Below are 144,179 nucleotides of genomic sequence, written 5' to 3'. Positions count from 1 at the left end.
GACATGTGAAGGTCAGGCGTGAGTGACTGTGGTCAGTTAAATGAGTCAGTAGAAGCCATTAAAATGCTGGGTAATCTAAACAGCTGGCTCAGCATTATTATAGCACTTATGGACTGTGCCGATTTCTTTCCAACATACCTCATCCAGCTGGCACAAAAATGAACTTGTTTAATTGCTCATCATGGTTGGAATACTAATATGGATTTAGTTTGCCAAATTCCTTTCCGTATCAGGATGAATAAGCGCCACCCTTTTGCCTATGGAGGGCCAAATTACTCTAAGTTAAATCATTAAATAAATATTTAAATAAGTCATAAAATACATAATGAAATCATAAAAAAAAATAAAATAAAAATAAAAATAGAAAATAATTAAATGAATCATTGAATCACTAAATAAATCATTAAATGTCCATTGTATTTTATTTTAGCATTAGTCTGCATCTATTTTCATTTTAGCATTATCTTTAGGTAGACTTTTCAATTGGGGATGAGCTTCGTGTCTTTTCATTTTCAGGGTTACATGTATCACCCTTTAAAATTGATTTCTTTGGACTTTTTGTTTAGTAAGTTTAGGCATGTTTTTTCATATTGCAATTATGGCTGGGCATGGTACAGTATGAGATTTGCAGATGAAGTTGCCAACCAAAACGTTGACAATCACTTAAAGGGACAGTTCACCCAAAAATGAAAATTCTCTCATCATTTACTCACCCTCATGCCATCCCAGATGTGTATGACTTTCTTTCTTCTGCAGAACACAAATCAAGATTTTTAGAAAAATATCTCAGCTCTGTAGGTCCACACAATGCAAGTGAATGGTGACTAGAAATTTTAATCTCCAAAAAGTACATAAAAGGCAGAATAAAAGTAATCCATATGACTCCAGTGGTTAAATCCATATCTTCTGAAGCCATATAATAGGTGTGGGTGAGAAACAGATCTATATTTAAGACTATAAAACTATAATTTATACCTTTTTACTATAAATCTCCACTTTCAATTTCACTCCCACATTCTTCTCCTTTTGTTTTTTTGTGATTCTCATTCTTCGTGCATATCACCACCTACTGGTTGGGGCTGGTCAAAGGTGAATTATAGTCTCTGCCACCCTAAAAATGTGTTTTGCCACCCCAACTTGGACCCCGCTCGCATACTGGAGATGGTGCGCAACGCCTTAACCTGTCCGTGTCGCGCATGGTTCTGCAACGTGGTCCCCCCAGGCATCAAGTGGAGAACAGCATTCAAAATCAACAGAATTCATGCTGGTTGTCACCAGTTATGCTACTCTTACCACCCCTTTGTCACCTTGTGAAAAAAATCCTGGACATGCCCCTGCATTCTCTCTCTCTCTCTCTCTCTCTCTCTCTCTCTCTCTCTCTCTCTCTCTCTCACACACACTGAGAGAGACAGAGAAAGAGTGTATATTGTGTAGAGTGTAGTGTAAATGTGTATATAGCCTAGGTATATTTAATGTTACCACGCTTCTTTTTTACCAAGCCAAGTTTTTTTTTATTATATTCCAAGTTAAAGCTATTTAAATCTTGAATCTTGAAAGAGACTTGAGAATTTGGAGTTTTTCAGAACTTTTGTGAAGTGGATGGATTGAATCGATTCATTGAAACGAACCGTCCGAAGGAATCGATTCGCTTAAATGAATCATTGCTTAAATTAAATGAATCATTGCTTACAAAAGCGCGTGTGCTGCAGTCTTCGCCGGGTTGGACAGACACACACACACACACACACACACACACACACACGAGAGAGAGCAAGAGAGAGAGAGAAAAGTGCTTGCACGTCAAAAATGAGCCTGGGGAGAAAAAAAACAAAAAACTTACGCAGTGTCCATCATCAAAGATTCACGTTAACATTTGATAAAGGTCACGCATTTCCTTCCAGTGTTAGTCTACAGTTATTACTCATCAGTCACTAGACTGTAACTACGTATAGTAAGCAAAAACGCGCAAAGTCAGTCGCGCGGAGTAGGAATGACAACCTGACTCATCGCTAATGTGCTCGATGACTTCACTCCGGTTTGTGAGAGGGGATTGCGGCTGTGTGTGTTACTCTGGGGTCTGCTTCCCAGCTCACTGCAATTACTACAGCCGCACTGCATCCGCAAACAGTGTGCCGAAGCTTTTCTTATAAGGGAGTCAGGAATGCGCACCTGATTGTTAGAAATGGAGTGGAACCACGTCGAGACCGTTCAGGAATTCACAGCTGAAGGACAATGCAGCAAAATTAAGGTCCGATCATGCAGAATAACCTGGGACTCTCACCAGGTAAATTCTGTGCTCCCCTTTTGCTAAATATTTCTATGCATTGAGCTGTCATTCCTGTAGTCTGATTCGTGAAGCACAGAACATATTTACTCAGGTGTGCATACTGTTGCAGTGCAAGACTCTGTGATTTCTTTTTTTAAATGTTTAATGTAATAAAATGTAATAAAAGTATTATTGAATTTATGTAGATATTGACCAGTTGTTATAATAAGTGATAGAACTGTGGATCAGGTTACTTTGTCCACTTATATCAGGTGATAGATATGCACAGAGATGTTCTGATCTGTCATGTAATATTTAATTGTGTGCAAAAATTAAATAGGATTTTTTATTACGATTATTATTTTTATTTTATTCAGTTAACCAGAGGTAATTTGTATTGCTCAGAGGTTGCTCATTTATAGCTCTTGGAAGAAGACTTAGAAAGGAGTTCTCGGTTTCATTGAAGTATCAATCTTTTCTCAGATGTTTGTCCTAAAACACCCTTATAGAATTTAAGAAATTTAAATAAGAAATGAAAATTGAAACAAACGTGCCAGATATAGAGGTCTTTATTTCAGCAGTAAAATCTGAATCAGCCTACTTGTGCTAAAAAACTGTTCTCTGCTTAGCAGAAATATTTGAGATCTCATTTGTAATTTCCTTGTCATTGGGAAGTTTGATGAATTGATTGGGAAGGGCAGCAGACTTTTTTTTTAGCACTTGACAACTGTGCTGCCATCTGCAAAAGTGACATATTCTCTATGAGACTTGGATAATAAAGTGTATTTTTGCGACAATTAAAAATGTGAGAATTGTTCTCCTGACAGGTGGAAGTAAAAGTTCTCTAATTACAGCTCATTTGTCAGATGAGATATGAATAGCAGTGGCTGGAAGCAGGCAATGACCCAATGGGCTACGTCATTTCTGTACATTGTGTTGAAGAAAGAATGAAGTGGTAAACAGGAGGGAGGGAACTAGAGAAAAAGGTCTCATGTTGATAATATTATAGGTTCTTTTGGCTGTAATAATGATGACAAGAATATTACAACCTTTAACCAAAGCATCACTCATATGCAGTGCCATGATGGCATATGTCATTATTTACTAATCCTCATGTTGTTTCAAACCCATATGCAGATTTTTTCTTCTTTTTTGTTCTGGAACACAAAAGGAGAAATGTTGAAGAATGTTCAAACTCCTCTTTCCTATACAATGACAATAAAAGTAGGGATGCACCGATATTTCATTTTTTTTTTCCGATACCAATTTTTACAAAAAAAGTATGCCGATACTGATATTTTGCCACTTTCCTATTTTGTCATCATATCACTGTTTTGCTCAGAGATTATGCTTTAAAAACATACAGAGAGGTACAAAGGCTTTTATACTGTTCTAACAACAAATTATTCCAATTTAACATGGATTTGAGATGATGAACACATGATAGGCCAAAAGTTTAAAGAAAGCCAGTCACAATGAAAGTTAAATAGAAGGTAAAAAAAATAAATAAATCAATAAATAAATATCATAGCATGATGATTGATGTAAAAAAATAAATACATTTACTTAAACATTTTTGCACTTTTGTTATACAAGATAGAAAATCACAAATTCATATTATGCATACTTTGGGCAATTCCACGGAAATGTCAATCACATAATTGAAAAATAAAAAGTGTTAACCTAAGGAACAAAACACCCTTTTAAAATATATCATGGTGTAATGGATAATGGATATTGCCGTCCAGACCAGTAGAGGGTGCCGCTTGCTCACACAGTACTGACTGAAGCACTAAAATACATACTACTTTTTAAAATTAAGCAGTGTAAGGTTTAGTAATCGTGCAAGACCATATTGCGATTTTAATCTTAACTCAATCAGTCGTGCAGCCTTTATGGATACCATACCAATGTCTCAGAAATCAAAGTGAGTCAAAGTGTTTTAGATGGTTTCCCTCATCATGTATAGGTAAGTGCCACTTTTACAACTGTCAAGTCTGTAACTCCGGTTTGTCTTTATTAATGTGAGAACGAGAAAGAATACAAATTAAATATTACATGTTCTTACGAGTGCCAGTCCTTCTACATTTTCTGGCTATTATAAATTCTGGATTATGCATTTGAAATCACAGAGTTTTAGCAAAGTGTGTTGATAATTATAAATAAACCATTTTTTTTTTCTTATTGCGTTTTTATGCTTATAACTGACATGCCGATGGTTTGTATTTGGTCAATAATTGGCTGATAAATATTGGGGGCCGATACATCGGTTCATCCCTAGTTAAAAGTGACCACAGCGATCAAGTTTGAAAAAGGACACCATAAAAGTACCCCAGACTTGTGCATTGTTGTGCAGTTGTGCAGTTGTAGTCTTTGAAGCCATACAATAATTTGAGTATATAATGACAGATTTTTTTATTTTTGGTTGAACTATTCCTTTAATATTTTGTGAATGATCTCATCCTGTGGAGGGCCTGTTCCCTCAGAACCACCAGGTGCTCACCAACACCAGAACAGCCCCAGGAGTGACCTCCTTTTTTGTGTCTAGTATCTTTCCTTAGGCAAATCCTCCAACAGATTGTACATCCAAGGTTACAGCTAAGAACGGCACTCTCTAAAAAACAAGGTTGAGGGAAACCTTATATTTTGATGGTAAATCATCTTAAATGTAAGCACAACGAAACCGAAATAAGGTAGGACATAGTGGTAAATTAATCCTTCAAAGGCCCAGTGTGGAAAGTTGTCAGTCCTCTTGCAAAGTGTTCTCTTTGCCCATCAAAAAGAACCTGATTTCATTACGTACTGTATGAATAGTGTTAATCCAGGGTTAAAATGACCCTGGGTTAACAATTTCAAGTGTGAAAAGCCCATTAGTGACAATTCCATTAGTGTCTTCCCCTTCTGTTCAAAATGACCTGAATGGCCATCCTTACCTCAAATTTAACAGTGACTTGCCACATTGACTTTTCTTATAAAGTACTAATGGTGCCTCCATGAAGTCATCGAGATACATGTACCATCCACAGATTAAATGAGGTTTTCACAGTTCTGCTTTGGCTCACTAGGGCTTGTCAGATACTGTAAATTCAGTCATTACATGTGTGCAGTGAGCCAGCTAAGGAAATTGGGAGAAGCCTATGACTCAATTATTTTGAATTTGTACTAGACCAATTTGTAGGACCATGGACTACAATAGACTCATGTTACTTTGCGTTTTTGAGTGGCGGAGTATACATTGTGTATTTGAATATGAATGCATGTCAAGTCATTTTTATTTGTATAGCGCTTTTCACAACACACATCGTTTCAAAGCAGCTTTACAGGAAATCATGCAAGTCATGTGCTTATATAATTATCTATGAGGGAATGTTATAGAGTATGTTGGTGTGTATACACAATTGAAGGACATGGGATAACTGTAAGCATCCTGTTCACTCACTCTAGGCATTTCCTCGTGATTCTGTGGTGAGTCTTTTTGTGCGACTGTGCCCTTTGAACCAGTCATCCTCACACAGAGTTGTTGTTGTTGTTGTTGTTGATTGCTGTTGATATTTCTATTACCCAATGTCACACAGGTGTCTATCCCCAAAAAAAAAAACAACAACAACTTAAATCAGTTTGTACCAGCTTGAACCGGGTCTATTACAGGCACAAGATGGTTAAGTTGTTTATTGTTGCAGGAAGACGAGCTTTACCAGGTAGTAATGCTAAAACCAGTATGAAAGTGGCATTATACTGGTAATATAGCAGATGGTTTAAACTGGTTATTTAAAGTGTCCACACTATCAACCAGCTTAGTTGGTCTAGGTTGGTGTTTTCAGCCGGGTACTTGGCTTTGTAAATATGATTAGCCTACATTTGTCTTGTATGCCGTCATGCTTCTGTGTGGTCTGATTGTGTATTTTTGAACTTTGAGCACCGTCTTCTTAAAAATGAACACAAAATGGCTAAGAGGAGATGTTATGTTTTTTTTGTTGTTTTTTTTTTTAAGTTTTAATTTGATTTGAACTCATTATAGTATGATATTAAAGCAGAATAATCATCTGACATTTGTCCATTTTGATGATCTCAGCCAATAATTATGTCCATTTGTACGCTGAAAGGCATATTCTGGGTTCAATACAAGTTAAGCTCAATCGACAGCATTTGTGGCATGATGTTAATTATCACCAAAAATAATTTGATTTGTCCATCCTTTTCGTTAAAAAAAAAAAAAAAAAAAAGCAAAAATCAAGGTAACAGTGAGGCACTTACAATGGGGCCAATTTTTGGAGGGTTTAAAGACAGAGATGTGAACCTGATAATTTTATAAAAGCACTTACATTAATTCTTCTGTTAAGACTCATGTATTATTTGAGCTGTGAAGTTGTGCAAATCGTAATTTTTTACAGTTGTTTTAGGGTTTTACAGTATGTCATCATGGCTACAAAGTTGTAAAATTAGCAATAACTTTACACTGAAAAAGTTAGTAAGCGATTTTATCGCACTGAAATCATGTTAACACACATATTGTTTATGTCTTGTGGCTATAACAGTGAATATTTTAACGTTTATGGATTAGCCCCATTCACTTTATTGTAAGTGCCTCATTGTAACCCAGATTTTTGCTTTTTTAAAAGAAGAAGGAACAATTCAAAGCCATTTTTTATGGTAATCAATATTATGTCACAAATGCAGTCGTTTGAGCTTAACATGTTTTGAATCCAGAAATATTCCTTTAACAGAATTGTTGGTTCTCCCTTAGGTCAGTTCCAAAATATACAGCTTTCTCCATCGAATTTTTTTTAATGTTTTTTTTTTTAAAGTAAATTATAAGTAAATATTATGTAAAATAAATACCAACATTATCAATTATAGAACTGTTGTCCACTAATTTCATCCCAATCTTTCCCATTTTTAATTCTAACATTTTATGGATGATACAAAACTTTGACTTGAATCCATTTTGTATTTATTTGAACAAGTGAAGTTCAGTCTTACTGTATGCAAAGCTAATTCTATGATACTGTGTGTGTGTGTGTGTGTGTGTGTGTGTGTTTGTGTGTAGGTGGGGAATCCACGTGTGGAGTTGACGCTGTCAGAGCTGCAGGAGATGGCAATGCGACAGCAGCAGCAGATCGAAGCACAGCAGCAGATGCTGATAGCTAAGGTAAGAGCCACCATGTGAAGCCTCATATTTCTTGTGTCATATCTTCAGATCTTTTGCCTCTTATAATCTCTAAACTGTTAGGCAGACAAGAAATGGACTATTTCATGTCCATCCTTTGACAAACCCATGCACTTTTATATAGGGCCAAAACATGCAGCTTTCATTTGAGAAATGTTTCTTTTTTCAGATATCTGTTAAATGTCTCTTTAGTTCTCTATTGCTGTGCTGACTTTACACATACTGAAATTAGGAACCCAGTGTCTGCCTTTAACATAAGCAGGTGAATGCAAACATTCATAGGGGGCATACATGAACACATGGTCATATCGTCTGGAGTGCATGAATTGTCATGTTTGATTAATTGAACTCCTACTCCGTAGTTCCATGTGACCATGTTAGGAATTTTAATGCAGCCTTTTTAATGGATTGCATATTAATTGTGCAACTTTCTTGAGCCTGACGTCATTCGGGTTATTCGACTCTTTTGATATTGTGTTTTGAGAATAATTGTGATTGTTGACGTATATCACACTTAGGTCAGTGTAGGGGGTCAGCTGTGCGTGTTGCCTGAACACAAATTTATTTTCCTTAACAACAGGAAAGGGACTGCACTGACACAGGAAATTAGATCAGCATGGAACTGCAGCTGTCAGGAAGAGGGTGGACGTTAAGATCGCTGGAGTTTGAGCGTGTGTGCGTACATTGGTTCGTCACTTAGTCAGTTCCCGGGAAAAAGTCTCAGAATACTTTGTAAATTTGTTGGCTAGCTGTGTTCTCTACAGTTAATTTATTATACAGTTTCAGTATACGTATCTATATGTACTATCCACTCACCTGACACAAGGTAAAAAACGCATTTCTGTTAGAGGTGTTTGCTGATTAGATATTGGTTTTAGATTGCTAATATATCCATTTTGGTGGATTTATGATAAGATTTGGGAATTTTTCATTGACATTTCTGCAACATTGTTTAGGACAACAAAATGCAGATACTTTATTTTCTCTTGCAGTTTTAACATAGTATACCAAAAAACAAAAAAATGCATATGTTTAAACAAACATTACGGTTTGTAACCGTAAATGTAGTAGCTCTGCAGTTCGAAAGCTCACTTTGTTCATTTGTTCATTCATTTAACACTGGATTATGTTGAGTCAACACTCTTCGTCTGTTTGGCCTGGCTTTGTATTTGCTCATTCTGAAGCAGACTTGAAAGTGCTAGTCAGCATGTCTGCCTGTGCTTTCTATTTCAGTCTCATTCATCATACTTTCACTTTTTTGTAGTATCTTTCTTTTTAAGATTTCATACAGTTGGAGTAATTACAGTTTGATTTTCTGTAGTAAGATGCTTGAAATAGCAAAATAGTCCACTGATGTTAAATCGTAGCATATTCTTAAGCAGCACTGAAATGTAAAAATAAGTCTGTTCTTTTATTACATTCTCCTGTTTTTCCTTTCACTGTTTTTTTCCCATTTGTGCTCTCACAGCTCTCCAATGTGCGCAGTGAGGTGTGTGAAAGGACTGTTTTTGATTGAAGTGGTGTGTTATGTAGAGGTTGACCGATATTGTTTTTTGATGACCAATACGGATACTGATTATTTAAGTGAACATACAGTATAAGTGTCTGATAACATATGGACAGAACACATGTCAAGTTTTAGTTTATTTTGCTTTAAGACACAATAATAACTAAATAATTCATCACTAACCTCTGACGATAAAGTACCTGCTTTATGAGATCCATTCTTTATGACTTTCCATGATTTTCATAACTTTCGGTTCCGTTAATGGTTCTCGAACGTGCCTTCTTGTGTGAATGCAACACCATGCTAAAATACTCTGACAGTATGTCCGTCTCCAAATGAACCAAGAATTGTTACTGTGTTTTGTTTACTAATGGCATGTGAGAATTAAATCAGACTGGATGGTTGTTAATATGACAGTGTGCAGTTTAAGAAAAACACTGAGTTTTTTATAATGATAATTTATGTCATTTTTACGATTTCCATCCCTATTTACGAGACTAATGAATTTAACTTTTACTAAAAAAACAAAAACTGGTCTAAATCTCTTGCCTTAATTAATGCAACTTAAAATTGTATATGTATTTGGTAAAATTTATCTTCAGCTATCTGCGTTCATCTTTGTTTTGGTCTGTGTCTAACTTCAAAGAGTTTGATAACTGTTTATGTGAAAAAGTGAAAATATCGGTTAAAAATTTGGTTAAAACTTATTATCGGTCTATCTCTAATGTTATGTGTGTTTTTTTGAAGATATGTGAACATACCTACATTCCCTCCCTGAATGAAATTGACTGTTACCCTCTCCTCTCCCATCTTATGTTTAGGAGCAGCGTTTGCGGCATCTAAAGCAGCAGGATCCTCATCAGAGCCAGTCAGTGTCTGAAAGCGAGAAGCTTCAGAAGTTGAGAGAAAGGGTGGACAGTCAGGAAGCCAAACTAAAGAAGGTCCGTGCCATGAGGGGCCAAGTGGACTACAGCAAGCTCATCAATGGCAACCTCTGTACGTACAGCAACCTCTGTACAGCCATGTCAATGTCAACAGACTTACAGTTTTTCTGAATTGCTAAAACACGTTTCTTGAAACCTTCACCCATTTTCTCACAACTTTAAACACAAAACCAAATCTTCAAACTAGATTCACAAAACCCCTGACTCTTCCGAATCTGATTGATTCGACAAATGGGTTTAGGCCACTAAGCATTTGGGGTTTAGTGTTTTAGCAATTCAGAAAAACTGTAACTATGCTTTAGAGACTTAGTTGTATGGGGTCAGATTATAGCAGGGATCACAGTTTGACTTATACTCCACTGTCCAAGCTTTAACACTGGAAAGGATATTGTGGGTTGGACTGATTTGTCAGACCAGTTTGTCTCCATTAAGGCTGTGCACAAAGAAAATCTCTCCAAAATTATTTTGGCCTCTTTAGCCACACTTAAAAATGTATAAATGTCATTGCATTAAATAACAAAATTCAAACCATTCAAAACGCTGGATAGAAAAAAATAAAAAATGGTAGAGAACCTTGAGTCGGCGGCTCTTTTCAGTTGTAAGTACTACAGTATATATAACAAGAAAGTTGTTCCTTGTGCGTAAATAGTGCTTGTTTAACAAAACCATAGTAGGTAATTTTCATGGTTGTTGTTACTATGTCTTGTACTCAAGTCAAGGAACACTGTCCATGTTCCTGGATGAAGTATGTCCGGAATCTGTTCATACTCACCTGCATACCTAAAAAAATTACTCTTTTAGTGCATCCTTCATCAAATGCAGTACAGCAATTACTCTGACAGAATGTGATTTTGGGTGTTGGGTGACTTCATACATCCACTAAAATGACCTTGGGATCAGTAGGATAAAAATAATTGTAAAAATAGCTATATATATATATATATATATATATATATATATATATATATATATATATATACACACACACACAGTTGTGCTCAAAGGTTTGCACACCCTGGCAGAAATTGTGAAATTTTGGCATTGATTTTGAAAATATGACTGATCATGCAAACAAACTGTCTTTTATTTAAGGATAGTGATCATATGAAGCCATTTATTATCACATAGTTGTTTGGCTCCTTTTTAAATCATAATGATAATCACCCAAATAGCCATGATCAAAAGTTTACATACCCTTGAATGTTTGGCCTTGTTACAGACACACAAGGTGACACACACAGGTTTAAATGGCAATTAAAGGTTAATTCCCACACCCGTGGCTGTTTAAATTGCAATTAGTGGCTGTGTATAAATAGTCAATGAGTTTGTTAGCTCTCACGTGGATGCACTGAGCAGGCTAGATACTGAGCCATGGGGAGCAGAAAAGAACTGTCAAAAGACCTGCGTAACAAGGTAATGGAACTTTATAAAATGGAAAAGGATATAAAAAGATATCCAAAGCCTTGAAAATGCCAGTCAGTACTGTTCAATCACTTATCAAGAAGTGGAAAATTCAGGGATCTCTTGATACCACAACTGCCAGAAGAATTGTTCGGGATGCAAAGAAAAACCCACAGGTAACCTCAGGAGAAATACAGGCTGCTCTGGAAAAAGATGGTGTGGTTGTTTCAAGGAGCACAATACGACGATACTTGAACAAAAATGAGCTACATGGTCGAGTTGCCAGAAAGAAGCCTTTACTGCGCCAATGCCGCAAAAAAGCCCAGTTACAATATGCCCGACAACACCTTGACACGCCTCACAGCTTCTGGCACACTGTAATTTGGAATGACGAGACCAAAATAGAGCTTTATGGTCACAACCATAAGTGCTATGTTTGGAGAGGAGTCAACAAGGCCTATAGTGAAAAGAATACAATCCCCACTGTGAAGCATGGTGGTGGCTCACTGATGTTTTGGGGGTGTGTGAGCTCTAAAGGCACGGGGAATCTTGTGAAAATTGATAGCAAGATGAATGCAGCATGTTATCAGAAAATACTGGCAGATAATTTGCATTCTTCTGCACAAAAGCTGCGCATGGGATGCTCTTGGACTTTTCAGCATGACAATGACCCTAAGCACAAGGCCAAGTTGACCCTCCAGTTGTTACAGAAGAAAAAGGTGAAGGTTCTGGAGTGGCCATCACAGTCTCCTGACCTTAATATCATATCATTGAGCCACTCTGGGATAGATCTCAAAAGTGCGGTTCATGCAAGACGACCAAAGACTTTGCATGACCTGGAGGCATTTTGCCAAGATGAATGGGCAGCTATACCACCTGCAAGAATGGTCTCATAGACAACTATTACAAAAGACTGCACGCTCTCATTGATGCTAAAGGGGGCAATACACAGTATTAAGAACTAAGGGTATGCAGACTTTTGAACAGGGGTCATTTCATTTTTTTCTTTATTGCCATGTTTTGTTTTATGATTGTGCCATTTTGTTATAACCAACAGTTGAATATGAATCCCATAAGAAATTATAGAAATGTGTTTTGCCTGCTCACTCATGTTTTCTTAAAAAATGGTACATGTATTTCCAATTCTCCAAGTGTATGCAAACTTGAGCACAACTGTATATATATATATATATATATATATATATATATATATATATTTGTTATCTATGCAATGACATTCATACATATTTAAGTGTCCAAATATGTTTTAATGCCATTGTAGCTCTCTGAAGTTAACAGTTTAATACCATTGTTAGAGAGTACAGTGAAATTTCATCCTCTGCTCCAGTTGCTTTTGCCGTCCACTCCCTCTGTGTTCCTGGCAGTGGATCAGTCAGTTGGAGCATATCTGAACTGTTAAACAAGGAGTGTTCCAGCAGGGGTGTGGAAGAGCCTTTGGATGTTTTCTCTCCCGTCACAACATCTATGGGATAAAAACAAAGATCACAATATCATTCCTCTCTATTTAGAGTTTGTTGCACTGCTCATGAACTGGCTTATGATATGTGACCTTGGGGAGTGGACATCTTAGATCAAGTAGCAATTTTTCCTGGACCTCACTCCCACACACACACCCACTTCACAAATCCTCAGGCGCTAACTTATGTATGAAGCATATCAACAGTGACCCATGCATTCACATAGATAGGATATATTATCGGAATGCTATGTGTATGTCTTTCAGCTGCAGAAATTGAGCATGTTAGCAGCCTGTTCCAGGAAAAGCAGGCAGAACTGCAGTCGGCCATGCTAAAGGTGGATCAGCTCACGCAACAGCTAGATGATCTGCGACGGGGGCGTCTCAACGGGCTGCAGCCTCTGGGGGGACCGGTGACCTGCAATGCTGCGCTGGAACTACGCAAACTCTACCAAGAACTGCAAGTACGTATTTTTGTGCTTTAGACAAAACTTATCTATCTATATATACAGTGTACCTGAATTTTTTTTTTAGCTCATTTTATCTTAGATATTTGACTTTCGTGGGAAAACAGTAATAGGAAATAGAGATTATTTTAATCCATTAATGCTTTTTGATCATCGAAATTATTTCCTTCCCCAGTGAATTATTGAAAGACTTTGATGCAGTTTCCTGTTTTGCTCTTTATTTATTAATTAATTGTTTTCCACCCGAATCTGTAAAGTTGTTTGTGCGATGGTTCGTGACCCAAAGGGATATCGCATAAAATATTAAGATAATTAAGCATGTTTTCAAACTCCAAAGATATTAGTTGCATGAACTGTTTGACATTTGATTAAACAGGAAAATATTCCAACAGATATATTCACATAATAATCAATTCTGTAAATGTGTGTGTGACACATGCGTGTTTGTATTAACATTTAGATCCGAAACAAGCTAAATCAGGAACAGAACAGCAAGCTACAGCAACACAAGGATATGCTTAATAAGCGTAACATGGAGGTGACCATGATGGACAAGCGTATCGGGGACCTCAGAGAGCGTCTCTACAAGAAAAAAGCAGAGGCATGTGAAAAAGAACAGACCTGCGAAGTCATTGCAGCCCAATTTTGAAGTTAGCCAGAAGCACCAGATGCACTGTTAAGTTACATTGAGCTGCATCATAAATCATTGCATATTTACTGTTTAAAGATGCAAACTGGAATTGATTAAGCCATGCCACTTAAGCACAAAGAATTTGTTTCAACATAAATATAGAAGTATTGTCTCAATAGATGCATACATAGTTATATTCAAGGCTGTTTGTTAATATATACTAGTAGCCTGCCAATTGCAGCATATTTTTTTTAAGGTGTTAACTAGATGCTTCTGGTTTAATTGTGTTCTGAATGGCCATTCCTTTTCTCCACAGCTTGGCCGAATGAGTGGCCCGCCCTCCCCTCAGCCCACCTCAGGCAGCTCTGGCCGGGTGGCAGCAGTCTGTCCCTACATCCAGGTCCCGATGCCCGGGCGACAGGAAGGAGGCTACAATTTACCTCCCGATCCCCTAAAGCCACAGTCACTCTCTGCTCCTTCTACAATCAACCATGCTCGATCCAAGTCAGGTCAGTCTTTTCCCCTTATTCTTTGACAACATTTTACCCTTGCCACTTCCCTGGATTGCAACAAGCAGCCTCACTCATCAATGTCTGAAAATGTGTCCATATAAACAGCCTCTTCTAAAACAAGCATCAAACAGGTTTACAGGAGGTCAAGATCCCTTTCAGTGGGATATTACAACCGAGAAGATGATAGATGCATCAGATCATTACGCTTGAGCCTTGAAGGTTGTGAAAATCCATCACTCAGCATCAAGCACCAAGCTCCTCCTTTACTTTCCTTGTGAAAATTAATCTTCTTTCTCACTATTTCTGTATAACCTCTCATTCAGCTTAATTTAATTTTCAGTATATGCTTCTCTCATTTCCCCCAAAAAAATCATAGTAGCAAATCTTTATCATTCTTGACATCATGGTCAAGCTAACAACAAGGTTTTAACAAGGATTGCGGCGTTACTTTCCATCCAAAAGGAGGAGCTCCTAAAGACACAGTTTTGAAACATGGCTTTATTCAGATTTTCTCATTAACTTCATACTAAAAAAAAAAAAAACTTTTTTTAATTGCTAACATCCTTTTTCATTCTCTCATGTCTTTCAACTGTTCTCCTCCCCTTGTATTCGTTTGTCATGCTTGTGTGCCATGTATGTGCGGGCGGCGGCACAGAGGAAGACAGGGTGAGGATGCCTGCAGGCCCATGGAAGGTCTCAGACTTAGACATCATAGTGGACCCTCTGGTGCCATTCTCAGACCCTAAAGAGGGGCCAGAGGCTCCCACAGACTCCAACTTTACCACTAGTGAGTGTTTGGGCTTGACAGCAGGAGAAAATCTCTGACCAGCATAAAATGTACAATATAAAATAAGTTTGCACTTCTTTTTACAGTACAGAGTTTGCCATAATAAGACAAGTAAGAAAAAATTGGTAAAAAATTTAACTATGCACCGATATATTGGCCAATTATCTGCATTATCTGCATTTTTTTTTAATTCCCTTTTCTCTCAATTTGGAATGCCCAATTCCCACTACTTAGTAGGTCCTCGTGGTGGTGCGGTTACTCACCTCAATCCACGTGGCGGAGGACAGGTCTCAGTTGCCTCCGCTTCTGAGACAGTCAATCCGTGCATTTTATCACGTGGCTCGTTGTGCATGACACCGTGGAGACTCCGCATTTGGAGGTTCATGTTACTCTCCGCAATCCACGCACAACTTACCATGCGCCCCATTGAGAGCGAGAACCACAAATCGCGACCACGAGGAGGTTACCCCATGTGATTCTACCCTCCCTAACAACTGGGCCAATTTGGTTGCTTAGGAGACCTGGCTGGAGTCACTCAGCACACCCTGGATTCAAACTCGCAACACCAGGGGTGGTAGTCAGTGTCAATACTCACTGAGCTACCCAGGCCCCCATCTGGCGATTGTTAAAAAACAGCTGATGATCAGGGCCGATTATTTCCTGTCAATCAAAAGGGTTGGGAAAATGTGTCAGACAATTAGCCTACAACTCGTGCAGTGTGTGAAAGAAAATGTTTCTTGTGTGGAATTACTTTTAATTGGGTGACAGTGACAGAAGATTTGTAAGCTTTACTTTTCAGAATTCAGTTAATGTGAGTTAAGAATTTAGTTGAGATTATAACCAAGACCAATTACTCATAGAGAATACATTTATTTAAATTTCTTTTAAAGTTGTGCTATTAATTATCAATGATTTGACAAGGTAGCATAGAAAAGCAGAACAGCCAAACTACAGTAACTGTACTGTTATCGGCAGATGTTTTAAATAATCAGATATATTTTTATATATTTTTATATACAGTATATATTTAAATCTACATAATTTGCAGCAGTTGCTACTGTACATAATAAATACATTGAAATAATTTGATCATAAATTTCACACACATACACTGACCTATTATAGCTACAAATAACTGAACACCAGCTTGCACTTGGTTTGTCAGTACCTATGAGTTAAGTCTTATACAGTTTACAGTATAAGAGCTTACCACATGGTTACTGACACACTAAGTGCACAAAACAGCAATTTGAGCCCCACATATTTTTCGCTTAAAAAGAAGTACATTTAATGTATCCCTACAGAGCAATCCACAGGACTCCTAAAACCGTGGTGGAAATAACAGAAACAATTATGTAACAACAATTTTTTATAAGCAGTCATGCAAATGTCAGCCTTGCCTAAAGAATACATAACAAAGCAGTATTCATTTCAACCTTTATAATAGTATAAAAATGTTACCTATTTAGAGAAAAGAAAACCCCATTTCTGATCTGCTTTAATCCTTTCCTTCACTGCATTTCTCCATTATTGGACTTGGCATTCATCTTTCCCGTTAGTTTGATTGGGTGTCTGTCAGACAGACGGGATAAACATGCGTCATCGCCTGTGACTTTGACAAGCAGATCAGTGGACACATAGGCTTAGTAATCCATTTAACCCAGAGAGAGCTGTATCTGAGCAGAGGACAGAACAGAAATACACCCCCACTCAAACCCCTGATTTAGAAGTGTGCTTATGTCACAGGGGTCAGAGATGTGAGTGTTGTCCCATTTGAGACTCATCTCCTGCTTTAATGACCCTATGAGCAGGTCAGTCTGTGACATAATGAGGCTGACTTGAGAAAGAGCATACACATTTCTGTCTCTTTCCACCAAACTCATACGGTATACTGCTGTGCTCCCTACAGCTAATGATGCAAACTGGCCCTCCTTCAGCAATAGTGGGGTTCTTCTGAATCCCCCAGACTGGAAGGACACAAGACAAGATCACACCAGCAAGATGGGTACCTCAGACAAGGTGAGATTATATAGTACTCACTAATGTCTCCTAAAGCTTAAGTAGTAAGTGTTCTTATGGAAGACATCTTTGAATTTGTGGTTAACTCATTGTTTCATCTCTTTGCAGGAAGCCCCTAAGTTGTTGGGGACAGTAACAGCATTGTCTAAACAGCCTCCACCCATCTATGGCACATATCCCAGTGCAGGCCATCACTCCATAGTCTGTGCCACCAGCTCTTTGCCCCGCTCTGCTCCTGGTACTTTAGCCTGGCAGAGAGCACCCCCTGTCTCTGGTTCCCCCTCACTGCAGATCCAACAGCGGATAACAGTGCCACCCAGCCCCACGCCTGGATCAGCTCTCTTTCCTCAGGGTGAGAGGACAGATCCTCCTCTGGCTGTGGCGGTGCATCCCTTTATTCCAGACAGAGGGTCCCGGCCTCAGTCTCCAAGGAGGGGCCCTGCCACTATGAACTCAAGCTCCATTTACAACATGTACCTACAGCAGTCTACTGCCAAACACTACTCCAGTAGTAGCAAAGCTGCTGTCAAAGCAGGTAAAAAGTGATGCATTTAAGCTTAATCCACACACTGAAATATTTTATGTTCCTTTCTTTTAAATGTGCTTTCTTTTCATTGGTCTCCAGTATATGGAAAGCCAGTCCTACCAGGCTCCACCTCTCCCTCCCCAGTTCCTCCCTACCAGTCCTCCAGAGATGAAGTGGACAGGGAAGCTGACCAAGAGAGTGCTCCCCTCCCTCCACCCAGTGTGGAGAACATCCCTCGCCCTCTCAGCCCAACCAAACTGACTCCTGTGGCCCACTCTCCTCTCCGTTATCAAAACGACATAGACCTAGAGGTGCTGAGAAGGAAATTAGCCAATGCACCTCGACCACTGAAGAAGCGAAGCTCCATCACAGAGCCAGAAGGACCCAGTGGGCCTAACATTCAGAAGCTTTTATATCAGCGCTTCAACACCCTTGCAGGGGGTATTGAGGGTGGAGTGAGTGGTACACCTTTCTACCAGCCTGACAGTCCTCTTAGATACATGGCCACAGGCCTGGGTGATGTGGACACTGCCAATGGAAACCAGATGGAGTTTAACATGTTAGCTGGACCTTCAGCAGAGACTAACATCCCAGACACTCCTACCACTTCTTCTGCGTCACCTACAGCAAATGCCAATGAAAACCAGCTGATGCATACATCCACAGAATCAGGGGGAACCCAGTCTGATGATGCCTCAGGCCCTTCACTTAAGGACAACCCTGAGGACAATCATAACAACAACCACACCAGTGTTACAGGCACACAACCTAGCTCAGTACCAGAAGCCCACTCTCCTGTAGAGCAGGACACCACAACACAGTCAGACACTTCTCCATGTATGCCTATGGTGAGTTGGCACTAAGCTTGTTGGCTTGATTATTGAGCATATCTTCGAAATGGTACATGTCCATTATTTGACTCAAAAGCCACTTTTCCACCTTCAGTCTGAACGGTTCTCGATGCGGTTATGGTTTCTTTTTCTACTAGGGTACTGTGAAATCAGTATTAGACTGGACTGACTAAGCAAGTGACCAATCGTGAGAAGCCATGTCACCACAGACGTTCAGCAGAATGGTTCTCTGTTCTGAGTATGGTTAGCTAACCGTACTGAGAAATACAGGCTGGGAATGGTTAAGAATCGTTCCTTACCGAACCGTGCTCAAGTGGAAATGCTACTGGAACTTTTACTCACCGTTCTCAGAACCGTTCTGACCAATAGTGGAAAAGCGTTTATAGACTTGTTGAAAAAGGGCTGTTCTTGTTCTCATCTAAGAAGAATCTCAAGCTCTTGAATATTTTAGTCCACAAATATGAACTGAATTAATTTTTCACATTACAGGTCAAGCGCACCAACCTGAAGAAGCCGGGTTCTGAGCGGACAGGACACGGCCTGAGAGTAAAGTTCAATCCTCTTGCACTGCTTTTGGATGCATCTCTTGAGGGTGAATTTGACTTGGTGCAAAGGATTATCTATGAGGTACCATTCAGCTGCCTCAGTCCACTTGCATCTACAACATATAACTTGAAAGAGACTCACAAGTACTGTAGCTCGCCAACAGTTTGTGTTTGTTGTTTTTGTTTGGCTCCTTCCTTAGGTGGACAATCCCAGCACTCCAAATGATGAGGGTATCACCCCCCTCCATAATGCAGTTTGTGCAGGTCACCACCATATTGTGAAGTTCCTGCTGGACTTTGGGGTCAATGTCAATGCAGCAGACAGTGACGGATGGTAAGAACTATTACTTTGTCGGATTGGTTATCTTAAGAAATATTACTAATACTTCAGCAGTCATTTTATCTGTGTTAGGGACAATTGAAAATTTGTTTTCATTTCATATTGTACAGTAGAGGTACTGTACTGTTGCACTTTATTTTGTTTTGAATACTATTATGATGCTAGTGAAACTTTGTAATACAGCACTTTTCATACCACTGTCTCCTTAAGATGATTCGCTTATGTTTTCCTCTTTTGTAAGTCGCTTTGGATTAAAGCGTCTGCCAAATGAATAAATGTAAATGTAAATGTAAATGTAAATGGTAAGTTGTGCGTGAATCACGGAAAATAGCATGAGTCTCCACATGCTATGAGTCTCCACGGTGTCATGCACAGTGAGCCACGTGACAAGATGCGCGGGCTGACTATCTCAGAAGCGGAGGCAACTGAGACTTGTCCTCCGCCACCCGAATTCAGGTGAGTAACCGCGCCACAATGAGGACCTAGTAAGCAGTGGGAATTGGGCATGTTAAATTGGGGAGAAAAGGGGAGAAAAAAAAGAAAGAAAAAATAAATTAGATAGTGAACGATATAGGGTTCGGGTCGGGTTCGGGCTTAAAATCTGACGGTATCGTTCGGGCCGGGTTTCATTTTAAGGCTCGTGCAGACCTCTATTGTACAGGTGTATAATTCACACTCATGAATAATGTAAAATGTTTGTATATGAGGGAAATTTAACAGTATTATTATAAATGAAAAATAGTACTGCTATGGACTAACACTGTTTGGCATCAGGACCCCTCTGCACTGCGCAGCCTCATGCAACAATGTTCATCTCTGCAAGCTGCTAGTGGAGTCTGGAGCTGCCATTTTTGCCACTACAATTAGTGATGTAGAGACTGCAGCAGACAAGTGTGAGGAGATGGAGGAGGGCTACATCCAGTGCTCTCAGTTTCTATATGGTAATATCTAAAACATTCTGGTCTGGTAATTCTTATTGTTAAGTGTGTATTCCTAGTGTAGTGACTTAATATTTTCGAAAGACATACAGTAATATCTCTATTTTTCTCTCAGGTGTGCAGGAGAAGCTGGGTGTAATGAATAAAGGAATGGTTTATGCCCTGTGGGACTATGAGGCTCAGAGTGCAGATGAACTGTCCTTCCGTGAGGGCGATGCTCTCACCGTGATGAGCCGTAGAGATGACAGCGAGACAGAGTGGTGGTGGGCCAGGTTTAATGACAAGGAGGGATATGTACCACGCAACTTATTAGGGGTAAGACACCTATATATTAGGCACACATTCACTAAAGATTGTCCATTTCTTGAATTGTTGCTCTCTGCTTTCATTATAGCTGTATCCTAGGATCAAACCCAGGCAACGTTCCTTGGCATAGGTGGCCAAAAGAGACAGAGCTAGCTCCTATAACAGCACTTGGCATGAAGCTGTGGGTTGGCGCTCTGCCCTGTCTTGACCATCACAACACAGAGCCTACAGGGGTGGAAAGATGAGGGAGCACGTCTGGAGTCGGACAAGATAGTTACCCAAGAGTGGGGAAATCAGCAGTCTTCCGTTTGCATCCCAGATTTTATTCGTCACTTTGATGTGTTGTTTTTGCAGTGCCCCTCTTACCCCTATCTCTGTTGAGGAACATGTTAGCTTTTCTGTCCTTTCACACAGTGTAAACCTCCTGAGTATGTGGGTGCATGTCAGCTGGATGTGACTTTTAGAGTGCGACGTGAATGTGATGAAAACAGTTGGTGGCAGACTGTGCGATCTAGGATTCCAGTTTTCATTCTCTGTGAATATTGTCAAGTTGAAGAGGAAACTGTAGGAACTGATGTTTCATTTACCACGGTTAGGAAGTTGCTGATTCAGGGAAAAGGAAGGAAGGTGCTAGAAAGTGTTAAAAAGAGGCCTTGAGGCTGGTCAAGCTGCAATTGGATAATAAGGAAGTGGCCTAGACTGAAAATGTGTATATTTTTGTATGTGGAGGATTTTTTGGGCCTGAGGAGATTAAATTATGTTGTTGTGTGTGAGAAACTGAGTTTTAAGAGGATGCATAAAGAAAAGTGATGACAAAAAAACTATTGCAGTGGCGTTTTTTTCCATCAACCAGGGGAACAAGAATATTGAAAACATATCACATAAATCTGTATTCCTAAGCTTCATTTAAGTTAGGCTTTATTTTTTTATGCTACATAAACTTTTCCCAATTTAAGGATTGTTTATTTAATGAAGATAAAATGAAATACTTAAAAAAGCTTGATACAATATGGCTGTCAAACAGGCAGGCTCTGCCTGTTGTTTGCGCTGCCATACAAGAGACATTTATGCGAAATGCCATGTGTATGTGCACAATAAAATTTCCACATTGGGACAAACTCACATGTTGTATTGACTCAAGTATTTTACAGCCTGTGTTTACTGGGGTTGTTAAAACATAAGCCCATGTGTAGGAGGCGAACAATAAAACATTTTGTGATCTGGCACAAGGTACACCCACCAAAAGTACATGATACTAAGGTAACACCATGGTTTTTAGGACGTGTCAAGGTAATACCATGGTTGGAAATTTACCATAATGCCACAATATTCATTGAAATACCACGTAAATAACTTGAATGAATGTGGTAATCATTCAGTTCCACTGAATATCAAAGTATGGTATTACTGTACCATGTATCATGGTACCGTAGGGTTGTCACCCATCCTGGATTTTCCAGGATCGTCCCGGTTTTAGGCCAACTGTCCTGGGAAAATAAAATTCCATTCGAAATTTCAATATTTTCCCGACGAGTGTAAAATGAATCTGACGAGCCCTTTGGCGCAAGGCCGTGAACGCAGAGTAATGTTCCTTCTGCGCTGCAGGCTACTGGAGCAGCTGCGCTCAAGAGCCGCAAACCTCAATTGAATGCTCTGTATGCAAAAACAAGAGCAGCAGAAACTGAGTCGATCAAATAAAACGCGAGATATTCTGTTTGGCTGCAAGTCTGTAAGTACTGTGTCTAGATGCTTGATTTAGAGAGAACAAATGTTGTTTGGTGAGCTTTAAAACACTGAATTCAACTTGTTTTATAGAACTAGATGTGTTCCTAATAGGATATTCATACTAACGGTGTACAGAAAACAGGTTTCAGTTGTCTATTCTTAAACCAGTATAATAAACTTTAATTAAAACATTTATTAAAATGGTTAGATTTATTGTATTAGTGTTTACTACAAAGCAGGCAAAAAAAGAAAATGCATATTCATTGCTTTGAGTTTTAGCAATGGCTATAATTTATCTTAACAATAATAAAATTATGTCATTATAAATAAAAATGTGTTATGGATATGGGACTGTTTATTTTGCACTCCCTTGTTTTGGTTGCTTTACTTGTAAAACATTAAACAATTAAGACAAGGATGTTTCAAAGTTAGTTAAATTTGCTCAGTGCTAAGGTTAGTCTCAGTTGGATTTTTTCTTTTACACATTTCAATTTCATCAAATTGAATTTAGTAATCTTTAACAAACAAACAAAAAAAATATATATATATATATATATATATATACACACACACACACACGCACACAGTTGAAGTCAGAAGTTTTCATACACCTTAGCCAAATACATTTAAACTCAGTTTTTCACAATTCCTGGCATTTAGTCTTAGAAAGCATTCCCTGTCTTAGGTCAGTTAGGATCACTACTTTATTTTAAGTATGTGAAATGTCAGAATAATAGTAGAGAGAATTATTTATTTCAACTTTTATTTCTTTCATCACATTACCAGTGGGTCAGAAGTTTACATACACTTTGTTAGTATTTGGTAGCATTGCCTTTAAATTGTTTAACTTGGGTCAAACCTTTTGGGAAGCCTTCCACAAGCTTCTCACAATAAGTTGCTGGAATTTTGGCCCATTCCTCCAGACAGAACTGGTGTAACCGAGTCAGGTTTGTAGGACTCCTTGCTCGCACACACTTTTTCAGTTCTGCCCACAAATCAGATTTAGGTCATGGCTTTGTTATGGCCACTCCAATACCTTGACTTTGTTGTCCTTAAGCCATTTTGCCACAACTTTGGAGGTATGCTTGGGGTCATTGTCCATTTGGAAGACCCATTTGCGACCGAGCTTTAACTTCATGGCTGATGTCTTGAGATTTTGCTTCAATATATCCACATACAGGTGCATCTCGATAAATTAGAATGTCGTGGAAAAGTTCATTTATTTCAGTAATTCAACTCAAATTGTGAAACTCGTGTATTAAATAAATTCAGTGCACACAGACTGAAGTAGTTTAAGTCTTTGGTTCTTTTAATTGTGATGATTTTGGCTCACATTTAACAAAAACCCACCAATTCACTATCTCAAAAAATTAGAATACATCATAAGACCAATAAAAAAAAACATTTTTAGTGAATTGTTGGCCTTCTGGAAAGTATGTTCATTTACTGTATATGTAATCAATACTTGGTAGGGGCTCCTTTTGCTTTAATTACTGCCTCAATTCGGCGTGGCATGGAGGTGATCAGTTTGTGGCACTGCTGAGGTGGTATGGAAGCCCAGATTTCTTTGACAGTGGCCTTCAGCTCATCTGCATTTTTTGGTCTCTTGTTTCTCATTTTCCTCTTGACAATACCCCATAGATTATCTATGGGGTTCAGGTCTGGTGAGTTTGCTGGCCAGTCAAGCACACCAACACCATGGTCATTTAAACAACTTTTGGTGCTTTTGGCAGTGTGGGCAGGTGCCAAATCCTGCTGGAAAATGAAATCAGCATCTTTAAAAAGCTGGTCAGCAGAAGGAAGCATGAAGTGCTCCAAAATGTCTTGGTAAACGGGTGCAGTGACTTTTGGTTTTCATGGACCAACACCAGCAGATGACATTGCACCCCAAATCATCACAGACTGTGGAAACTTAACACTGGACTTCAAGCAACTTGGGCTATGAGCTTCTCCACCCTTCCTCCAGACTCTAGGACCTTGGTTTCCAAATGAAATACAAAACTTGCTCTCATCTGAAAAGAGGACTTTGGACCACTGGGCAACAGTCCAGTTCTTCTTCTCCTTAGCCCAGGTAAGACGCCTCTGACGTTGTCTGTGGTTCAGGAGTGGCTTAACAAGAGGAATACGACAACAGTAGCCAAATTCCTTGACACGTCTGTGTGTGGTGGCTCTTGATGCCTTGACCCCAGCCTCAGTCCATTCCTTGTGAAGTTCACCCAAATTCTTGAATCGATTTTGCTTGACAATCATAAGGCTGCGGTTCTCTCGGTTGGTTGTGCATCTTTTTCTTCCACACTTTTTCCTTCCGCTCAACTTTCTGTTAACATGCTTGGATACAGCACTCTGTGAACAGCCAGCTTCTTTGGCAATGAATGTTTGTGGCTTACCCTCCTTGTGAAGGGTGTCAATGATTGTCTTCTGGACAACTGTCAGATCAGCAGTCTTCCCCATGATTGTGTAGCCTAGTGAACCAAACTGAGAGACCGTTTTGAAGGCTCAGGAAACCTTTGCAGGTGTTTTGAGTTGATTAGCTGATTGGCATGTCACCATATTCTAATTTTTTGAGATAGTGAATTGGTAGGTTTTTGTTAAATGTGAGCCAAAATCATCACAATTAAAAGAACCAAAGACTTAAACTACTTCAGTCTGTATGCATTGAATTTATTTAATACACGAGTTTCACAATTTGAGTTGAATTACTGAAATAAATGAATTTTTCCACAACATTCTAATTTATTGAGATGCACCTGTAATTTTCCTTCCTCATGATGCCATCTATTTTGTGACGTGCACCAGTCCCTTCCATAGCAAAGCACCCTCAAAACATGATGCTGCCGCCCCCATGCTTCGTGTTTGGGATGGTGTTCTTCGGCTTGTAAGACTCACACTTTTTCCTCCAAATATAACGATGATCATTATGGCAAAAAAGTTAATTTTTTTGTTTCATCAGACCAGAGGAAATTTCTCCAAAAAGTAACATCTTTGTCCCCATGTGCACTTGCAAACTGTAGTCTGGCTTTTTTATGGCAGTTTTGGAGCAATGGCTTCTTCCTTGCTGAGCAGCCTTTCAGATTATGACGATATAGGACTCGTTTTACTGTGGATATAGATACTTGTCTACCTGTTTCCTCCTGCATCTTCACAAGGTCCTTTGCTGTTGTTCGGGGATTGATTTGTACTTTTCGCACCAAACTACATTCATCTCTAGGAGACAGAATGCATCTCCTTCCTGAGCGGTATGATGGCTGCATGGTCCCATGGTGTTTATACTTGCGTACTATTGTTTGTACAGATAAACGTGGTACCTTCATGTGTTTGGAAATTGCTCCCAAGGATAAACCAGACTTGTGGAGGTCCACAAATTTGTTTTCTGAGGTCTTGGCTGATTTCTTTTGATTTTTCCATGATGTTAAGCAAAGAGGCACTGAGTTTGAAGGTAGGCCTTAAAATACATCCACAGGTACACCTCCAATTGAGTCCAATTAGCTTCTGATAGGCTTGCCTAAAGGCTTGACATGATTTTCTAGAATTTTCCAAGCTGCTTAAAGACACAGCTAACTTAGTGAATGGAAACTTCTGATCCACTGGAATTGTGATATAGTCAATTAAAAGTGAAACAATCTGTCTGTAAACAATTGTTGGAAAAATTACTTGTGTCATGCACAAAGTAGATGTCCTAAATTACTTGCCAAAACTATAGTTTGCTCATATGAAATCTGTGGAGTGGATCAAAAATGAGTTTTAAAGGTGTCATGCATTGCATTTTTATTTTATTTTATAATGTTTATAATGTTCACTGAGGTCCACTTATAATGTTAGTACGATTTTTCATCAAAAATATTCATCATTTAGAAATAATTGTGTTTTATTCTGTTTTTGGCCCTCTGATTAAAATGCTCCATTTTTGGGTTGTGCCCCCTTTAAAACTTCAATGTAAACCCCCACTGCTATGATTGGGTAACATTTTTGCATATGAAATAAGTGTCAACGCCCCCACCTTTATGCCTGTGGAATTGTTTTGAAAATCTTCTGCAGTATAGCTGCTAAAGAAAATGTACATTGTTTTAAAAGAGATTTAGATATTTATATTGGAAATCAAGCCAAAACAAATCAAAATTTTGTTGCTGTGTATACTGGGGTGAAGACTACCCTCTCTCACCTTTTTGTTCACTTCAATCCATCTTTAACTTAAAAAACAAAAACAACTCTCTCTCTTAATAAAGCTGTGTATTGCCAATTTTCTTCACGATAAGAAACACAGTGACACATATATTATGATTCAATAAGTCGCGAGCCATCACGTTATAATCTAGCTTCATTAAGTGTGCACGCTCGAGGGATGAGCGTCCCCACGACATCAGCCGGCTGCACACTCTCTGGCTCCAATCTCTCCCCCTTAGATCGGTACATTCACGCAACTCATAGAAGAGGCGCTGACCGCATAGAGAAATGCCAGTTTCGGAGTTTGTAGTTATATATATGATCTGCTTCCGTATTATTTGAACTTTAATAAAGCTATAACGCGTTAAATAGAACTGCATTCAGTCAGGCGCGAACTGCAGTGCTGCTCTCACGTCATCATTAGAGTTTCATATAATCTCATGTTACGTTAAATGAGATCAAACAACTATTCGACAACGAAAAGTTTTGTCGACAATTTTTTATTGTCGACGTTGTCGATAATGTAAACTAACAGTCTGTAACATATGAAGCAATACAATTAACATGGATACTCACACTTGTCTGTTGCGACATTACTGTTGGGTCCAATATAGTTGGCACTGCATCAGCTTTTAATTTAAGTCTCTCTGCAATGCCTGTGTTGAACTGTGTCTTGTTTGAAAAAGAATCCACAGTAAAATGAAGCGAACAAACAAACACTATCTTACTGAGGTGATCCGGGACTTCATTAAAAATAAAATCACTTTTATTGTCACACAACCATATACACAAGTGCAATAGTCTGTGAAAGTCTTGGGTGCAGTTCCGAGCAACATAGTAGTCGTGACAGTGATGAGACATATACCAATCTACAATAAACATCAAATTTACACAACACAATTTAAAATCTAATATACACATAATTACACACAACACAATATACAAATAATAACATACAATGTACAGTATACAATACACACAATATAGAATACACATTATACAATAAAAATAGTATATATAGTATATATAAAATGTACAGTAGGTTGTATTGTACTGTATTGACATTCAGGCTGTCGGTTGATAGTAAGTTGCCAGTGTGTTGTTAAGAGAGAATATAATTTATGACAGTCCGGTGTGAGATATAAGAGTAATAAAGTGCAGTGCTGATGTATTTTGATCGTGAGAGATCAAGAGTTCAAAAGTCTGATTGCTTGGGGGAAGAAGCTGTCATGTAGTCAGCTGGTGCGGGTCCTGATGCTGCAATACCGCCTGCCTGATGGTAGCAGTGAGAGCAGCCCATGGCCCGGGTGGTTGGAGTCTCTGATGATCCTCTGAGCTTTTTTCACACACCGCCTGGTATATATGTCCTGGAGGGAGGGAAGCTCACCTCCAATGATGTGTCTGGCAGTTCGCACTACCCTTTGCAGGGCTTTGCGGTTGTGGGCTGTGCTATTGCCGTACCAGGCGGAGATGCAGCCAGTCAGGATGCTAAATAAACGTCAGCCACCCTTTCCTCATGTTCGGATCATTAGGAATCAAATGCAAAGAGTCCGTTTTTCCACAAACTGGCACTGCACAACATTTTGTAAACTTTGCAGGCATCTCGAACCTCTTGTTGCACCAATAATCCCTGTGTTTCTCCCTGCCGTGCTGACTCTTATCACCGCTCTAACCGCGAACCTGTGGGCTGGCCAAAGAGACTATGATGAAGAAGTAGGTGTTGACCTGTTTATGCAGAAGGAGTCTTGTGCTGATGTATTCATCTCTATTACATAATAGAGACGAGGTTTAGAAAACAAGTCGTTTAGGAGTATTGGTTTCAACTGAGCCTTTTTTTGGACTAACGAATAAGTTTTGAGTTCTTATGTTTTTATAGTACTGTGACATCTTATATGTCAAAAGATCAGGGAAAATTTTATTTCTCAATGCATGACACCTTTAATGACTTCAGCCTAAGTGTATGTAAACTTCTGACTTCAACTGTATATATATATATATATATATATATATATATATATATATATATAAACTTAATATTTTAAGTTTTATTAATTTAGTTAAAAATTACACAATTAATTTAGCTGGAATTTTGTTATGTAACTCAAATCCATATCTTAAAAATAGGCTGAAATGTTTTTTGAGTGTATTGATGTTACTCTTTCATTGAAATAAATGCTATACATATGGTAGTTTCCATATCAAACAAGGAGTAAACAATCATCAATAATATGTTTTATTTCTTGTATGATGGCCAGCAATAAATTTTTCGGTCACTGATCAAGTGTCCAGGAATTTTACAGGGCCGAGGTGGCAACCCTATGGTACCGCCTCAGTACTTTGTTGAAAGGGTAATGGCAATTTAGACTCAGGTTTCTCACTAAGGACAAGTTTACAGTTCACTGTCTCTCATAAATGAATATCTTACCTGGGTTTAACCTATATTACATAATTTCGCAAGCTGTCATTTTTATCTTGCTATCCAGGGCATTAGTTCATGCTCAATTACTTTATTGTCAGCAAGGGAACTCTGAACTTCTAGACAACACTCATGTTCTTGAAACCACCTTGGAATAGGTAAGTACACTATAACAAGACTGCTAAATAAGAATTTAATTTCACATATTATGTTTCGGACTTGTTTTTTGAGAAAACTGACCAAACGATTACCTTGCGAGGTAATACTTAGCGTGAAAATGTGGGAAATCGTCTCGGTTATGTATGTAACCTCGGTTCCCTGAGATGAAGGGAACGAGAAATTGCATCATGAAGCTGATGCTATGGGGAGTGTCCTTCTACACGACCTAGTTGAAACCTTTCTACAATAATGCCAGGATTGGCTATGGTGTTTAAGACAAGTATAAAAGCGGGCACGCAAACACCATTCCTAAGAATTCTCTGACTGAGGGACAAAGAGCACATCGCTCGCACCTCAAAAACCATAGTCCATAGTGCGACCTGCTTACGCAATGTCTCGTTCCCTTCATCTCAGGGAACCGAGTTTACATACGGAACCGAGACATTACATATGTAATACACTTGACATTGCGTCAGGAAGCTGACGCTATGGGGAACAGATTCCCAACACGTCGCATTACACGACATAACCTTCCCAGAGAGGAAACATGACGCCGCAGTCTCGTGGGACGGCGACCAACACGAGTATGCCACAAATGAATGACCCTCATGGTTAGTCAGGAGGGGAACACTCTGAATATATATATATGAACTATGTTCATATAGTATGAATTAACCTTCAGAAACCCAGTGCTTGTAACATTGGGAACACAGCGTCCGAATGCAGGCGGTTGTGTAAAGTGACAGGGAGCCCGTACTTAAAAGAGGGGTATAAATATATATTTGGCCAATAAAACAGCAAGCGCTCTAGACAGAGAGGACTTGTTTTGATGTGTTTTGAGAAGACCATCCTTCTGCAAAACATATGTCTTGTAATGACACACTGTTCGTCCATGCCCATGAAGAGGCCACGCCTCTAGTTGAGTGTACTTTAACACCAATTGGGTGACTCGTAAGCCAGGGTGATTGGATCAATGATCCAGTGTCTTTACTTTGAGATGGACATTCCTTTTGTGCATCCTCCATAGCACACAAAGAGCTTGTCAGACAGTCTGAACTAGCGTGTGCCCTCAACATATTTGTGTAGTGCTCACAAAGGGCATAACAAATACAAGGACTGTTCCTCATCCGAATAAAATTAAAAATGTATAGGGAAAAAGTCTTGAAGGTGAACCACCCCCGCTCTGAAGGGTGTGGTTAGAACCTTAGGCACATAGCCTTTTCTGTGTTTGACAGTGGTTTTGAAAGACCCGGACCAAACTCCAGACATGAATTGTCAACTGACAGTGCTTGCAAATCACCAAACCATATTACTGAGGCCAAAGCCAGCAGTAATGCGGTCTTAAGAGAAAGCACACGCAATTCAACGTAGTCCAGAGGCTCAAAGGGAAGTCCCGCAAGCACTTTTAGGACCAAGTTAGGTCCCAAGTCAGGACTGTAGCCGGGCGAGGGGGATTTAGCCGCCCCGCCCCCCTAGGAATTATGATTAAATCATGTTTTCCTATAGAGGTGCCGGTTTCAAGTAGTGATAAGCAGATATAGTTGCCACATAAACTTTGAGCGTAGACGGAGTGAGCCCTGCGTCCGATCGACCTTAAGAAATGTAGAATTTCAGGTATGGGGCAGATCACTGGCTCTTTGCCTGTGAAAAGCACCACTTAGTGAACACATTCCATTTAAGTGAGTAATGGCGTCTGGTGGATGGCGCTGTAGTATGGTGTTACCAATATGGTGTTCATAACACCATATGTTCATAACCAACAGAGCCAATTCTGTTCAAAACACCATAGCCAATCCTGGCGTTGTTGTAAAAAGGTTTCAACTTGGTCCTGTAGAAGCTAGGATACGCCACATAGCGTCAGCTTCCTGACGCAATGTCAAGTGTACTGAATTGTAACCAGCTGTAAAAATCTTTCAACAGGCAATGCTCATCTCAGTTTTGACAGCTCTGAGATAATTAACCTACCGTAAACGCATTTCTCCACTTCTTCCCTGATTAACTGCTAGCATTTCAGTAAATGTTGCGCAAAATGTCAAAGCAAGATGGATTTCATTAAATGTTTTTGGGGTCTACATATATCCCTAATGTTATAATGCATGTTGTTGTATTTTAAATTCAACATTAGTTTAAATAAAATTTATGTGCATTATGATATCAAACGAAGTGAAAATGTTTACGTCCCGTACGTGCATTATGTGTTCGTACTGCCCTCTAGCGCTCATTTAAGGAAGCGTTGCATGTTGGCCATTCTGATAAAGATTGAAATGCATTTTTATTCCATTACAAGGTTGCAAGTTCCACCAACTCGAACGGTGTGGTTTGTTCTTCTGGTGATTGAAATGATAAAACAAGCGTGTTTCCATTAGTTTATTAGTTTTAGTGTATTGACTCTCACTGTCTGTATGTAGGTGGCAATGCTGGTATGGCTACAGCATATGCAGCAAGAAAACTCAACCTTCCAGCAACCATTGTTTTGCCCTCAGCAACACCCCTACTGGTAGTGCAGAAACTAAAGGACCAGGGAGCTACGGTCAAAGTTGCGGGCAAGGCAAGAGTAGAGTACCAGCACTGATATACTAAATGCCTCTTTCTAGATATGGCATTATATATATATTTTTCCTTACTAGTGATATACACCAGATGACTTCATCCTATTTTGTTGTGTTAGGTTTGGGATGATGCAAATGCAGAGGCCCTTCGATTGGCTGAAAGTGAAGGTCTTACTGTGATACCACCATTCAACCATCCACTAATCTGGTAAGTCCATCGATATCATGGCCAGGTGAGGGGAGTGGGGTTGGGGATACTGTGTGCTCCCCTGAAACTTCTAAAGCCCCTCAGACCAATACCAAAACACAATCCTAGGGGACCAACCCTAGCAAAATTATCAAAAGACATTACTCACCTTTTTATCCACATCATCATATTTTATCCCTAATAAAAGTCCATTGAAGAAGAATGCAAATGTTACTCAACCTGTCTCTTAGGAAAGGTCATACCAGTATTGTACATGAACTCAAGGCCTCATTGCCAACCAAACCAGGAGCTATAGTGCTGTCCGTTGGGGGCGGAGGTCTGTTTTGTGGGGTGATCCAGGGGCTGGATGAGGTGGGCTGGGGCAGTGTGCCTGTCCTCTGTATGGAGACTGTTGGTGCAGATTGTCTCAATGTCGCCCTTAAAGCTGGAGAGCTGGTTACACTGCCGGACATTACAAGGTATAAGATAAGAAATCGTATTGAATTTATGAAGAGTTGGCACTGTTTCATGTCCTGTGTGAATGTTTCTGCAATTCACTGTGCTTGAACTGCTTGCTAGTGAAGCAACGTGTCTAGGAGCAAAGACAGCATGCAGACAGGCGTTTGAATACAGCAAACGGTCCACTGTTATTTCAGAGGTGGTGACAGATCTACAGGCTCTGGAGGCAATGGAACTGTTCCTGGGTAAGCTTGTCGCTATGGTTTAGGGCAGTGTTTCTCAGCTGAGTTTGGACCCAGATTGTACATTGGAAATCAAGTGGTGACTGAATTCACTACCATTTTTTTGGTACAAAATACATGTCTTAAAATCAAACAATAAAATGTATTGATATTATATTTATGGATAAATTATTGATATTATATATTGTCAATGTTGGCATCTGCCTAATGTGCCAAAATACCAGAGTCTGATAGCACAACCTTTGACATCAACAATACAATATATAGGAAGTGTTTTCTCCTCTTTTTTAATTTTTTTTTAAAGTCAATAAGCCTATTTATTTTGGTAACATATCTATGAATAGTTAGTTGCATTTTATTTTTCATTAAGCTTTGTTTCAGAACAGACCTGCGGCCCATTTTGGGTCCATACACACCAACTGATAACCACTAGTTTTGGGCACAAAAACAGTTCAATAACTGCAAATCTGCTTTTAAATGATTCCAGTCCTTAGGAAAGTGTTTGTATTTCTCTGTGTGTGCATATGTAGATGAGGAGTGTGTGTTGGTGGAGCTAGCCTGCGGCGCTGCGCTGGCTGCAGTGTACAGTGGTGTTATCCAAAGGCTACAGAAGGAGGGACGCCTTCCTAAACCACTCGGCCCGCTGGTGATGATCGTCTGTGGGGGTGGCAGTGTAAACCGGGCCCAGCTACAACACTTACAGGCAGTCATACGGAAATGATCAGAATGGAAACGAACCCAGCAATCCACTGCATATGAAGATTCTCCAATCTGTGAAAGCTAATATGTTAAAGATGGCCAATGCAAATGCTATAGCTTGCCTTAAGATGATGTGGACATTCCATAGTTTTTCAATGATTAAATACTAAAAGGGATGGTTCACCCAAAAATTCAAATGATGTCCTATTTTTTTACCCTTATGTTAGTCCAAACACATATGACTTTCTTCCGTCGAACACAAAAGGAGATGCTAGTCCGAATGTTAAAGGGTTAGTTCACCCAAAAATGAAAATTCTCTCATCATTTACTCACCCTCATGGCATCCCAGGTGTGTATGACTTTCTTTCTTCAGCAGAACACATTTGTAGAAAAATATCTTAGCTCAGTAGATACTTAAAATGCAAGTGGATGGTGATCCGACTTTTGAAGCTGGGCTGGGCTTCAGATGAGCTGGTGTGAGGATTTCTGTAACTGCTGAGCTCCTGGGATTTTTACGCACAACGGTCTATAGAATTTACTCCAAATGGTGCCAAAAACAAAAAAAACATCCAGTGAGGGGCAGTTCTGTGGATGGAAATGCCTTGTTGATGAGAGAGGTCAACAGAGAATGGCCAGAATGGTTCGAATTGACTAAGGTAACTCAGATAACTGCTCTGTACAATTGTGGTGAGAAGAATAGCATCTCAAAATGCTATTCTGAGATGCGGGTTGGTGCTGTTATGGTGGCATGAGGGGGACCTACACAATATTAGGCAGGTGGTTTTAATGTTGTGGCTGATCGGTGTAATATATATATATATATATATATATATATATATATATATATATATATATATATCATACAGTGACGCATAGTCCAATTTGGCCCTCGACCCAAAATGAGTTTGACACGCCTGGGCTAAATTTAATCTTTAAAATTAAATCTTCTAAAGCGACACGATCGGTGTGAAATAAATCAATGTTTAAGTACTTTTTAAATATAAAGCATCACTTCCGGTCAGCAGCAGTATGTGCGTGTGACTTAATCACACTGGCATGTTCACAGCATCCCTGTTTACAACTGAGTTGGATGAACGATGTACAGAAGCTTTGTTGGTTTTGGTTTAGATCTGTATTTATCTGTTTCTTTACTCACAATGGTGCATTTGTGTGCTTATCTTGGATGTCTCAGTTGAGAGAAGAATGTGAGATTACATCCGTAACATGTCAATGCGAATTCGTCACACCATATGAATTCGAGAGACCATGTGAACTCAGCGCTTTCATGAATGCATATATTGCCGTTGACCGGAAGCGATAGTTTATAGTTAAAAAGTATTAAATGTCAGGGCCTAGGTAGCTCAGTGGTAATAGATGCTGGCTATCACCCCTGGAGTTCGCTAGTTCGAATCCCAGGGCATGCTGAGTGACTCCAGCCAGGTCTCCTAAGCAACCAAATTGGCCCAGTTGCTAGGGAGGTTAGAGTCACATGGGGTAACCTCCTCATGATCGCTATAATGTGGTTTGTTCTCGGTGGGGTGTGTGGTGAGTTGAGCGTGGTTGCTGCGGTGGATGGCATGAAGCCTCCACGCACTATGTCTCCATGGCAACACGCTCAACAAGCCACGTGAAAAGTTGTGCGGGTTGACGGTCTCAGACATGGAGGCAACTGGGATTCATCCTCCACCACCTGGACTGAGGCAAATCAATACACGACCACAAGGACTTAAATGCACATTGGGAATTGGGCGTTCCAATTTGGGAGAAAAAGGGGAAAAATAAATAAAATAAATAAATAAAAAGTACTTAAATATTAATCTTTTTCTCACCATAAGTGATCGTTTTGCTTTAGAAGACATAAATTTAACTGCTGGTGCCATATGGATGATGTTTATAATGACTGTCTGTGATTTTTGGAGCTTCAAAAGTCTGATCACCATCCACTTTTAAGGATCTGCTGAGCTAAGATATTTTTCTATTTTGCTTCAAATGTGCTCTGCTGAAGAAAGACAGTCATACACACATGGGAAGGCATGAGGGTGAGTAAATGATGAGTGAATTTTTATTGATGGGTGAACTATCCCTTTAATTTCCATCACTATTGACTTTCATTGCATATTTCCATACAACGAAAGTGTATGAACAGGTTTTACTCAAACATTCAGGGCTACAATAAAAATGTCAGAATAAAATCTTTAGATTCGCTCTAACAGCTTGCTTTAGTGAAATCCTGATTGTGTAAAAAAAAAAAAAAAGAATCATCCCTGGACAATACACCTCAGCTAAGAATGTTGTCACTTACCGCATGTAACCAGCAGGCGGTGCTGATGTTGTGTGCCTTTGTTTGACAGTAAAAGGGATATTTCACCCAAAAATGAAAAGTTTGTCATATTTAATCATCCACATTTTGTTTCAAACCCAGATTACTTTATAATCTCCATAGAACCCAAAAAGAGATGTTTGGCAGAATGATAGCCTTAGTCACCAATCACTTTCATTGTATGTAAAAGAGGTGCAATGAAAGTGAATGGTGACTGAGACTAACATTCTACCTCCTTATCTCCTTTTGTGCTCCACAGGAGTAAGTCATTTGAGTTTGGGTGAACTATACTTTTAAGGCACTTCAACAAGAACATATACCCAATACTGCTTTACTATGTACGTAAAAGACACGATTCCTCTGATTTAAAGAATGGTGAAGCATTCCAGTTCACTGTATCACTTTATTCGGGAACATGTAAATACATCAAATGCAAATCAACATATAAGACTTATGCCATTTATCCTCCAAAAAGTATATGAGCATTTGTGACAGTCAAAAATGAATGCCATGAATGTCATTGCATTAGACGCCGAAATACCTCATGGTTTTGGCTATGTACAATGCAAACCACTTGTCTACGTCAGTAAATGTGGCTTTGTTTCCTAACGCTGTTGTAAACAGACTTCATGTTCTATGTAAATAATGGTGAAATTACCAAGTACTTTGTCATGCAACTTGAGAAATAGCAGGTTATTGTGTTAGAACAAAGACTGTGAATGCATTACATTACAGGTTTTATGGTGCACTGGGAATGGCAGGCAGCATACAAAATACACAAGCAATGTGCATTACGCATTGATTGACTATGACTATGTTTATTTATTTACACGTGATTGAATAAGGTGACAACATGATTGTCTTCTGTGGATATCTAACTGTCTGCCAAGATTAAACAGACATAAATAGCTTTACAGTGAGAGTGTGTTAAGCTTCTCACAGTTTACAGACCTAAGGGTTAAATGCAGATCAAAGCCATAAGATTGATTGTCAATCCCACAGAGGGCCCTTAATCTACCCTCCTTCTGGCCCCATCAATGAAGAATTTTAAAGAAGGAAAGGGTAAAGAAATAAGGTTGAATTTCCATTACACCCAGCTCTTCGGTTAGGATTAGTTTAGATATTAAATATATCAGACAATTATATACTGGAGTATAGTTATTGCTTGAAGTTGTTGCATTGGAACTAAATATTTGTGTTTTCCTTGTGAGATGTTAAAGGAATATTTCATCCAAAAAAATCATAATTTATTCATACTCAAGTCATTTCAAACCTGTTTGAATTTCCCTCTTCTGTGCAACACAAAAGTACAATTATGGTCAAAATCAGTAATTTTAATGTTATGTTCAAGGGGTGAAGAGGTGTTATATGGATAAATCATGTGTAATCCAGAGAAAATTTTGATGTAATCCCTCATGCCCAAGTATTTACAATGGGCACTCTGTTCTAGAGTAGTTTACAGAGTTCCTGTGCAAGTAACAATATGCAGACCTGTACTGCTTAAATATTTACACACCTCTAATACTCTCTGCCCAGTCCTTAGTAGAGCTGTCCTCTCTTTACATTAACATTAAACAGACTATCCTTCCAAGCATGACAGTTGTAGTCTGGTGTACTGTGCTTTGAGATGAAGTGAAAGGAACAGCTTTGGCTTCTGAAAAGACGTTTACTGACTGCCAAGACAATAAGGCACGTTGAAAGCCAAGTTATGTCTCCTCAGTGAGTTTCTGACCTGAAGATCTGTGGTCAAAATAGCTGAAGGAGAGATAGCAATTATGTACTGTTTTAGGGGAGTGTAAAGACAGAAACGTTGGAACGAGGCTTGTGTTTGAATAAAGATTTGGAAAGTGTTCAGAGGGGATACACGGTCAGAATACATGGCTATTTTGAATGGCCAACAATGGAAAAAGATGCTTTTTGTCCCCAGTACGGTGTGGTTACAGCATCTACCAGCAGGGGCTATTGGACCCTGTTTACCAGCCAAAACCTGACCATTTTCCGCATTTTGGTCCAGAGGTTCCTGAAGTCATACTGGCAGCATGTCAACTGTACCTGGACGTATAGGACACCTGGGTAAAAAAGGCCTGTCTAAGCAAAAGAGATACTATGCTGGATTTGTAGCAGTTTGAATAAGCCCCAATAAATGTCAAATGACTTGCCCCTCTCCCCTCAGCTGCTATGAGCCTAGCCTTGACTGAGCGGGGCCTGAGATTGACAATGATTTTTGGGGAGGGGAGAGAAAAATCCACTGTTGACTCCCTGCCGCTCTGTTAATAGACCAAAGAATTCTTGTAGGCATGACTACATAGCCAGAACTGAGGACTCATGCTGAGAGATTTAGGAAGTCCAGTGAGTCCTAATATTTTGAGCAACATCGACTCCTGGTAATAAATTAGGGCAGGCAGTTTTTCTGCTAATGTAGTTTTGGGAATTAAAATTCTGATCATGGGTTGCACCCCCATGGCACAATCTGCATCACCAGCTGCTGCTATGTCTGTAGTTCCACTAGACAGCCCACCATGTACAATCATTCCCATAATCCTCTGTAAGTCTGTCTGTGGCCTGCTTTTGCCTAAATAAATCCTATGGATCTCTTCCCCCAATTGCTTTTAAGTGGAATGAGTGCCACATTGAGCCTCAAATGATGTAGAAAAGTATTTTGGCAAAGCCTGTTAACATCAGAGTTCAATTGCTCTTTCATACTATGGTAAAACGTTGCATTCCAAAAACCAGGCTATATTGCAACTTTATGTGCTTGCTAATTAGAAATCATTATATGTGTATATTTATATAATTATTTGTTTCTGTGAGCCAATTTGGTTGCTATAAATTTTAAAACAACTCTATGGCATAGTGTTGAGATTTGGCAAAACTGACCCCAATGGAAGGTGTTTATCCATGATAATTGTAGTAACTTTAGTAGTACACAATGGAATAGAAACCAAAGATATTTTTTTTTGGGAGCCCTTAATTTATTCAAATACAAGCTTTTTATTTTTATTTTTTTTTTATATATTTTAATATTCGTAACTTTTTGTCAATTTATTTCTCCAGACCTAACACTTTGTCATTTGATATTATTAATTTAGCTGTCACTGCTGAGCTGATTTTGGAATTGTCAATTCCTAAACTCAACATAGCAGTAAAGAAGTGTTTTATGCAAGGAGCTTTTGATGTTAACATTTCAAACAGACCTTAAATAACATGTAAGTTTAAATAGAGCTCTGTTATGTTTCACCTGCTGTTTTGTAGTTGTACTTTGAAAATGATTAGAATGTATTTCTTGTCATATTCCACATACAAGAAATAAAATGTTTAAATATAATTATACATTATTATTATAATACATATTATACATTACAATAAGTACAAATAATTTTTCTCCCAAAATAATCAACTATTCTCACATTTATTGGCATTTTTATTTATTAAAAATTCATAAATAAATACAAAATTTTAATGAATACATATTTTCTTGTCATATATAATTATCCACACAATTAATTAATTAATTAATTAATTATAATTAATACATCTTTAATTAATTAATTTTTATGTAATTAGTTTCTATATTTCTAAACTTATTAAATGGTTTATATTACTATTATTATTATTTTTTTATTTATTTATATGTTTATACCACAGTAAAGTATTTATTCATTCATATACATTTTAGCGTCACTGAAACTACAGCACTACAGTTCCCACATAAAGCTGCGCCGCAAATGGATTGCGCATGCGCACTAATGTCAATCCTGAAGCCAGAAAAGCGATGACATCACCTGCGTGTGTCGGATGACAATGAGACCGCACACGAGCTCAGAGAAAAGAGCCAGTCTGCGGAGAGGATGGGACTGTTTACAAGGTAAGTCCTCATTCTCGTCGACTACTGACAGCTGCAAACACTGACAGTAAAATAAATAGTCCCCAATTTAGCCAACTTTGGACTTCTTTTAAACAGTTTAGCATTAATAGGTGGGACATTGAGAGACAAAATCAATGGTTCAGTTGGCGAATGATTCTCCTCAGATTTTTAAAACGCAGTTTTTTTTGTTATTTAATCGAACAAGCATGTTATTTTGAAACGTTGTATGATTGTGTTTATTTTGTTGCTTTGATCTAGTTCACTCTTACACGCGGCACTTTATAGTGTATCACTTTTCAACTCATGACAGTTTGATACCATGTTTCCCTTTCCAACTAATTTAAATGAAAACAGAACAGTTTAATTCAGTTAAGTCAGTAACTGTCACTATTTTGTTAGTAGCATGCTTTTGTTACAGTTCATGGAGGACACAGAAAAGTTAATGATTAACCATTTGAAGGTAGTCTACTTTTCATGTAATGCAATCGAAATGCTGGTAAATATTGAAAAGAGGTTGAGTTTTGATGATGGAATGTTGTTTGGCAAATTAACCAATAGATAAAATAATAGAATAATAGGAGGAAGATGATGAATTATGCACACAAGTGCCATGCAAATCACGAAAGAAGTCTTGACAGAGTGTACATTGACTGTTGGCCCATTTGTTGTAGTATTTCCACTTAAAATAAGCATTAATACATTTGATGTTGACTTATGTTAAAAAGCACATCATATTTTTTTTTTTTTTAGAACAAGATCCTTAAAGGAATAGTTCAACAACAACAAAAAAAGAAAATTCTGTCATCATTTACTCACCCTCATGTCGTCCCAGATGTGGATGACTGTTTGTCTTCTGCAGGAGAACACAAATGAAGAATTTTTTATTTTTTAGAAAGAGTATCTCAGCTCTGTAGGTCCATAGCATGTAAATGTTGCCAAAACTTTGAAGCTCCAAAAAGCAGATAAAAGTAGCAAAAAAGGAATCCATATGGCTCAATTGGTTTATCCATGTCTTCTGAAGCGATCCAGTCTGTTTTGGGTGAGAACAGACCAAAATATGACTCCTTTTTCACTATAAATCTTAACATCAGCAGTTCCCTTGGCAATCATGATTTTTTTATCTTAATTTCACTTCCTAGCGTGACCTATCACTCTGCGCATGCGTCAAGCACTAGGAAGTGTAATCGAGCTTGAAATCATGATCGTGCCTAAATACTGCAACGGCAAGATGTAAAAAAGGAGTTTTTGAGGAATTTTGGTCTGTTGTCACCCAAAACCAATTGGATCACTTCAGAAGACATGGATTAAACCACTGGAGTCATATGGTTACTTTGGAACTTCAAAGTTCTGGCCACCATTCACTTGCATTGTATGGACCTACAGGGCTGAGATATTCTTCTAAAACCTACATTTTTGTTCTGTAGATGAAAGAAAGTCATTCACATCTGGGATGGCATGAGGGGGAGTAACTGATGAGGGAATTATCATTTTTGAGTAATTATTACATTACAGACTGACAGTAAATATGTGATTTGATATGATATTTTCTCAGATATTGAATTATTTTTATGATCCTTAAAGGTAAAGTGTGTATTTTCTGTGGCACTGGTGTCATTAAACAGAATTACAAAAACTATGACTGTTTTTAAGCAGGTTCCATTGATTGAATAAACAGTTATTTCCCACCCAAAAGTCATGCCATTGGTTGAGCCAATGTTGCTGTGTCTGGCAGGGATTCTCAAACAAACATCGCAATGTTTTGATAGTGCCAAAGTTTTTACACTTTTCAGGGAAATCAGTATATGAATGGCTTACTTGTAGTTGCATATTTAAGGAATATTCCACGTTCAATACAAGTGAAGCTCAATCAACAGCATATTAATAGTAATAATAATAATAATGTATAATTCTATTTAAACATTTTATTTATTGTATGTGGAATATGACAAGAAATACATTTTGATCATTTTCAAAGTCCAACTGCAAAACAGCAGGTGAAACATAACAGAGCTCTGTTTAAACTTACATGTTATTTAAGGTCTGTTTGAAACGTTAACATCAAAAGCTCCTTGCACCCAGAATATTTATTTAAGATGGAATAAGAGAATGTATTTTAACATTGACAAAAATCACACATGCTACCTTTGAAGTTGGGACAAGTAATTCTGTAATTAAAAATAGAGCCTGTGGGAATTGTAACGTGCATGATATTATTATGTACTCTTTCATCATTAATGTATGCACAGTGGAACAGTTATTCTCCCTGCTTTTGGTAATGTCTGCACGCAATCCACTTCAGCAGTTTAAATTATTGCAATAACGACTGGTTATAGCATTCTTCCATGATCAAGATCACAAGCACGGACTTACAGTGACATCATAAGTATTAATGCAAAGTGTCTCTGATCCGACCAAAATTGCTGCTCGCTCATGGATGTAATGCGGGTTTGTTCACATTGAAAATCATTGCTGCATATCTGCGTCTGCTTGTCATGCTCATCCGTGGCTGTCTGACCTTATTAATTTGTTGCACTCTTCTGTGTTCACCGTGTCTGGTGTAGTCACACCTCCAGCACTTAAAGGTGCAGTAAGCGATTCCTGAGAAAGACTGTTGATATTTGAACTCAACAGCCAAACAAACACACCCCACCCTTCAGTGCCCCTTCAGAAACGCCGCCCCCCAAATTCATGCACGCGCAATAGTGTATATTTTCCCATTTACAGAGCCAGAGCTGTGTACAAACACCATATTTTTTTCAGCGCACGCACAGAACGGACATCTAGCGGACCGTGAAGAGATATTCGCGGAATTTGACAAAGTGTTTGGATTAAAATGACTTACTCCACCTTTAACATGTCAGGCTATAAGCCAAATCCCTCCAGCATGGCCCAGAATTCCTGCCCGCAGTCCTGGGTCCTTTCTCAATCTTCCCCTTTTTCTTTTGCTCTCTTGTTTCGCTCTCTTTTTTCTGTTCTTCCAAGGCCTCTCTTAAAGGGATAGTTCGGCCAAAAAAATAATTTACTCATCCTCATGTTTTTCCAAATCTGTATGACTTTCTTTCATGGTACACAAAAGGATGCAATGAAAGTTGCCATTCCGCCTAATTTTTTGTTTCACTGAAGAAATAAAGGTTTGGAACAACATGAGGCAGGACTCGACATTAAGCATTGTCATGTGCTTGTCCTACAGCTGTTTAATATTGACAAAATACATTGAAAATGTTAACAGATAAAATCCTGAGAGAACCTTGCTGCTAAATCAGTTATGTTGTATATTCAAAACAGATATGCATATTAAAGATAGATCATGTGTTTTCATTGTGTGCAATTTATTAATGTTATAGTATTAATATTATTATAATGTATATTTTTATATACTTATTAAAATGGACTGATTCACATGGCAGAGAAAATACCTCGGATACATACATTAGATGGAACTCTAGAAAGATGAGAGATGTAACGGGTGCACAAGTCAATATAAGTGTTTCTCTTCACTCTACAGATGTTTTTAATACACAATGCATTTTTGCAATTTATGCCTTTCTTGCTGTATTATGAGGGAGCGCCACGATATGACGAGCCAAAATGAGATCTCTCCAACGTTGCGCGCATGCGATGAAGAGATTGATCGCATCGCTTGCTTGCTTGAAGAGAAGTGGTTCAACACCATTCGCATGTCCAATTAACAGGTTTTTACCCGTTTACATACTGTATGTGAAATATAAAGTTCAGTAAGTTCAGTTCAGTGAGCTTCCCCACTGCGTGCACTCACAGGCTGCTGAACGCTGCACCACGAGTCAAGGAGAGAGGGAGAGAGAACGACACAATAGAGGGAATTCCCCGCATTTTGAAAGGGAAACATGCGGGAATGATTAAAATTGTGCTCAATCCCCGCAATTCCACGCTATTGAGCTAACATTGGTTATTGAGATTTTAATCAGGCTACTTGTACGGTCAGGCAAGTAAAATTCTCTATAACTTGCCCGTTCAAAATTTCCACTTGTACTGGACAAGCGTTAATGTCGAGCCCTGTGAGGGTAAGGAAATGTTGACAGAATTTCCACATTTGAGTGAACAGTCCCTTTCCTCATTTCTCTGCTTGGGAGGCTGTTGAAAGTTTAGGCTACGTAAGGGTTTGAGTGCATGCATGGTCGTGCACAGCAACGATAGTTTGTTTTGTCGAATTGGGGAGGTTGGTAGAGATGCTGACATTCGACATGTGGGAGACAGACATCTCTAATTAGAGAGGTGGGTGGGGTCACACTGACACATCTGCAGGATCTCAGTGCTATGGAACTGCCAAAACGTAATGCCAGGACTACTTTCAGAGTGCATCTGATACCAGACAGAAGCCTCCACCCTCCCATGGACTCTACCTCTGAGTTAATCTGGTTTTTATTTCTAATTATAGTTATTTTAAAGGGATAGTTCAACCAAAAATTGTAATTGTGTAATCATTTACTTACCTTCAAGTTGTTTCAAACCACTTTGACTTTCTTTTTTCCATGGAACACAGAGGAGATGTTAGGCAGATGTTAGTTGCTGTTCTGCATACAGAATTGAAAGTAAGAGAAAGACTGTTTGGTTTATAATCATAATCTTAATCTCATAAGCATGTGTTCATGTTACTTTGATAAGATAAAAAGAGTTAAAAGGCAACACCCAAAACCCTCAGTCCATGAAAACCTATTTGTCTGTATCCATGGCAACAGATACCTCTTTTAAAGTCAACATGAATCCATTCGCAAACCACTTATTTATGTAAAGTGACATATTTCAGAATTAAAAAGGATTTTAAAAATGTATGGACTGAGTCACAGGACTTGACTTTGTCCATCAGGATTTAATTGGATTGTGAGAAGTGTTTTCTGGATGATAGGTGGTTAGTGGTAGGGTGGCCAGACGTCCCGTTTCTCCCAGGACAGTCCCATATCTAAGCACTTTTTCTAGTGTCCCGATTTATTCTGAAAAAATCGTGTTTTGTCCCGTATAGCCCACTCTTAATATTTCTCTATCGCCTATGCGGCTTTTTCAGTCATGTAAGCATTCTAATCAAAGGTATTTTGTTTGTGAAGCAAAGTTCCGAATCTGACAAGGTACACTTAAGTGAAGGGCTTTTTGGTTATAATTCTGTTGTGCACAGCCATAGTTTTCGGTCAGCTGACTGCACTGCGAAATTTTCTTCTGCTCGCACCAAATCTGAAGCGGTCATATGCAATGTACTCACTTTTGTGCAGCTGGAATATCAGAAATTATTGCAGCATGGCAACACATGTTTCCTCTCTCTTGGTCCAACTCTTGAATACTACACATTTTCAATGGTCTGCGTGCATACTTTCTTTCTCAGGAAAAATGCCTGTTTCTAAGAGACATTTTCAGCGATCCTTGCACTAAACTTTGGATTGGCTTCGCACTCAAGCAAACAGCCACTTTTAACTGTGCACTGGAGATAGTAAAGCAAGACCACATATCAGCCACAGAAGTGGCTCTGCACATTCATGACCTGAGAAAAGTCTTGCAGGCATGGTGACATGTGAACAGATGATTTCTTTTGTGCAGTGAGAAACTTTAATTCAGCATCGGTGGATAACCTCCAAAATTAGAGCCGCTCATTGGAGAGCACAGAAAAAACTGAGTGGGCCCTACTGAGAGACATCCCAGAGTGGAAAGACATTCAGAGCAGCCTCGAACACTCTCAACTCAGTGTAACAATGCTTTTCGTACATCTTAATGTTGGACTGGACTGCTCTGCATTTTACGATAAACTCTTGAAAGACATGCGCACACTGAGAAAAATTGCTGCCAGCGGAAAGTGGTGACAACAGTTGCAGATGCGGATGCATCCTCTAATTCGCATTGATCTGTGCTTAGGTAAGGATAGTATGTCGGTTTCATTTTTGCTGGGAGGAGGCTGTCCTGTTTTCCACAAGCAGGAATATGGTCACCCTAGTTAGTGGGGGTATGGATGTCGGATCCCAGCTTGGAAAAAAATAAATAAAAAGGTAATTATGACTGATTTATTTGTCATAATTGCAATTTTATACAGTATATCACAATTGCAAGAAATTATGTCCCAATAGCAATATATAAAGCCACAATTTCATAATATAAAGTTGCAAATGTGATATATAAAGTCAGAATTAGGCAAACTTTTAAAAAGTTTTTATTCTGAAGCAGAATCAAAGCACCAGAAAGGGGGTAAATCACATCAGCTGTAAAGAAAAGTTGTTTTTCGATTTTTATTTTTTATATTTTTTTTTGCAATGATGAATCATTCACAATAACACCAGGAATGTGTATTAGGAAAGTAAATATGGTCCATTTAGATATCATGTTGACTTTAAAGCAAAATGAAGAATGTTTGCTGTTCGTTTGAAGTGTTACACTGTAAAAAGAAATCCTGTTAAATTAACGGTAAAAAACTGGCAGCTGTGGTTGCCAGAAATTCACAGTAAAAAATACAGTAACCACGCTTCAGGCTTTACGGGATGTAATTTTGATGCCTGTATATTTCACGGAGAATTACCATTTTTTTTATTATTAAATGATATAAACTTAATACTTTAACTTTCTGAAACTATAAAAATCTGCTTTTCATTTTATAATATATTGTTACTCACTGTGGTAATTGCAAAAAGGCACATGATGCATGAAGTTCATCAGTAGCGGTCTTTCCAAGAGCAGTGATTAATAAACATGAAGAGACATTGCTCAGTGTCACTCACACAAACACGAAACATCATCAGGGTAACACATGTGAAATTAAAATAATGCAATAAACATTAACTAAAGTACATCAAATATAACACAGAACACTCTAATGTAGATAAGTGATATAAAAAAAGAAAAGAAATAAGAAACAACTATTCCCATAAAAGATAATGAAATATGATGGGTAATGCAAGGAATTCTGGGAATGCCCAATTATTGTTTCTTTAACATAATTTTACGAATAATTTACCGTAAAAAGTAAATGTACTCTCTTGTTAAAAATAATACACATTTTTACCATTAATTATACGGTAAAATCACACTTTTTACGTCTAAAAAAGGTCATTTTTACAACATTTTACAGTAAATTACATGTATTTTATTTTAAAATAATTTATCATTTTTTTACCATATATTTTAAGGTAACTACCTGTTAACCAATTCACTTTTTTTTTTACTGTAGCATTTTTACAGTCTTTTACTGTTAAAATTGGAGAAATTATTTACAGTGTACACTGGGTCAGTTTTGAAATTCTTAAGGCCAGGTTATACTTCTGCGTTGAACCTACGGTGTAGGCTTCGCTTAGTGGCCAACGCACGGTTTGCATTTATAGTTCTGCGTTTGTGTGCTTGCGTCATTCTGTGAGTACACAGCCAAAATGCTAACTGTACGCTTCATGAATAAACCAAAAGCAATGTAACTTCTGGATTCAAAAGTATTTATTTTTATTTATATATTTATTTATCCCCTTTTCTCCCCAATTTGGAATGCCCATTTCCCACTACTTAGTAGGTCCTCGTGGTGGTGCGGTTACTTACCTCAATCCAGGTGGTGGAGGACAAGTCTCAGTTGCCTCTGCTTCTGAGACCGCCAGTCTGCACATCTTATCACGTGGCTTGTTGTGCTTGACACTGCGGAGACTCACAGCCTGTGGAAGCTCATGCTACTCTCCACGATCCACGTGCCCCATTGAGAGCGAGAACCACTTAATCACGACCGCGAAGAGGTTACCCCATGTGACTCTACCCTCCCTAGCAACCGGGCCAATTAGGTTGCTTAGGAGACCTGGCTGGAGTCACTCGGCACACCCTGGATTCGAACTCGCAACTCCAGGGGTGGTAGTCAGTGTCAATACTTGCTGAGCTACCCAGGCCCCCCTCTGGCGATTGTTAAAAAACAGCTGATGATCAGGGCCGATTAGCTACCCAGGCCCCCCTTCAAAAATATTTATTAAATTATTGTAGCATCAAAAATCAGTTCCAAGTAAGTGATCATGTTGAAATTTAGGCACAAATGTATTATATAGTCTACTGTTTGTTGTCTGCATAGCAGGGATAAAGTTTGAGTCACTGAAATAATAAATAAATATTTTGGCATACTTTTGACGTTCCATGCTGAAAAAGAAATCATCAAATTAGCTAATTAATAACTACTCGCCTGAATAACACAAAATACGTGTTTTCAAGACTTTAAAGTGCATATAGGCAATATAACCAACTCTTACCATCTGCTTTTTAATTTGCTGACAAATTAGAAGTGTTCCGTTTCCATATCTTTTGAAATATGATTATTTGCTAAACATCAGACAATCAAACATGTGGTCAAATCATTGTGCCGATCAGAAAGTTTGCGAGTAGAATACGATACATGTTGTTTCACTCACATTTCAAATTATTATCAAGTAAAACACCGGAGAAAAAAAAGCTTTTAGTTTATAAGCTGAAAACGCATTGTCGCATTTCACTTGTAAATTCATGAAACAAACATAATATTAAAACAACAGATCCTCCAGATTAAGACAATTGCTAATGGTCCTGAGTACAAGTACTATGTGATATAATTAATCAGGGTCCAAAATTAACCAAGGTGGCTGGTGGATGAAAAAATGTACCTGCCAATTACATTTCTTAACGCCTTTTTTGTTTTTTGTTTTTGTTTTTTTGTGTTTTTTGCATTTTACAAGTGGATTTTACAGACATACGAGACGAATAAACAATACTGCATGCATGTTTAAGAATGAACTGCATTTTTAAAGAATTTTATTGTTTTATTATTTATAAAATATTTAATTGCCAGAAAGTCATTTAGAATAAGTTTTCAGATTGTTCACTTATTACAACAAAACTAAAATTTGTATTTAAGTACATATTATCATGAACTATCATGAAGTAACTCTCATGAGCCTAAAGTACACACAACACATTAGCAATTCTTGGTTTATTTGGAGTGAGTCAATTAATTTAGTCAGCTTTTTAACTCACTAAAAAGAGCCGGCTCATAGAGTTGTGCGTTTGGGAATCAGACAACAGTTGTTGATTCACTAAAAAGAACCGGCTCAAGAGTAATTTCTTTGGTAATTGGTGTACTGGTAGTGCTTTATGTCTGTTCTCGGGCTGTAGATTCAGTAGCAGTGTTGCCTGTGGTGCTTAATAGTAATACAGGAAACCAGGGACGTCACTAGAGATTCATGGATGGGGGGGTATGGGCATACTCCCCCAGGATTTTTTTAAAGCCTCCAAAGCATCTTTTCATCATGTATTTTTAGAGTAACAACGGGTGTAAAATCTATCGAAATAAGGTTATTTTTGGTAAGTATACCTTTTTTATTGTTTGTGTTAGACACTGATCTAATATGACTGATTAAATTCTATCCAAATAAAGAAATGAAAGTCCACTCTGTCCCCCATCCATCCAACACCAACAAAAGGCACAAAAATGGCTATACTATGTAGCCAAAATAATTTTTGGATTATATTTAGAGAGAAAGAAATGAGAAGTCATGCAGGTCATATTATACCATTAGAAAAAATGCTTCTCTCTTTTGATGGCCTACTGAATAAAAGCAATTGACTATGAAAAGATTTGTGCACGATGTTACGTCATCTGTCATATTTATAGCCTGGCACCAGGGGCAGACTGGCCATAGTGAGAACCAGGACTTTTCCCGGTGGGCAAAACGGGGCAGAACGGGCGGCGATAAGGTGAAACGGGATGCTGCGTTATGCCGAACGGGCTGTGACTGTCTGAAGAGGGGCTGCAAAATGGCGCTGCGATATGCCTAAGGGGGCAACAATATGCAGAAAAGGACAGGAGGCTAAAGCCCCCCTAAAATAGGTCTAGTGATGTCCCTTCAGGAAACATACACACACACACATATACACTATATTGCCAAAAGTATTCGCTCACCCATCCAAATAATTGAATTCAGGTGTTCCAATCACTTCCATGGCCACAGGTGTATAAAATGAAGCACCTAGGCATGCAGACTGCTTCTACAAACATTTGTGAAAGAATGGGCCGCTCTCAGGAGCTCAGTGAATTCCAGTGTGGTACTGTGATAGGATGCCACCTGTGCAACAAGTCCAGTCGTGAAATTTCCTCGCAACTAAATATTCCACAGTCAACTGTCAGTGGTATTATAACAAAGTGGAAGCGACTGGGAATGACAGCAACTCAGCCACGAAGTGGTAGGCCACGTAAAATGACAGAGCGGGGTCAGCGGATGCTGAGGCGCATAGTGTGCAGAGGTCGCCAACTTTCTGCAGAGTCAATCGCTACAGACCTCCAAAGTTCATGTGGCCTTCAGATTAGCTCAAGAACAGTGCATAGAGAGCTTCATGGAATGGGTTTCCATGGCCGAGCAGCTGCATCCAAGCCATACATCACCAAGTGCAATGCAAAGCGTCGGATGCAGTGGTGTAAAGCACTCCGCCACTGGACTCTAGAGCAGTGGAAACGCATTCTCTGGAGTGACGAATCACGCTTCTCCATCTCGCAATCTGATGGACGAGTCTGGGTTTGGCGGTTTCCAGGAGAATGGTACTTGTCTGACTGCATTGTGCCAACTGTGAAGTTTGGTGGAGGGGGGATTATGGTGTGGGGTTGTTTTTCAGGAGCTGGGCTTGGCCCCTTAGTTCCAGTGAAAGGAACTCTGAATGCTTCAGCATACCAAGAGATTTTGGACAATTCCATGCTCCCAACTTTGTGGGAACAGTTTGGGGATGGCCCCTTCCTGTTCCAACATGACTGCGCACCAGTGCACAAAGCAAGGTCCATAAAGACATGGATGAGCGAGTTTGATGTGGAAGAACTTGACTGGCCTGCACAGAGTCCTGACCTCAACTCGATAGAGCACCTTTGAGATAAATTAGAGCGAAGACTGCGAGCCAGGCCTTCTCGTCCAACATCAGTGTCTGACCTCACAAATGCGCTTCTGGAAGAATGGTCAAAAATTCCCATAAACACACTCCTAAACCTTGTGGAAAGCCTTCCCAGAAGAGTTGAAGCTGTTATAGCTGCAAAGGGTGGGCCGACGTCATATTAAACCTTATGGATTAAGAATGGGATGTCACTTAAGTTCATATGTGTCTAAAGGCAGATGAGCAAATACTTTTGGCAATATAGTGTATATATACATATATATACACACACACACACACACACACACACATATGTATATATATACACATACATGTACACATATATGAATATATATACATACATACACACACACACATACACATACGTAGTGCAAATCTAAATATAAATCGGTTATGTACAGTGCAAGGGAATGTAATGGCAGAAGAGGTAGGATGTGTTGGATAATATAAAAAGACTAAGCTGTGTATTGCACATTAATTATTGCTCAAAGGGGCAGTTTTAACTGTTCATGAGATATATAGCCTGGGGGAAAAAACTGTTCCTGTTCCTGACAGTTCTGGTGCTCAGAGCTCTGAAGCATCGGCCAAAAGGCAACAGTTCAAAAAGGTAGTGGGCAGGGTGAGTGGAGTCCAGAGTGATTTGTCCAGCCTTTTTCCTCACTCTGGAAGTGTGTAGTTCTTGAAGGGGGGGCAGGGGGCAACCAATAATCCTCTCAGCAGTCCGAACTGTCCTTTTGTAGTCTTCTGATATCTGATTTCGTAGCTGAACCAAACCGTTATTGAAGTGCAGAGGACAGACTCAATGATCGCTGATTAGAACTGTATCAGCAGTGCCTGTGGCAGGTTGAACTTCCTCAACTGGCGAAGGAAGTACAACCTCTGCTGGGCCTTTTTCGCAATGGAGTCAATGTGGGTCTCCCACTTCAGGTCCTGTGAGATGGTAGTGCCCAGGAACCTGAATGACTCTGCTGCCACAGTGCTGTTTAGAGTGGTGAGGGGGGAGTCAATGTTGGGGTATTCCTAAAGTCCACAATCATCTCCACTGTTTTGAGCGTGTTCAGCTCTAGGTTGTTTTGACTGCACCAGACAGCCAGCTGTTTAACCTCCCTTCTGTATGCAGACTCATCGTCATCTCGGATGAGGCCGATGACAGTGGTGTCATCTGCAAACTTCAGGAGCTTGACAGAGGTGTCCTTGGAGATGCAGTCATTGGTGTAGAGGGAGAAGTGTAGTGGGGAGAGCACACATCCCTGGGGGGCACCAGTGCTGATTGAACTGGTGCTGGAAGTGAATTTCCCCTGTCTCACAAGCTGCTGCCTGTCTGTCAGAAAGCTGGTAATCCATTGACAGATAGACGTGGGAATAGAGAGTTGGTGTAATTTTGTCCAGAGAATAGCTGGGATGATGGTGTTGAAAGCCGAACTGAAGTCCACAGAAAGGATCCTTGCATATGTCCCTGGTCTGTCCAGATGTTGCAGGATATGATGCAATCCCATGTTGACTGCATCATCCACAGACCTGTTTGCTCAATAAGCAAATAGAAAGGGACCTAGAAAGGGTCCAGCGATGTCCTTCAGGTGGGCCAACACCAGTCTCTCAAATGACTTCATGACCACAGATGTCAGGGCGACATGTCTGTAGTCATTAAGTCCTGTGATTTTTGGTTTCTTTGGGATGGGGATGATAGTGGAACATTTGAAGCAGCATGGGACTTCACACTGCTCCAGTGATCTATTGAAGATCTGTGTGAAGATGGGGGCCAGCTGGTTAGCACAGGATCTAAGACATGCAGGTGAAACGCCATCTGGGCCCTGTGCTTTCCGTATCCTTTGTTTTCGAAAGACGTGGCTCACATCATCTTCACAGATCTTAAGTGCAGGTTGAGTAGCAGGAGGGGGGAGGAGGGGGGTTGCAGGAGGTGTTGGTGTTTGTGTGAAGTGAAGGTCAGAGTGGGTGTGGGGTGTGAGATTGGGCCTTTCAAATCTGCAGTAGAACACATTAAGGTCGTCAGCCAGTTTTTGGTTCCCTACAGGGTTGGGGGTAGGAGTCCTGTAATTCGTAAGTTGTTTCATGCCAATGACACTGATGCAGGGTCATTAGCTGAAAACTTGTTTTTCAGCTTCTCAGAGTATCTTCTTTTAGCCACTCTGATTCCCTTTTTCAGTGTGTTCCTGGCCTGATTGTACAAGACTTCATCCCCAACTCTGTAAGCATCCTCTTTGGCCTGACAAAGCTGCCTGAGTTCTGCTGTAAACCATGGTTTGTCGTTGTTAAATGTTAAATAAGTCCTAGTAGGAATGCACATATCCTCACAGAAACTGATATATGATGTGACAGTATTTGTGAGCTCGTCCAGGTCTGTGGCTACAGCCTCAAAAGCACTCCAATCAGTGCAGTCAAAGCAGGCTTGTAGTTCCAGCTCTGCTTCGTTGGCCCATCTCTTTACAGTCCTTAATACAGGTTTAGCAGATTTTAATTTCTGTCTGTAGGTTGGAAGAAGTTGAACTAGGGACAGAGCGATATGCATCATTTATTGATGTGTAACAATGATCCAGTATATTCTTGTCTCTGGTGGGACATGTGATGTGCTGTGTGTATTTGGGCAGTTCACGTGTGAGATTTACTTTGTTAAAATCCCCCAAGAATAATAATAACTGAGTCCGGGTATTGTTGTTCCGTGTCTGTGATTTGATTGGCCAGCTGTTGCAGCGCCGCATTCAAACACACGTTTGGCGTGATATACACACTCACCAGAATAAACGAGGAAATCTTGCATCGAGATGTACTGCTAATGGTACGTGCCCACTGGTATTTTCTACTATTAGCTTTCAGTACGCAAGTAATGATGTCACCTTAAATATGCACGATTACAGAAAAATGGCAACTTAATTTTCAAATGCTCAAAGTATACAAATAGTGTTGATTTATTAACGTTTGCTTTCCCAGCTACAGAATTGCCACAAAGAATGTGCGCAATTATCATTTGAAATCTGGATTAAAAGTACTGAATCCACCTTCGCTCACCATGCACCAGTGGACACACAGCGTTTGAGACTATTGATGAGCAGCGGCACTACAAGCTAATCAGAGCCGTTCTATGTAAACACCTGTGCTACTGACTGTACTGTAGGCCTACAGAGCCCCCTTGAGGACAAATTTTAAATTATTTTACAAGCTGACATAAACTGATAGAAAGCAAAAACCACCCTCCAGAGTGGCCTGTGATGCTGCGAAATTCACCTGCCAAACAGAAAATATACCCGCATTTGGCTCTTCGCAGGTGTTAATTCTGGACCCTGTAATTCATAGATCTTAAAATAATCTTGGATTTAATGCAACTCTACCTCAAATATACTTGTTATCATCCTGGAGGCAGTGTCTGGTTAAAGTGGAGCAATCACAGCTCTTGAGGTCTGCGTTGACGCAAAGTAAAATTTTTTTAAGAGGTGCTTGTCGGTAACCGCCTTAGCTACACTTAGCCTACGCTGTAGGTTCGACGCGGAAGTATAAATTGACCTTTTGTTTGGGTTATTTTGCATCTATTGGTAACTTTAAGCAGGGGTCGGCAACCTTTTGACATGGCGTGCCATTTTTTATTTTCCTGGTCAATGGCTGTGCCAACAGTGTGTTAATTTTCACAGAGCATCTTGTGAAAGTGCTTTAATGAAAGAAAACCTGTCCTTTTGTACAAAATGAGCTAACGCAGTTAATGTCACAAATTTGCTTATTTGATTACTGATCATGAAATTGTGTGGAATCTTAAATATTTCTTATATTATGTCATTGTAATCATGTAATCACTAGCACTCAAGCAACAGCGAGAGAGGAGCAGGCCATTTTATTTATAAGAAGTTTTTCGCACCTGCATTCCAGTCTACATCTTGATGTAATCCTTCCTCATGATCTCGCAGTGTGTTTTCATCAGCTGATTGGGAGACAAAACGCTAATAAAGTGTGATGAGACTCGCACTGCGCATGCAAGCCGTTCATGCATCACAAGCCGATCAACTTTTTAGCCCTTTTCGGCGAATTGCATCTGCAAAATCCTAAAACCGTATTTCCATGTTTAATTTATATTTTGAATAGACTCAGATTTTTGAACCCCACAATGTGGGTTTATGTTTTCTCTTTTAATTGTTTAATGTAATTTTGAGTGTGACCATGGTTTATGGAGGGTGCACCTGTATGCTGGAATGGAAATCTCAAGGATTAATAGTGGTGTTTTCCTTATTACATCACGTGTTGTTCTGAAAGCAAAAAGAAACAAATGAAACACGGAATGTAGGCTGTCATCCGCGCAGCCTGACCGATGCAAAGCGGGTGCGTTTACTCACGCGATTAACCGAAAGTGAAGTGCTGCTGGCTCATGATGTGTGAATGGCTTGCAAGCGCTGCACGAGTCTGTTGGGTATACTGCAGTCTCGTCACACTTTAACTTTTTGTTTAGCCTCCCATTCAGCTCATGAATACATGCTGCATGATCATGAGGAAGGATTACATAAAGATTTTATATAAATAAAATAGTCTACTCCTCTCTCGATGTTGCTGGCATGCCAGTGATTATCCCTCCGCATGCCAATGCTGGCACGTGTGCCATAGGTTGCCGACCCATGCTTTAGAGGGAAGTTTAGGTGGTTTTCAGTCAGATTGGTTTCATTATGACCTAGCTTGTTTATTGTACTTGTTTTGTTTTTTTTTCACTTTCAGTCTGTTATCAATGACATCAAGCTTGTGGACTTGTTTGTCCCATTGCTTGAACCGCACAGCACAAGCCTGCATAAGTAGTCAGTTTAAGTGTGTGTGGTTGTGTGTGTGTGTGTGTGTATATGTTCGTCCTAGGGTTTGTGTGCATCGGATAAAGGAGGTGGTTTGGGAGGCCTATCCTGGCTCTGCCCAGTGTAGTGGAACAAAAGCCCAGTGTAGCTGTTTAAATTTGTCATTCTCTCCTGGATAACACTCGGACAATACTCTGATCTCATGTTATTCATATTGCAGTCCTGCTTGGCACCCCAATGCTCCGAAAAGCATTGCAACTCTAACCACCCAAAGGCAAAGGGCTCTTAACATGGGCAGGGAACACAAACACTGTAGAGTTCAATTCAGTGTTCTGTTTAGGGATGAACCGATACCACTTTTTCTCTTCCAATTCTGATATCAGAAATCTCAGTATCGGCCGATACCGATCCCGAGCCGATACCAGTGTTGTTTTTTTGCATAATCAGTTTAGAATATCTTTACATTATTGTGTGGAACTAATTGGGAGTACTTTGTAATATGTAAAGAAACACAAACCTCTAACTACACATAATTTCAATATAAAGGTATAGCTTATTAAGAAACACTTTATTATTAATTAGTATACTGGATAATGTAGCAGCAAAATTAACAGTAATTCCAGTCTTCAAGTCTTCAGTAGAAAAGAAACCAGTGTTTTATTTTTGCCTTATTATTTTTTTTTTTTTTTTTTTTTTAAATGTTTCAACTTGCATCTGGAATTTAAAGGATTCAGATCTCTCTTTTTGTTCAATTTAGTTGTAAGACATCAGTCCACTTTTCATTCACACAGTTATTTTTTGGAACCCATTCAACTTGAATATTGTTATAAATTGTAAACAAATACTAATGATGACAATAATAATAAATTGTTATTAATATTATTATTATTGACTTTTAATTTTAAATACAACAGTAATTTATTTCAATCGTGCACTTTTTAAACCCTCACGCTTTTATTTTGACATTCTAATCTCTCCAGGAAGTTCTGTATGTGTCTGTTTGTAGGCAAGTTCACAGTAGTTTAATTCGCTTCTTATTCAAATTCTGGTAAAATGCACCTTCGGTGCTGCTCTAAATGCATATTATAAGTGAACCAAACTATTGAGCATCTACATCTGAGATGCTGTTCTTGAGTAGCGCTCAAATATTGCGCACCGCCGTGAAGGCTAAAAATAGCCGAGAGTGCATCACCAGCCTGTGCGTGAGTTTGTGTCAGCAGAGCAGTGCCATTCACTAATGCGCTAGTGCTGTGCATACTATATATTTACTTATTAAACACAGCCTTTTGTGATTCACAGAGCTATTGCACGTCTTTAAGTGGCTTTGAATAAAATGCATGAGTCATATGAACTGCTATAATGGTGTTTTTATGGTTCTTTTATGTCATTTTTGGAGCTTGACAGTAACGAACATGATTAACACACAGTATCGGATTTGGATCTGGCTCATCGGACTGATACCCGAATCGTCTAAAAGCTTCAGTATCGGAGCCAATACCGATCCAGGTGTCGGATCGGTGCATCCCTAGTTCTGTTCTTTCTGTACGTTCTTGTAGTATCATTGCTCCAGCCCAAGGCGTGCTGTTGCAACTTGCAACACAGCTGACGCAAGAGCCGTTGTGACATTTCTTGATGGAGATCAACAAAGCATCTGCTCCTTCTGCAAAGGGTGTTTTGTATGTGTGTGTATGTGTGTGTGTGGCTTTCCCCCTAGTCTGGGACCAAGACCATTGTTGAGTTATTTGGCATACAGTGAGACTACGCTGTCAGAAAAAAATAATCAGTTGTTACTGGCGCAGTACCTTCAAAGGTACACCCAAGTACACAATTTTTTTTTCTTTAATATGCAGTCCTCAGTACAATGAGCCAATTCTGGAACAATTCCTTGATGACACATAGGAAGATGTGACAGTGCTTCTACATGGAATGGGTTTCAATCACGATTCTGTAATGGACTCAGCAGATGGGGAAGGTCGCTGCTGATGACCATTGTCGTATGAATCCATATCAGAGGTAGCAGATACGGCACAACCTTGAACTCCGCTTGCACCAGGAAGACAGGCTGACCATGATTACTCTTGAGGATTGAAACAAAGATGCTTAGACGTAATGTGTTAAAGAACCGATGGCGCTAGCTGGCTTTGTAGAGGGAATGCCTGTGCCTTGCCAGAACTCACACATTTTTTTCAGTGGGCCATGAAATGTGTGCAAATGTGGGTTTATCTTAAGTGGAAATGCAAGCCCCCAACAAGACCGCTGAGGCTGAAAATGCAATCAAGTCTGAAGGTCTTTAATTGGCTCTGGGCTGGTGCCGGCACATGTGGCAGGGTGTTTTCAAACAGTAGCCAGTGGAAGCGTGATTCTTAGGGGGAATTTTATTGCTTTTCTTGTTACCAGGGTGAGCTAGTGTGCTCTTGGTTTGGCAACTAGTAGAGGTACTTTGGGGCACATATTAGTGCGCTAATGGTGGAGAAAACTGAGTACATTATCCCGCTGCGTGGAAGAAAGGCCACAGAGCACTCAGCTGTGTCCCATAGACTCCGGACAAAAGGAAAACAGTTTGTGCCGCCAGTCATGCCAGAGCTTTTCTAAAAACATTCTATTTATTCACATTCTGCTGTATTTAATGAGGTTGTGAATAGCTGTGGTAGGGTTATGGAATGCTTGGTCATGTCTCGGACATAATTATATCCTAATGTTTGCTACCACTAGTTGTCTGACATAACCACAGTGTTGGAAACAGTTAAATGGTGGTTGTCAACACTGGCTCGACTGGCTGTTACATGCAGCTAAAGTGCAAAATAAGTGCTTAAGTGCGAATAAATAACATGTTTTTTCTTAAGGGCGAAGTTCTGAGTTGTCACACCTTGGATTCATCCGCCTGTATGTGACACACCTATAATGACCAAAAATATTTCCTTCATGGAGCTGGTTACTAAAACACAGACTATATTGTCCATACAACAGTTGACCTACCTAGAAATAGTTTACCAAAAAATTGGGATGCAAATTCTGGCAAATTTGTTTAACAGAGTATAGCCAGCATTCACTGTTATTAAAGTCTATACTGCCTGTTACAAAACAGGCTCACATGACAGATGTGCATATTTAGCAATAGTTATTACTGTACATCAGCATTTGAATGAACAACCGTATATTTCCTCCTTATGTTTCGTAACAAACAAATTTTGAATAGATCGCTTGCACGCCAAATTAGCCTACGAGGTGATAACTTTTGTCAGTCTAACATTGGAAGAATAAAAACAGCCAGCCTACCCACAATTTGTGCTTCTGGGCAATCCTAATCAATTTGTCAGCTTGTAAAACATGTGATTTGCAAATGTGAGTTGCAGGGCTATAAACTTTGCTTTCCAAAATGTGTCAGAGTGCAATTCATAACGCAACGCAAGTACGTGTTACATTCTCAATGTTGCCACAAGAGGCCCTGTAGCGGACATTGGTGTGAACTGTCCTCTTCTACGATCATCATCATCATCAAAGACAGCAATACATCAGTATTCTATACTGATGCTTCACTGCCATACAACTATGGTATTTATAGACAGATTAACTTGAAAGAAAGAAAAAAGGGGTAGAGACCTACTCTACGAAGTCCCTAGAAGTTCATAAGTTCAAGTCCGCTTCTTGATTCATGATAGAGCAAGTAAGATTAAGTCAATATATTTATAACAACTTACCTGAGTAATAACACAGCACATCCAGTTTAATGGCACAGATTTTTAAAGGTAACTCTGTCACCCCTTGAGTACTGAGGTTTGTTACGCCACGGTAACTCAATGCACATTATGTATGTACAACTGGACTGCGTTTTGGCAATGCATTGGCTGCAAAGCTCCAAAATGACAAAAATGCACCATAAAAGTACTAGAAAACTAGTCCATTCATCTTCTGAAGCCAAAGTGACCAAAATTTAGGCTAAGTCATTATTCACTAATAACCGACGGAGCTCACAAATCTAATTTGCGCTAATGGTCATTTAAAAAATGGCACCCATTGAATGCTTCCCACCGAGGTTTGACATCATTGAAGGCAAACAACATTAATTCTTGTGCGATGCGTTTAAAAACAAGAACACAATTGAGATTTGAGGGTGACAATCTCTCAACGACACGGTTCAGATGTTTTATCATAATTGTTTTTGGGTGAACTATTCCTTTTAATTTAAAATAAAGAGTAGGATTTTTTTTTAAGCAATATCACACGAGCAAGAGTGCAATATGGCCCTACATCAGCACTGCTGTGATTTGGCCACAGGCACGAGTGCCGTAGGTAATCACAGCAGTTCTGATTTAGGGCCTTATAGCACAATTGCGATATGGCCCATTAGCAAGAGTCATTCACTATAGAAACCGCAATCCCCTCCACCATTTTGAACAGTATGTCCTCTCCAATGTGGAAACTCTGGTAAGAGGTAAGCGCCTTGAGTTTGTGTAATTAATTAGTCTGTTGTGTCTCTCAGCTGTGATGAGCCTTAATGCTGAAGTTGTTTGTTTAAAGTTGTTTAAAGCTATTTCCCAGCTTTAGTAGTGTAGTAGTAATCTGAGAAATCACAGAGTGCCGATGAATGAAAATACTGACTGACTGACTGACTGACTGACTGACTGACTGACTGACAGCGCTGGCGCTGACTAAATGCACGTCACCTCAGCATTTACACACACATTTTTTTTCCATCTCCACCTGCTGTCTAAAATCTGTGATGTCACAAAAATATATGTAAAGAGACACATCTAGCTCTTTTATACATCTGCACTGCTCTTACACTTTAGTTTAGAACACCATGAATAAAAGCGGAGTGATGCAAACAGTGAAGCGTCCGAGTGCTGATGTACTGAAACATCATTACTCATGGAACGTCTCCTGTCTAATCAGAGGACCGGAACTGTTGTATATTTGAACATAAGGCTCAGATTTTTTTTAACTGCTATGGATTAGATTTGGATCAAATAAAGAGTACACAATCCCAGAGTTGGACAGGCTGCAGCATAGTGCATCCATATGAAATTACCCTGAATCTGTTTTTCAAGCTCTTTTAGTGGTTTCTGGCACATTTTTCTATTTGAATTTTCACATTTGTCTCTTTGGACCGGGACTTGCCTGTTTCTATTTTGAGGAAACAGGATATCCCTTCTTTTATGGCCACAGAACAGGCTTTTTGCTGTGTAATGACTGGGTGTATTGATATGACTCTTGTATAAATGAAATGAGTGATTTCTGCTGGCCTTATGAAACACAACCTTCATACCATGTGGCCATGTGTCTAATTTAGGGATTTATTCAAGCCAGGCTTTTATCCATTCCATCATAAGAGGATTTTGGCCAAAGGGAAAGTTGTTATTTTTCTTCACTTTGTTACAGTATGTGGAAAAGAGCACGGAGATTTTTGCAAGATAATCCGGTTAAAGGTCAGGCGTGGGTGTTGGAAAAGCCCTCTACAGATAATGTATGTTCATGTCCATGGGTCTATGTGATGTACATCCTCCTGTCATCAGGCACACCAAATGTCCACACCCGTCACTTTCTACCTGACAGTCTAAGGGTGTGAGAAATCCTTGAGAGAGGATACAGCCGTATGTTTTCTTTGAATGTTTGCTTAAGCATGAAGAAACACCTTACCCCTGTAGAATCAGATCAGGTTCTTTTTTTATTATTTAGTTGTATGTGATCAAATGGTTTGCATTTCACGGTGCACTGATTGAAGGAAACAAAGACATCTGAATAGTTTCCTTGTGTCACGGTGTGGGTGCTTAGATATGTTGAGATGTAATTAAAGGCCGATGCTGTATGTAGGTGATAGGAGATGGAACTCCCCTGCTGCCTGTGTACAAAGATTTCCTGAGCTGACCTGAGCTTTGTAATAATATCACTGTTAGGCTTGTAGAAAGTTGTGCAGATTACCTACAAATTTTAACCCCCCATCATTTATAAAACTGTGCACATTCCCCACCATTTACATGTTAATTTATCAAATATTTCAGGTAATTTGATTATGCATTCAGCATAATAATAATGGAGTACTCCCAGCTCTGTTTAACAAATTTCCCATTTTTAAATACATTACGCAAAGTTCTCTGGATTTTTCACCCAAAATTAACACGTGACAGAAGTCAGCTGATTCCACCTGGTCAGTGACTGGAAGTGTAAAAGGTGAACAAGAGTTGCCATACTGCATACTAGGGATGGGCATTTTCGAGTAATTTTGTAGCCGAGTACTCTAATCCACAAAAAACGATTACCCGATTACTCGTAAATTAAAATGCATGTTAAAAATAACACATATGACATGGATGTGAAATTTATATTTTGTTTTATGCACAAATGTTACCAAGAACAGTTTCAAAATAAGACAACTTAAACTAAGCTTTTGTTTTGGGAAAAAGTTAAATGAACAATATACATTAATAATAATGGAAAACACAAAAGATTTTAAAATAACAGCAAAAATATTTTCTCTCACCAGAGCTTACATATAAACCAATACTGAATGACAGCATTAGGGTTATGGACATAATATAAACTCTGAGATTCAGAGGGAAAATACAGTGTAATTCAGTGCTGCTGTATGGTGGGTAAATGCGCCAAGGAAAATGTATTTGCGATATTCAAGTAGTGTTTTAAATACTCGAGTAGCTGGTTTAGAATGAGTACTTGATTACTCCTTAATCGTGCACATCCCAACTGCACAATGTTTCTTTAGGCAGGGCAGGGGCTTATATTTAACTAAGCTAATGAAATTACAAGCTTGCAAGGCAAGCACTGTATTGATATTTCATGTCGGTCATTTCAGTCTTAGCTATCTATGTTTGTTTTTTATAAATGTAATTTTTATTTTTAGAAAACCAAGATTGAAGTGTAAAAATCTTTCCTTGAATTAAGCCCAGAGTATACTTCGGTTAGATGCGAACGCTAGGCATCTGCTTACAGGATACATGATGCAAATATCATCATCCACCCCTCTTTCTTGACATCGTCGCCCCACCTCTTAGGGCCATCCTTCAGCCAGGCTCATGACGGGAGTTGGGCAGGAGAGCGAGAAGAGGTGCATAATTAATAAGCCTCGTTCTGACAGCGGTGGATGAAGCACACCTGATGTGAATAATGCTTAATCTCCGCTGTCTTTAAAATGCAGAGTGCACCTCTTCTCGGGGACCCGGCTCCAAATCTCCATGTGTGCACACACTGGTATCCTCGCATACCCAGGACCAGAGCTGGGAGGGTTCGGACGAGTTGGATGTGCTGCTGGACCCGCTCCTCGGACCCCTGGACAGATTAAATGTGTCGCCAGGGGAGAACAGCACATGTCGCGGCCGATGGGCTAGAGGCCGGGCCGCCTTACCCCCTCACCTGCCGCGGGCCTGGGAAGACAGGCAGCCAAGGACGCCCCTCGCACCGTGGACCCAGGAGGGGAGCGTTTGCGGCTGATGGACCCAGCTCATGCCTGGGTTATTCCTCAGACAATTCCCCACCCTTCACGGCGTCCCGTCTCACTGCGAGGATGCCAGATTCCCCCTTTGTTTTGAACACTATTTCCCCCTGGACACTTTATTTTCTCCTTTTACGGACATTTTACTTTTATTATTATTTCCAATAAATGCCTCTCCGAGGCTTGACGCCACACCCACTGTGTCTGTCTCTTGCTCACCCCGCCACAACAGTGATGTGGACTATAGTTGACTGATCAGTCTCTGCAGTGACTTGGGTTGATGGTAACTAAATGATCAATCACAGTGTTTATGTTAAGATAATGTATGTGGGGGGCCTGGGTAGCTCAGCGAGTATTGACGCTGACTACCACCCCTAGAGTCGTGAGTTCAAATCCAGGGTGTGCTAAGTGACTCCAGCCAGGTCTCATAAGTAACCAAATTGGCCCGGATGCTAGGGAGGGTAGAGTCACATGGGGTGACCTCCTCGTGGTCACGATTAAGTGGTTCTCGCTCTCCATGGGGCGTGTGGTAAATTGTGCGTGGATGAGCGAGTCGCATCTGCGGTGTCATGCACTGCGAACCACATGATAAGATGTGTGGGTTGACTGTCTCAGAAGTGGAGGCAACTGAGACTTGTCCTCCGCCACCCGGATTGAGATTAGTAACCGCGCCACCATGAGGACCTAATAAGTAGTGGTAATTGGGCATTCCAAAACTGGGAAGAAAAGGGGATTTAAAAAAAAATACTGTATGTGACTGTCCCATAAGAGATATCTTACACTGTAAATAGGAGACCACAAGGAGTGTATGTTTAAGTCAACATGAAATCAAAACTGACCCTGTTTACTTGATTAATATGAATTCCTGGGCTTATTGTGCATGATTCTGCATGATACATACAGTATAGCCTACAGTTTGCAAAGTCTGCAGAGATTCAGTGAGGAAAAACGAAGGCCAAATTTTCATGCTGACCAACTTTTGGATTCTGCTGTGTTTTTTAAACCAATTAGAAAAACATTTGTAAGACGTAATCATAGTCAATCCGAACAATATTTCCATTAGTATGTATTCCACCAGATCAAATTATTTTCTCTTCTGTCACATTGCATTAAACATCAATGCTGAAAGCACTGTAATGCTTTTACTGCTGGTCAGAAAAACAAAATCTCTGAATTTTGTAGAGTAAAGATGATGTTCTCTGACAGCTGTTTGGCTTTTTATCATGCTCTCCAGCTGTGCTTTCTAAGGCAAATTTTTGTTAAAAGACAGAAGGCACAGAGATTTATGATAATTCTCAATTCTCACTTGTGTGTCTTCACTACACCCACTTTAACAAAAGCAAGCTTTATTTGGAGGCTCTCGCAGAGAGCTTGCTGAAATAAACATCTTTGTTTGTAAGGATTAGTAGGCCTGTTGGCATTTTAAACCAACTTAATGTTTATTGAGAGATCAAACCGTTCTGAACAACTAGGTTTTTTACTAGTTTGCTATGTGGTTGCTTGCTAGGGTACTCTAGGTGGTTGCTTACTGGACCCAAGTCAATAGAGCACAGCTCCAAGTCTCTATGATATTTTGGTCTCTAGATACAGTATGACTTGGGTCCTCCTCCAGTGTAAATGTATCAGATTATTTCATCGTGGTCCACTAGGTGAAAATCATAAGTCTGATTGATTAGAAAAGTAGTAGGACACATTTCCCTATGCAAGCTTGACAATTTGAGGTTTTTATTCATGTCATTGCACAAATACAGCAAATTACACACCAAACTTTAATACTTGGGTTATAGGTTTCAACAAACCCTACCTCGAAGAGTAAGCAATGATTTTTCACCTTGCGATTGGTTCTATATATTGTTTTGCCTCTGCCTTTGGTCAGATTCAGTCCTTGAATCTCAGTGTTTGATCTATGTTCACTGTACACTTGTTGGTTCTGTAAGCATGGGAGGACTCAAACTCATTCTCCCTCTGATTGGACTCCTATTGGCTAGTGCAGAAAGGAGGTGTGGCTTTGAAGGAAGAGGGTGGGTCTACTTAGACCGGGAACATCTGTCTGACTGTGTTTGTTTGGAGCATGCATTTATTCAGACTCGTAGCTCAAGCTCACTGTTGCAGTTGGATATATCAATATATATTAACTGCAATGCTGTAATTCTTGTGAACAATGGGGAGCTTTTCTGGTGCTACATAATTGAAGAGGCTTTTTTGTGTTTTGATCTCAACATAGAGGGAATTTTTGCAGCTATTTTAGGACCTGCACTCTGAATTGATGGTGAAACATGTAAGAGACGTTGCGGTCTGCATGCTTCCCACACCACAGCTTTCAGAGCTGAAATCAACAGGGCTATTGCGGCATGACTGGATTTGTCGCTGCAATGTGCTCTTGATGTGCTTTTTGAGAGGTGAGCATGCTGTCTTTTTGTTTTAAAGCAGGGTTTCAGCAGTTCCAGACCCAGATACTCTCACCCAGACTCTCATCCAACCCAGGGACTAGATTTTCACAGAAATGTTATGAGGATGTTGATTAAAAAAAATTACCTAACACTGATTCCAATTACATGCACTTATGAAAATGTTTTATTCCAGGTTTTTGCAGGAAGCAGCATTCTGAAACCTGTAATCGAGACGGTTACATTATGTAATGCTTATCTGATGAATTATGAATATGTTCAAACATTAAAATCATATTTTTAAAGAAGTTTATAGAGCTTTCTATATATATATATATATATATATATATATATATATATATATACACACACACACACATACACACACACACACTGAATATACAGATATATATATATATATTAGGGCTGCAACTAACGATTATTTTGATAATCGATTAATCTAATGATTATTCGACTATTCAGCGATTATTGCAGCGATTAATCATTAGCTCTTAACCGATTATTCAGCTTGTGCCTGACTTAAAATGTTGTATTAAATATTCTTACTAACAATAAATAGGACAAAATCATCTTTTAAAAATACCTTCACTGAATTAGAGAATTCTTTTTTATTGAGTTTATTTCAGTAAAGAAATTCACTGCAAAAATCCTATTGCTATCAGGTGTTTTTGTCTTGTTTACCATTTAAAATTGTCTAAAAATCCATAAAACAAGATACATTTACTTTAGAAGCAACATAAGATATTTAGCCTTGCTTTAAGAGAATGTATCTTAAATATAAGTGTATTTTGTATATAAGTGTATTTTTTCACTTGGTTATACTTCTGCGAGTGCAGACAAAATATACTTATATTCAAGATCTATTCCCTAAAAGCAAGTCTAAATATCTTATATGCTGCTTCTCAGGTGAATGCATCTTTTTTAAAGGATTTTTAGATATTTTAAAATATTTGTATTTTTAATATTCAACATTCTCAGAAAAAAAAATTTCTTCTCTAGTATTGCTGCTAAAGAAAATGTACATTGTTTTAAAGAAGTTTTAGATATTTATATTGGAAAACAAGCCAAAACAAAAACTAATCAAAAATGTATTTTGTTGCAGTTTATAATGGGGTGAAGACTACCTTTCTGTTCACTTCAATCCATCTTTAACTCACAAAAAAACAAACTCTCTTATTAGTAAAGCTGCGTATTGCCAATTTTCTTTTCTCGATAAGAAATGCACAGTTACATATATTATGATTCAATAAGTCGCGAGCCATTAAGTTATAATGTATCAGCATTAAATGTGTGCGCTCGAGGGATGAGCGTCTCCACGCCAGAGTGTGCATCAGCCGGGTACAGTTTCAGTCTCTCCCCCTTAGATCGGGACATTCGCGCAACTCATAGAAGAGGTGCTGACCACACAGAGAAATGCCAGTTTCGGAGTTTGTAGTTATTTATATTATCTGCTTCCATATTATTTGAACTTTAATAAAGCTATAACGCATTAAATATAACTGCATTTAAGATGTAAGAGCTCCAGCTCCACTTATTCCGCAATGAGGGTGCTTCTGTATTTACTTATTTTGTATTTTTGAATTATAATTCCCTCATACTTTGAGATCTACATCACCTGAAGCTGTTTGGAATGTTTAGAGTGCATCTGGACTGTGAGCTGTGTAATTCTTCCTCTCCTCAGTCAGGCGTGAACTGCAGTGCTGCTCTCGTGCGTCATCATTAGAGTTTAATGTGATCCCATGTTACATTAAATGAGATCAAACGACTATTTGACAGGGAAAATTTTTGTCAACAATTTTTTATTGTCGACGTTGTCGGTAACGTCGACTAATCGTTTCAGCCCTAATATACTGTATATTAACCCATGAAAAAAGTATGTCATTTTCAGAATTTATTGGTGGCAGGGTGTTTTATGTCTGTTTAGTTATTTCTCACCTGGATTCACTCTTTTAGTCAGGGCTGTTGTTATTTTGTTTTGTGTGTTGCCATGTGAAGATACTTGGAACACTTATATAGATAAAGGCACTATAAGCTGTATCCATACTTGTTCTTTGGCCCTGGCTGAAACTAGTGTGTGTGTGTGTGTGTGTGTGTGTGTGTGTGTGTGTGTGTGTGTGTGTGTGCGCGCGCATGCCCTTAGCTAAATGACTCAAACAGCAGTAAAGTTTTGGCCTTAGTAGAGGAACTATTATGAATGGAATGAGACTGGTGTGCATTTCTCCTGTGGGTGTGCTCGAGTGACATTGAATCAACTAGCCTACACATAAACAGCCATGATTCATATACAAGTTGGTGCTATCCTTTTAATGTACATACACTCATGTATGTGTTGTAGTACACATGTAGTACACTTATTGTTTATAGAAAGAAAATAATGCTGTAATAATATCTTAGTTTTTTTGACAGTGATTGTCACCATGTGGATATATAATGAGGTTTTACTACCTGATAAGTGATTACTAAAGATTCCGCTTTCTATTATAATGCACAGATGGTCATTTTTACGAAATAAACCCACCCTGACAGGGTGATCAGGTCTTGAATTGGTTTGAAGGGGGTTATTTTGCAATAATGACCAGCTGCGTGTACGTATTCTGGCTTGTTGCATTTTACTTTTCTTATTCCAATTGTTTTAAATGATGACTCTCATTGCCCTAACATGTGATTTTTTTTTTTTTCTTTAAAGTCAGCGAAAATTAAAGTCAGCGCCAAGGGAGTACTACAGATGTATAAACACCCTACTTTTAACCCTCCTACTGTTGGGGTGCTCAACTGGCAAAAAATAATGTCACAATTAGTGATAGACCGGCATTCCTGCCAGGTCCATTAGTTGGCCGATATTTGTCCATTTTGTGATTATCTGCATCGGCCAATAACTGTGTTCGCTTGGCCGATTATCAGAAATTGTATCTTTCCCTTCCAAAGTCAATTCTAAAATCTACCAATATATTTTTCAATGGATAGTAAAAAAGGGTTTTTCAAGTTTAAGTGAATTTGAGCAAACAGATTACATCTGATATGTACATCTGAATTGCTATAGTTAAACTTTTTTATTTATATCAGCATTTACATTACAGGTTGGAGAAAAAATGTATATGTTAAAGTATTGCGATATTTTTCCTCACGATGTTGTGTCGATATTCTCACGTCAAAAAAACTTTTTTCAACATTAATTTTAGGTCATGGGAAAAAACTTTCTATTAACCAATTTGATCTAGTCCTTCAACAACAGTCCCTAGATGATGTGGTTATTATGCTTTACTGCTGAGACAGAATGGAACTCCTTTGACGTCACCCACAACATGGAAAAGTTGACAACAGCATGGATGCGTTGGAGACCATTCAAATCAGCTTTCCTCTTTTTAAACCAGAGTTTGGCAACATTTTGATTTGTCATATTCATGTCGAAATAGGTCTCAGAGATCAAGAAAAAGCGTTGTTGTTAATGTTGAACATTAAAGTTCACATCCCCAGAAGTGAAGCGATCGTTGTTTTGGCCATTAGCGCAAGAATGTTTTTCAGTGCTCTGGTATTGTGTGTCATGGATAGGTCATTACTTTCAAGCTCCAATATGACATTAAAGAAGCTTAAAAGCAACATTGAAGTAGTCCATATCTACTCACTATAGATTTGTGTGGCAAAAGGATGTGTTTACAAGGTATAAATACAGTCTGCATGTGCAGCACGTTTCAGTTAATGAGCGCTGCTCTGTCGTTGCCACACAAACAGCATGCGTGCAGCTCGTGATTTTTAATATGTGAGTGCTACACATTTAGCTCCAGCTCAGATGTAGATGCTTGATAGTTCGGTTTGCTTAAAACATGCAATTGAGAGCGGCACCGGAGGAGCATTTGACCTACTGAGAAGCATATTTAAACATATACAAACATATTTGACCACAGAATGCTCATGGAACCTAGCGTGATATCATTCGTGATGTCATGACATCATTAATCACATATATAGTTGCAGATAGTAAATGTGTTTGTACAGCATTATTATTATACAGGGACTTTACAGGGATATAGATCATGTTCATGTGTGTGGGTGTTTGACCTGACCTGTCATGTTCCGATGTGTCATACAAAGATAAAAGACATACAAACACAGGGCAACTGCTTACATTCATGGGACAACAGTTGTAAGGGTGACAAATTTAACCATCCATGGTTTTATACATAGTTGTCACACTGGGAAGTTGTCACAAATCACAGTAACAAGATTTGGACCCAAAAGTTCAAAAGTGTGTGTTTCTCTTGCAGTAGTTTTGTATGTTGGTATCTGAAACCCAGTTCAAAACCTTCTTAAATGAGAATAATTTTTGTGAATTCAGTCCTCCTAAGTAAATTTTCACTATGGTATTTTTGTTACAGCTTTTGGAGTAAACAAGCGAACATAATCAAACCACACTGGCACACATTCAGGCAAGGGTTAACTATAAAATGAGGGCAGATTGGTACTAAAAGGTTTAAATGTTTTCTTATGACAAAAGTATCTTTCATATAGGTTTGGGCATGTTGTCACATGTATGTCACATCTTTTCCATTTTTTTTGTTTATTGTTTAATAAATAGTTTTTTTCTTCAGAATTGGGGCATATTGTCACAAAAGTTCAACGTGTGCTTAATTGATTTTACTTTACGTGTTTACATGTAAGCAAACCCTATCTGTTTTTCATTGGTAAATATAATTTGATCATCTCTCATAACTTTTTTCCAAATCTGTTTACTCACACAATGTGCCGTGTTAATCTCATGGTCACAAAAGTCAATAACAGACTGAACATTGCTTTGATTAGTTTAGTTGGAATCAATGCTGTAACTTGCCATTAGCAGCATCTATTGGCTTGTGCCTGTTCAATGACAGGCCAAAGACCAGTGGGGATGTTATCTAGTTGATCCCAGACTGGCCTGAAGGCTGCACTGACTGACCTTCATTAGTTAAACTCTAAAATGGAAACCTATTTGCTCTTCTGCAGCCACTTGATCATTGGTTCCAGAATAATGGATAAGCTTTATAAAAACCCCATGAGTTTTGTGGCTTTTAGTCCATTTCCAAGAGCTTTGAAGCCATCTGTACACTATTGTACTCTTTAAAGTTGCCAAAATGAATGTTTAGCAGATATATGCAATTATGCATTTAAAATGTGCCATTTTTCTCTTCTGGGAAAACGGACCAAAAATATTGATGACTCATCTTGCACTACCCAGATTTTTTTTTCCAATCAAATGCTCCCTAGAGTGAGAATGTCCTTCCCCCTGAAACCACCTGCAACCAAGTAGCAAGTAGTAGCCTAAATCAAATCATGGTTCTTGGCTGTAGCATAAAGTCTGTTGGCCATGAACCCTTCGATACATCCCACCCAAATGTCTTGTTCCGATTCGAAATATGATAACACTGGAAGAAAAACTGCTCAAGCGTAGAAAATTGGAAGTCACAAACCTTTAGGACTGTTGGTTTAGCACTGGTTCAATGACTATGTTTTATCATTGTAATGGTGGTGGAGTTTTTCCATGCTGATGACAAAGGCAGGAAATGTCAGGCACAATCATCACAGAGCGAGAAATGGAGCTCCACGTTCATTCGATTAAATGACGAGGTCTGTTGAGATAGCCTTGTGTGAATGTGCTGTTGTGTTCCCCAGGGCCAGAGCTCTTTAGGTCATATCCTGGAAGAGATATGATTACTGGCTGCTGCATGGGACCTCAAACTGCCTCCATTGCCCAGGCGATTGCCATGCAATTCTGTTATTATGGAGCTCCAGGGCTTGAGTGATGTTTGCTATGGGATGAATGCACAAATATTAGTTTGGTTTTAAGGAAAAATAACTCAAGGCTTCTACTGTAGTCTTTGCAACCAACCTGTAATAGAACTATCACCAGCAGACATCTATGGATTGAGGAATCTCTGAGATTAGATGGTGCACCTCGTGAACATGCGATAAACTGGTGTCTTAAGGATATGGAATGGCTAAACTATGAGAAAAATTTTTCTCATGTTTGTGATTCAAAGATAAGTTTTTCTAGACAAGACAAGTGTGTATAAAATTCATTACTTTCACTTAGAAGAACATGAGTTATTGTTTTCTTTAGCACAGCTGGTAGAGCATTGCATCAGCATCACCAAGGTCTTGAGTTTTATTCCCATCGAACACATGTACTGATAAAATGGTTACCTTGAATGCACTGTTAGTTGCTTTGGATTGAAGCATCCACCAAATGACTAAAAGTACAGTAAATGTTTGATGTATATTAAAGGAGTAGATCACCCAAAAATAAAAATTCTAAGGAAATCATACATGTTTGGTACAGCATGTTGGAGTGTAAATGATGACAGAATTTTTGTTTTTGGGTGAACTATCCCTTCAATATTTTTTATGTATTGTAATACTAAGAAAATATGCAGTTTTGTTCCAGATGACATTTCTAATTTCAACCTATTTAAGATCATTTTAAGACTACTGTACCAAATATCCTGTTACTATCTCAACCATTTCACCAGTGAAGAAAGAAAATGCAAAAAGCTTATGAGCGCAGTACATTTCCCATTTCCCATCACTGAGTTGTGTGCCTCTTTGAGAATTCTCTCTTTTACAAATACAACCGGCCAACAGCTTTACACTGTGCCTGAATGGGGCGAGTGTTAATGAAACCAAATGCAGCAGTTTGTTTTATGCACACAAACGCACGTCTCTCCATGTTTTTGAAGAATGCACATATTTCATTCATTTTTAGAATACTTGGTGTGCCTATCAAGGTATGCATGTCAGATCGGATCATTCGATTTGCAGATTCGTTAAACAAATACATTACATTCCTCATTGAAAAGGCTGGCCTGAAATTAGTTACTTGCACTAATTGTGGTTCTGTTTCCTTCGCATTCATCCGATTCCAGTGAAAAGCTACAACCAGGATGGGTGCAAAATTCCAAACCCTCTGCCAACAATTGATAACAAAGCTGCTTTGTAATGCAAAACTATAGCAAAGGAAGTGGTGTTTTCAAGTGTGTATCCCACAAGTAATTACCAATATTGTGTGCTGTTCACACAGAATGCATCTTTGTGTTCATCTGCGCTAGGGCTGGGCGATATGACATATATATATATATATGTCATGGCGACGATATATACTGTATATCGATTTTGCTATATCTATCAGTGGACAGGGCTTCACGGGAGACTGAAACCAGGCTTGAGCGGGCAATGAGTTGCGGTTGGTAAAATGTACAGTTATTTGCGCACGCTGGTCAAACGGCAGATTCACTAAAAGAATAATGCAGATAAGGCAACGGTGCAATTGTGCCCATAGACATTTGCCAACATTCAATAATAAGGGATACCATGATAATTAACATGCACAATATTGCTATCGTGAAAACTTCAAAATACATTGAAAATGTATAGATAACCTATTAACCAAATTGTTTATATTTTTCTGAATGCACAGTAGCATTTCCGTCAATAAATCAACATTCCGAACTGTAGCATTCAGTGATGGGAGGGAAAGGAGGACACGGAAACTTGGGCTTCAGCTTAAGGTATAACTTTTAATAAACAAACTCAAAATCGCTTTTCAGAATCACACTCATTAGCTTCAGGTTTTGCATAGTCTCTCTCTGACTGGTAGCTCTCTCTCCTCATCTCTGGCTTGGTCCCTTTTTATAACTCTGCCCAGTGCTTACTGCAATCAGAAACAGGTGTTAGACATTATAGCACTCAGGTGTGTGCACCCTTACCGCTTTCTCTCTCTCCGGACGAACGCTCGAACACACCCCTGCCACCACACCAACACTTTAACTCATACAGTAATAGGAAGACACACCAAATTACTAGGAAACTCTAAAATTCATGTTTCTTTTTTAATTAAACTTTTCCCTCAAAGTGTTACCATTGTTGTTACTTGTTCATTTGCACTGAAAAGTCTGTGTTGGACTCAGACTTTTGAAAGCCACCATGTCTCTTTTAATCTTATATGGTTTGATCTTTGCAAAGTTACTTTCTTTGTGATCTTTTAATTTAAAAAGTACAAAACAAGTAACAAAATATTATAATTAAGAACAACGATAAAGTGTATTTATCTTCAACCTGTTTTATAATTCAATACAATGCCGTGATAATACCGTATACAGTGAAAAATGCTTTAACAATTGTCGTGATATGAAAAATTGATACCGTCACATCCCTACGGCACCCACAAACTCATTGCTGATTCTTGGCAATTCTGATTTTGCTGGCCAATTCTGAGCACTCTACAGCGGAGGATACAGCAGTCCACCGTGATCTGACACACACTACCGGGACAGCGTCACTGTGATCCAGACACCCGGATCATCTCTTTAACATGCCGAGGTGCACTTGACTACACCGCACATCTGTACATCTCCATTATTTGATGAATTTTTGATGATATGATCAGTAGAAAAGTCAAGAAAATGAAGGCGAGCTTGTTGTTAAAACAGGTGTGACATCTTTGGTGTTTGTTCACAAAAGCCAACACAGATTAGAAAATTTTTATCTGCAAACTGTGTCGCGTGACGATAATCACATTTGGTAATACAAACAATCTTCTTTACCACCTTGAAGCATGCTAAAGAATATTAAGAAAGCCAAAAGATGCATAATTTTTTTTTTTTTGCAAGAAGTCTTAATAAATATATTTGAAATGTATTTTCTGCAAGACATGTTATTTTCGTTGTGTATTTTTTACTAAAAAGATTTAATATTTTCTGTTATTTTGCTTTGAAAAGATCTTGAGTTTCTTGAGGAAAGTTTATAATATTATTGGTCAACAGCTAATGTGAAATTGAGTATTATGGTAAGGTTGATTTAAAACAGTGTTTATTTTATTTTTAACTTTGTCTAGTTCTAAATAAAGAGAAAATTAAGAGGAAGTAGTTTTCATTTGAAAAGTATTTATTTCACTGACTAGATTTTCCAAAAATAGGCATTACAATATGGTTATTAATTATGTGACCTGATTTTTATTTGTTCTCCAGAAAATATTACTATGTCGTGATGTATATTGTTATTGTGATATAAAATTACTCATATCGTGATATACGATTTTGGTCATATCGCTCACCCCTGTAGTCTGCGCTGTTTTGGAGTTGTTTCTTTACATAAACTTGCATTAGACTGACGTGTTTGACCATTGCAATGCATCTTGCTGCTTTTTCATAGTCTCGTGTCATGAGTGCCACGTTTTTAAGATGCCTTGTCCGCTAAAAGCAACTTTTTTAAATGTCTGTACTCTCCACATCTGCATTTTGTTCTATTTGTTGTGTTGCGTCTAGCTTTTTTAATGCAAGAACACATTTTGTGTGAATAGACCCTTTGGAAACATTGTACACTGGCAATTTTTTTTTACTTAATTAGTGGTGCTTTCTAAGGCAAGCAGAAATCCCTAGCAATCACTTAGCAACCACCCTAAACACTTTAGCAATCACATAGCACTATGCTAAAATCCACGCACACAACTTCCCCATTTTTGCATTGGGAAGCATAATGCATGTTGTTTTTTTGGACACCTAAATATCTGCCTTTGAAATGAGGCCAGTGTTTCCCCTATATGCATTCATCAGCGGCGCACCACCGCTACTAAATTATGAACGCTGCTGCAGTCACATGGTTCATTAATAGTCATAATGCTTGCTAGCCCCAGTTAGATGTGCTCTTTCTACACTGCACAGTTGAAGGGAGCTGGTATGAAACGAAAGGGATCCCACCACATACACACACACACACACACACACACACACACACAAATACACGCACATACTCACAGTGACATCACTGTTTAGCAGTTGCTGATCGCATTTGCACATCGAAGAAGATACCCGAAAATAACTACAGACCTCTTCTAGTGCAGGGTTTCTTAAACTTAGTATGGGTCACGACCCAAATTGGGTCACACAGCCGTACAAGTTGGTTCAAAATGCATTTTAATAAATGTGCAATAATTTCCTGAGTAAGAGTAGATTAAATGGCTGAGAGCAAATTCGCTCTCTTCAGTCCACGTTTCCACGCTGTTGCGCTGGCCGGGTGTCGTGCCGAAATTTGATTCCCTATATCCTTATGTTTAAGGGTAGGTGTTACTGTCTTTCACTCCACAAAATCATTTGATAAGCACGTGCTCTTTCCGTGAGATCAAACGAGGCGGAAGGGCTGTCATGTCAACCTCACGACACCGCGGTTGCCGTGTGTCTCTCCAAACAGAAATATGTCAAATTCCTCAAATAATTTGTGTCGGTTTTGTATAGACCATTTTCGTAAGTATCAGTAAGAGTGAGGAGTGACCACAATGTTTTATGTGGGCAAGTTCAAAGTAATGAGACTCTTTGGAACTATGGTTGCCATGGTACATGTTTGAAGGGGTTAAAAAAATATGATGCTTTCAAGTTCAAACTGGATGCAATTGATTTTTATCAGTTTCAGCATTGTTTTGCATACTTGTTCAATGTTTAATTTCAGTTAAGTTTTTTTTTTTTTTTTTAGTCTGTGAAAGAAAAAAAATATGATAATAAGTTTGAATAAGTGTAAGAACCCCTGATATGGGGTGCCAACCTCACTGTGGAAGAAACTTAGACTAAAATGGTGCATTTGTGTCCTGTGCAGATTTGTCTTGTTAGTCAAACAATATTAGAATTTTTAGCTCAATAAAAAAAGTATTATAGTGACCATGGAGCACCTGAGGTCAATAAAGCAAAGTACTTTAGGGATGCAAACTGGTTACCTTTTAAGTTAATGAGGGGATGTTTCTTTTGGGTGTTAATGTATAAATGCTTGGAAGTTACTGTATGAGATGGGAGTCAGTCATATAGTGTAGTGATTCAGTAGTGTTGATCATTGTTATGTGTATGTTCTGTTAAATAGGCTTATATTATCTATTTGTATTTATGTTTAATAAAAATAGTATTTTTCTGCATTGAGGCATTTCATTATTTGACAGTTATTACTAAAGCTATCTGGGCTTTCAGAGACCTTCAAGTGTCAAAAGCTCCCAGTAAAGAAACACGCACATGACAAGACGAACATGAACAACCCATCTATAACAATTCTAAGGTCGTTTTAAACTATTCCTCCACCGGCGTACATAAACACGGGTCTGGCATTGCAGGCTCTCTGACACGCACACAGCAGCACCGCTACTGAAGAAAAATCCTAGGGGAAACACTGGAGGCTAATAAGAACCTTCATTTTTTAGATCTTGAGGGCAAATCAAATCCTGCTGTCTGCAAGCTGATAAAAACAATTAGCATCCTGTCATTGCTAAATTCTAGTCACCAGGAGACCTCATTTGAATCTACAGCTCTACAGATGCTGTCAACATATACCAAAATGCTTTTCATCAAAAAATAAAATGCATCAGGTTTGCAGTTGATGATTTATTTTCCCAATATATTCTAAAGTTTCAATGTGCCTGCCACGTGATTTCAGTGCATTCCCATAATGCGTTTACTTACAATCTTTCATAAAGATAGAACTTTGCTTTCATAAGGCTTGATGTATCAAATGGGAGAGGTGAACGTGTGAAGTCAACCATAGGACACGCCCTGCTGAAGTGCAGTCACCAGGGTGGGGCACGAGATACGTGGGCTGGTTAGCTCCTCTGGTGTGTATGTGTAGATGAATGAGATATTTTGCAATATTATTTTAATGCTGTTGCTGCACAGACATGCACAGATTTACCTTCCTTCAAGAATCCCTTTGTATTTTGTGCTTTTTTCTGTCATTACAAAAAAAGAATTGACATCCCTTTTACTTAAAGCTACACTATGTAATTTTTTTTTTTTTTTAAATAACAACGAACAAAATGTTATTAATGAGAGAGTGCAACAAAAATCCATCTTCCAAACCATGTCTTTACCCAAATACACTTTGATAAACCTATAATATTGATTTATATTTTAGAGCTGTTGGGACAGATTTAGTGGTAAATTACATACATACATCATTCGCCCATGGGTGTTCACGTGTTCACGTCAGATCCGTACACAGAGAAAATAAGCTCCGGCTACTGTAGCGTGTGTGTGGGAGTAGCGTGAAGCTGAAAGTTTGTTGTCACAATGCACGAGAAAAATTGACCATGGATCATTAAAAACAGCAAACCTCCGGGGAATCACTGATTGTAAAAACAAAGAAACCCCAAACAGAACAGAGTCTACAAGCAAAAAGGGAAAGCGACAGAGTCCGTAATAAAACCCGAATCGACATCGGCTTGTCTTTTCAGAGGTGGCAACAACTGAAAGGATTTAAAAGCGACCCAGAGATGTCTTTTTTCTTACTCAACAGGCAAGATATTTTATTTATATGGTTTATGTATATTTGTGTAATCACACACACGTCTGTGTGTGTGTGTGTGTGTAGTGAAATACAATAATTTTACTGTAATCGGTGCCGAACATTTCACTTGCTAGCACACGTGTATTTTCTTTATAACGGCAAAAATTTATATAAATAAATCCTTTAGTCCTAGGCTTGCCAAGGACATGTGAGTCTTGAAATGATGTTGACCACTGGTTGGTAACAATGACAATCTATAAATTAGTTACTACCATGGTCTATTTGGCCAGAATATCCTGCAGTTATATCTAATGTTAACGAATGTTGCCTTACTTTTGTAACATAATTTATTTCATAACATCAGTGTTTCCAATAAGTCAAAACAACAGCATAAGATATGGCACTTACCTGCTCAGATGACATGTTTTCGGATATCCGTCTTTTGCTTTCTTTTATTTATTTGTCCATTCGCTCTGATAAGATGTCCTGCATCCATGTGTACACTGTTGCTTCGAACCACATTCATTCGCGCAGAGGTGCAGAGCCGAAGCACAACCAAAACAATGTTCTTCTGCTAGATGCATGCAGTTTTATTTTTTTAACCGCTAGAGGGCCAAAAGTTACATAGTGTAGCTTTAACAAAATCAAAAATTCAGAAAAAAAAAAAAAAACAGACTCAAGAGACTCGGTACGTCAAAGCAGCACTTTATAATTTACTCAGATGTACTCACTTCATGAAGCTATATTGCCCAGTTATTCTTCATCCAGGTACCAGTGTTTCCCCAAGGATTTGTTTCAGCAGCGGTGCTGTTGTGCATGCATCCACAAGCCCGCAACGCTAGACACGTATTAACGCGTGTTGGTCGAAGAATAGATTAAAACAGGTGTCAAACTCAATTTCAGCTTGGGACGCTTCAGGGTTTATTTGTGCCCTCAAAAGACCCTTTGAAAATGTGATGCCAGCACCTGCTTTGATAGCACCCATGAAATTACCAATAATATTATGTGCATTGAAATGCACATTTGATAGTACTGCATTGATTTTGAGGTTGGGATGCAGATGAAAATTATGATATTAACAACAGTAACATCTGTGGAAAAAATTAACACCTAATTTTTATATGGCTAAATTAAAATATTCTGACAGTGTGAATAAGTTGGGTCTTCTTCACAGATTCTTTTCATCAGGCTCCTACTTATTAAACTACACTCATCTCTTGAAATTTCTGAAGGCAAACAAAACAACTTGCATTTTCCTACAATCAGAGAGCATTACAAGAGTACAGATTTTACACAGATGGAAAACTGATAGCTTGGTCCATAATTATGAAAATGCACCATAGTATCCATAGTTTTAACAATGATATTTGTAGTAGTTCATGGTAACCATGTAAAACCATGCATAGCTCCACACTACCATGGTTAGTAACTATGGTTTCTATATAAAGAATGGCATTTCTGTAATGAAAAAAAAAAAAAAACAGCAGTCTAAATGCATTTAGAAAGTTTTTCTGCCACAACTACCATAGTTAATACAGTACAGTTAGTGTTACTGCAGTAAATCCATGGTACATTTTTTGTAAACGTTGTGATCTGTTCATTGAAAAGCCTTCTAATGAATGTTTTATTTGTAAGTGCCATTTAGAATGTGGGGGCTGTTTGTTTTAAATTAGTTTCATCATAGAGACATAAGAGTTTTGCAACAGACAATTCTGTACCGCATTCAAACGGTTTTTGCAATCCCCGCCACATATCTCACTGGTTCACAAGCGCATTTAAAATAATCTGTGCGGTTGAGACCAGTCCGCAAATTACCGCACCTGTTCTGTCCTCGTGCTGCTATGATTAAGCCTTGTTGATAATTGATCCATGTAGTGCTGTTTCATTCCGAGCTATAAGCGAGCAAAATGCGCTCCAAAACATACAGATGACAGGGGAAGGCTAATTTATATTCATGAGGAAAGCACTAACTGTTTATTCAGTCAAACGTTGTGATCCCCTGCCATCCTACATATCAGAAATGAGCTTGCGGGCCACTTGAAACGAAGCGAGTTTGACACGTGTTGTTATGCGGTGACGTCACCTTGATTAAGTGTGTGTATTTGTGTGTGTGCATATGTGTGGTGGGGTCCCATTTGCAATGTACAAAGTGCACAGGTGACTGGGGCTGGCAAGCATTATGTTGCATCAAGAATATTAAATGAACCATGTGAAATCTCAACAGCGGCACTCATAATTCAGCAGTGGTGCAGCGGCGCTGCAAAATGCATATAGGGGAAACATTGAGGTACACTTAAATTCCACGAAGAATATACTTAAAACACTATAGGTCTGTTTCTACCGATGTGACTAAATGAACACATTTCATAATGAAAGTGTAAAATCTTTGCAAATTTTCGCATCCAAATCTGTAACTGATTGCAATGCCAAATGTCCTTCTTTGACTGACAAAAGTCAGATACCTGAATGTTCGGCATGAGCCTAGCTGGTCATCAGGACACGATATTTCGGAAATAGCAGGAGATCATAAAGATGCATTGTTTCATTTGAAAATCTTGTTTGTGTTTTTTGTGGCCAAAAGTCAAGCCTGGTGTCATGAAAAAAAACATGTCGCAAAATTTTGTGGCGCTTAAAGCAAGTAAAATTTTCTCTAAAATAGATGAGGTTTTAAAAACCTACCTCCCTACCCTAAACCTTAAACCTAAACCTAACCGATAGTGTTATAAAAGGCAAATTTGAGCTGAAGAATGCAATTTCTTAAGCAACCACGTAATTTGGTGCTTGATACTTTCGGCTGACATGTCAACTTGCGTGCTTATCAGGACTCATTACTTGGCTTTTCTTGTTGCAAATGTTAAAATCACCTTATAGGTCATGTACCTTAGGAAAAGATGTCATAAGATAGCATTATGTGAGGAACAGGGTGACAATTAAGTGGCATAACTAGAGTATAGTAACTAGAGGTTGACCATTATATAGTTTTATCGATTAATCGGTGCCGCTAGTTCCATTATGGAACGATCAATTATCATCAAAAACAACATTTTTATTTTATATTATTCCTCCATGTTAATCTGTTGCAAAAATCATGTCATGTTGATTTTGACTGACAGTGTCCCTAGAGAAAAGGGAAAAAGTCTGTATTTATAATACTGGACAATTGACAAGCGATTGCTGATGATCTACTGTTGATGAATTACTGCTTTTATAGCATTTCTTACCCCCATGACAATGTTTACTTAATGTTTCTATTGTAGGCTAATACATTGTAGAAGACTGCAAGAGTGCATGTTTTATTTCCCTTGTGTTTGTGTGAGCTGAAAGCACAGACATTTCAAAATAAGTGTTCCTGGTGTATTTTGGGCATGTTTAAAGTCCCGCATTAGGCACCAAATTCTCATTTTTTCTGATTATTATTGGGATTTTACTCATTTTGTACTCTTGTTGCCTCTGTCTGTGCCCATCACAGTAAGGAAAGACAAAAATGTTTAACAGTCAATAAATCGATTTTAAAAACTATTGGCCGATAAACCCATTATCGACCTTTTCCAACACCTTAGTTATCGGTATCTGCAAAATCGGTTGACCTCATAGTAACGTAGTTCTATGAGACCAGGAACTTTTCAAAAGTTGGACATGTTGCAGATAGATAATTATTTTACTGTCCTGAGCTTGACCTCCAATCGAAAAGCCACAGGGGCTGTAGAACTTTATACTATTTTAAATGATGCTGAGAATACTCTGACTCTTGCTTGATGCTTTGAGGAAGTATTAGACAGAAGGTCCACTTTCAAGGATAGACTACATGTCATGTGAAGTTAATTTGAACAAGGATGGAGCTGTCATGGCCAGAATTTGTTGAACATGCTTTTTTACAGTCAATAATAGTCCATTTAGAAAAGGACAAGGTTATACATAAACAAACTGACACTGTTTTATGTGTTTTACAACTTCAGGGAGACTCTTATTTCATTTGGGCTGTGGGAAACATGTCTCGGTCCTTTTTTTATTAGAGCTAAAATGTTATGCCCATTGCCCAGTTCATAGCAGATTTGCTTACATTTAGCTGCTGATTCTTTTATTGTTCCAGATGTAAATATTTTAGTCACCTGTCTCGGTACAGACTGCAGTTCTGTATTCCGTGAGCCCCACAAATGAAAGATTATGAGCAGAGGGTCATTTTTCACACTCACACGTTTGTGAGTTTTGTTATGCTAACTTTTTCTGCTAGACTTTTCACAGATGTTTACTTTTTAGGGCTTTCCTGGGATGTATATTCTTACAAATGATTATTTAGCTTCCAGGCAACCCGGTGCTTTGTTTGGACAAGATGTGGATTTAAATCACTGGCTTTTGTTTTGACATTTGCTAGACAAGCTCCATATTGTATAGCATTTAATTTACAGAGGAAGAGAATATTTGCTCAGTGGTGTTTGTGCCGTGGGTCAGTCCTTATGAACAAGGACATCCACCAATGGCATGTGGGATTAAACTCTGTTTGCTTGTGAATGATTTACAGTAGTTTGTGCTGACTTACTGTGTGTGTGCATTGTACACTTGCAGGGCTCCAGACTGTGACTAAAATGGTCGTAAATGACGAACCACATTATAGCGACCATGAGGAGATTATGTGACCCCATGTGACTGTACCCTCCCTAGCAACCGGGCCAATATGGTTGCTTAGGAGACCTTGCTGGAGTCACTCAGCATGCCATGGGATTCGAACTAGCGAACTAGCTAACTCCAGGGGTGGTAGCCAGCGTCTTTACCACTGAGCTACCCAGGCCCGATATATACATATATTAAGACTCATGCTAAAAAGTGAATTAGCGCTCTGCCTGATGTCATCTGCTACAAACAGAGCATGCGATGCTCATAATAGTGTTTTCCTTGTATGAGCCAAGGATCTCTTAAATGTATGAGCAGTTTGTGTCTCTATGTCAGCACAACACTGGATGCACACATTCACAAGCACTCACATTTTGTGAACGATCTGTTTATCTCATTAAATCGCAGCTTTTGCTGTTAAATAATCTCACTTGGACATGACTTGATTTTAATCTGTGCGCTGAATGTTGGTATCGAAGCATTTTTATGAGTACGAGTACAAGTACATGAGCGCGGTATTGGACCCAGTTCCGATACCGGTATCGGTGCATCCCTAGTTTGAACTCAGGAGCTCAGGTTATAAGTTTTAATCAGATTCACTTTCTCAGCGAATCAGCCGCCAGTGAGTTCACAACTGGGAGTGCAGACATTTCAAAATAAGAGTCCCATGTGTATTTTGGGTTTCTTTATAATTAAAAGTCCCGCATTATGTAAAAAAAATTTCTTCTTCTGGTAATTATTGATTGGGATTGGAGTAGCACAATAAACTGCTTCTGGGATTTAATTCAATTTGCACTCTTGTTGTCGTTCTGTCTGGGCCATCCGGTAAAAGTAAAGAAAGACTAAGCAATATTGTAAAACAATTTAAATTATATATAATTATATGAGATCCAGCTTTTGACATTTAGGACAACTGATGGACTTGTATGCAACTATTACACAAAGTGCATGCATTCATTGATGCTCTAGATATAAGGCAACACACTACTATATGCATACTATACTTTATGTAAATATCTGTAATGTAGATTCTGAAGGGCAGTATTAAATAAAAAATATTTAATTTCTTATATTTGTATAAATTATGAAAGGGGTGTGAATATTTATGAGACAAAAGGGAATGCAAACTTATCTTCTCACCTATATATATATACTGTATATTAAACCTCAGATTAATTGGTTATTATCAGCTGTCTTCCTTTTTTTCACCTTTCTATCTTGTTTCTGAACAACAATCTAAACTGAGCAATTCTGTGATTTGGCGACTAAAAACAGCCATTTGGCTCCTTAATGTTTCAGTTTGGAGCCAATGGCTCCTAAGTTATTTTTTTATTCTGGAGCCCTGCCTTGTTTATCTGAAGTTGTTTGCAGCTTTTGAACACATGCTTCACTTTTTGCTCTGTGTTTTTATTGAGTTGATACAATATTTTGATAATACCAGCACTGCTCATATTTTTTCCTCTTTGTTAGAAATGGTTTACATTTTTCCTCATTTGTTAGTCACTTAGAATAAAAGCACCTGGATCAATCTCACAAAACCTTTTTGCGGTGAAATTTCATCCCAAAATCAAAAACAAGAATTTTGAATTTCTGTTTAACTGAAAGAAAAAGAGCCCTAATTTTAGGACCATTAAGATTTTTTGCACTGTGACCGTTCATGAAAATTATGGATATTTCCACTGTTTTTTGCCATGTTTGCATATTAATTACTGTAATATGAAAAAATCTAATTGTATAACATTTACATTGCATTTTGCGCTTGCGTTTAATAAAACAAAATAAAAAAATACCTTATCTTAATAGTCATGAAATAATGTCAGAATGCAAAAATATTAATGGTGCTAAAATAGGCCTCATTTTTAATGCTAAAAATTAGGGCATAACAGAGCAGCATTGTTTAAATATATATCATTTGTTTTATTTATTTATTTATTTATTTTGTAATTTATCGCAACCTTTATTTGAACAATCCCAATATCGATTCTTAAAATATCAACATTAATCTTACCTTTAAGTTTACTTCAGTTTTGGCTGTGTTGATTATTATATATGTTAAATAGCAATTGAACTGCATATTTTGGGCCCTGTTATCCATTTTCTGAAATAATATCTTTTATAATGTACCTTCCCTGTATAATTTACAGCATTAGCTGAGAGAGGATTTCTTTCATATGGACACTATAACTGATACACAAATGAATCGTCAAACCAAATCGGGAAATCTGTATTAATACCCAGCTTGACTAAATATAAGTTTAATTGAAGTAATTTAAATGTAAGTTGAAATATATTTTCTTTTCTTTTGAATTTGTGGTAAAATGTGACCTGGACATGTTTTCATGAGATTCACCTGTCTCCAGAATTAATAATTGTAGGCCTAATGTGTAATGTTACAAAGCTGTACAGAATGTGTAACATTCTTAAAGCCTGCTGATGTCATGGGAAAAGGTGAAAAAGTATAAAACCACAAACCTTGGACAAACCAAGATGCAAATGCATGCAAGATGTTCATATAAGTTCATAAGTCCTGTTTCTAAGTTTCACTAACTATAGACTTTAGTCCATTATTATACTGAAGTGTGTGTTCTCTTAGGCCACAGCAAAGTGTTGCCCACTGATCTTTGGACCAGCTAGTCAGGACTGACGTATTTTCACACAATGAAATAAATCCAGCAGTGCTCAGAGGCACAGCTGTGTCTGCTAGGTTATCGCTTCTAAATACTTATAGTGTGAGAATCGAGATTCTCTTCCTTGTTGGAAAAAAAAAAAATCACACAAGGCCGCTCTAGTGTAAACATCCAGATTGTTGACAGGGTGGATTGAATCATTAATTTGGGTGCTAAAAAAAAAAGAACAGTTTCCCCTGCAATTTTGCTCTCTTTGTCTGCTTTCTCTGTTTCCTTCCTTTCCTTTTGCTCTTTCTCTCAGCTGGACGTGACTCTTAGCTTCTGTATAGTGTGAGTTCACAGACTCAAGCCTTACAATTCACTCTGTCTCTCTCTGTCCAGAAGGCCAGCATCCTGCCCCCCTGTTTTGACTGGAAAGACATGAATCACAGTTGAAAGAAAGAGGATTGTAAAAGAGAGGCTTCCTATCTGAGCTCCGTTTGATGTCCTTGCCTTCATTGAGACTGTGTGGGGAAGCACATGCAGACAAGTAGAGATTGATTCTCTTAAGATAGGTAAAGGAGCCAGGAAGGAATATTTTAAATGAAGTGTTTGGGAGGAACTACTGATTTAACTATTTCATTAGCCTCATTAACTAAACCACAAAGTAGATAGACTTAAAGGGGTGAGAAATGACATGTCAGACATGAGAAATCAAATTCCCTTTATCTTTTGACATATAAAAGGTAGGGATGTCTGAGACTAGTCAAATAAATTCTATAATAAAGAAAATCATTTTGTTCCTTTGAATTGCTTCAATAGCTTTAAATAGCAATATTATGTTAGTAACTTGTATTGTAGTTAACTACTTTTTCAAAAGAGTAACTAAACTTAAAGAGTTACCCAAAAATGTCATAATTTATTCACCCTTATGTTGTTCCAGACCAGTGTGACTTTCTTTCTTCCATGGAACACAAAAGGAGATGTTAAGCAGAGTCACCATTCACTTTCATTGCATCTTTTTTCATTCAGTGAAAGTGAATGGTGAGTGAGACATAAGCTGCGTTCAAAACCGCGTTCTGTCACAGTATGTACTGTATTTCATGAAGGACACACTTGTTTGCTGGCAAAACAGTACATTTTTTTAGGTGTGCATGCGAGTAGTATGAATAGATTTCAGACATACTTCTTCCGGGGACATGGGCATTGTCTTGTGGCCCGAATATATGATGTAAGAACAACAAACGTGAAAATTTTGCTCTGGTTTTGTTAAACAAGCACCGTTTAAGCACAAGGAACAATTATCTTGGTTTATATAGCACTTACAGTTGAGTAGAGCCGTCCGACTCGAGATTCACCCCCATTCTTTTAAATCCAGTGTTCTGAATGTAACATCGCCTCAGCTCCTGAGGGATTATGGGATCGTTAAGTGTCCAGTCGATACGCACTTCAAAATCTCGCCTGAAATAGTAGGTCATCCGGGGATTTCTCACTTACTGCTTTATGAATACTATGGATTCCAACATGCTACTCCATTGGCATACTGTTTTTGGCATAATATATAGTAAGAAAGTATGGATATTCGGATGCAGCTTAACATTCTGCCTTTTGTATATTACAGAAAAAAATAACAACATGGGAACAACATGAGGGTGTATAAATGATGATAAAATTTTATTTTTGGGTGAACTATCCCTTTAAATCTAGATTTGAATATTAGCACTAACAGCACTAACAACCTGCTCTTTAGGGTCAAGGGCACCAAGCATACTTTACACAAACACACACACATGTACTATAAACTCCAAGCTAATCCTGAAGCCATTTAAGCTTTTACGCTGGTCCTGGTTACTTTTAAAGGAAAACATCTGGTCACTTTGAGTTTCTGGACCTGACCGTAAATTCAGAGTGAAGTTTATTTTTGACTGCCGGGTTATGGTGGCCTTCTGCTGGAGCTCAGACTGGTGTACTCATTAAATCAGGAAGATTGAAAGCGTGAGAGGATGGAGATGGAGTAGGGCATGATGACTTTCTCTGTTATTCCTAATATGGAGAAAGAGAATGTGCATATGGTTTAGTCTTTTGAATGTCCAGGACTAGTTTGAGTGTGTGAGGTCTCTGGATAATGACTGATGACAGATCTTTTTTGTGGGGGGAAGGGGGGAGATGTAACCTCCACTGGTCTAGATCAACTTATTTGATGTTATGGCAAAGTAAGCAAGTAGTCGTTTAGCAGATGCTTTTTTTTTTTTTTTTATCATTTATTGGCACTTTTTGAGCTCAAGCCTACAACCTTTTAGTAACCAGCCTAAATCTTTAACCATAAGACCACCCGACCATGGAAATTGCAAAAATCAACCCACCATTAATCACATGGGAAAAGACCACACTGCTGAAATCCATGCAGCATCTCACAAGGCCTGTATTGAACTCTTTTATTAGTTTTACCCATTTTATTGCTCTTGCATTTTTTCGTTTATCCTTGTGCAGTGCTTCTCTGTTTTTCCACTTTTAAAATGTTCCCATGTTGTAATGGACACAAATCCACTTAAAAACTGAATTGTATTACACATAAAGCACATTATAAACAAGGTTTACTGTCAACATAGTTTGCTTTCTTTGTGTAAAGTGATTCACATGTAAAAGCACCTAATAGTGTTGCTTTAAAGCTCATTGCTTTTATGACTCTTATATCTGTCTGCATGATGCTCTGCATGTTGAATCCTGTCACTGTGTATCGACAGGGTTTACGAGGCTTAGGTGTTTGTGAGAGATACTTGTAATGGATTATTAGATCATACAGCTCGAGTGGAGGAGAGAGGAAATCCGTTGTGTTGAAGATTTATCCTCCTCTTTATGATCATACGAGTGGGATTAATGAGTTGTACTGCATGGAGACACAGGCAGTCAGTTTGTTTTTGTTGGTACCTTTGCATATTGTAAATAAGTACCATCAAAGTTTTGATTGTGATTCATTTCAGGGAGATTTTATTTGTGGGATACTTTGCATATCGCTACTGATTCAAAAGGTCAACTGTGATGTAACCTGAGTGTGAGTGGTGGTGACCTAGTGGGCTAAAGCACAGAACTTGTAAGCAGAATGTTGCTGGTTCAATCCCCACAGCCACCACCTTTGTGTTCTTGAGCAAGGCACTTAACTCCAGGTTGCTCCGGGGGGACTGTCCTTGTAATAAGTGCACTGTAAGTCGCTTTGGATAAAAGCATCTGCCAAATGCTTAAATGTAAATGCAAATGTAACCTGTTAATCAGTATACTGTAAAGTTTCACATTGTACTTTCAAAACATTACAAAATGTTACACTTCTTATGTGACAATGCTGGAAATGGCTCTAGGTGGATGTATGGTTTTCAGCAGTGTTGCAGAACTCATTTCCATGCTGTTCTGTTTTGCGTTGAGCATAACCCCTGCACAACCAAGCTTTATTTCAGTGAAAGGGAAACTGCACTGCCTTTTTTGTTTGTTCATGTTTTTTGAAGCCCTCACATATCAAGTCCCTTATTTTTTCTTTTTGTTTTATCTTGAACAGGGGGTCGTAGCTGAACCGAGACATAATTGATTGGCTGGGCCTTATGCCATGATGGTTCCACGCAAGCGAGGAGGGCGGGGCTTCTCCTTCCTTTGCTGCTGCTTGAAGCGGAGTGACCATCCCGAAATCACCTACCGCCTCCGTCATGACAGCAACTTCACACTGCAGACCATGGAGCCCACCCTGCCTATGCCCCCCACTGAGGAACTGGATGCCATGTTCACAGAACTGGTGGTATGTGCAGTTCCATGCACCCACGCTGTTGTTTTTGTTTGTTTCCTTTCTCTCTATTTTTATCTGTACTTTGCTTATTTTATTTCCTACACCTCATGGTAGAATGATGGAGGGATGGATGGATGGATGGGTGGATGGGTGGGTGGAGGGATTGATAGGTTGATGGATATTTCCTACACCTCTTCAAACTGGATGATGGATAGATGACTGGATTGATGGAAAGGTAGATGGATGTGCAAATGGATAGATAGATGGATGGATAGATCAATGGATGGATGGATAGATGATTGGGTAGATGGTTGGATGGATTGATTGATAATTGCCACAGCCCTTCTAACTGGATGGAGGGATGGATGAATGGATGGATGGATGGGTGGGTGGAGGGATTGATAGGTTGATGGATATTTCCTACACCTCTTCAAACTGGATGATGGATAGATGACTGGATTGATGGAAAGGTAGATGGATGTGCAAATGGATAGATAGGTTGGTAGATAGATGGATGGATAGATCAATGGATGGATGGATAGATGATTGGGTAGATGGTTGGATGGATTGATTGATAATTGCCACAGCCCTTCTAACTGGATGGATGGATGGATGAATGGATGGATAGATGAGTGGATGGATACAAGATAGATGGTTGGGTAAATTGATGGATGGATGTGTAAATGGATAGATAGATCGATGAATGGGTGGCTGGAGAGATGGTTGGGTAGATGGTTGGTTGGCTGGATGGATGGATGGATAATTGCCACAGCCCTTCTAACTGAATAGATACAGTTGAAGTCAGACATTTACATACACTTAGGTGACTTAAGTCATTAAAACCCATTTTTTAACCATTCCACAGATTTCATATGAACAAACTATGGTTTTGGCAAGTCGTTTAGGACATCTGCTTTGTGCATGGCACAAGTAATTTTTCCAACAATTGTTTACAGACAGATTGTTTCAATTTTAATTGACTAGTAATTAGCCAATTAGCTTCTGATTGGCTAATTGAAGTCAATTGGATGTGTACCTGTGGATGTATTTTAAGGCCTACCTTCAAACTCAGTGCCTCTTTGCTTGACATCATGGGAAAATCAAAAGAAATCAGCCAAGACCTCAGAAAAAAAATTGTGGACCTCCACAAGTCTGGTTCATCCTTGGGAGCAATTTCCAAACGCCTGAAGGTACCACGTTCATCCGTACAAACAATAGTATGCAAGTATAAACACCATGGGACCATGCAGCCATCTCTCAGGAAGGAGAGGCATTTAGTCTCCTAGAGATTAAAGTAGATTGGTGCGAAAAGTGCAAATCAATCCCAGGACAACAGCAAAGGACCTTGTGAAGTTGCTGGAGGAAACAGGTCTACAAGTGTCTATCCACAGTAAAACAAGTACTGTATCGACATAACTTGAAAGACTGCTCAGCAAGGAAGAAGCCAATGCTCCAAAACTGCCATAAAAAAGCCAGACTACAGTTTGCAAGTGCACATGGGAACAAAGATCTTACTTTTTGGAAAAATGTCCTCTAGTCTAATAAAACAAAATGGCCATAATGATCATCGTTATGTTTGGAGGAAAAAGGGTGAGGCTTGCAAGCCTAAGAACACCATCCCAACCGTGAAGCATGGGGGTGGCAGCATCATGTTGTGGGGGTGCTTTGCTGCAGGAGGGACTGGTGCACTTCACAAAATAGATGGCATCATTAGGAAGGAAAATGATGTGGATGTATTGAAGCAACATCTCAAGACATCAGCCAGGAAGTTAAAGCTCGGTCGCCAATGGGTTTTCCAAATGGACAGTGACCCAAAGCATACCTCCAGGTTGTGGCAAAATGGCTTAAGGACAATAAAGTCAAGGTATTGGAGTGGCCATCACAAAGCCCTGACCTCAATCCTATAGAAAATTTGTGGGCAGAACCGAAAAAGCGTGTGTGTGTGTAAGGAGGCCTACAAACCTGACGCTGCACCAGCTCTATCTGGAGGAATGGGCCAAAATTCCAGCAACTTATTGTGAGAAGCTTGTTGAAGGCTACCCAAAATGTTTGACCCAAGTTAACCAATTTAAAGGCAAATACTAACAAAGTGTATGTAAACTTCTGACCCACTGGGAATGTGATGAAATAAATAAAAGCTGAAATAAATCATTCTCTCTACTATTATTCTGACATTTCACATTCTTAAAATAAAGTAGTGATCCTAACTGACCGAAGACAGGGAATGTTTCTACGATTAAATGTCAGGAATTATGAAAAACTGAGTTTAAATGTATTTGGCTAAGGTGTATGTGAACTGACTTCAACTGTGGGTAGATAGGTAGATGGGTAAATGGAAGGATAGATGGATTGGAAGATGGATAGGTAGGTAGATTAATGGATGGATTGATGGATGGATGAGGAAATAGTTTCAGCTGAAGCAAATATGTAACTACATTAAACTTGATCTTTAAAAAATCAATGTTTAATTTCTAATTTAGCTATCATGCTGGTTCATAGACAAAAATGTGAAGAGGAATAAAACCTTAAATTATGAATAACCCAGCAGTATTTTAGATTTAATTTGTTTTGGATCAAAGAGCACTTACAGTACTCTTTCACTGTAGTCTAATTTTCTTTGGTTTGAGAGATGTTTTATGAAACTTTGAACTGGGGCTTGATAGATCTTTGGACTTGAGACATTTTTAAAGTGAAATCTGCTCTTTGCTTTTGTCAAACATTATATTGGCAGGCAAAGGAAGGATGACTCAAAGAAGCTTGTCTTTGTTTCCCATCTTGTGTTTTTACCATTGCGATTTTTGCTAAGCTGAACTATGCAGAGTTCCTCAGCATTCAAGCTGACATGGCAAGACGTGACCAGAAGGAATAGTTCACCCAAAAATAAAAAATTCTCTCATCATTTACTCACCCTTATGCCATGCCAAATGTGTATGACTTTCTTTCATCTTCTGAACTCAATTGAAGATTTTTAGAAGAATTTCTCACCTCTTTTGGTCCACACAATGCAAATGAATGGGTGCCAAAATTTGGAAGCTCAAAAAAAAAAAAAAAAAAATCACATAAATCAGCATAAATGGAGTCTTATGGATTACATGTAAATGTAATCCATAAGACTCCAGTAGTTAAATCAATGTCTTCAGAAGCGATATAATGTGTGTGGGTGAGAAACAGATCACTTTCACATTCTTCTTCTAGTGTTTATGGTGATTCACATTCTTTTTTTTTTTTTTTGGATTTTTCCCCTTTTTCACCCAATTTGGAATGCCCAATTCCCAATGCGCTTTTAAGTCCTCGTGATCGCGTAGTGATTCGCCTCAATCCGGGTGGCGGAGGATGAATCCCAGTTGCCTCCATGTCTGAGACCATCAACCCGTGCATCTTATCACGTGGCTTGTTGAGCACATTGCCACGGAGACATAGCGCGTGTGGAGGCTTCAATGCAGCATCCGCGCTCAACTCACCACGTGTCCCGCCGAGAACGAAGCACATTATAGCGACCACGAGGAGGTTACCCCATGTGACTCTACCCTCCCGAGCAACCGGGCCAATTATTTTGCTTAGGAGACCTGGCTGGAGTCACTCAGCACGCCCTGGGATTCGAACTAGCGAACTCCAGGGGTGGTAGCCAGCATATTTTACCACTGAGCTACCCAGGTCCCCTGTGATTCACATTCTTCATGCATGCATACTGCCCCCTATTGGGCAGGGAGAAGAATTTCTTGCAAAAAAGGACTTAAATATTGATCTGTTTCTCAACCACACCTTTCATATCACTTCAGAAGATATGGATTAGAACACTGGAGGCATATGGATTACTTTTATGATGCCTTTATGTGCTTTTTGGAGCCACAAAAGTTTGGCACCCGTTCACTTACATTGTATGGACCTAGAGAGCTAAAATATTCTTCTGAAAATCCTACTTTGTGTTCTGCAGAAGAAAGTCAAAGTAAATGATGACAGAATTTCCATTTTTGGGTGAACTATCACTTTAACAGCATTATTTCACAACAATCCCATAGAATTTTTCAGAAAGAAAACTTGTTCTACATCTTTTGAGTTGAGCTCTGCTTTTCTTTACCATTCTTCCATTTGTGAAGTGAATCAGTGCTTGTCTTGGACTCTGTGGAATCCAAGCATTCCCTACTAATGGTCCATTAAAGAGTCTGTTAGACAATGCATGTCTCCTCATTAGCTCTGCAGACTCCAGCGTGCAGGAGAAAGTCTGTGTGTCTCATGCCCACTAGCGCGTGACCAGCAGGCATTTGGCTCAGATGGGCTCACGGATGAGTTGCATGCGCCAGCCTCGGTCCCTGATGCAGCCACGCTGGAGGCCTGTCCCCTGCTGAATCTTTGAGTGCTTACAATGAGCCACAACTGAGATGTCAATCAGTGTCATGTTGACTTGATTTAAAAGGGTCATGTCATGAGGAGTCTAATGTTCCTTGATATTTTGATATATAAGAGGTCTTTCTACTATAAAAACATACTGTAAATTTCAGAACTCAGAACTTAATCCCCAATGAAATAAAATAATTTATTGAAACCAAGCTACAAAAACGCCACCTTCTCTACATCTGTATATTAGTGATGCCACAAAGGGAACTCGTTAAATCGTGACCGCCTCTACAGCAAAAACATCAATGCCTACTTTACATCATCTGGTTGTGTGCATCATCAGATTGCTTTGGACTGTGTATGTGCATAATGTGGAAGTGTCATTGCCGTATTTCAGTGTGGATTGCATGTTTTGTAGACTGATATCAGCATGGATTGCTTGTGAACAAGGAATTGTCATTGAAGGATGGGGCAGTTAAAAACATTATTGGACCAGATCAAAAACATAAGTAAACAGTTCTATTCATGAATATTTCAAATGTCATGACTGTTTAATAGTTTATGGTACCGACACCTTGTCTACACCAGGCACATCCGTTGATGTGACACGATACATGGCTTGAGGCTGTTTACACCGGGTACGTCGACATAAACTTTCTAAACTGTTTATTGGTGTTGTTTGCAGTAGTAACACCAGCGCAAAATAGAATGGGACACCTGTTTATTGTTGCTGTGATGCTCTGCAACTGACGCTTCCATGGTAGAGAGCATCACTGAATATAATGGACTCTATTGCTTTTGATGCGACGCGCCTCTCGCGTCCGGTGTAGACGGTGTGAGTGTTAACAGTTGTGCTTGAGGTGAACACATTAAAATATCCGGATGTTATGTGTTGGATGTGCATTATGTGTTAACCCTGAAATATAGTTTTATAATATTGTGGGGTTGTTCATTCTCTGCCTACTGAATTTCAAATATGGCTGTATTTGAGGGGCTGCACGATGTTAGCCCATCAGAACAGTGGTGTTTAGAGGAGGAGCTGAGGCCAAAACAGAGCCTTCAGACAGAGGGCTAGAAAGAGGGCGGAAAATGATAATATATTAATAAATTATGACTGATTTGGTGAAAAACAACTTCACTAACATTATCAGTGGACCTCAGGGAAGATAATAAAACTAATACATATATATATATAGATATATATATATATATATATATATATATATATATATATATATATATAGATAGATAGATATATAGATAGATAGATAGATAGATAGATAGATATATATAAAAAGAGCATTTCATGACCCCTTTAAGGAAAATGTTTCTAACAGGCTTTTGATTTTGCATTGATTAGAACAAGCAGTCTTGATGTATTTAGCAAACAGCCGATGCTGTTTGCATCGCCCCCCATCGCCCCCCCCCATACCATTTTTATTGTTCTGCCAGTTTAGTGGACACCACAGAATAGAAGCTTTTCAGGTTCTGGTTTTTCCACAGAGAGATAAAGATCAAAAAGGTAGATGGAAAGAGATCTGGTGAAGATCAGTCTTTGACCTGCCTGCCTCAGGAATAGATCTGTGATGTGTTTTCTCTGGAATCTCAGCTCAAATACACAAAAGTATTCATGAGTTGGATTATACAAACTCCCTGCATTTTTTGCCCTTTTTACCTCATTATTTCCTTATGCAGCCGGTTACAAGTGGACATGGGACCTGCTCATTGTACTTGTGCCTCACATGAAGTTAATTAACTTGTGCCTGAACATCTGGATTGAATGTGATCTCAGCATTATGGGAATGCACAGAGGTCACAGGAGTGTGCAGGCATTAATTGATGGTTTACATGACTAACTGTTTTCGGACCCACTTTATATTAGGTGGCCTAATATGTACTTAACCATTTGATACAATGTACTTATTATGTACATACATGATGTTGCATTGTAATTATATTTAAAGTACTTGCATTTAATAACATTTGTAGTTACATTGTTAACTTTACCCCTAACCCAACCCTTACCCCAAAACCTAACTCTAACCCCTAATCCTAACCCTAACCCTAACCCTACCCTTACTCCTAAACATACCCGTACCTCAACCTCAGTAACCGCAAATGTGGGAATTATGCAGAACAACATGTAGTTACACATTCAGTACATAGTCATGTATTTAATGTTAGTACATAGCAGTTAAGGCCACCTAACATAAAGTGTGACCTTGTTTTCTTTGCTGTGAGGAAACAAGGAGCCTCTCTCATGCAGAATTGTGGGAAATTAACCCCCCTTTAGGGTCAGTGATAACCAGAGGCTGATGTCACACTTTAAATCAAGTTGGTTTTGTCAGGTCTTGTGGTTCACTGAATAGGATGCTCTTATGCCATTGCATGGATGTTTATCCTTTCTTTAAATAAAGGCAAACCGAAAATTTATCAAAAATAGATATCAAAAATGTATAATTTATTTAATCAGAATTTCTCAGTTTTCTCAAGAATTACATTGGTTGCATAGATATTTTTAGATTTTGTATTTAATTACTTTGCCTTTCTTTCTTTGTCTATGTCCTTGTTTTTTGGACAAGTACCATGGCAATATCACCATGGCAGCACCATATTTTTTGGACATGTAACATGGCCATACCATGTTTTTTGGACATGTACCATAATAATGCCATGTTCTTTGGACAAGTACCATGTCAGTACCTTGTTTTGTACATTTACCATGGCCGTACCATCTTTTTCATGGTAATACCATGTTTCTGAGCCATGTACCATGGTAATACCATGTTTTTTGGCCATGTATCATGGCTATACCTTGTTGTTAGGACTTTTACCATGGTAATACAGTGTTTTTTGGCCATGTACCAAGGTAATACCATGTTATTTGGCCATGTAATAGCATTGTCATATTTTCTTGGACATGTAGCATGGCAATACCATGTTTTTCAAACATTCACCAAAGCAATACCATGTTTTTTCAATATGTACCATGGAAATACCATGTTTTTTCGATATGTACCATGGCAATACCATGTTTTCATGACATGTACCATGGTAATACCATATTTATTCACGTGTACCATGGCGATACCATGTTTTTTGGAAATGTACAATGGCAAAACCATGTTTTTTTGGACATGTACCATAGTAATACCATGTGTGTGACCATTCACCATGTTAATACCATGTGTTTAGACATGTACCACAGCCATACCATATTTTTGGCCCTTTACCATGGCCATACCATGTTTTGGGACATGTACCATGTCTTTTGGCCAGGTTACATGGCATCATTTCATGTTTTTTACATTTACCATGACCATACCATTTTTATTGGATATGTACCATAGTAATACCATGTTTCTGAGCCATATACCATAGTAATACCATGTCTTTTTGGACATGTAACATGGCCTTACCATATTTTTTGGACCTGTAAGGAATACAATGTTTTTTGGACATGTATCATGGCAACACCATATTTTTGGACATATACCATAGGAATGTGATGTTTTTTCAATATGTACCATGGCAGCATGTTTTTCTGGACGTGTACCATGACAATACCAAGTTTTTTTTTTGTTTTTTTTTACAAGTATCATTACGGTACCTTGCTGATGCACCCCCACATCATCACCGATCCTCCACCTGGTTGTCTAATGGTTAGACGGAGACCTCGAGAGGCCTTCAAGCCACAGTGTCTCACACCCACTGTGAAATTTGGTGGATGATCGGTGATGATCTGGGGGTGCTCCAGAAAGGCTGGAATCAGGCAGATTCATCTTGGTGAAGGACGCATGAATCAAGCCACTTGCAAGGTTATTTTGGAAGAAAACTTGCCTCTTTTCCAGCGGGACAATGCTCCACGCCACACAGCCAGGCCAATCAAGGTGTGGATGGAGGACCACCAGATCAAGACCCTATCATGGCCAGCCAAATCTCCAGACCTGAACCCCATTGAAAACCTCTGGAATGTGATCAAGAGGAAGATATTTGGCCACAAGCCATCAAACAAAGCCGAGCTGCTTGAATTTTTGCGCCAGGAGTGGCATAAAGTCACCCTACAGCAATGTGAAAGACTGGTCATGCCAAGATGCATGAAAGCTGTGACTGAAAATCTGGGTTATTCCACCAAATATTGATTTCTGAACTCTTCCTAAGTTAAAACATTAGTATTGTGTTGTTTACAATTGAATATGAACTTGTTTTCTTTGCATTATTCGAGGTCTGAAAACACTGCATCTTTTTTGTTTTTTTGACCAGTTGTCATTTTCTGCAAATAAATGCTCTAAATGACATTTTTATTTGGAATTTGGGAGAAATGTTGTCAGTACTTTATAGAATTAAACAAAAATATTCCTTTTACTCGAACACATACCAATAAATAGTAAATCCAGAGAAACTGATAATTTTGCAGCCAGAGCTGTATATAAAGGCCATACCATCTTTTTTTTTTAAACGTACCATGGTTTACAGTACATGTTTTCTTGAACATGTACTGTATCATCACAGTACCATGTTTTTGGACATTTATAAAGGCCAGATAATGTTTTTATTGGACATGTACCATAGCAATACCGTGTTCTAGCCATGTACCATGGTAATATCATTTTTTGGACATTTATAAAGGACATAGCATGTTTATTTATTTATTTATTTATTTTTTGGGACTTGTACCATGGCAGTACCTTGTTGTTTTGGACATGCAGCATGGCAATACAATGTTTTTGGACATTTATAAAGTCAATACCATGTTTTAATGACATGTACCATGGCAATACTATATGTTTTTTTTGGACACTCACCAAAGCAATGCCATGTTTTAAGGATATATACCATAGCAAAACCATGTTTTTATGACATGTACCATGGTAATACCATATTTTTTTACGTGTACCATGGCAAAACCATGTTTTTTGGACATTGCACCATGGCAATATCATATTTTATGGACATTTACCAAATACCATGTTTTTTGGTAGTACCATGTTTTTTTTTTTTGTGTTTTTTTTTTTACATTTGAGTACAATGTACAGTTTACACAAATAGTATAATCATTCTGTTTCATGGTATCACCTTCTAATTCCATCAGTGTACCATAAGGTCCTTTCCCACCTACAGTCCTGGTACTTTTCCCTTAGTAACTTTTCTAGATGAAAACACTTATGAGGAACGGAACATCCGAGGAGACTTTTCCCCTGTTGCATTCACATTCATAAAGTGCCATCGTAGTGATGTCATCTAGTATCGACCATTTTTATTCTGACATTATTTGCACATGCGTTTCAATAGCAACAACACAGATGGAGGAAGCCAGTATAGGAGCTACACTATTGTTCATTTAGGGCTGTTTTACATGAACTTTGGTTGCATCGGAAAACATAGGCAGCTGCCTTATCAGTTAATGGTTTAAACAATAGTGTTTTTGGATGAATGGAACTCTCTGAACAGTTTAAAAAGCACCTTATTTCATCCTACCTTCATCCATCCTTATACAGCCTCCGAAGGCAGCACTTTTCAGTTTTCAGACGCAGCCTGTGTCTTCAGGTTACAGTTTAAATAGGGCATGTGAGCCGTGCGTGCAGTGTTCTGTGCTACAGCCGGAGAGATGAGACGAAGCGGCGAAAAGCGCTATTTAACCACGCTGCACACGCTGTACTCAGTGGACAACATGTTGAAAATGTGATATAAACCTATTTATCAACAATATCTTTTACAATAAAGGCTTTTATGACTCAACATAAATTACTGTACCAAAATGCTCACTCATTGACTTAAAGACGTCTTGATGCAAGTTAACCACCTAGTAACAGGCACGCAATACTTCCCTCATGTAAAATAGATTTAATGATGGTTTAGTGTATAATACATTTCAATTACCCAATCTCGATAAACATCTGATTATTTACGTATATCCTTCATCACAGGAAAAAGTCGATGTAGTAATCCAGAATTCACTTTATTTTCTGTACAGTCACATAGTACAGATGCGATTAAAACTCAAATCGTGTCTCCCCATGAAGTCACACACACACACACACACACACACACGTGAAACAGGTGAATTTTCTTTGGATACTTTGTGCTAGTTTGTTTACTAAGGTGGCTATGGAGCTCCTCTCATTTCTCAATGCAGGTTTTTGTCTAATCACAGGCTGCAGAACCTCCCACAGTTCCTATACGCCCCAAAAGTATCTACCCTGGAATAGGAGCTAAAAATGTCTCCTAAAACGGCTTTGAGGAACTATAGTTCCTTAGGTGCGAAAGTGACGAAAAGCACTAGTCCTGGGGAAAAGTACCTAAAACGGGCTTTAGTACCACCAGTGTGAAAGGCCCTATAGTAACAGAGTGCATTTCTGTGAGGGTACCAGATGAGCTTGTGAACAAAATTTGAACTTTAAAAAATAGCTCAACTTTCTCAATATTTCTACTGGTATAGAGAGGTTTTCATAAGCCTGATCTTAAAACTAAAAGAGGTTAAAACTGTAGAAAATAAAGATATGCAATATCTTAAAACCTCTCTCCATGTCCCCTTCTCCTACAGGATGAGCTGGATCTCACAGAAAAACACAGAGAAGCCATGTTTGCCCTTCCCGCAGAGAAAAAATGGCAAATCTACTGTAGCAAGAAGAAGGTAAGGCCTCCTTGAAGCAGTGGACTGTATAATGTCAAATCTACTGATGGAAGTTTACTTTGTTACAAACAGAATATAAATCAATACAATCAAACACCAGCATGTAAAAGTATGTTGCCTGTGTTTAAAAAAAAAAAACAACAAAAAAAAACATAGGAGTTTAACCTTGCATTGCTGTTTCCTGAAACAACTCAGTTTCCTGCATAAATGTTTCATCTGCCCTTACCACTTGAAGCTGAGCAGCTGAATGTAAGAATGCATCTCAGTTTTACTGTACATCCAAAAAAGGCCATAATGTATACAGCGAAGTCTAACCCAACCTGCTCTAGCACAGACTTACTGTTGAGTGCAAGAGTTTATTTTCACAGTACGTGTGATTTGGCTCAGAGGAGTGAGAGGTAACAGAAACCAGGCTGCCCTGTCACACTTTGTAAACCCTCATTTATAGGAGCCATTTATGCCAGTGGAACTGAAGAGCAAAGCGCGCAGCAGTGGTCTGGGGTTTCTCTAAGACTGCTGGAGTGCATGACCAAGTTACCTGGTCATGACCCACCAGGGAACCTTCCCTCAGCTGCTGGCTTATTGGCCTCCAAAACATTTAAAAAAGAATACTGTCAATCATTACGATGTCAGGGATGAGGTCCCTTCACATTCAGATATTAATACAAACATTTATGTTTGGATTTTTGCATTGATCAAAGCATTTTTTAAACCTCTGAGAGCTTATACATTGGTAGTTAGAGGGAATAAAAGATTTATGGTGTTTTCAGTTGGTGGTTTTCATTGCTTATTTATACAACAGATAGTTCTGACTGCAAATGTTGACTGGATGAACCATGTTTGAAGCTGTTGTAAAATGTAGATAAAAAGATTTTATAGTATCTTGTAAAGCAACCCATTTTAGGAACTCTTTCTCTTTGGAAAATGTGCACTGTCGAAATGTTAACAGGACCAGACACGTGTATTAAAGGAATGTTCCGAGTTCAAAACAAGTTAAGCTCAATCGACAGCATTTGTGGCAATGATTACCATTTAAAAAACAGCCAAAATTGTGGTTACAATGAGGCACTTACAGTGGAAGTAATTGGGGCCAGTCCAGAACATTAAAATACTCCCTGTTTAAAAAGTATAGCCACATGACGTAAACGTTATATGTGTTTACGTGATAATAGTTTTATAAAATCGCTTACTAACCTTATCTGTGTAAAGTTATATCCAGTATTACAACTTTGTTGTCATGAAGACGTAACTCAGGCAAACCCTGTAATCCCGGTAAGGGATTTTATCACTCAAAAATTATGTAGTATGGAGATGTCATCACATTCTACACAAGTCATGTTTAAATGGATATTGTTTATGTCTTGTGACTATACTTTTGAAACGTTATGTATTTTAACATTTATGGACTGGCCCCATTCACTTCCATTGTAAGTGCCTTACTGTAACTGCAGTTTCTGCCTTTTTTTAAATAAAAGGGGGATGAGTCGAAATAGGGTAGGCTTTGATTTAATTTTGACTTATATTTCACCTACACCATCATAAAAGCACAGTAAAGTCTATACTTTGTTTGAAGTTGGTTAAACAGCTTCCTCAGTTACAGATTTACAGTACCATCATTTATATTGATAGCATCTTCACAAAATCCTTAACTGTCAAATACAGTTAATGCTCTGACATTAAAGTGAAAAGTTTGTAAACTTTGGTAAACTTTGCAGAAATGCCTGAACCAAACCCTTTTTAAAGTATGCACTGTTATTCCAGCTCAATAAAACACCACATGCATTGTGTCAGCCAACTACACTTGCAAGGACTCGATCAAATCTCTCCTCAGTGGATTTTGGGGATTTCAGCAACATATGGAACCAACACCGTGCAATATAATGAGGGCAAAAACTGCTATCAAGACTTAAGAGGTCAAACTGCCTGTGAATGTCTGGAATTAAGTATTTGAGTTCATAATAACTAATAATGAGAACTTTCTCACCCTTCTTTTTGGTTTCAAGCTACACTTTTTATATCCCTTAGCCCTTCTAGCCCAAAATAGTTTGTTAAATTGCATAAATGCAGAATATGGTTATAAAACAATGAGTGTACTTGTTAAAGAGATTCCTGGAAGCTTATCGTGAAAGTCGGCTCATGTGGTGTACGTACTGTAACCGTTACACTGAAACCCCCAAAACAACCCCAATTCCCAATTCCCAATTTACCCTGGCCAACGCAATCAATCTTGGAACGAGGGAGTAGCTGTGTATAATAGACACTTGTGCATAGCACTAAACGCTGTGGTATTGTTTCTCAACCCCAGACTTTGCATTAAAAGCTTTTAAAGAATCAGTTACTCTGGGAAAATGCATGTTTTGGACTGAATTGTAGCCTTTAACCTTCTGCCAGAGCTTTTTAACTGAACTTTGGGAGTGGAATAATCCCAAAACTTGAGTTTTGAGATGCTTGTTACCTGGAAGTTGAGTCAAGTAAGATGTCATGTGTAGACACACACACACACACACACACACACACACACACACAAACACACACAAATGTATCAGTTCACAGGCACTTTTGGGTTGTTGGAAGTGATTTTGTCCATATTATAACACTCAGAGCAGTTGTCTTTTAACACATTGTGGCTGTGAAGTACATGAGAATGTGAATTGGCAGTACAAGGAGATCTGTGTTGGTGTGAAGGACAGCACATTGACTTTTTGTGTCTTTGTGTGTCTGATGATTGTTTAGTCAATATGAAATCAAAGTTGACACTGTTGACTTTCTTAACATGTTTCTGGTCTTATTATTCATTACTGCATGTTTTTACAAAGAAAAATGTTGGTCATTTTAATCTTTCATCACAACATATATAGAGAGACAGGTAATCGATTTGACAGATATTTTTTATACCGATACTCACACTTTTCTGCTCAACTGGCTATCGGCTATCATCATCTACAAATATACTGTATATTAATCTCCCAATAAATGGCCACTCATATTGTGGGTTTCTAAAAATTGCACCTGACGATCTAATTAAATAAATAGGTTCCAGTGTGGCACTTATAGTGGAAGGGAATGCCGGACAGTTTTTGGAGGGTTTAAAGGCAGAAATTTGAAGCTTATAATTTTATAAAAGCACTTACTGTACATTAATTCTTCTGTTAAAGCTTGTAATATTTGAGCTTTAAAGTTATTTAAATTGTAATTTTTACAGTTCACTTCCAAGTGCCTCATTGGAACCCAGATTTTTGCTTTTTTTAAAGAAAAGGAGGGGCAAGTCAAAATAAATTTTTGTGGTAATCAATATTATGCCACAAATGCTGTTGATTGAGCTTGACTTGTATTGAACCCGGAATATTCCTTTAAAAAAAATGTTTTTTTGTGACTGCAAATGTGTGTTTCTACAGTATGTAAATATAAGTGTGTGCTTACATGGTTTTCTCTTCAGATATTTGTATCATCATTATTGTTTAACAAGAATCTCAGTATTCAAGCTAATCTTCAGTTTTTCCATAGGAACAAGAAGAGAATAAGGGGGCGACCAGCTGGCCTGAATTCTACATTGATCAGATCAATTCAATGGCTGCCGTAAGTATGATACATGTAATGCCAAGCTAGCTAACACTAAATACACTTCCCTGACCACACTAACTTATGTGTTTGGCCTGAAGATATCCAAAAAGTCTTAGTCAGGAGGGAGTCATAAAATGGCAGATGTTGCCCTTGGGGACGGTGTTTGGTGGCTGGGTGTATCCTGAGTAGATTTAATGTTCATAAACAACAAAAATGTTCATAGGGGAAAGAGAGCATACATTCATCAGAATGTAATCGGTGAAGCTATAAATTCTTCCACATATAGTATAGTGTTCTTTTAGTGTGTGCTTCTGTTTAAAACACTGGGATGGAGTCCCAGCAGTTCGTTTATGTTCGCTTCTTGAGAAGCGCTTGAAGGTTTTTGTGACCACAAGTATAGTGTTTGGTTTTTCAGCCACACTGCTGAGGTGTAACATTAGACCAAGTCCTTTCCAGTATGAATGATTGTGTGTTATTATGTTGCTCTTTAGTTTGATGAGAGTCCCCCTTTTTAATGCCTGTAATATTAAATATCACCTTCAGAGGAAGACCCTGCTGGCCCTGGAGAAGGAGGATGAGGAGGAGAGGAATAAGACCATAGAGAGCCTGAAAACTGCTCTCCGCACACAGCCAATGAGGTACTGCATAGAACAGACTCGCATGAGCATATGGGTCATTTCATGACAGTGTAATTATTCTTAATTACTCAGTTAGAGTTATTACTGCAGTTGAGCAGTTTAGCTTACAGGAATGAGTCTCTGCATCATAATAATGGGTGAAATATTTTGGTCATTGTGGCGGCGGGGGCGTGGTCGAGCATTCGTCCGGAGAGAGAGAGAAAGCGGTAAGGGTGCATACACCTGAGTGCTATAATGTCTAACACCTGTTTCTGATTGCAGTAAGCACTGGGGAGAGCGATATAAGGAAGAACCATGCCAGCGACAGAGAGAGTTACCACATACAGCATAGACTGTGAAGCTGTGTATGCTGAAAAGCGTGATTATTGAATGCTGAAAAGCTATTTTGAGTTTGTCTAATTAAAGGCCTACTTTCTGAGTTAAAGTCCCAAGTTTCACATTTCCTCCTTTCCCACCCAACAAACCCCTTCACACTAGTGCCGAAACCCAGGACAAATTGGAGGAAATACGCTGGCATGGAGTCCTAGCAGTTGGCGGAAGTCATCAAGTCCCTTGCCAGTATGCATCATGCACAACATCAGGCCCTGCTTGAGCGATGCCAGGACCAGGATCGCTGATTCCAGGAGGTGCTCCAAGCTCAAGCAGTCGAGCATGTGATCCAGAGCTTACTGCACCAGGAAAAGCCCCAGCCACGACCCCGGACCCAGAAGCCCCCATGCCTCCGATCGCCCTCATAAGGATGGGGGCAGAGGATGATCCTGAGGCCTTCTTGGACTTGTTTGAGAGGACGGCCGAGATCTGGGGCTGGCCGCGTGCTCAGTGGGCAGCTAGACTCATCCCACTGTTGTTCGGGGAACCTCAGCTCGCGGCGCAACAACTACCAGTGGCGAGTCTCCTGGTGTATGACTATCTGAGGAAGACCATCCTGCAGCAGATCGGTTGCAGCCCTGAACAATACCGACAACTTTTCCGGTCGATGAAGATTGACTGGTGCGGCCGCCCGTTTGCCTTCACTCAACAGCTCCGGGATGCCTGCTGGAAGTGGCTGCTGGCTGAGGACCGTGACACAGAGGGAGTCATCGATCTTGTGGTACTTGAACAGCTTATCTGTCGTCTACTGAAAGGAATGGCGGAGTGGGTCCAGCGTCGCTGGAGGAGGCCGTCCAACTGGTGGAGGACCATATGTCAGCGTATCAAAGGACGGAAGAGCCCTCCCAATCTCTCTCCCCTCCCACTGTGTGTTCCCTCTCTCTCTCCTCTCACTCTGTCCCTTTACTGCAACCTATCCTGTTTCCCCAAAGGCGTGGATTTGTGCCGCCTAAGCCAGCTCCCTGTTCGTGGGGGTTTGCCCTGCCGCCGGTGGCCCCAGTATCTTTTCGCTCTTCCCCCTCAGGCGGTTGAACCCGCTGACACAGGTGCGGGCGTCACGCCTGGGCCAGCCTGCTGGAGTTGCGGGGATCCAGGGCATTTCTGGGACCAATGCCCAGTGATGGAGCTGGGAACTGTGGTCCGGGTCCCCGACACTCCACGGGCTGCCCCCATTCGAGCCGGGGCATACAGAATACCATGAGTGTCAAGGAGAGTACATATCCTTGGTGGATACAGGCTGCAATCAGACCACTATACACCAGTGTTTAGTGCAAGATGAGGCTTTGGGCACAGGTAGAAGGGTGAGGTGTGTGCATGGGGATATTCTCGATTATCCTGTAGTGACACTCATTATTAAATTTCAGGGACAAACGCATAGAGTTAGGCTGTGGTTAGTTCCGCCTCACCCATCCACTAATTTTGGGAACTAATTGGCCAGAAAGTTGTTAGATGTGAAATGTGCAATGCTTTGGCAGGGGAGGCAGAGCCTTCATCAGCTCCACATCAGGATGACGTCCTTAGAGGATTTCCCAAAGGGGTTTCCCTCTGGAGCAGTCAAGAGACAAAACCCTTGGGCATGCCCTCGACCAAGTGAAAGTTATTGATGGTCAACAGCTCCAGGCAAACATTGCACTTCCATATCTGTATTTCGCTATTATAAAAGAGAGGTTGTATCGAGTGATGCAGGACGCTCAGACAAAAGAGGATACAACCCAGTTGTTAATACTGTGGAGCCGTCGGGAAATGTTATTCCTGACAGCTCATTATAATCCGATGGTGGATCACTTAGGGCAGGAGAAGACACTGAACTGACTAATGGCCCATTTATATTGGCCGGGCATTCGTGGATCGTGAATGTCAGCTGGTGAATCTGCCGGCCACACCAAGAGTACCATTACGCCCCCTTCCGTTAATTGAGGTCCCCTTTGAAAGAATTGCCATGGACCTCGTCGGGCCATTAGAGTGGACAGCACGCGGACATCGCTTTGTGTTGGTTCTGGTGAACTATGCTACGCGATATCCGGAAGCAGTGCCTCTGCACAAAATGTAGTGTTGCAGAAGCACTCTTCAGAATAATCTCCCGAGTGGTGATTTCGAAAGAAATCCTCACTGTTCAAGGCACTATATTTATGTCACGAACACTATGTGAACTGTACAAATTGTTAGATATTAAATTGATTTGCACCAGTGTTTACCACACACAAACAGATGGGCAGGCCCCCATTTTTCCCCCCTGAAAAATGGGGGCCTGCCCATCTGTATTTTACCACTGAGCTACCCAGGCCCCCATTTTTCCCCCCTGAAAAATGGGGGCCTGGGTAGCTCAGTGGTAAAATACGCTGGCTACCACCCCTGGAGTTCGCTAGCTCGCTAGTTCGAATCCCAGGGTGTGCTGAGTGACTCCAGCCAGGTCTCCTAAGCAACCAAATTGGCCCGGTTGCTAGGGAGGGTAGAGTCACATGGGGTAACCTCCTCGTGGTCGCTATAATGTGGTTCGTTCTCGGTGGGGCGCGTGGTGAGTTGAGCGTGGTTGCCGCGGTGGATGGCGTGAAGCCTCCACACGTGCTATGTCTCCGTGGCAATGTGCTCAACAAGCTACATAAGATGCGCGGGTTGACGGTCTCAGACGCGGCCCGGACTGAGGCAAATCACTACGCGACCACGAGGACTTAAAAGCACATTGGGAATTGGGCATTCCAAATTGGGAGAAAAAGGGAAAAAAAAAAAAAAAAAACAACAAAAAAAACCCCCTGAAAAATATGATTTGTAAGTTTGTACACGAGGATGCTAGAAATTGGGATAAATGGCTTGAACCCCTATTGTTTGCAGTTCGAGAGGTCCCACAAGCCTCCGCAGGGTTTTCCCCATTCGTGCTGCTGTATGGGCGGCGGCTGCGCAGCGTGCTTGACATCATACGGGAAATCTGGGAGGAGGGACCTTCAAACAGCAAAAATGAAATTCAGTACATTCTTGATCTTAGAGCAAAACTCCACACTTTGGGTCAACATAGGAGAATTTGCTCCAAGCTCAAGAACAACAAAGCTGACTGTATGACAGGGGCACTTGACTATGGGAATTTGCACAGGGAGACAAAGTGCTCGTAATACTCCCGACATCCAAATTACTCGCCAAGTGGCAAGGGCCATTTGAGGTCACACGACGAGTGGGAGATCTCGATTATGAGGTAAAACGAATAGATAGAGGTGACGCACATCAAATATACCATCTCCTTCCTGAAATTATGGAATGAGGCGGTCCCAGTGATGTTGGCAACAGTAGTTCCAGAGAGGGCGGAGCTCGGGCCGGAGGTGAACGTAAAAGCCAATCATGTCACTCGTGGAGACCACATCTCACCGTCTCAAGTCACAGAGGTTGCCAAGTTGCAGAAAGAATTTGCAGGCATGTTCTCCCCTCTGCCTGGTCATACAAACCTCATTCAGCACCACATCGAGACGGCGACTGTGGTAGTGGTATGTAGCCGTCCCTACCGTCTGCCCTAGCACAGAAAAAAAATTGTTTGGGAAGAATTAGATGGAATGCTCGATATGGGAGTAAAAGAAGAATCCCACAGTGATTGGTCCAGCCCGGTTGTTCTAGTTCCTTAGAGCAACGAGTCTGTACGGTTCTGTGTGGACTATAGGAAAATCAATGGCATGTCTAAATTTGACGCATACCCAATGCCTCGTATTGATGAGTTGCTCGATCGTTTTGGCACAGCTCGCTTTTACTCGACACTGGGTTATTGGCAGATCCCCTTAACACCAATGTCCCATGAAAAAAACGGCCTTCTCCACACCGTTTGGCTTACACCAATTTGTGACACTTCTGTTTGGTTTGTTCAGGGTCCTGGCTACGTTTCAGTGCCTTATGGACTGAGTCCTAAGACCACAAGCTGTGTATGCCGCTGCCTATTTGGATGATATCATTATATACATTAATGATTGGCAGCGGCATATGCAGCATCTGAGGGTGGTTCTGAGGTCGCTGCGATGGGCGGGACTCACGGCAAACCCCAAAATGTGCGCAGCTGGACGGGTGGAGGTACGGTATCTGGGGCTCAATTTGGGTCACAGGTTTTTTTTTTAGTTTGTCTAATTAAAGACCTACCTTTTGAGTCTGTCCCAAGTTTCCTGTTTCCTACTTTCCCACCCAACGAACCCCTTCACAATCATATTTCACACTGAATATCCAAAGTAAAAAATATGAAATTATATTTTCATAAAGACAGTGAAGCCTATTTTAGTACCATAAATATGTTTTTGTATTGTGAATTTTTTTAAATCTGATTCTCATTACTGTAATACAATAATGAAAATCATCCTGGACACAAAGGTTTAAAAAAAAAGAAAAAAGAAAAAAAAAAGTCAAATCTGCATACATTTAATCCAGAACAACAAATCCAGGTACACCATGATGTGTACTTTACAAATATACTTTATGATTTTAAGGAATGTTCCAATTTCGGTACTAAGCTTAAGCTAAGTTCAATCGACAGCAATTGTAGCATTATGATGAATACCACAGAAAATATATTTGACTCGTCCCTTGTTTATAAAAAAATACAAAATAAAACAAAATGCGGTTACACTAAGGCACTTACAGTAGAAGTGAATGGGGCCAGTCCATTCACATTTAAATACACTGTTTCAAAAATATAGCGACAAGACGTGAACATTATGTGTGTCGACATGATTTTAGTCTGAATAAATCTGTTATTTGTGATTTTAGTGTGATAAAATTGCTTACAGGGTTTACATTGTTGCGGTATAATGGCAACAAAGTTGTAATATATTGGATATAACTTTACACAGAAGGTTAGCAAGCAATTCCATCCATCCATCCATCCATCCAAATGCAATTATAAATGAATTATAACAAAAAACCTTAATGTGCATAATGACCAGGACATCTCTTGACAGTTTACCTGAAGTTCACCCTAATATACAATCACTTATCATATAGAACCCATACAGACCCCTGCTGCAGCTTGGAATGGTCATATGTGTCAGTGCCTGAAGCATTGCCTAATGAGGGTGATTAGATCAGCATCACCACTCAAACCTTTAACCCTTTAGGGGTCAAGGCAATTGACTTGTGACATACTCTTCCCATTTTGCCCCTTCTGTTGATTATTTTAAATGAAGCTTGACGCTGAAAAAAAAAAAAAGTAATTATTTGACTTCTTTTGTGCTCTTTGAATTAAACTGGTTTGGTTCATTCCAAACACGCATGCATATAAGGCACACTGTGAATAATGCTGCATAAAAGATTAGGAATTTGTATTCACCATCCCGTAACAAATGTTTGCAGTGCCAGAAACATCATTTTGCTTGGCCCTCTGTCATTGTGGTAAAGGCCCCCATAATTTTTCATGCAACCAGTCAGCTCTGAAGCTACAATAGAAATTATGCTTAGAAATTGTGAAATTTGAAGAGTAAATTGTCCATGGCTATCTTCCAAAACTTAGTGAGCTGCCAATGTAGGCAGTATTTCAAGGCATCCTAGGTGCGTACCTAACAAAAAAGCTGTTCCAAAAGGTAGGAAGAGAGAGAAAAGAGACCTTTTGGCCAAATTCTTGTGCAGATTAGCGTTCATTGTTTACTGAGAAGGCAACCCATGAAAACATAGCAAACATACATAAAAGTTGTGTACAAGTTGAGAAATATCAGTTATGAAAATACTTAATTATTGATAAAAATAACTTTTCTAATTGAAAAATCGTCCATTTTAAACAATATTTTTGTTTGCTTTGTAGTTTTATGCTCATTAGAGGATCACATTGTTATCTTAGCAACATGCTAATGGGAATCAATTTTGAGTCGAGTCTTTGGTGCGCTTCCCGAGGAGCGCATTTGTTTGACAAATAGAGTCACTGCTTATGTAGAACGTTCGAAATAAGTCACCCATGTGGTCATATCCAGTTCAATTCAGATGTTGCCTTTAGAGGCATGAGTTGAACATGAGTAGACTCTGGCCTCACCTCTGCTGTCCTCCTTAGGTTTGTGACGCGCTTCATAGACCTCGATGGCCTGACATGCATCCTGAACTTCCTTAAAACGATGGACCACGAGACCACAGAGTCTCAGATCCACACCTCACTGATTGGCTGCATTAAAGCGCTGATGAACAACTCTCAGGGACGTGCCCATGTGCTTGCCCACACCGAAAGCATCAACATCATTGCCCAGAGTCTGGCCACTGAGAACATCAAGACCAAAGTAGCGGTTCTTGAGATCATGGGTGCCGTGTGCTTAGTACCTGGAGGACACAAGAAGATTCTGGAAGCCATGTTGCACTATCAGAAGTTCGCCTCCGAGCGAACGCGTTTTCAGGTGCGCACCAATAATACATTTTGGTTCAATCACTTGGTTAGGACATGGTGTTTGAGCTAGATATGGACAGCTGTTTGGTATGAGACATGGTAGTTAACCTTGTAACCACTTTTCTTTTGAAAACATTAAGTCATATAGACTTATAAATGAAACATTAAGAGGACTTTCTCCTTTTTCACTCATTTTTTTCCTCTTTGTCTCCATGTCTTCTCGATTTTCACAGACCCTTCTAAATGACTTGGACAGGAGTATGGGCCGCTACAGAGATGAGGTAAACCTCAAGACGGCAATTATGTCCTTCATCAATGCTGTCCTAAGTCAGGGAGCTGGGGAGGTAAGGGCTGGGTTCTCCACATCTGCATTTCATTACATTCAAATCATCCCAGGCTTTCTTTGTAACTTCCAACATTTCATTTACAGACCAGTTTGGAGTTCCGAATTCATTTGCGGTATGAATTTCTGATGCTGGGCATCCAACCAGTGATTGATAAATTGCGGTCCCATGAAAATGCCACATTAGATCGGTATGTACATTTGAGACTTGCTGTCCTTTAAGAATTAAATTCTGTCATCATTCACTCACCCTTATGTTTTTCCAAACCCTTATGAACACACAAGTTGATGTTTGTCAGAATGTTAGCTTCAGTCACCATTCACTTTCATTGTATCCTTTTTTCTAAGGTTGTCTTTCTGCCTAACATCATCTTTTGTGTTCAAATGGGTATGGAACAACATGAAGTTTAGTAAATGATGACATAATTTTCATTTTTTGGTAAATTAACCCTTTATGTACTTGGGTGAGCTCTGCAGAGCATAACATGCAATCGTCTTTTGTTGCATTTCAGGCATTTGGACTTCTTTGATATGCTACGAAATGAAGATGAATTATCTCTCGCAAAACGATTTGAAAATGTAAGCTTGCCTTCTTAATGTACTCTTTTTGTTTGTAAATGCATGCTCTTTCTTTCTAATGTAATTTCACATTGGCTTTTTGTTATCTCCAGGTTCATATAGACACTAAAAGTGCCACTCAGGTGTTTGATCTTATCCGGAAGCGAATCAACCATACAGATGCCTTTCCACACTTTATGTCTGTATTACAACACTGTCTTCATATGCCTTGTGAGTGTTGCCACTGGCTGAGCACCATTATCATAATCTCCATAACCATGTGAATGAATAAACATCATAGAATTATTTATGTGTTTATGAATCTAGTTTTCTAGATAACCTATTAGAGATAGACCGATATATCGGTGTTACCGATTAAATGATGCCGATAGTTGCTGTTATAGGCAAAATCTATGCAGATAGCTGCCAATAGTTTTAATCAATAGTTTTATTCATTTTGGACTCTTGTAGCCTCGATGTATGTGCCCGTCATTTTAACATTCGATAAATTCTATAAATACAATTTAAAAACTAAAAACTATTCAAAACTTTTCCACCACCTTATTTATCAGTATCAGCAAAATCCACTGTTGGTCGACCTATAGAAATAGTTGCTATGTATTGTGTTTGGATTTGTTCACCATCATATCTGCACTATACCTCAGATAAAAGAAGTGGGAACACAGTACATTACTGGCTCCTCCTCGACAGAATTGTCCAGCAGATCGTCTTGCAGAATGACAAGGGTCACGACCCGGATGTGGCCCCTCTGGAGAACTTCAATGTGAAGAACGTGGTGCGAATGTGAGTAATAATTAGATGGGTTCAGGATGGTCCAAGAATATAGAGTTTACCACATGTGTCTTTAAGGTTTAACAATACTGTACCCTGTGCCCTTATTTCTCTCTGAATTATTATCCTGAGCCTTTAATAATCTATAAAACCGATTGTCATATGGCAAATTCTGAGATTTGAATCATTTGGTTCAGAAGCATATAATCCCAAATCCATAATCCAGACTCAAAAAGTCATTTTGAAGCAAGTAACCCATCCCACTGTATATAATCTCCTTGCATTTTAGGAAAGCACCAGACTGTACATTTTGGTGTCTTATGGATAAAAAACTTTAATAGAGTTCTCCAGGCTGTGATTTCAACATGATTTTATCATATAGCTAGATGTACAGACTGGGATGTATCTTTCTTTTGGTGGTACAAGAGTTCAAATAAACATGTCTTTTTGTAATCATTCAGCATGGGATTAATTAAATCTGAGACACAACTATATTCTAGTTCAAACAAGTTGAGGCTGAGAGACGGTCTGGGACAGTTTCAGTGAAATGAAAATAAATATGCAGAATGCATATGGAAAACATTTTGTGGTTCGATCAGATATTACAGAGTCTTTATAAGGCTTTTGTTTTTGGTTTATTTTTTTGCTTGAAGAGCTCACTAGTTATGGGGGACAGAGGCATCTCTGATCTCTTTATATTTAGCACCAAGATTCCCTGGTTTCCTGCTGGTCCTTCCCAACTATTGTAAATTAATCTTTGTGCTGTTTACTGTAGATACATTTTTAAAGACCCCATGAAATCAAAATGTGAGTTTTGTGACTGTCAATTTATGTTAGCTTTGAGGCCATCTAAATGCTTACGTATATACTCCTAAAAGTTGGCAAAATAAAATGTACATTTACAGTCTCTTGCTGGACAACAAACCACTAGATAGATAGATAGATCTGCAATATTTGCAATATAAACAACATACATAGTATACTGTTCATTCGAGATGTGTGGCTGATATTGACTATATGTTTGTATAATTGTACAGGTTGGTCAATGAGAATGAGGTGAAAGAGTGGAAAGAACAAGCAGAAAAAATGAGAAAAGGTATACAACCTGTCTATGAGTCAAATATTGATCCAGACATTTTGAAGTGACTGTTTACCCATCAGGAGGCCTTGAATGTGTTTTGATTGAAGTTGTTTTTGTTCTTTGGCTTGAATTGTAGAACATAATGAACTTCAGCAGAAGCTGGAAAAGAAAGAGAGGGAGTGTGATGCAAAAACACAAGAGAAGGAAGAAATGATGCAAACGCTCAATAAGATGAAAGAGAAGCTGGAGAAGGAGAGCAACGAGCATAAGCTTGTTAAACAACAAGTGGCTGATCTTTCTGCACGGCTTCATGAGATGAGCAATGTATGCTACACAAACACACACAAACGGACTGTTTCAAAACCTAGTGAGCTGCTTTGCTGTATACTGTCCATAGGCAACATCCTGAATTGGATCCTCATAAGTGACTGGATTGCATTTCCGTACTGAATAATAGTTACATTTGAAATTGATAATTCCCTATAGACCAGGGGTGGGCAACTATTTTGGTAAAGGGGCCACATCGGGTAGTGCATACAATGTTCCGTATTGATTTGGTTTTTGTATCTTTTAAGCCCAGAAATAGTTGTGTACTCAATTTTCTGAAGTGGATATATGACTAATGGGACTGCTCTGCAATTGCCTAAAGTATTGTATTGCTCTACAGAGGTAGATTCTTTTCTATCAGGCATTAAAAAACTGAAAAAAGGCTGAGCTTATTATAAATTATTTACTTCCCTGTTAATTTATTATTCAATTTAACACTCTCTACATCAGGGGTCTGTTTTAATAAAATAAATAGAAAATTATAGAACTTTTAATGTTTGTCGCAAAGCGGGCGAGTTTGCTTATGTTATTTTCAAAACATTACCCGTTTACACGCTAAAAGGGTCATAATGCGGGTCTCGTCAGTGGTTTGACTTTCCATTCAGCACACAACTGAATAAAACAAGCTGCTGGACTATGATAAATGATTACTGCAAGAGTTACATTAACATACAGGTGAGAGGGGACTTCGACATTTCTAAATTGCACAAATAAAAAATACATACACATATTCGTCTTTCGCTTGCTTTTGCTCGCGTGTCAGTAATTACCCCTCTGCATGTCAATGATGCAGAGATCTACTTTTAAATTTAATTTCATCACTGAGAAGGTTTACCTGCAATCTTAGTAGCACCAAACATCATAAGCAGCCTCAAAAATGGACACAGAGTGGCCGTATAACACTTTTCCTTGAGAAAAATATTGCACTAGAGATCGCTAAGTTTGTTCAAAGGGGAAAGCAAGAGCAAGAAAGAGAGAGAGTGCACTCGCATGCATGGTTGCCTGATTGCGCAAAATAAGTATAACATTAGGCAGAATATTTCCAATTTGTGCAAGTATAAATCTCAAATTGGGGTGTTGCGTCTCTTACCTGGCATCTCTGAGCATGTTAAATGCTTGTGGAGGTGCGTTGGGTCCCAATGCAAGAGAACTGAAATATCCAATCAAAAAAAAAAAAATGCTTTTAGGATAAATGAGCCAAGGGCCACATTAAACAATGTGGAGGGCTGGATCCTGCCCACGGGCCGTAAGTGTCTCAGGTCTGCTGTAGACCATTCCAAGATGGTTTAAGGAAGTGACGTATTTTTGTTCATTGAATATTTTATATATATATATATATATATATATATATATATATATATATATATATATATATATATATATATATATATATATATATCTCAGATTGTGTTCCAAACGGGATAAATCACCCTCTGAAGGGCACTTTGAAGGGAGAACAATCATGATAGTCATGCTGTAAGATCGCTTCAAACTGAATTTCCAATAAATAAGACTTAAAAAGTGAGTTCCGAATTACCCTTATTTTTGAGTCCCACTCTTTTTAGCCTTTCAAAGCTCTCACAGTGAATGATAAAGTCTTCAAAGTGAATAGAGATGATCTTTTCTGAATAGAACGCACCTTTTTCAAAACAACAGCGCAAGGTGCTTCATTCATAGTGATTACTAAGCTCCGCAAGTCATTTACTTTTACATTTAGTCATTTAGCAGATGCTTTTTCCAGAAGAAATAGATAAGAAACGTACAGCATTTTAGTCATTAAAAAAATACATTCTTACCTTGTCCACGGGTCGCACAGACTGACAGCTTCATTGAACGGCTTCATTGCTTATAACAAGAGACTATTTAGCAGAGAGGGGTCACATATTTTAAAATTGAATGGGAGAAATTGGTGTGCCCAACGGTGACTGGATGTAGAAAGCAAGTCCCGCCTTAAAGGTAAACGAGCCAATCACCTTTTAGAAACAGACATCATTTGTCAATCAACTCGAGAATGCGCATGCGCATTAGCTATACAAGCTGGGAAAAATAGTTTTTTAGCGTAATCTGAGGTAAAGAAGCACACTTTATGAGACCAGTGTTGACAGATTTTACTGCTGATTTGAAATGTATTCTTTGATAGTAACCTTGACCAACTGTTTTGGGTATTTTGGTCATTTCCCATTCTAGTAGATATGAGCTGCACTTGTATGCTGCTTGTTTACATAGAAAATAGCTGCCCGAGAGCGTTCTAAAGATGGCCACCGAGTGACCTGACTTGCCTAAATAGACTTTGTTATAACAGGAGTGATCATTCCCGAGCTCGCCACTGAAGAAATAATTACGAGCATCTAAACAATGATACATTTTCATCACCTCTCTCGTGTAGACACTCAGTACCATCAACCCTTCTGGATAAGTCACTTCAGGTAAACGTTTGATGTTATTTGAGTAAAATATGTTAACTCAGAGCCCTAATTAAATGATCCGTTAATAATACCAGAAGTGCTGCAGGAAAACTTGCATTCGAATTCCTTGTTTTTGTTTTGGTCTAATATACATCATTCTTCATCTTGAATGAATAAATACACTTGTCGCTATGCATTCCAGGTAACTTGTAAGGCAGAATAATTTTGCTGCTTACTGAGTGGAACAGCCTTCAGGGTCATGAGTCTGTCTTTAATACACACACAAAAATGCTGTCTAGGTAGGCTGCTCACTAGGGATTGTAACTGAGCCAAAGTGTGTTTTTCAGTGTTTCGATTCCTATACAATAGATTCAAAGGCCTTACAACACTCTTGCTTCATATTTCTATTGTGTCTTGTCTTTATAGAGGACAAATATCCCTGGGGGCCCCCCTCTTGTCCCATTGGCCCCTGGTAGCATCCAACCTCCTCCCCCAGGACCAGCTGGCCTGCCACTTCCTCCACCACCTCCGGGTGGAGCACCACCACCTCCACCCCCTCCACCTGGGGGACCACCACCTCCACCAGGCCTACCGTCCTTTGGTGCTCCTCCTCTACCTGGAGGTCTTCTGGGCTCCACACTGAAGATGAAGAGCATACCTCAGCCATCCAATCCTCTCAAGTCCTTCAACTGGACCAAACTCAGTGAAGTACGTTCAAAATTTTTATGACTGGCTTAATGTTTACAGCCAAACAATTAATTGCTTTTCATTTGTAGTTAATGGTGTTTTGCTTTTTTGATTTGTGTTGTATTAGTTTGTTTTGTTTTTGCTGTGCTTTGATTTGCTTTGCTTTGTTTTTTTGTTTTGTGTTTTGATTTGTTTTTCTTTGATTTTTTTTTGTTTGTTTTTTTGTTTTGGTGAGTTTTAATAATGAAAATAGAGCTGTAGTCATTTAAGTCTGCTGTGTACCGCTGTGTTCTTGCAGAATAAACTGGAAGGGACGGTGTGGCTGGAACTGGACGATATCAAAGTTTTCAAAATTTTGGACTTGGAGGACATTGAGAAAACTTTCTCAGCCTACCAGAGACAACAGGTATCACTTATCTCCAGCGACACAAAAAAAGGAATGATGAGAATTTTTACCCATCTGGTCCTATATGTACTGTACTGTACACATCTCTCACATTACTCCAGGTGCCTTTTGCATTCTCAGGGTATTATGTGATGTGAGACATATGTGTTACTAAAACTTCTCTGCTTGAATCTCTGTCTTCCTGTCCCACACAAGTAATCTGTTGCTCTCTTGCATGTGAGTGTTTTTTTCTGCCATGTGATTACACCTGCTCTTTTGCATATTTTACTTTTTCTAACTAAAACTTTCTGCTCTCTGCTTGCCATAAAAGGACTTTCTGTTCAATAATTTCAGACAGGTAAGTGCTCTGTGAACCTGACACTTTAGTTTGGTAATACCTGGTTAAATGAGCTGCTCACGTTATTAAAATGTATTGACTAATACACATTTTGCACTCATAAAGTTATTTAGATGAGCTGCTATGCCTCAACACTAACAAAAACATCCAAAAGTACCATGTTTTTTGGAAATAGTATTATGGTATTCTTTAAAGGACCTTGTATACCATGTAGATATAAATGGTAAATACCATGGTATGTAAATATGGTAATTATTTAGTATCATGTTATACATCAAAGTCTTTTGTAGGATAACTTAAAATACCACTGAACTGAATGACCTGTTTCAGTTTTTTGCAGGCTTTTCAAGATGTCTCTGTTCGTAATTAGTCAAGTTGGTTATGTGGCATGCAGTCAGTTTTGCATGCAGCTGGAGTTTATACAACAGTAAAGTAGAAGCTAAAATGCAAATATCCCCCGTATTCTTGGATCAAAACCTTTTCCACCCCTTTCACCCTCTTTCAATCTCCAGATAAACCTTGCCGTCCCATTGCCAACACATGCTGTCTGCTCCACAGCTGGCTGTTCATTGCCAATTTGAAATACCACTATACAAGGCGGAGGAGATACTGTAGCTGTTTTATGCCTCTATTGCTTTGGATGCCTTGCATACTTGGTACTGGTTGTATCAAGTCTGCTTTTGTGGAAATATGCTGTTTGGGTCTTATTTTTGATGCTGTTTAAGACTGCATGTGTCTTGTACGTTCTCATTTATAGTACATTTGCTTGAGTTTGGATTTCAGATTGTGTTTGGCAATGTTGTACTTAACCACGTTATATGCAGAATAATCGTAATCGTCTAATCGTAATCTTATTGTTTTCATTTATTCCAGATCAAACATATAGACTATTCATTTTTCAAAAAAACGAATTGATTGATTCAAAATCAATTACAATGATTTATGCATAACCTTATTAATAATTTGGAGTTTCGCCATCACAACCAGCACATCTGTGCAATTCCACTCTTCCCTCCCAAATGTTTCACCAATCTTTAAAGCATTTGTCAATGTGAAATTGATGCTGATCTTCATGCCATTTGTCTTTTTACAGAAAGAATCTGAGGATGACACAGTAACCTCTAAAAAAGTCAGAGAATTGTCAGTCATCGATGGCCGGCGTGCACAAAACTGCAACATCCTTCTTTCAAAGTGAGTCTGTGATGCCTTTGTCTACTGGCTTTCATGCGTACTAATACAATCTTTCACCATTTAAGCTTTGTTCACAGTAATAAACGTTTCTGCATTACTTCACTATAGAACTATTCATTGTTTACCTAGCCATTTTATTTTTTCCTTTTAAAGGAGGATAATTTGTCATGGTTGACAATGTGTTTAAAACATTATTGCAACCAAGCATTGTATTCAGAGATGATGCTAGCCAGGATCTTTTTCCTGTTTCATCACAGGTCACCATAGCAGTGGTGATAAACAGAGGTGCCTGTGATCTCTCTCTTTCTCTCTTAAGCTAATTTCATATGTTTGATTTTATTGTACAGCTGTGCACAAAGCACGGAATTAAGCTATTATAAATGTTTCCTGCAGCAATATATATTTATTCACGTTCTATTTAGAACTTAATAGGCAAAGAAAATACCATTTATCGTTAACTGCCCCTTTTACGTGAACAAGTCAGGACAATGTAATACTCACAAATTAGAAGTACTAGAGTCTGATGAAAACTATCAGGGTCATATTCCACCCTAAAATTCAAATAATAAAAGAATAAATAATGAGAAATTATATTTTGCAAAGAAAGTAAAGCCTATTTTAAAGGCCATCAACTTTTTGATTACAATTTGCACTGTGATTTTCATAACAATTAAGTACTATTGTCAGTTGCCTGTGCAAAAAAATAAAAAAAATTAATAACAATAAACATTAACACACACACAACAACAATAAAAAATGTCGTTACTGTAATGCGAAAAAAAAAAGAAATATGTATTCTCATTACTGTAATGCCCCCAAAATCTAATTATCATTATTGTAATACAAAAAAACAAGCAAAAACAAAAAACAAAAAAACATTTCATTACTGTAATACAAAAAAGCCTAATTCTTTACTGAAATGCAGAAAATAATTCTCATTACTGTAATGCAATGAAATAATTATCATTACTGTTATCCCCAAAATCTCATTCTCATTATTGTAATGAAAAAAAGAATGTTCTCATTACTGTAATGCAAAAAAAATAAAAAATAAAACAATTTTTATTACTGTATTTAAATAATGGGAATGTGATTTTACACATTATAGTAAAAGGAATTTGGAAGGAAAATTTGATTTTTTTATTTATTTTTTTTTATACATGACCCAGACATTTATTTGTGAAATTCACCTGACAGGCTACATGTTTTCACCAGAGTAATATTGGTTTGCTCAAATCTTATTCTAGGTTAAAACTATCAAACGATGAGATCAAGAGAGCCATATTAACAATGGATGAGCAGGAAGATCTGCCTAAGGATATGCTGGAGCAGGTGAGATACATCACCAAATACTCATTCACTTCATACTTATTACTCAAGATGGCATGTGTCCAAAACAAACCTGTTTTACTGCAGTGGATTGACGTCACATTTCAGAACTATGATAAGCTGATACACCGTCTGCACAGGCAGCAAGTTAAATTATATTCTAAGGCAGCATGTAATTATTGTTTAGCTGAAGCAATTTTGCAAGACATCATTTCTTACTAGAATTTTTGTCATTCTGAATGATGGTGAAATTACACTTGCTTTAGTTTGTAGAACATTTGTTAAAACATGCTGAAACCATTGCCTGTATCAGTGGAGAACAATGTTTTAGATAAAACCTGTTCTTCACATGCTTGAATAAGTTTGTTGTTTATATTCTGAATAGTGGTGCCTTTTTATAGTGTAATTAAAACACAATCAAGCCATGTAGCTATATTGTCTATCACCAAATAAGAAAAGCAACAGAACAATCTCACCGTTTGCCAAATGGTCTGAAAAAGCAATATAATTGCAATCAGGTTTTTTAGGTCCGCTGACTGCTGTTGTTTTAATTCAGCCCCTAATTAAACTGTCATTGTTTGGTGGATTGAATACAAGATTATTAAATAGATGTTGAAAGGACGTAAACATGCCACATTCTACACTTTTGTAACATTAATAATGCCAGTCAAGGTTTCTTTCACCAAAAATCGTAATTTAGCTTCTCGTGACCATTTTCCTGAAATAGGTGGTTCTTCTGTACCTTTAGGATTTCATTACATAAATGGCCTCTGATATGATTGGCTAAACACTTCACATGTACAGTGAGCAAAAATATCACTGCCACGCTGCTGAGTAGGTGTTGATATGTGAAAATGTTTAATATGTACACTGGTGGTTAAAAGTTTGGAATAATGTACAGATTTTGCTGTTTGGTGTACACTACAGTCTTCAAAGACAAAGGACAACTGGCTCTAACAAGGACAGAAAGAGATGTGGAAGGCCAGATGTACAACTAAACAAAAGGATAAGTACATCAGAGTCTCTAGTTTGAGAAATAGTTGCCTCACATGTCCTCAGCTGACAGCTTCATTGAATTCTACCCACTCAACACCAGTTTCATGTACAACAGTAAAGAGAAGACTCAGGGGTGCAGGCCTTATGGGAAGAATTGCAATGAAAAAGTCACTTTTGAAACAGAAAAACAAAAAGAAAAGGTTAGAGTGGGCAAAGAAACACAGACATTGGACAACAGATAATTGGAAAAGAGTGTTATGGATCTTAACCCCGTTGAGCTTTTGTGGGATCAGCTAGACTGTAAGTTGCGTGAGAAGTGCCTGACAAGACAGCCACATCTATGGCAAGTGCTACAGGAAGCGTGGGGTGAAATGTCACCTGAGTATCTGGACAAACTGACAGCTAGAATGCCAAGGATCTGCAAAGTTGTCGTTGCTGCACGTGGAGGATTTTTTATGAGAACTCTTTGAAGTAGTTTAATAAGTTCTGAAAAAATGTTTCAAATTGTAATAGTAATTTTTCACGTTATTAATGTCCTGGCTATACATTGTGATTAGTTGAATGCCACTTTGGTGAATAAAAGTACCAATTTCTTTCCATAAGAGCAAAATCTGTACATTATTCCAAACTTTTGGCTGCCAGTGTATATATGTCAATGTGCTCATAGATCTGATTTCAATACCATGTCGATTTCTGAGTGCCATTTTGCTGCTTGCTTTTCATAAATGTTCCAGGTGGATTGTGGAGGGTGCTTTGTGTTGTGAACGTTAGAATATGTCTAAAAGAATATATGGCCATATATGGCTAAAGAATGCATTCTGTCTTCCCCCGCAGCTGCTGAAGTTTGTTCCAGAAAAAGGTGACATGGACCTTCTTGAGGAACACAAACATGAGTTGGATCGGATGGCGAAGGCAGACCGGTTCCTCTATGAGATGAGCAGGTAACAATAAATTCAGATCACTGAAAGTTGCATAGTTAGACATGATCAGCATAGATTATGTTTATCAGAGTGGACAGAGCAGTCAAAAAAACAGAATGTCTTCAGTAAAAAAACAATCACATGACAAGTATGGATAATGTAGAGGTTACAATGTGGAAAATAAATTGTTATATAGAATGATCTTCTTATCTTGGCTTGCATAGTCTCAATCAATAATCCTTGACTTTAGCTACCACGTGCGATTTCTCTTCATTTTTGATAAGTCTGTTATTGACTGAGACACTTTAAACATGGCTAGAAACATGATGTCATCATGTGCAGCTTTTAATGTCATTAATCACTGTGGAGTGTCAGCCAACAAAGACAGATGGCATGAAAAATGGACAGATCTAAATATCTGCTACCAAACAATAAATAAACAAGTTCCAGGTGTAATTGGACTTTTAATTGGACCAGTGTGTCACGAACAGGCCTGTTTTAATAAAACAATGAAAAACCACAGAAGAATATTTGGCTGTTAAAGTTTTCGACTTTTTGTTGCTGTGTGTCATGAGTGCGCTACTCATTAATACATGTTTTAAAATTTTGGAAGTGCTTAAGATCCAATATATCTTCTTTTCTGTTAAATATTTATTATATTATGCTAGATGTAATTTGATTTGAGACCTGGACCTGGATGCTGATTGGTCCATACCATAGCCATGCTTAAATCCACGATGTAGTAAGAGCTGTGATGTGAAACTCTAGCTACTGTGTGTATCATTGCTCAGCACCCATAGATACCAACTATTAACCTTAGTGTTTACATGTCTAAAGGGACTGTAGATTCTGGCAGAAGGATGGCATCTAATGAATTTGCTTAAATAACATTTTGTGGGCGTTGTAAGGCTGTGACTATATTCACAATATAGTATTGCCTCTCGTACCTTATTGCTGAAAAATAAACAAGATACAATCCTATAATTTGAGATGTTTCATTTTGATCATAAATTTAACCCACAGAATCAACCATTACCAACAACGGCTGCAGTCCTTATACTTCAAAAAGAAGTTTGCAGAAAGAGTTGCTGAAATCAAGCCGAAAGTGGAAGGTAAGCACATATACATTGCTATATATGTGGATTATGCAAGTTGTAGGAGAGATACTGAAGACGTTATTTATTCCACAGCTCTCAGCAAAGCATCTAAAGAGGTTCTTCAGAGCAGGAATCTCAGACAGCTTCTGGAGGTGGTGCTGGCCTTCGGTAACTACATGAATAAAGGCCAGCGAGGGAACGCCTATGGCTTCAAAGTGTCCTCACTCAACAAGATCGCAGACACAAAGTCCAGCATCGACAAGTAAGACATGGTTTTGGTTTGTGTGAGTACTATACATCACACTCCTTTATAAGCCATGCAGTTATACAAGCCAACATGGCTGCAGAGCATTGCATTTGTCTTTATGATTTGGATGGAAATGTCTGCTGAGCTTTGGATGGAAATGATCAGAATTTTGATTTTAGAACTGATGTGTGTGTCTATAGGAACATCACTCTATTGCACTACCTGATAAACATGCTTGAGCAGAAGTACCCTGAAGTCGCTCTGGTTCACGAGGACCTGCAGAGCATTCCAGAAGCAGCCAAAGTCAAGTAAGCACTAAAGTGATTATTTTACATAAAGTTTCAATTTTGCACCAACGTATAAATTTTTAAAGAGCTTTCCTTAGGATTTTGTTAGACAAGAATGTTGTTCCAGTGAAATGTTACCTCTTTCTTTCCGACTAATTTCTCATTCTGTTTTTTTCCAGCATGAACGAGCTGGAGAAAGACATCAACAACCTGTGCTCTGGTTTAAAGAGTGTGGAGACAGTGAGTTGCTCTCCTTTGTCCAGATTTGTAGCAAGCTCCATAGCTTATGAATTCATCCAGTGTGGCAATTTAAACAACAGTTAGATCCGGCCACGCAAATCTGATTGGCTGAAAATCATCATTTATGATTACAACACTTAGATCACCAGTAAAGAAAAGTTTTGCAAGCCAGTTGCTAGATGTTTGCAAAGGTGATCCTGAGCAGTTGCTAGAGGCATAATTTATGGTTGGGAAATGTCCCCTACCACTTTTTGCCTCTGCCAGTTTTGTTCCTTTCACTTTTTGAAATAGCTTTCATCAGATAAGTGTCTAATGCAGAGGAAACATTACCAGTTCTTGATCAGAGTTTCCATTTCGTTCATGTGTGTTATAATATTAAGTGGTGATCCAGCGCTCAAACGTGTTTTTTGAAGGTTATGATGAGTGTTTTTTGCAGCTGTTATCAATGACATTGAGTGACAGGTGACAGCGGAAGTGTTCTCTCGTACACACAGACAATTAAATCGCAAAGTAAAATGCAAACGTGTCCCGAATCAAGATATACAGTACATCTACAGATGCACACATTTATTCTTGGTTAATAAAAACAAAACATTATACTAGGGCTGATTAGAATTGGGAACTCCTTGTACTAGAGGTGAAAACTTTCCTACGAGACCAATAAGTCACTTAGCAAATTGTTGATCCATGTATTTATCCACAGACTAATAAAAACCGTTCATTTAAGGACAAAGTTACCAAACTAATTATGTAAAATATGAATTGGAGTGCTTGAACTGGTTCTCAAGAATGACTATTTATCAAAACAGTTTAAGATTATTTGAAATGATCTGTGCATAACCTTATTAATAATCATGAGTTTCATGATGTCACAATCAGCACCGCCTCCCAAATTGTCCCCACCACTTTTTGAAAACAATTGACACCCATGGATGGATGGATGGATAGATAGATTGAATGATTATTCATCTCTATCATATTACTTGTCTCGATCCCTCCATCTTTATAACAGAATGTAATTCTCAACAGGAGCTTGAGTACCAGAGGGGTCAACCGCAGACTTACGGTGATAAGTTTTTGTCTGTCGTCGGTCAGTTCATCACCGTGGCTGGTTTTAGTTTCTCTGACGTTGAAGACTCTCTTCAGGAGGCCAAGGATTTGGTAAGAATGAAAGCTCACCACTGTTTGCTGATCAGGTAATGGATATTAAAGGTTTATGAGAGGTCTGAACATGTCAAAGCCTGTCACTCTATCTGGCTGCTTTAATGTTAAAGCACACATAAAGTTGTTCCACAGAAACTTTAAAGTGGCCGTTAAATGCCTGAAATGAGCAATTTTACCAAGCTCCATGCTGGCTAACATACTCGAACTTCTAAAGTTAAATCACTGCTTTTGTTAAAGTTTATTGTGCTTTGCTATGCCTACGTGGACATTGGAACCACTAGAAACATGTGCTTTAATCTTTAACTGCAAATGGCCATTGGTATCAGTTTCAAAGGCAGTTTCTTCCAGTTTGATCTTGTTCATGAAGTCACACATGGAATGGATTTTATGTCACTGAAGTGGCCGAGTATTATTTATGTTGCGCCTTAGTTGGTTTCCTAAAGGGCACAAAATGAGTAACTCTTTGAGGGTTGGCAAAATCTTAGTAAAAAGTTGAGAATCTAATCACTGTTTCCATTTCATTGCATTCATATATGGGTATCCATACAGAAGCTTTAGATTTAGCTGCCTGGACTCAATTAGTGTCACCGGGTTCATTACGACAATTTTCATCTTCTTTTATTACTCAGCAAGTTAGTGCCAGAGAAATCCATTGTGTATAATGAAAAACCTTCATTACTTGAAATAACAGTTCACCATCCAAATTTTCTTCTATTTTATTTGACAGTTTGAGAAGGCAGTGAAACACTTCGGAGAAGATGCCACGCGCATGCAGCCTGATGAGTTCTTTGGAATCTTTGATCAGTTCCTGCAGGCCTTCACTGAAGCTAAGCAGGACAACAAGAACATGCAACGACGCAAAGATGAGGAGGAGCGCAGAGCCCGCTTGGAGGCGCAGGTATAGCTTTTATAAAACGGTTACCACATAATAAAAATATTAAAGGAATGTTCTGGGCAGTGTTGGGGAAGCTACTTTGAAACTGTAGTTTGACAAGCTACAAGCTACTCATAATTTAAAGTAGTTAAACTACAGTCAAGCTACCCTTTTGAAAAAGTAGTTAGCTACACTACAAGTTACTATTAAAAAGTAGCTAGCTACATTGAAGCTACTTAATGAGGCAGTATTTTTTTTTACAATATTACTATCAAACCAATAATAGAAATAACACAATTTACACTTATAACATTTATTAATGTATAAATTTATTAATTAAATACATTTAATGAATAGTAACTTACAACAGCAAATAAATGTAGAAATTATTTCTCTTGCTGCTCCCAATAATGCACAGATAATGAGAAATGAAATAAACATGTTCAGAACAGAAAATAAATCCCTCAAAAGGCAATAATAACTTTAATTATTTTATTTAAAAATGTAAAGGTAAATATGCTGTTGTGTTGTCCATTAACAACAAAGTTTCTGAAACATTCTTTGTTTCATAAAATAAAATGTTCTCATTTTCAGATTTACCCGCCCCTGTATTTCTTGTAAAAGTAAAACTGCGGTTGGTCGCTTTACATACAGTAACCCAAGTGAGCTGTAATAAGCTGCCAGTAGATGGTGGTAATGCACTATTTTAGTTTGTGATCTGCCATTACAAAAGAAAGAAGAAAGATGCTGCCTGATTCTGAGCAGCAGCCAGAATATTTTCCGCTGCTCATTCATCATACGTTTTGCCTGTAGAAGTCTGGATTCGTTTGGTAGTGCTACAACGCTACTTGCTGGAAAAAGTAGTTCGCTACTGGAAAAGCTACAACGTTTTAAAAGCAGCTGAGCTACTGTCAAGCTACTGAAAAAAGTAGTTAAGTTAGTAGCGTTGCTACTTGTAGTTAGCTACTCCCCAACACTGGGTCCGGGTTCAATACAAGTAAAGCTCAATCAACAGCATTTGTGGCATAATGTTGATTACCACAAAAATTAATTTCGACTCATCCCTTTAAAAGTAGAAATGTGAAGCTTATAATTTTATAAAAGCACTTACATTCATTCCTCTGTTAAAACTCATGTATTAATTGAGCTGTAAAGTTGTTTAAATCATAATTTTTTTACAGTCATTTTAGGATTTTAGGTTTTCTGGACATTACAATGTCATGGCAACAAAGGTGTAAAATTAGCAATAACTTTACACAGAAAAGGTTAGTAAGCGATTTTATCACACTAAAATCATGTTTACATGCATATTGTTTATGTTTTGTGGCTATACTTTTGAAACAAAAAATTTGGCCCACATTCACTTCCGTTTTAAGTGCCTCACTGTAACCCTGTTTTTTTGCTTTTTTTTTTTTAAAGAAAAGAAAGGACGAGTTGAAATACATTTTTGTGGTAGTCAACATTATGTTACAAATGCTGTCAATTGAGCTTAACATATATTGAACCCAGAACATTCCTTTAAGGTCACATTTGTTTATTTAAATGCACTAAATGTATAAAAATAATGATCAGCTTTGGGTGCTGCGCAGTGGTACAGTACAGTAGCTTGGTTATGATTTATAATGAATAAAGCACGGCTATTGACCAATCAGCATCCAGGACTGGAACTATCCATTTCATGTGTAGTATCAGAGACAGTTTAGCAGAAACGGACCACTGATATTAAAATTAATGGGAGAGATTGTAACGAGCAATGGATGTAGAAAAGGAAGTCCCGCCTTACAGGTAATAGGACTAATCCCCTTTTAGATGCGGTCAGTCAACTCGAGAATGTGCATGCGCATTAGCTGAACCAGCCTGAAAAATAGCATTTTTAGAGAGATCTGAGCTAAAGAGGTACGATTTATGATACCATTGTTATCATATTTTACTGTTGATTTAAAAAATGCTATTTGATCGTATTCTTGACCAACCACTTTCGAGATTTCAGCCTTTTCCCATTTAAGTAGATAGGACCTGTACTTTTATGCCACTTGTTTACATTGAAAATAGCTACCCAGCCTGCCCGGGAAGTTCCAAAGATAGCCGAGTGAACTGACTTGCCTTGAAAAGACTTTGGCAGTGGGCAGTATGTTAGTACTCCATTCTGGACATACCCTATTTGACATTAACTAAAATAAGCACGCTCCATAGAGCACAATGTCAGTGACTAAGATAAATAGAAAATAGATATACCACTGATTGTTAATCTTTAATTGTGATCTGTCTCTAAACAGCTCAAAGAACAGCGTGAGAGAGAGAGAAAAGCCCGGAAGGCCAAAGAGAACTGCGAGGAGGACGGAGAATTCGACGACTTGGTATCTGCACTGCGATCTGGCGAGGTGTTCGACAAAGATCTGACAAAGTTCAAACACAAGCGTAAACGTCCCACCAAACAGAGCGCTGAGAGCAGCAGGGAGAGGCCTATTGCCAAACTCAACATCTGAGAGAGCTGCTTAAGTGAGTGCCGCCCCCTGGTGGTAAAGCCGATAAATTAAATCAGAGTCTACTTAGTGTGTACTGAGCTACACTCACAGGAGGAACGTTCTGTTGTAGCTCGGGTCAGAGAAAGGCTCTACCTCCGTTTATAACTGGAGAGGGTTTCCAGACTCATTTGACCCTTGCTGGTTACCAAAATGCCAAAGGTTTAATAAATGATTTTCCAATTGACAGTGTTTTGACTATGACAGTAGTTTGCATGGTGCTGGTGAGCTCAGGTTAGCTGCCACAGGGATTCAATAGTTCTCCTCCAGGAAAGAATGGCTAGAAAGGGCTGCATTCTTTATAAAGCATCACAAACAACTGGTGTTGAAATGTAGAAACACCGTTTTTAAAGTTATATTTTTACAGAGCAAATTTGCTTGTAAGACACGCATACCCTAACACCTAGAAACTCTGGGCACATTGATTCATGTCTGTCCACGCTGATGCTGTATGGATTTGTAATTTAATTACAATAATGGGTGTGCAACCTATGCAATCAACACAGGCCATGTTTTGCAACATATGGCCTGGCAAATCTTTACAAAAATAAATTGGACTTAGTAAAGCAGTTTGCATAAGTGATTGTTGTCAATATGTGCGACTCAAACATTGAAACCAATGATCGGTCTGCACAAATTTACAGCCTTGTCATTTTGCCAGGTGAATATTTCATTCTGTTACGCTTGTAACTGGAACACAAACAACTGTGTGCTTGTAAGCAGCCCATTCCAGACCTGTTAAAGTACAATGCACAGAACTTTACATACAAACTTAACGAAATCAAAGTGTTTTACTATAAACCTACAGATGCCATGTATTAAATATACTGACAGGAATTATAGTGGGAAACAAATTTTAAGGTCAAACTTTGATTGCAGATATATTTATGATAAAATCATCACAATATCCCTATTTTCCCATGGTTACCAAAAATAACATTATAAAAAAATAAAAAAAACAATGCATCTTATGCAAATCAAACTGTCTACCTTGCGTGTATATTATTGTGATTTATTTTGTTTGTGTCTATGCTTGTATATATATGTACATATGCCCATTGTTAACTCCTCAGACCAAGGCTTTTTCTCAGCCTTTGACACTACGATTTTGTGCTAATACTTTTTCCTGTTGATCAGATGCCATTTAATCTTTTCACTAATTTTAATATTGTATTACTTTGTAATAGTTTCCTTTGTCTTCGGGTTTGTTTAGTTTTCTTTATTTAAGAAATCTTTTTGATGTGAGATAAATAATCAATAAATAAACCCAGAGGGTCATTTAATTTTGGTATGACTCTTGATTTGTGTCTTACAACATGATTCAAGTTTATTTATCAGTTTACGTGACATAATTGCACAACATTAGTCAATAAATAGTGTAAATAAAAAATTAAAAAATCCTTTTAGGTTTGTGAAATAAATTATGCTATCAGAAGACAGTTCATAAAGAATTTAATAACTGAGAAGCAAAAATGTCAAACTTTATTTTTTTGCAAACTGCTTTGAAAGACATGATGTTGTTTATGTTTGTTTCATTACAGCTTGGACCTGAAATGTCTTTAATATTCCAAAAACTAATAAACTGGGTATTTAGAAATGAAATTACATAATAATGAACACCAGTGTATGCTGAAAAAATGTGTCGCTTCAACATTATTTTAAGCAACAAGGTAAGCATGTCTAAACAGGAGTAAAAATGAACGCTTAATATGATTATTTGATACCTGCGGACACTTGTGCTTTTGTTTGAAGTCCCACTGGATTATCAACACAGCATACCTCTCCAAATCTCTATTGGTTGTCTTCACATTGAGAGAGATATATATAATGATAAATGGATTAGGTTAAAAAAATAAATAAATCCAAACAGATTTTTAAGACTAAGAAACAATGAAAGAGCCAAAATGAATGCAGGCTTAACTTCTAACATCAAACTAATATATGGCATAGTCTGATTGTACAGTAACTTACATGATAAATGCATGCCCCCAGTGTGACAACCACAAAAAAACTAAACAAAAAAAGTGTTCAAATAAAAATGCAAGACATTTATATTTTTCTGAATATAAATGCTGATATTAGTCACTATTTCTGCAGTTTTGCAGTCTGTAAACCATGCTACATCTAACAATTAAGGCAGTTTGTTGCTGGTTAAATTTTTTATTTACAGGCTTCATCTTCCAAAATATCTTTATCTTTGAGATCCTAAATTTAGCTTCTTTCAAAAATATTAGCACTTCTTTGACAGTAATATAATGGTTAACTGTCTGCCTGGCACATTTCCATTTCATTTTAAGTATTTGCAAATGCAGGAAGTGATCATGGGGTCTTGTTTTATTATGGTATATCATAGACACCTGACGTGTGAAGGGTATAAACTTGGATGCAAAGAAATAAATTGCACAATGCAAAGCCGCAAAGAAAAAGTTATAGCCTTATTTCTTGTGCGACTATTTCATTTTAACTGATTGTTTTTCTTTTCAGTTCATAATTAGTCACAAATGTATCCCAACACTTTATGGTAGCTTGTGTCATTGTTAATACTCTGTATGTCACCGCTGACACCCCAAACCATATGGAGAAAAGGTGTAGGCTATGTGAGAGATATGTGTAAATCCCTTTGAATTCATTCACAGTGTTGTAAAGCATTTGCATTAGGCTCATTTGAGTGATTTTCTATGTTGACACCCACACACACACTAATCTACACACCTTTTCTGCTTATCCATTAGACTAATAAACCTGTATCTGGAGAGTTTGGCTTCAAATATGGGTGATTCTCACGAAACCTGTCAAGAAAATGTCCTGACATTATAATGTATATATATTGTATGTGTATATACACTGAAAAAAATGTTTGTTGGATTTACGGAATTCAAATATGGACATCGGTTCCACATAATGAAAATGAGTTTCCTTAATATGAAATGAAAATGTAGGCTCTACTTAAATGTTTTGTGTTGCATAAACCCAAAGGAATTAAGTTAATCTCACTTAAATTAGATCTGTCCAAATTACACCACTCAATTTAACAACTTGCTACTAGCTAGCAACGATACACATTAGCATATTATAGACTTATTTGTGTTCAGTATGACAAGGATAGTGCTGTTGAGAGTCTCCTGATACTCAATCAGTCTGTATGCTGATGATCCTTCAGTCCCTGCTTTATGACAAAAGCAATATACACACATTGTTCAACAAATTGCAATGTTGTAAATCACCCATCCTCGACCTAACCATTAGCTTCACTCTTCTCCGCAATGGTAACCTCCAAAAAATATCCACCATGACAGAAACTTCTCTAAATCCCAACATAATAGAACATTAAACACTAACAAGTCTTCTACTTCTTTCATTTTGTGTAGAAATACATTTAAATAACACTTAATTTCAAAATTTACTCTCCCAATCCAGTCTCATGCAAAGCATGCTGGGAAATGTAAATCCCCTGTCCCATTTCAGAAATACTTTGATAAAACAAATAATTTTCACATAATCCCAACACAATTGGATTAAGTAAACAGTTGGATTGTACACAATGAAATTATGTTGAGACCAAATACTAAAGAATTGTGTAGGATTAACTCAAATTAAGAAAATTGAGAAAGCAGTGTTGAGTGAACACTATCCATTAGAAGTCTGAATCAATCTGATGTTGAATGGAATCCTTTCATATCAATGTAATCATATCACCTTTTATGACTGTTGAATTTTACTTGGATTTTACACAATATAATTATGTTCTCATCTCAAACATAAATGTATTAGGTTGATTTTAAGTGTAAATGTTTTAGTATATTCAATAGAGCTGCTTTCCGTGTGTGTGTGTGTCTGTGTGTGTGTGTGTGTGTATATATATACAGTTGTGCTCAAAAGTTTGCATACCCTTGGAGCATTGGTAATATATGTACCATTTTAAAAGAAAACATGAGCAGGCAAAACACATTTCTTTTATTTCTTATGGGATTCATATTCAACTGTAGGTTATAACAGAATGGCACCATCATAAAACAAAACATGGCAACAAAGAAAAAAATGAAATGACCCCTGTTCAAAAGTCTGCATACCCTTAGTTCTTAATACGGTGTATTGCCCCCGTTAGCATCAATGAGAGCGTGCAGTCTTTTGTAATAGTTGTCTATGAGGCCCCAAATTCTTGCAGGTGGTATAGCTGCCCATTCATCTTGGCAAAATGCCTCCAGGTCATGCAAAGTCTTTGGTCGTCTTGCATGAACCGCACATTTGAGATCTCCCCAGAGTGGCTCGATGATATTATGGTCAGGAAACTGTGATGGCCACTCCAGAACCTTCACCTTTTTCTGCTGTAACCACTGGAGGGTCAACTTGGCCTTGTGCTTAGGGTCATTGTCGTGCTGGAATGTCCAAGAGCATCCCACGCGCAGCTTTCGTGCAGAAGAATGCAAATTGTCTGCCAGTATTTTCTGATAACATGCTGCATTCATCTTGCCATCAATTTTCACAAGATTCCCCGTGCCTTTAGAGCTCACACACCCCCAAAACATCAGTGAGCCACCACCATGCTTCACAATGGGGATGGTATTCTTTTCACTGTAGGCCTTGTTTGACCCCTCTCCAAACATAGCGCTTATGGTTGTGACCATAAAGCTCTATTTTGGTCTTGTCACTCCAAATTACAGTGTGCCAGAAGCTGTGAGGCATGTCAAGGTGTTGTCGGACATATTGTAACCAGGCTTTTTTGTGGCATTTGTGCAGTAAAGGCTTCTTTCTGGCAACTCGACCATGCAGCTCATTTTTGTTCAAGTATCGTCGTATCGTGCTCCTTGAAACAACCACACCATCTTTTTCCAGAGCAGCCTGTATTTCTCCTGAAGTTACCTGTGGGTTTTTCTTTGCATCCCGAACAATTCTTCTGGCAGTTGTGGCTGAAATCTTTCTTGATCTACCTCAACTTGGCTTGGTATCAAGAGATCCCCGAATTTTCCACTTCTTAGTAAGTGATTGAACAGTACTGACTGGCATATTCAAGGCTTTGGATATCTTTTTATATCCTTTTCCATCTTTATAAAGTTCCATTACCTTGTTACGCAAGTCTTTTGACAGTTCTTTCCTGCTCCCCATGGCTCAGTATCTAGCCTGCTCAGTGTATCCACGTGAGAGCTAACAAACTCATTGACTATTTATACACAGACACTAATTGCAATTTAAAAAGCCGCAGGTGTGGGAAATTAACCTTTAATTGCCATTTAAACCTGTGTGTGTCACCTTGTGTGTCTGTAACAAGGCCAAACATTCAAGGGTATGTAAACTTTTGATCAGGGCCATTTGGGTGATTTCTGTTATCATTATGATTTAAAAAGGAGCCAAACAACTATGTGATTATAAATGGCTTCATATGATCACTATCCTTAAAAAAAAAATTTTTTTTTTTTTGCATGATCAGTCATATTTTCAAAATCAATGCCAAAATTTCACAATTTCTGCCAGGGTATGTAAACTTTTGAGCACAACTATATATATATACACACACAACTACCATTCAAAAGTTTAGGGTCACTTACTCATTATTTATTTTTTATTTTTTTCATATTTTAGAATAATAGTAAAGTCATCACAACTATGGAATAACAGAAATGGAAATATGGGAATTATGTTGTGACTAAAAATATCCAAAATAAATCAAACTATGTTATATTTTAGTATCTTCAAAATGGCCACACTTTGTCTAGATTTTGCAGAAATGTACTCTTGGCATTTTCTCAACCAACTTTTAGTTTTGTAATTAAATAAATGTATGTGGTGGCACAATTATATTTTTGTCAACAAAACTAATTTCAAACATTTAAGCATACAACTCAGATCAAAAGGTTTTTAAGATCATGAGAAACATTTCGGGCAAGTGACCCCAAACTTTTGAACGGTAGTGTATATACATATGTATATATATATATATATACATACACTAATCAGCCACACCATTAAAACCACCTGCCTAATATTGTGTAGGTCCCCCTTGTGCCACCAGAACAGCGCCAACCACAATTGTACAGAGCGATTATCTGAGTCACCATAGACTTCGAAGCAGTCAGTTCGAAGCAGTCTGGCCTTTCTCTGTTGACCTCTCTCATCAACAAGGCATTTCCATCCACAGAACTACACCTCACTGGATGTTTTTTGTTTTTGGCACCATTCGGAGTAAATTCTAGGTTTTGTGCATGAAAATCCCAGGAGATCAGCAGTTACAGAAATACTCAAACCAGCCTATCTGGCACCAACAATCATGCCACACTCCAGATCAAATTTTTTCCTCCATTCTGATGGTTGATGTGAACATTAAGAAGAATATCATCTCAGAATGCTATTCTAAGATGCGGGTTGCCGCTGTTTTGGCAGCACGAGGGGGACCTACACAATAGTAGGCAGGTGGTTTTAATGTTGTCGCTGATCGGTGTGTATATATATATATATATACACACACACACACACATTTCTCATTATGGTAACACATTTGGATGTTTTACTGTTATATTTCTATTGTTTGTAATGATGATTCTCATTAACGTAAGCCATTTTTGTACTGTATTACAGTAAAAGTATGTTGTTGTACAATGATTTTTTAAATTAAACTCAGCAAAAATAAAAGGCAGTATTAAGAAAGTACTACTATGATGTATAAATACTTAATTTAAATAATATATTAAATACATTTTTCACATTGTGGTAATGAGAATTGTGGGAAAATAATGCCCTAAAATATGCTTTATGCTGTACGTATATGCAAAATATAATTTCTCATTTATTTATTTTGATTTTGGGGTAAAATAGGACTAGGACATTCTTTTTGGTTTTGGAGGATCACCCATATAGTTTGATGCTATCAAAAGCTGGTTTGAAATAAAATTGTTCATTTTAGAAAACAGTAATATTTCAAAATGGCTTATTAATAAGTTATAAACATTATTACATTATATAATGCATTACAGATCATATACTGTACATTCTAATAGTTGGAAATTTTGATCGGATGACACTTTGTACATTCACTTGATCTGTTCAGCATTATTTAACGCAATGTTGAATTATCAACAAATATATTGGAATACATTCTGAATTATTATGAAACTTTGATTTTCTGTATATCCATACAGTATGTGAATGTACAGTACATCAACTACTGAACTTTATACAGTGGCCCCAAAATGTATTTGGACACTTAAAACACATAAAAATGGGGGGCCTGGGAAGCTCAGCGAGTACTGACACTGACTACCACCACTGGAGTCACAAGTTCGAATCCAGGGTGTGCTGAGTGACTCCAGCCAGGTCTCCTAAGCAACCAAATTGGCCCGGTTGCTAGGGAGGGTAGAGTCACATGGGGTAACCTCCTTGTGGTCGCCATTATGTGTGGTTCTCGCTCTCGGTGGGGCACGTGGTGAGTTGTGTGTGAATGCTGTGGAGAATAGCGCTTCGTCTCCGCGGTAACGCGCTCAACAAGCCACGTGATAAGATGCATGGATTGACGGTCTCAGATACGGAGGCAACTGAGATTCGTCCTCCGCCACCCGGATTGAGGTGAGTCACTACGCCACCACGAGGACTTAGAGCGCTTTGGGAATTGGGCATTCCAAATTTGAGAGAAAATAAACAAACAAACAAAAAACACTTTAAAATGTAGGAATGCACCGCATTGCAAAATATCAAACCAAGCAATATTTATTTTAAAGCTGGAGTTTGTAACTTTTTCAATGTTAAAAGCCATTCATAGGCTGAATTCCTCAAACTGTGAAACTCGCTCAAACAAACTAAGCCATTTTTGGAGTCCACTCCAAAAATGGCTTAGTTTGTTTGAGCGACCCATCCAGCGGATTATCTTATTATCTGTTTGTCTGACAAACAGCAGAAAGGGGGAGCGTTCGGAAAAGTGGTTTGAAAACAATATTTATTTTTGCAATTCCATTTGGTGGGACAGAAATGATGCACTTAAATGATAAAACAAAATATATAGTGTTTAAAATAAAGACAAAAAGTATTTGGGCACTTTATGGTTGTCAAACTTAGTGAAATAAATATGATTTACACCAGTAGTTGTACTGACACCTGTGTAAACTTGAGGGGAACTGACTTCCAGCCAGTAAAAAAAATAAAAAAAAAAAAAATGGTGAAATCCAAATGGCACAGAAAAGTGAATTTAGTGCTATGAAAAGCTATAGCATTTATTTGCTGATGCCGCTTGGTTTGAAATTTTGTAAAGGTTACAATGAAATGACATTAAAGGAATATTCCGGGTTCAATACAAGTTAAGCTCAATCAACAGCATTTGTGGCAGAATGTTGATTACCACAAAAATTTAGTTTGACGTTCCTCCTTTTCTTTAAAAAAACTAAAAAATCTGGGTTATGAGGCACTTACAATGGAAGTGAATTGGGTCAATCCGTAAACGGTAAAATACTCACTTTTTCAAATGTATAGCCACAAGACGTAAATAGATGTGTTAATAAGACTTTAACGTGAAGAAAGTGCTTACTAACCTTTTCTCTGTACAGTTATATCCAATATTATAATTTTGTTGCCATGACGACACAACGCCGTAAACCCCAAAACTGCAAAAACTTCGATTTAAACAACTTTACAGCTCAAATAATACATGAGTTTTAACAGAAGAATGAATTTAAGTGCTTTTATAAGATTATAAGCTTCATATTTCTGCATTTAAACCCTCCAAAAATTGGCCCGCATTCACTTCCATTGTAAGTGCCTTACTGTAACCTTGATTTTTTTTTTTTTTTTTTTTTTTTAAAGGAGGGGCAAGTCAAAATAAATTTTTGTGGTAATCAACATTATGCCACAAATGCTGTCGATTGAGCTGAACTTGTATTGAACCCGGAATGTTCCTTTAATACATTTTAAGTGTGCCTCAAGTGTCCAAATGCTTTTTAGGGCCACCGTGTACCCAAATAATGCCTGTTAATGTACATTAAATTTAATTATTTATTTGATGATGCATTTGAAAGCACATAATGACAGACTGGACACCACAATTACAAACTGGTGTCAGCCGTCTCCACCTTGGGCACCGCGGGTTCAGTGATTGTATCAGGATGGGCATCTCTACAGAAAAACACTGCCGGGTTCTTACAGGCCCACATAGCCACTTCACCCCCGTTGGCCGGGCTGGAGGAAGACAGACGGCTGTTCGCGCCGTGCCGGCTCACGTACCGATCCCGTATTCGGTCCGCCCGCGTCCGGACTGCGTCCCTGCGCTGCGTCTGCGTGGACAGGTACGCAGCGATGTTTCTAGTCCTATAGCCCTCCTCCCTGCTCCGGCCCAACAGCATGGAAATATTCGGGTTCCTAATGGCGTAAATCAAAGGATTAATGGCACCATTGGCCCATGCCATCCAAATAGCCACAGTGTCCATAGCAGGATTAAAAGAGTAGTTCCCCAGGGCTGTGATGATGCCCATTAGACAGTAGGGCCCCCAGCAGAAGATGCTGAACACGATCATGATGAGCACAGTGGTTGCGGTGCGCATCTCGCTGTAGAAGCGCAACAGGTGCGCGTAAGTGGTCACCGGCCGCACCCTGATCTCCGACAGCCGGACAGTTTTACAGATGTTGTAGTGACAGAAGCACATAAGGGCGAATGGGAGGAGGTAACACACCACTATTAAAGCTACGCTGTAGGCAGTGCCCATCCTGGAGGTGCCCGAATGGAACACGTACATGCAATGATAAAAGCCCTGTTTGTGCACCACCATGCGCCCTGAGGTCTGCACAAGCAGGTACCACGGGAAGGAGAAGACCATAGCAGATAACCAAACGGCCACCAGGAGCTGAATCGCTCTCCTCCTACCGATTTTGGCCTGTGGCTGTCTGACAATGGCATAATATCGATCAAATGAGATGAGAGTCATGGTCAGGGTGGAGATGATGCCGAAGCAGGTGTTGAAAAAGCCGTTGGCGATGCAGAAGCGCTCCCCAAACATCCACCTGCCATTCTTGCTGAAGAGCATCATGAAGGAGAAGGGTAAACAAAGAATGGCCGTCAGGAAGTCAGAAAGGGAGAGGGACATAATGAATGCATTGGTCACTGTTCTCAGCTGTCTGTGTTTGATTATGACCACAACAACGGCTGAATTACCCAGACTGGACAGCAAGAATATGGCCAAGAGCAGCAGTGCTTGCGCGGCCACCGCGATCCCCTGGAGAACCGAGTTCCCCTCGAAACTCCTCACCGGGGTGTTGCGGTGCATCTCGCCCCCAGCTGTGTGGTTGCTTCCAGCGCTGGCCTGAGTGGTCAGACTGTTTAGAACAGGTTTGATGGTGACTATCTCCAAAATGAAGCCCGATCCAGACATACTGTCTGTGGTCGTATTGCCGATGCTGGGGAGATCCATTGGACACGATTAGGGCGCATCCACGGGGTAGGAGAGAATTCATCCCTTGTCTGTATCTCCCGTGACAGTATCACAGTAAAAACGAGTTTGTAGAACAATGCAGTACCGTCTCACGCATGATCTGTGTATCGTCCTTTGATGCAAAACAATATGTTTTGGGAAACTAATGTCCCACTTCTATGCATGGATTGTCGGGCGGCACAATTCATATCTGCATGCCGAAAAATGCTTTCCAAATCCCCTCTCCACTCTTCTTTTCTGAATCTCCGCCTGCCCTAGTTTGCTGAAAATATTGGTTGCTGAACTTGTTCCTCTAGAGGGCGCTTTGACGCTCAGAAAGCCGAATTCCTCATTGAGCTGTTTGTAAATCTTAGGAGTTTTTTTTTTGTTTTGTCTCGTTTTTACGTCAAAATATATAATCTTTTAATTCTTATACTTTTATGTATTTGGAAATATGTAATACAAATCAAATATACCTCAGTAAAATCTATAAAATATATTTTAAAACCGCTTCATCCAGAAATCACAAACGACTGTGATTAGTCCGTCATGACCAGCGTTGAGAAAAGTAACAGATGCAATGTGACTCCGCCGTTCGCGTGCTACTTCACTAGCGGTTTTGACAATAATTAATACATTAAAAATGGCACATAGAAACTTTAATAGCCGCTGGATCGAAAATATGTTGTGAAAATGTAAAATTGAACAATTATAATTTCGACCCATAGTATCTGACCAATCAGAGACAACGACCGGGCCACTGTGCCTGGCCCATTTTTAGCCACCCATTTCGTGATGATCGCCATTCTATTCGCTCATTCTTTTTCTATGATACAGATGCAGGGTCCTACACCTCCCTGTGACGTTTGAAGCGGTTGCTATGGCACCCCCCCCCCCCCCAAATTACGCCCTTTCCTATTAAGATTGGTTTAATTTGTTGTGCTTTGTGCGCATGCAGTCGCTGATGCAAACCCGCGAGTGTTACTAGTATCGCACATATGCGTACTGTCACAATACATGAAATAGGGCTACACGTGTTACTCTTTCTCAATCTGTCTGTCTATCTATCAATCTATCTATCTCTCTGTCTGTCTGTCTGTCAGACATCTATCTGTCTGTCTGTCATCTATCTATCATCACAGTGCACTTTTACTGTATTACAGGTTTTGCTAAATTATATTGTATTGATTTCAAAGAATGGGCAATGCAAACATTTTTTGTTTACATTTTATAGGGCAAAGCCCTTTTGATAAAGACACAATGTACAGTGGTATTTACATAGTAGCCTACTATGGTAAATGGTACTACAGATTTTCTCAGTCGCTTTGGTACATTTCTCGAATCATCCTTAACATTTGCAAACCAGTAAGTGCATTTCTCAAAACAATTTGTACAAACAGCACCACACAATGGATTGCCTGCAAAAGCCTGTAACTTGCTCAAAATCCTTAGCTTATCTCTCAAAACTAAATATTTATGTCAATGAACATATCAGTGCCATCAGAATGACAAGTCCTTGTGTCACTGTTCACAAACAAGATAGTCAAAATGCTTAGCCATGTTGCCAATCTAACTGTGTACTCTTGTCAGTATATCCTGATGTAAACTATGGCTACGGTTTTGATGACAATGATTGAAAATGCACAAGGTGGCACTTTTTCTGTATGGCATATAAAAGTTTCAACAGTACAAATTTACACATTACTGTATGTGGGATATTGCTTGCAAGAGATTGGACAGGATTCACATTTACGCTTTTACTGTTGGTCTGTAAACAAATTACAGTACAATGTCATTGCGATACAGAAAAGATAAATGTGATGCATTCATGAGATGCACCTCTGAGCTATTTTAGAGAACTGGTTGATCATTGGTTGGTCTAGCGCTTCACAAATTCCCCTTCATTAGTGAAAGTCAAGATTCACATGAGAGCAATTCATCAATTCAGGGCACATTTACAAAAAAGCCTAATAGAAATGTATAGAAAATATGCTTGACAGATTATGGTTAAACCATTTTGCATTTAATGATTTATGCAATGAACAAATGCCTAGATGTTTGGGGAGTAAAACTATTCAACAGCGAACCAGTATAATATATTCTGATCAACATGACAAAAGCAATTGATAATGTAGGAAACAGCAGACAATTGTACATAATCAATTGCATGAATGTACCAAAGCATTGGCAATTTGTTCAAAATAATGAGAAATTGCGTTTGTGATGTGCACAAGTGACTAGATGATGTGGAGGTTGAACAAGTAGTTTTGAGAATTTCATTTGTGATCTGAGAAATCTACCAAAGCGACTGAGAAAAACTGTAATATATGGTAATATGGTATTACTAAATACTATGTTATTACCATGGTATATGTAAAAAAAAAAAATAGTAGCCTACCATATAGCACATATGCTACTTTTTGTTAGTGTATCAGAAATTTGTGATATATATATATATATATATATATATATATATATATATATATATATATATATATATTTTTTTTTTTTTTTTTCAGATTGTTTTTCAGGTACTAACAATCCAACATTTTGTTGTATGGTGCCTTAGGCGAAACCCGCTTCAACATGCCCTCAAAGTTGTTGAGCTGTTTTATGATTTGCAAACAATAAAAACATTGCAAACGTATACATCTGCTGATCAACTTACAGTGTAAGGCTCGTCGCTTGCCATTGTCAGTTTGCTCGTTCCTGTTGCGTGTCCTCAACCTGGCAACCCGCGTGAGCTTCGAGTCTTGGGAGAAGGGGGCGGGGGAGACAACTCTCTCTAATATTTTGAATTTGGACTGCAGTACCATTTTAAATGCTTGATGTCAATGTTACATGTTGCTCCTTTAAGGTGTGCCTTTAGCCCTGTTGTACCCAACTACAATATGGTATGCTAAATGGTGTTAAAGCCACCACTGTAATCAACAATAAATAAGTAAATGAAAAGAGCTATACACATAAAAATGACTTGACTTAATAAAAGAACAGTAAAGATTTTGAAACACTATTTTGTCAGGGAATCAACTAATGCAATTATATATCCGACCAGTTAGTGGCGCTATGACATGATGATATTACAACAACACGTCCCACATCCAATGAAGAAGACCGAGATATTAGTTAACTCTTCCGGTTTCTGTCACGTCGAAAGAGATTTCGCATTTTATCGTCAACTGATCAAATGAACTGATCGATTTATCGCTCTGTAATGCTGCACATATGACATGGGTATGTTATAATTGTCAGTATTAACTGCAGTCAGCTAATGACAGTGACTAGTGCACGCGTGTCTGGCTAGGTTTGCTGTCGCTAGTCGTCAGTTAGGTGCCATAACAACGAAATTCAGTTCGTTTGAATTGATTTTGAAGTCTATATTTTGAATTGAAGGATGTACTTTGCACTCACAATCTTTAATGTCGTGGTTTTGCTTTAGCTGTAGCAATGAGCTCGACTTGTCCTGGGTTGTACTGTGGAAGAACCATAATAAATGAGTCCATTGAAGGAGAATGTGGGGTAAGTGCCTAGAATTTAAAATAAAAGACACATATTTTGTTAAACTGGCTAATTATAATTGGTCTTTGTATACCAATGCAAGAGTGCGGTGTGTTAAACAGCACAATTGTGTCCATACATATGAAACTTCCATGCTCTTTGTACATTTTACATTTTCATAATTGTTATTTGTTAAAATAAAACATTGTGCATTTCATGTTTTCTGTCTTAACACTTGTGCGACATTCGTTTATTTATTTATTTATTTATTTTTTATCATTTTGGCTGTGCCAATGCCAACAACATAAATTTTGCCAAAGATGTTTATTTTTGGGGGAATTTTGATATTTCAACTTTAGTTCCTAAAATACATCTATAATACACTGTGTACACAAAATAGTTACACTCAGGACCTTCAGGACAAAAATGTCCCCATTGAAACCCATTAAAACTGCAGTATTTGATCCCAGTGCCATTAAAGCATAACATCATGAATTCTATGATATTATGCTTTCATTCCAGAGCCCTGGCTTTGCACCATTTTTCTTATGTTTAGCCTATGGAGCAAATACATGCTTTTTTCCTATTTTCTGTTTTCTGTATTATAGAGCTCTGCAGGCCAATTGAATAAATTATGCAGCTAAAATTGAGTGGGTGTGTTGGTATGGATGTAAGAGTGTGTTTTGTATGTGTATTGAGAAATTTGTGTGTGTGTAAAAAAACAACAGTGGCATTATGTATACAAACTGGCATTTAAAGGGTTTAAATCCTTAAAATGTATGAATATTTGGTAGTTATGATCAGGACTGATGTTGGTTAAAAAATCTAAGTCAGTGAAAGTGGAAAATAATATTAATATATAATATTTTTATTTTGGCAGTTTTTTGATGTGGACATTTGTGTAACACTGAGTAACTTTTTTTTTTATTGACATAACAAGGGTTAATGCATATTCTATGTCTGCAACAGCAATCTTACCTGTCCCATAAAAACGTATTTTAATTCGAATGATATGTAAGGTTTAGTGGTGCTTTGTGTACTTGATGCAGTTTGAATCAATGTTTAAGTCTGGTTTATGCTTAGTTATTATTGTTATGATCAAGGTTTGCCCACGTGGCCAGAGGACAAACATCCAGAAGATTTGCGAGAAATGCACCGGATCTCCTGAGCTCTATGATTGGCTGTACTTGGGTTTCATGGCCATGCTGCCTCTAGTCCTGCACTGGTTCTTTATTGAGTGGTATTCGGGGAAGAAAAGGTAGTCAATAATATTTCTTGCTCTTACCAATGGCACAAACAATATCATATAGTAATGTTTAAAGTAATAATATCATTTGTACCTGGAAATAAGAATTGGATGCCTTTAGGGATGTATCAGCATTAATTTGCTTCTTGTGTTGAGATATCTTGCTTGAACCCTTATGTCTTGTTCTGACATTTTTGTCCGATTTGGTCCCTTTTTATATATATATATATATATATATATATATATATATATATATATATATATATATTAGTAGTTATATATATATATTAGTAGTTATATATAGGGGTTGCAGCGTAAAGCATTTATATGTTTCCATTGATCATGATTGAGTGGTGTGACTTTACCTCTGTTTAACATCTTACACACACACACAAAAGATTCCATTAAGTTTAGGTGGTTTTTACAAAAAAAGTCACACTTGTACTGTTCCCGAACAAATTTGTCCGATCATAGAAATCAACGGGGAAATAAGTGTGTGAGACCAGAACAAAGAGACACCATGCAGAACACACGCAGGAATTAATTGGTTAGACTGTAACACTGCCACAGTGCAGAACACACACACACACATCTGAGACAGTCAGAAATGAATGGAAATAAATGGGTGAGACTACGACACAGCCACAATGCAGAACACACACACTTGCAGAACTAAATGCCTCTTTCAGACAAAACATTGCATTTGGTTTTGTTACAGAAACCTTTATATTTCCATGCAAAACAATTTTTCTCACAGCTTTGACTTTATTGAATGATGTTTGCAAAATAAATGGTAGATTACAAAATACTTTTACTAAGTGTTCTCTTTGTAACACCCTGGTAAGGTTTGAGTGTGTATTGTGTGTTTAATGTGGCATTAGTGCAAAAACAATATTCAGAGCAAATGGTAAAACAAATTTTTTTTTTGCACTTTGACAAATAATTGTCTTTTAGAATGCCTAAATATATATGCAAATGTATAATTTGTAATATCTATAAATTAAGTTACACCATTTAAAGGAATAGTTCACCCCAAATGTAAATTCTCTCATCATTTACTCACCCTCATGCCATCCCGGATGTGTATGAATTTCTTCCTTCTGCAGAACAAAAATGAGTATTTTTAGGAGCATATTTCACATCTGTAGGTCCTCACAGTGCAAG

General features: G+C 38.6%; 5 protein-coding genes across 12 annotated transcripts in view; 4 read left to right on the top strand and 1 right to left on the bottom strand.

Moving 5' to 3' along the window:
* LOC127411184 (apoptosis-stimulating of p53 protein 1-like) overlaps nucleotides 1–21,806 on the top strand; it is a 52,053-nt gene extending 30,247 nt beyond the window's left edge. For 3 of the 5 annotated variants that reach the window (XM_051646573.1, XM_051646572.1, XM_051646575.1), the window contains 14 exons: nucleotides 7,314–7,415; nucleotides 9,762–9,936; nucleotides 13,030–13,226; nucleotides 13,690–13,830; nucleotides 14,177–14,369; nucleotides 15,028–15,159; nucleotides 17,069–17,178; nucleotides 17,287–17,713; nucleotides 17,804–18,552; nucleotides 19,045–19,182; nucleotides 19,301–19,434; nucleotides 20,215–20,381; nucleotides 20,494–20,693; nucleotides 20,773–21,806. In XM_051646573.1, coding sequence (XP_051502533.1) covers nucleotides 7,314–7,415; nucleotides 9,762–9,936; nucleotides 13,030–13,226; nucleotides 13,690–13,830; nucleotides 14,177–14,369; nucleotides 15,028–15,159; nucleotides 17,069–17,178; nucleotides 17,287–17,713; nucleotides 17,804–18,552; nucleotides 19,045–19,182; nucleotides 19,301–19,434; nucleotides 20,215–20,381; nucleotides 20,494–20,693; nucleotides 20,773–20,814 — 2,907 coding nt within the window. In that variant the 3' untranslated portion in view covers nucleotides 20,815–21,806. Of the gene's footprint in view, nucleotides 1–1,825; nucleotides 2,285–7,313; nucleotides 7,416–9,761; nucleotides 9,937–13,029; nucleotides 13,227–13,689; nucleotides 13,831–14,176; nucleotides 14,370–15,027; nucleotides 15,160–17,068; nucleotides 17,179–17,286; nucleotides 17,714–17,803; nucleotides 18,553–19,044; nucleotides 19,183–19,300; nucleotides 19,435–20,214; nucleotides 20,382–20,493; nucleotides 20,694–20,772 lie in introns of those variants that run through there. The other 2 variants (XM_051646576.1, XM_051646574.1) reach the window with 2 other exon arrangements.
* Nucleotides 21,807–31,463: 9,657 nt separating this feature from the next.
* LOC127411208 (serine dehydratase-like) lies at nucleotides 31,464–33,452 on the top strand. The gene is made up of 5 exons (XM_051646603.1): nucleotides 31,464–31,693; nucleotides 31,814–31,902; nucleotides 32,133–32,360; nucleotides 32,461–32,585; nucleotides 33,113–33,452. Exons 1-5 carry the CDS (start codon nucleotides 31,568–31,570, stop codon nucleotides 33,301–33,303), a joined length of 759 nt encoding a protein of 252 aa, XP_051502563.1. The 5' UTR covers nucleotides 31,464–31,567; the 3' UTR covers nucleotides 33,304–33,452.
* A 5,915-nt stretch (nucleotides 33,453–39,367) lies between these two features.
* On the top strand, nucleotides 39,368–129,173 carry LOC127411187 (disheveled-associated activator of morphogenesis 1-like). Of its 4 annotated transcripts, XM_051646582.1 has the most exons (27): nucleotides 64,625–64,959; nucleotides 84,864–85,036; nucleotides 88,009–88,242; nucleotides 99,110–99,199; nucleotides 102,704–102,775; nucleotides 103,304–103,398; nucleotides 109,766–110,099; nucleotides 110,323–110,433; nucleotides 110,520–110,623; nucleotides 110,945–111,011; nucleotides 111,104–111,221; nucleotides 111,656–111,794; nucleotides 112,820–112,878; nucleotides 113,000–113,187; nucleotides 116,022–116,303; nucleotides 116,581–116,688; nucleotides 116,999–117,025; nucleotides 118,119–118,216; nucleotides 119,464–119,548; nucleotides 121,376–121,482; nucleotides 122,485–122,573; nucleotides 122,652–122,820; nucleotides 123,006–123,113; nucleotides 123,272–123,332; nucleotides 124,362–124,493; nucleotides 125,224–125,394; nucleotides 127,647–129,173. In XM_051646582.1, exons 3-27 carry the CDS (start codon nucleotides 88,057–88,059, stop codon nucleotides 127,854–127,856), a joined length of 3,210 nt encoding a protein of 1,069 aa, XP_051502542.1. In that variant the 5' UTR covers nucleotides 64,625–64,959; nucleotides 84,864–85,036; nucleotides 88,009–88,056; the 3' UTR covers nucleotides 127,857–129,173. The 4 variants fall into 4 exon arrangements, with proteins under 4 accessions (XP_051502541.1, XP_051502542.1, XP_051502539.1 ...); XM_051646581.1 differs by lacking the exons at nucleotides 64,625–64,959; nucleotides 84,864–85,036 and adding an exon at nucleotides 39,368–39,466; XM_051646579.1 differs by lacking the exon at nucleotides 84,864–85,036.
* A 7,069-nt stretch (nucleotides 129,174–136,242) lies between these two features.
* LOC127411193 (G-protein coupled receptor 135-like) lies at nucleotides 136,243–138,463 on the bottom strand. The gene has a single exon (XM_051646589.1). The coding sequence runs from the start codon at nucleotides 138,269–138,271 to the stop codon at nucleotides 136,913–136,915; it is 1,359 nt and encodes a 452-aa protein (XP_051502549.1). The 5' UTR covers nucleotides 138,272–138,463; the 3' UTR covers nucleotides 136,243–136,912.
* Nucleotides 138,464–141,365: 2,902 nt separating this feature from the next.
* Nucleotides 141,366–144,179, top strand: part of LOC127411198 (JNK1/MAPK8-associated membrane protein-like) — a 7,732-nt gene continuing 4,918 nt past the window's right edge. Inside the window, exons 1-3 of the mRNA XM_051646595.1 lie at nucleotides 141,366–141,505; nucleotides 141,711–141,790; nucleotides 142,873–143,027. Of these exons, the coding sequence (XP_051502555.1) occupies nucleotides 141,502–141,505; nucleotides 141,711–141,790; nucleotides 142,873–143,027 (239 nt within the window). The 5' untranslated portion in view covers nucleotides 141,366–141,501. The remainder of the gene's footprint in view (nucleotides 141,506–141,710; nucleotides 141,791–142,872; nucleotides 143,028–144,179) is intronic.

This window comes from Myxocyprinus asiaticus, chromosome 20 (genome assembly GCF_019703515.2).
Source record: "Myxocyprinus asiaticus isolate MX2 ecotype Aquarium Trade chromosome 20, UBuf_Myxa_2, whole genome shotgun sequence".
NCBI classification, from domain to species: Eukaryota; Metazoa; Chordata; class Actinopteri; order Cypriniformes; family Catostomidae; genus Myxocyprinus; species Myxocyprinus asiaticus.
Note: the sequence above shows the minus strand (reverse complement) of the source record. Positions and strands in the feature narration are given on the sequence as shown.

Bases quoted from the DNA above. Each gene is read 5' to 3' on its own strand.
- LOC127411187 (XM_051646581.1), top strand. From the start codon at position 88,057: ATGATGGTTCCACGCAAGCGAGGAGGGCGGGGCTTCTCCTTCCTTTGC. The intron at 117,026-118,118 runs GTAAGTGCTCTG...GTCTTTTTACAG, and splicing joins TGTTCAATAATTTCAGACAG to AAAGAATCTGAGGATGACAC. The intron at 124,494-125,223 runs GTAAGAATGAAA...TTTATTTGACAG, and splicing joins TTCAGGAGGCCAAGGATTTG to TTTGAGAAGGCAGTGAAACA.
- LOC127411193 (XM_051646589.1), bottom strand. From the start codon at position 138,271: ATGGATCTCCCCAGCATCGGCAATACGACCACAGACAGTATGTCTGGA.
- LOC127411208 (XM_051646603.1), top strand. From the start codon at position 31,568: ATGGCTACAGCATATGCAGCAAGAAAACTCAACCTTCCAGCAACCATT. The intron at 31,903-32,132 runs GTAAGTCCATCG...CCTGTCTCTTAG, and splicing joins TTCAACCATCCACTAATCTG to GAAAGGTCATACCAGTATTG. The intron at 32,361-32,460 runs GTATAAGATAAG...ACTGCTTGCTAG, and splicing joins ACACTGCCGGACATTACAAG to TGAAGCAACGTGTCTAGGAG.